The sequence below is a fragment of the Aphelocoma coerulescens genome, chromosome 2 (genome assembly GCF_041296385.1).
Source record: "Aphelocoma coerulescens isolate FSJ_1873_10779 chromosome 2, UR_Acoe_1.0, whole genome shotgun sequence".
Classification (NCBI taxonomy): domain Eukaryota; kingdom Metazoa; phylum Chordata; class Aves; order Passeriformes; family Corvidae; genus Aphelocoma; species Aphelocoma coerulescens.
Window position 1 is genome coordinate 65,932,634 of NC_091015.1, and position 144,179 is coordinate 66,076,812.

Below are 144,179 nucleotides of genomic sequence, written 5' to 3' on the forward strand. Positions count from 1 at the left end.
GACACATTAATCTGTTCTGAATAAAAGACTTTATTACTTACTTACTGTGTTCTGTTGTGTAAGTGCACAAGTTGAATAGTTTTATAACTGGTGGATGAAAAGGAAAAATAATAGTTATGTTTCAGTTGCTGTCAGTTTTCAATTTTTCTACATCTGTTGCATTTGATTATAGCCCAAGTCTATATAAATGAGCCAAGAGATCACTGTTCTCTGGAGGGCAGACAGATAATCTGAATCATTTGTTTAAATGCAGCTCCAAGCTATGTCAGCTCTGGTTCTGCCAGCCGAGAGATTGAGCCGTCTTGGGCTTCTTTTGCTTGGTAGAGGTACTTTCTAATAGTAAAGGCACTTCAGTGGTATTTGGCAAGTGAGGACAAACAGGCTAGACCTAGTTCTTGTTCAGAAGGTTAAAAACTACAAAAGGCTGGTATTCAAATTTCTCATTTCTGTCAGTGGTGACTCAGCTTTCACCACTAAGTGGTGTTGGGTATACTTAATTAAATTGGGAGATGCCTGTGCCCACTTGCCTAGTTTGGAGTACTCCTTTTAGTGTGAACTTTTTTCCCGCTGTGTCCTCCTGTGATATAAATTGGACATACCAACTACTATTTTAGGAGAATTTCAATAAAGTGAGGAATGGCCGTTTTTACTTTGTCATGATTGACAAAAAATAACAGGTTCTAAATCACATCCATTGGAGCTTATGCTTCCACAATACACTGCTCAAGTGATTTCTGTATGTAAATACCTTTGCAGAGGAATCCCAGCTGCCTGCTGGCAAGGGGAGTAACAGCATGGACTCAGAGACAGGATGTTCTATCTCTTGCCTTCCCATCAGCAGCAGAAGAAAGAAGAGTGGTCCATTACAGAGCACACACTGAAGCTATGCACTTTGATTCCTGTCTGAGTGTACCATCATATTCTTTCACTGTCACAGAGTCCACTTGCAAATCTTAAGATGCTCAGCATTTGCTGCAGAAAAATAAGAACTTATTACAAAAAAAGATTGTGCTGGGTATCACCTTTTTCCAGGCAGCCTGTAAAAACCCATATTAGTGCTAAGGCTTTTTTCTTTTAAAGCTGTGTGCAGCCTCATTTTTTTGCACACTCCCAGCAACCATTGCCTTTATTACAATCCCTCCACAAAACACAGCAAAGAGAAATCAGTTGCTAGATTTTACATTCAGAGAGGAGGATAGCAACTGCCCCATGCACACCAGGGCAATGAGCTTTCCTTTCAAACTCTATGTACCTTCATATTCTTTCAATCTCGCAGAGATCTTGTGCCCTTCCTAAAAATATCCTGTAAAAATCTCCATCACAATTGACGTCAACTGAGAAAACTCATTCTGTCTGTATTTTTAACTCACACCCCTTGAATTGCACCACACACCCTGTTCTCTGCCTTCCTTCTCATTTGCAGCTGTGTGTTCTGTAGATAACAGGCTGTGAGGAAAAAGAGTAGTCCAGCCACTGTCAACAGTCCTGAAATAATTTCTTTGTGAGCTGTACCTGCACACTCTTCTGTTTAGCTTTTACTCTCTGTGAGATTGAAAGAATGTGATCATACATGTATTTTAGAACTCTGGCAGTGCTTTGGAGCTATGCACTTCTCAGCTGAGTGTACCATCATAATCTCACTGTCATACAGTCCACCTAGCAAAACTGAAAATGCTCAGCAACTGCAGTAGAAAAAAGCACCTTGTATAGTCTCAAGTAAGGACAGTAAATGGTCATGATTTGCAGCTGAAAAAATTCTTACTTGCAAAATTTAGTGTCTTAAATATGAGTGAATGGTATAATTTGAACAGTTTCATTTATACAAGAGGAATTTGACAGATAAATTTTATCTTCTGCTAAGATTAAGGTAACATTTCCTGAAGACAATGAGTCTCTCCTTCATTGAGGAAATGAAACACATTGATTTTGTATACAATATTAAAACTTCTGTAAAACTTTCAAAATCATAATGGCTTGTCAGTTTATGGTTGTTGAGCCTGACACATTAGGTGATGTCCTGTGCATTTTGCATGCTTTAAAGTCACGCACAAGTAATTTTATTGTTTCCTTTTTATTTCTAAAACACCTGTTCATCAAACCATATAAGCACAGAACTAAATCTCATCTTCTGTCTTGTTGCTATAAACTATTGTGTTGCTGTAAAATATTTTAGCTGACAGAAACTCAAGCCAACAGCTTTGTACTCCTACTTGTATATGTGATTATTATGCAGTTGCTCAGAACAAGTTAACAGGCAAATGCATGCTCTAGCTACACAGAAGGCACAAAGCACCTGGCATTTTCCTATCAGTCACTGGAAGAGGACAGATTCTCCCAGGTAACTCTGTCTAATATAGAGATAAGAGAACTTGGACCCCTCTCCCAGTAGGAGCAACACTCTGTGTTTCTGCAGTGAGTGAAAACTGCTTTAACAAGATCCTTTTCTTTCTACAATACTTGAAAAAAAACTCAAAACACAATTTTAAAGCTAATAAAATTGATACCTTGCATTCGGACCGCATTCAGGTAGCAGTCACACTCCTCTTGCAGCCCACGACCTGTACTCACACCATGGTGCTCTACACGCTCATTGTCTGTCAGCTCTCTGTACTGTTCCTGCACTTTCAGTCCAGCAGTGGTTACAGTGTCCCTGTGTCACAGAGAAAGGCTCCAGGAGAGAAGAACTTCTTCTGTTACCCCTTCTCACAGCAGCCTTTTGTTTGAAGGCACGTTCCCTCCAAGCGGTATGGACCGTCCCATTTTTTCACTCTCGCAGAGACCAGTTCCAAACCTTAGAACCACTGCCAGCTGCTCCCAAGCAACAGGGCTAAGAACAGAAGCCCACCGACGGCATTCACCTTGCCCTTCGTAGCCTGTATTCTGCACTCACCCTGGGTGAGTTCTGCACTTCACTTTTCCCCTCGGCTATGTATGAGAACCCAATACCCTTTCAGTCTCACGCAGTCCGAAGTGGCCGTCTGGCTCTCACTTAGAGAAACGCGCCAGCACAGAAACGGTCACTGCACTAGTGCTCTTGTCTCCAAACTTTCCAGCAAAGCGCCACAAGCTGGACCTCTGCAAGACTGAGGTTAAAAACTGAGTGCTTTAAAGTCCAGACCATCACACTACGTGTGAGGTTTCCAGATTGTTAAAAGGACAGTGAGTGGCACCTCTTTGTGGTGCCAATGGAAGTTTTTAAATGTCAGGAAGAGAGTAAGGTCAGTGAACACACTCTCTCTCTCTCCCTCTCTCCATTTCTCTGTGTGAGCCGTGGCTGGAAACTCTTCAGTTTAGATTCAGGCTGCCAGAGTGCCCAAAGGCCATAGTAGGTAGAGCTGTGACGGAAAGCGCATAGCACCAGTCTCTCGTAGGACTGGCGGTGCTGTCAGCTGAGAATGATTTTCCTTGCTCAAGCCTTACCTGGCACCTGCTGAGCGGCTTCACCCAGCCTGGAAACCAGTGCCTTCCCTTGTTACAGTGGGGATACTGCAACACGCCTATATCAAACCAGGAGTCCCGTGGAAAAGAAACATATATATGGACAGATTCTTGCTAGATGTTTCAGAGATGTTTATTTCCCCAGCCGCATGGCCGGGCTCTGCCGAGGAACTGCTACAGTCAGGACCCGAGCTCCTTTTGCCCGCGCAGGGAAACACAAACCAACCACTGGGGAACGAGGCTGACCAGGGGCAGGGAAACCCCGTGTGTCTGTGCCCTCAGGGCCCCTCTTCCCAGGGCTACATGGCGGGGGAGGGACCCCGACATTCCCTCAAGCTCTAGTTACCAGTGCAGTCTCTCACTCTCGCAAATCCCCAAAAGCTTAAAACATTCAGCAGCTGCATCCACGCAATAAGTCCTACGGACTCTGCAAGGCGCGCAGGTGATTCTCCCTTTTCTGCTGCACCACACGTCATCTCAATGCCGCAGAGACCACAGCAAAATGGCACATTTCCACTTGGAAAAGCAAAACACGCCAAGGCAGAAAGCATTAGCTAACAAGCCTCCTTGGGTTTTCCTCTCAGCTTTTCATCTTTGGAGCAAGCCCTGAATCTACGAACTTTGATTCTAAGCCAAATGCCTTGGCATATTCTCAGAGCCTGATATGGTCACCGCTTCACAAAAAAAAATGTGTCAGAAAAAACAAAATGTGTCTGTCGAAACATGCCGATGCACTGCGCATTCCTTCACAGTCCATCGTACCACACTATACTCTGTCGCACTTTCTGACACTATCTATACCGAAGTTTCCTGACATGTCTCGGACAGAGAACCGTGCCGAACACTCGTGGCAACTTGCCCTTGCACCACCTGCCAGGGCCAGTCCTCTTTCCTTTACGAAGCTGCAAAGCGCTGTCAGATGGCGGTGCTGTCTGCCCAGTCCTGGCGGCAGCTCCAAGCACCACGGCGTGCACTGCAAGTCTCGCAAGGAGCAAAGATCCCAATGGACGTCTCGCACAGAAGAAGGTGCCAGCACAAAAGCATGCTCTTCACCACCCCTGCTCGTGGCCCAGCCTGTGGCTGCTGCGTTAAACGTCTTGCACTTTGAAAGACTCCTCCAAGCAAGGGCTTCTCCCCGGGCAAAGTTCGCTGAGCAAGAGCTACACGGACAGCGTGCACTCTGCGAAACCAAAAGGCTTTATCCCTGGACCTTGAGCTGAGGAAAAACCATGCACAGCACACGGTGGCTCTGTGTGCAGTGTGCACGCTGAGAAGCGGCAAAGTGGATTGCCGTGGCTGGGCTTCTCTTGCGTCCACACAAAGCAAGGCAAAGAACGAAGCCGCAGAGCACCGGGCTTGTGTGTGCAGCGCACCGAATTGCAGAAGTCCAGCGAAAAGGAAAGGGTGTCCTTGTAGCTCGAGCTGAGCAAAGAAACCGTGCACGGTGCACCGTGGGTGGGTGCAGCATACATGCGGAAAGGCAGCAAAGTTCACTGCCGTCGCTGGGCTTCTCTTCAGTCCAGACTACTTAAGGCAAAGAATGAAGCCGCAGAGCACCGGGCTTGCGTGTGCAGTGCACCGAATTGCCCAAGTCCAGCAAGGGCTCGTTCACAATCCGAGTCAGCTGAGAGCATTCTCACTGCTCCAGAAAGGAAGGCACAGCCGTAACTCTTCATCCCACAGCATGGACATAGGCACTTTCCTAGTTGTTCAGCATTGCAGAGTCCCTGCAGCTAGAGCTCACCCAGGAGCAGGCGTCAAAGCAGAAGGCTTTCCTAAAGCACGCCTCTCCAAGCAGCCTTCGGAAATCTCAAATCACACTGTGGCTCCGTGACTTTCTTCTAAGACAGACACCCGCCTTGCTTTCACTCTCGCAGCTCCCTTGGCAGCCTCCAGCAGCTGCTGTCCTGGAGAACGGCCTGAGAAGTAGAAGCCAGTGCTGGGCTGCACCTTCGCCTTCCGCACGTAAGCACCCCCAGACTCACCGGTACACTCTGTTCTTCCCTCCTCCACTGCACGCTACCATCGTGTTCTCCGAAACTCGGAGACTGAAGGGAAGTGCAATTGCTTCCACAGAGAGCTGCAAGAGGACTGGACAGCAGCAGCAGCACGGGTAACTGCCGTGGAACTTCCTCCTTCCCAAGGCTATAACGTGAATTCTGCAGGCAGGAGAGTGGCAGCCACGCTTACCTTGCAGCCTGTACGACGAGCACGCGAGCCTGGCGCTCTGCAGCTTCGTTCTTTGCCTTTTCGAACACGCTGTACCTTCATTCTCCCGGAGGCGGATGGTCATCTGCTTCTCGCCCCAAGCACTGTGCCCAGCAGCGAAGGGCTGCAGTGCACTGCTTCTGTCGAAACTTGCGTGGGCCATGCCCCTTTGCTTCTAAGCGCTACGTACCACTGCATTGTCAGTTTCTTAACATTTGTAATTTAAGAATTTATACATATTTGAAATCATACAAATATGTTCTAACCTTCCCAGTTCTGCCTCAGAAGACTTCAAAATTATTATAATTCAGCTATTTTTTTTATTTACTATTTAGTGAATTAAAGAATGTTGACAAAACACAAGCAAATGCTACATAAGGAATTATTAAATCCCCCTTCCTAAACCAGGAGGGGTTTTTGCAGCCATAGACTGCAAATAGGACATGAATAAAATGCAGAAAAGCCCTCTACCAGCTCTCAAACTAAAGTGCTGCTCAATCTCATGCCATATGTCTTAAGAAGGTATTTTATCTTTGCCTCACTCCACCTATTTATAGCACATTCTGCAATCTCAGACGGGGGTGCAGAATGTGATGAAGGCAATTTAGTCACTAAAATTCAAAGAAAAAAAAAAGGCTACTTGGATTAATGGAACTAATTTTGAAAGAGAATTAATTTCTTTTTAATCCCACCAACAGTAAAGCCCCAGTTTCTAGTGTGTGTCAAGATTACATTACAACAGTGCTGTAATCTGTCTCCTAGAAAACAGAGCATAGCCCTGATGTAAAGATATGTTTGCATGAGAACATTTTGTATGGAAATGTTTTGTGTGTTGATTTGTATCCTAAAAACTAATCCTTCATAATGGATAAAATTATCCAGCAGAGTAAAAATATTAATGTAACAAAAACTGTCTAAAGGAGCTACAACCAAAGAAGCCTCCCCGAAGATACCTGACTAAGACTTGAAAGTTTAAGTTAAACCACTAAGATTGGATAAAAAGAAAACCCATTCCTTAATCATCTCAGGCCTAGGAAAACAAACAAACAAACAAACAAGGCTGAAAGAGGAGAAATACCCATAGGTAATGAAATAACAGATCAAGTAGGAGATGTTGAAATTCCAAAGAAATCAAAATGGGCTTCCCCACTGATTATTGAACGCCTGGAAGGGGCACAACCAGAGTCAGTTAAGCAATATCCTCTCAAGCATGAAGCACCAGTAGAAATAAAACCAGTAATTGCCACATTTATTGATCAAGAGTTGTTAAGAGAGTCTAGGTCTCCCTACAATACCCCAATTCTACCAATACAAAAGCCAAATGGAAATTATCAATTAGCTCAAGACCTGAGAATGATAAATACAATATCAAGAACACTGTATCCTGTACTAGCCAATCTTTGCACTTTACTTACAAAATTACAAAGTGACTGGGTGTGGTTTTCAGTTCTAGATTTAAAAGGTGCTTTCTTTTGTCTGCCATTAGTTGAAAGCAGTCAGGAAATTTATGCCTTTGAATGGGAAAAACCCCAAAACAGGGAAAAAAGCCAGCTTACATGGACCCTATTGCCACAAGGATTCCAAAAATAGCCCCACAAGAATTGGAGATCATTAGCTAAAGAACTGGAAGCCTGGACACCGCCACTCTGGGAAGGTACACTTCTGCAGTACATTGATGACCTACTAATAACAACAAGAACCCATGAAGACTGCAAAGAATGAGCTGTAAGTCTTTTAAATGTTCTGGGACTAAGTGGATATAGGCTCTCCCCTGAAAAGGCTCAGCTAGTCCTCCAAAAAGTAAAATATGAACTGGCAGGAGGAGAGAGAGCCTTGGAAAATAACAAGAAAGAGACAATTTGTCAGATGCCCCAGACAACTACAATAAAAAAAACCAAAACTAAGAACTTTTCTGGGAATGACAAGACAGTGTAAGTTATGGATCTACAGCTATGGACTAATTGTGAAACTCCCCTAAAAGAAACTGAGGGGACCCACCTATGCTGGACACCAGAGACTAATAATGCATTTGTAACTCTGAAACGTGAGTTAATGCAAGCTCTGACATTGGGCATACTGGATGTCATTAAATCTTTTCTGTTGTTTTCACATGAAAGGCAAGGACCGGTGTTGGGACTTTTGGCACAGAAGCTAGGACCGTACAAAAGGCCAGTGGCTTATTTCTCCAAGCAGCTGGATGTGGTCAGCCAAAGACAGTCTGCCTGCCTGTGTGCAGTGGCAGCTGGGACCCTGAACATAGAGGAAGCCCTCAAGTTCACAATGGGCCAGCAGATAACCGTTTTTGTCTCACATACAATGTCAGCAGTGCTCACACAGAAAGGAAATCACTGGTTGACCCCATCTCACTTTCTCAAACACCAAGCTGTCCTAACAGAAACAGAGGATGTGAGTATCCAAGTAACTAACATCTTCAATCCAGCAGCTTAACTCCAAGGCAAGGCCGCTGAGGAGCCTGTACAGCATGACTGCATTGAAACCATGGAGGCAGTTTAGCTGCCCAGACTTGAAGGACTCTCCACTAGAAAACACAGACAACTGGTTCACTGATGAAAGCAGCTATGTCAAGAATGGTAAGCCGTTTGCTGGCCATGCAATTACAAGCACAGACGTTGTCATTGAAGCAAATCTGTTACCTGTGCGGACATCAGCTCATAAGGCTGAAATAATAGCCCTAACTGGAGCCTTAGTATCAGCTGAAGGAAAACCTATCAACATTTGGACTGATTCAAAATATGCTTTTGGAGTAGTACACACTCCCGGAGCTATTTGCTGTCGAGAAGGGCCCCGGCCCTGGCCGCGCTGGTGGCGAGGTGGCTCTGCAGCCCGCAGGCAGCCCCAGGGCTGTGCAGCCATCTGTAACGTGCGCTGGGAGCCGCCGGGAACTATTTTACACCTCCCGGGGGGCTGGGGAGGCGCACGGAGACCACGCAGCAGGTCGCTGCCGTTACGAAAAATTAATCCACAATGCCTCAGGTTTATGTCCGAAAAGGAGACAGAAGAGTCCTGCAACATTCTTCGACTACAGGGAGAGTCCATGGGGCTTTTCCCATGGGGTCTCTCAAACAGTTGTGGGATACAGCCCCCTTTTGATGCCAAGTACCTGGCCAAAACGCCCTCTTCCTTTTCCCACTGGCTGAGGTATTCGGGAGGTACAGACTTCCCGAACTGCCTACTCTATGCCCGCCTCTAATATGCACCCCTCTTTTGGCATCAAAAAGAAAGAAAAAGAAACCATTCCTAATTCTATTAAGTCTTTGTTGCCTTGCTCTAGGCTCAGGAATTTAACACGGCCTTGATTAATCAACAGTCTCTGATGATTAGTAACAGTTCTAGAGAACTAATAGTTTCTTCTGTTACTTCACTACCCATAAGTTCCTAGCCTTGTCTACAGGCAGATTCATACAGTCTGTTTGCAAAGACTCATCCATCTCATTCCTTTTAATCCCTCCTCTTTTTATTTGATCTGTATAGGAGAAAGTTTCACGAAGCATGTCTGGACTTCAGGCGGCTCTCTTGAAAGCTGCTTATTGCATAGGAGAAGTTACAGCATTTCAGGGAGTGGGTATCCAGAGCCAGCCATAGACTTCCTTCTTTGGCCCAAAATCCCGTCCTATTATGGACCTCACGTCGGGTGTTGACCCACCACTTAGGTTCAGCTGGGCTAGCCAACCATAGCCACTCTTCAGATCCTCCTGGCCCTCCACAGAGCCAGCAATTGCTAAGGTTAAAAACTTTTGCTACTTCTTCTCCTAAGGCCGCAAATTGATTCTCCCACTCCTGGCCTAAACTTAGCTGACCATATAAAAGTAGAACTATTAAGGAAAATATTTTAATAATGTGATCTAATTAGCTAGTCTAATTTTCCCATTGTCTTCTGCACCACCTATGGCAATTGAAGACACAGAAACTACTTAACATAAAATAATCCAGCAAGTATTAGCCCCCCAGTGAGTGGAGATTCTAGAGGAGGGATGCCCACAGAGACTATTTCAGCAGATGGTTTGTGGGTAGGCACGCAGGGCTTCCATGGATGTCGAAGCACTGGCTACTGCTCCGGCCCACTCTTGCAGAGTGTCAGTTACAGCCTCCCAGCCTTCTCCTCCAGCTGAGATGTCCAAATCTCCGAGGCTTCAGAGACCTTGACCCAGGTGTTCAGCTGTCTTGATGGCTGTTTCTGTCGTCAGTGACGCTTGGAATGGGCCACGCCATTTCACTGCCACTGGCGCTTCTTTCTACTCCTTAACTAGGACTCAATCTCCTGGTTGGATGTTACAAGCAGCAAAGTCCAAAGGCGGGGCTTGTGCCAGCTGAGCTTCCTGTTGAAGGGGTTTCACAAGAAGCAGCATCCTGGCCACAGATGGTTTTAAATATACATCACTTACCTCTACCCCCCAACTAGGTTGAGATTTACCAGGGTAATTCATAACAACAACTGCAAAGGAGATAACCGAATCTCTCTTCTAAGTCGGGCCCTCATACTCGCCAAAGCCAATGGCCAAAGCCCTACCCATGGCATCTTGGTTTCTATTACCAGCTTCAAAAGGTGTTTATTTCTCTCTTCATTGTTTTCTACCCGAGCCGAGCTCTGGGGGTGCCAGGGCCTATGGAGGTTCCATTGTATTCCTAAAGAAGCCAAAACCCCTTGAAGGATCTTTCCTGTAAAATGAGTTCCCCTATCTGAGTCTATTGCTTCTACAATGCCGTATTGTGGAATTATTTGTTCCAAAAATGCCTTAATAACTGATCCTGTCCTTGCTGAAGCAGTTGGAAATGCTTCTGGCCACCTTGCTAGCTGACTTACCGGAAGATATTAAGCCTTCCCACTTGAGGCATCTCAGGAAAATCCTCCTGGCATCTTTGGAAGGGACATGCAGCCCAAGGCCTCCCTCCCCTGGCAAGTTACTTTGTAACTTGGCTGTTTGCTCTAGCACAGATCAAGCAACCTTCGAAGCTCATTTTGCCAGTCTAAAAAGACCCACAGCAACATGTATCATGAGGAAGGCTTCTGCCAATACTCAGGAAGTGAAAGGACTCTCTTCACGGAGTTGTTTTAATATTGGTATGGCCAAAGGTTCTGGTATCTCTTGTTTGCCATCCTTTGTAAACCAATTATTGCCTTTTTTCTCTGCCACATGACTTCTAACTGTATCTCAAACTCCTCTTGTAGAAAAGACAGCTTCCCGGGCAGTGATGGAGTCACTGGGAGCAAAGGGGGCATCGTGGAGAGTTCTGGCAAAAGTGTTGCTTTCTGAGTTTCTTCATCCACCAAAAAGGAGACAGAGGCGTCCTGTAACATTCTTCAACTCCAGGGAGAGGCCATGGGGCTTTTGCCATGGAGTCTCTCAAGTGATTGCGGGATGCAGCCCCCTTTTTATGCTAAGTTCCTGGCTACAGCACCCTCTGAGGTACTCGGGAATTACAGACTTCCGGAACTGCCTACTCTATGCTCCCCTCTAATATGCACCCCCCTTTTGGTATGGAAAAGGAAGAAAATGAAGCTATTCCTAATGCTATGAAGTCTTTGCTGCCTTGCTCTGGGTTCAGGAATTTAGTAGGGCCTTGGCTGAGCAACAGTCTCTGTTGATTAGTAACAGTTTCTAGAACTAATACTTTCTTCTGTTACTTCCCTCCCTGTAAATTCCTAGCCTTGTCTAAGGACAGATTCCCACGGTCTCTTTGTAAAGACACATCTATCTTACTCCTTTCACTCCCACACCTTCTTGGTGGTGGGACGGCTCCCCCCGGCACAGCACCTGGCACAAAACCCCCGTATGCACACACACCTCACACACACACACACCTGCACTTACCCTGCACTCCGCTGCACACACGCTCCCCCGCACACTAACACCCCCCTCCACATCCCCACCATGCTATTTGCAGTGGCCCCGCCCCTGCCATCCAGGCTGGCTGGCAGCACCCACTCCTCGCATGCTTCCCCATGCCTTGCATTTCCTTGCTGCCCCCTCTGTAGCCTTCCCTCAACCTGCCTTTTCTCCCCTGCCTTGCATTGACCATCTCACCCATCCCCCATCTGACTTCCTTTCACATTCATCTAGGCCTGGCCTCACCTTTCCTTTTCCTTCTAGGACCCTCATTGCCTTGCTTTGCCTTGCCTCGCAAAGCCACCACTTGCCTTGCCTTGCCCTTGAACCCCTCCCTTGCCTTGCATGACCTTGCTCACCTCTCCCCCACCTGGAATGCAAGACCCCTTTTCAATGACATTTCCTGGCCTTGCCCTGCCCTTTCTGCTCCTCCTAGGAATCTCAACGCTCTCAAGCAATCTCCGGTGTTTCAGGATCCCATGAGAGGAAGACCAGGGGAGGACGCATGTTGCCACACTCATCTCTATAGGCAGCCTTTGTCTGGGAGCAATCCTTGCATGTCTTGAATCTTGGAAGGGCAATTCACATTTTGCCCTTGAGCTCCAGGATCAGAATGAGAGTTCTTTTGCATACAAAGGAAAGCAGGTAGCTCAAGTCTTTTAGGTGCAGAGGAGAGATGACCCACGCGGGATCAAGGCCACACAGAGCACTTGGTCCGGGCCACTTTTGTGTACCAGCAGTCCTTGAATGTACTTCTCACCTGCCTTGCCTGGCCTTGGCAACGTAACAGTTTCCTTGCCTTGCCCTGCTGGCTCTCTGTAGCCTTGCATTCCTTTGCACGGCCATGCCCCGCCCTTGACCTGCCTGCTGCTTTCCTCCAGGGCCTTGGCTTGCCGAGCCCTTCTTGTTCTGCCTGGCCTAACCATCAGTGGACTTTCCTTCCCACGGCCAGCCTTGCCTCTAACTTCTGGACCTTCTCTTGCCTACCACTCCATTTGCTTTCCCCTCGCTGCCCTGGCCTTGCCTACCTCTCCCTTGACTTACCCACAATTGCATGCACTTGGTTTGCAGCACCTTGCCTGCATAGAAGGCAAGGGAAAGAGTGGTAGGCAGGGCAAAGCAAAGCCAGCAAGTTGGAGGTAGTGTGAGGCAAGGCAGACGTAGGCAAAGGAAGCAGAGCAAGGATAGCTTAAGAAGAACTAGACAAGGTACTGAAGGCAAGGCAAAGCCAAGAGACTCAGAGTGCCTTTCCTTGGGAAGGCAAGGACATAGTGCCAGTGTTGCTGGAGCAGATGTTAAGGTACCATGGGGAGGAACAGTCCAGCAAGACATTTCTCTTCTGGCCCCTGTGCGTGTAGGGGCAATTGTTGGACATACTCAATACTGGAGGTGGATCAGTCGCTGGATGTGTTGTATTTTGGAGGAGGGGATGCCGTTTCTTTGGAGATGGGCTTTTAGTTGCTCTCTTTGGCAAGGAAAGCAGGTTTGCATGTGCACATCAGGTGCTCTTAGGGATTTTAAAGGCTTTTCCCAACAGGCAGAGCTCTCTCTGGGTTAGAGCTGTTGAGCTGTCGGTGGGAATGCAAAGGCCAAGCTCGTGAGCCTTTTGTCCTGGTGCCTTCAGTGTGTGAGCAGTCCCTGGTGCCGGTGTCTTTGGATCCTGACTCTGGGAGAGGGAAGGCTTAGGATGGTACCTAGAGCTGAGAAGGAAAGTGCTGAGAACAGCGTGTGTGCTGCTAGTTTGAGGGGTGCAGGTGAAGTTGTAGGCAGCAAGAGCTTCCTCAAGCTGGCACTGTTTTGAGCTCTGTTTTTGCCAGATGGTTTCAAGTTGGTGGGCAGAATCTGCGAGAGGGAAAAGATTTGTTTAGGCCAAAGAGGTTTGTCTGCCTCTTGGAGTGTGGTGTAAAGAAGAGTGTGCTCTTGGAAGGGGAAGATGAGGGCAATCTTTTTGTCCTGACACCGTTGATTTGTGTGCAGGGCCGTTTGCAAGTTGCCTCTGCCCTTGGGGTGGTTTCGAGCTGCGCCAGGTGCTTGGCCTTCTTTTGCAAGTCGTCAGCGCCATCGTGTGGTTGTTTCGATGAGCGCTGACAGTGCCCGGCAAAAAGCCAAGCGCTTGGCTGGCGCGGCCCCAGTCGTGTGGGAGCAGTTGGTGGAAGAGCTTCGCTGTGCATCCTGCCTCTTGGAGACATAAAAGAATGTGATCCCGGGCGTAGCGGGGAAGCAAGAGGAATCTTTTCACTGTTGGCCGTGCAGTTTCTAAGCGGCAAAAGTAAAGGCAGTTCCAGCACGGCCTCTTTCTTTCAGAACCTTTTCTGGGCCATCATGAACATGCCCAACATGTAACTCGCACCCACTGAACTGCATCAAAGGCCCTGGAGATAGGCACTTTCCTTCAAGCTCTATGTAGCATCCTACCCTCCACCTCTCGCGGATCCCAAAGCCCTTCCAAACATTCAGCAGCAGCACACAAAGAACAAGTGCTAGAACAAGGTGTTGGCATTCATACTCCTTTTAAAGTCCGTAAACTAGGCGAAACATTCCAGTGACCAGCACTTTCCTTCGCAACTATATATAGAGCATCATCACAATCTCTCCAAGTGGGTAAGTCCACCCTTGCAGCACAGAGTTTCCAGCCAAAGTTCGGACTGAGAGATGGGCCAGGTGACAAAGCATTTGTTGACTATCTCTCTTCTCCGGAACACTTGATACTCACAGCGCAATCAAGTCCACACACCTTCAGTGTGGCCAAGTTCAAGCAGCTAGAGCTCACAGAGATGGGAGAGTGAGGACAGAACACGTTCCAAAAGTACCGTGTACTTACAGAAGCATTAAAACTGTGCACAGCAGTCTGCAGCACTGTAGCTTCCTTCTCCGACAGATGTGCCATCCCATTGTTGGCTCTCGCATCCCAGTTGCTAGCTGCTCTCCTGAAGAAAAGAACTAGAAGAAAAAGCCAATCCTGGGCTGCGTCTTCCCCTTGCCTCACGTAATGCCACCTAAACAAACCGTGGCACGCTCGACTTCCCCACTCCTTGGCATAGACTCCTTGGCATGTGTTCTGTGCATCTCGGAACCTAAATGAAAGCGCCAGTGCTTCCAGGGGTGGTTGGAAGAAGAGAAAGCAGAAGCACAAGTAAGTAGCAGTCGTTGAACTCCCTCCTTCTCAAGGCTATGGTGAATTTGGCAGAGGTGAGTGCCACCTACTCTCCTTTCTCAGTTTGTATGCTGCGGACAAGAGCCCAGCGCTCTGCTCCTTCGTTCGGCCTCTTAAGTAACCATGTGGCACATTCATTCTGCCGGAGTCGAGCCGTCGTCCACGACTTCCACAGAGCACATTGCCGGCAGCGAAACGCTGCAGCCGACTGCTTCTGCCGTAACACGCCTGGCCTATGCACTTTCCCTCGCAGCGACGTACACCAGCACATGGGGTCTTTCCTGTCGTCCAAATGTAAAGGGTCTCAGCTGCGTCTGGCACAGAGAACAGCTTTAGGTCAACAAGCTCAGCCGGAGCTTGCCCTGGACGCGTGGAAAGCTGTAGATTTGCACCACCTTCCGGCGGCAGCCCTCTCTCTTTTACAGCCCGCACAGCGCCGTCAGATCGCGGTGCTCTCTGCACCTTCCTTCTCGGGTCCAAGTAGCACGGCGAACCTTACAGCCTTGCAGGGAGGGAAGACGCGGATAGGCGTCTCGCAAAGAAGAAGGTGCCAGGACGCAAAGATGTTCTGCCTTTCTCCTCCTCCTTGCCCGAATTGCCGTGCTGCGTGGAAAGTCTCGGCCAGCGAAAAGCTAATCCAGCAAGTGTTTCTCTCCTGACGCATTTCGCTGAGCGAGAGCTCCACGGACACTTTCGACGCTGGGAAACGGCAAGACAACGACTGTACGTGGAGCTGAGGGAAATCCGTGCACAGCACACTGTGGCTGCGTTGCAGTGTTCACGCTGAAGAGCGGCAAAGCTCCAAGCCATCGCGGCGCTTCAGTTCTGTCCGGACCACAGAAGGCGAAGAACGAAGCAGCTGGGCACCGGGCTAATGTACTCAGTGGAGCGAATTTCAAATGTCCAGCCAAGAGCTGCTTCACAAGCCGATTCAGCTGAGAATGCTCTGCCTGCTTCACAAAGTAAGGCGCAGCCCTTGCACTCCAGCACACAACCTGGCCAGAAACAGGTTCTTCAGCCTTCAGGGCTGCAACGTCCGTGCAGCTTGAGCACGCCCAGAAGGACGCGTCCAGAAAGAAGGCTTTCTTCTGGGACCCCCCTCCTCCAAGCAGCCTCGAAACTGAGCACAACACACTGCGGCTCGCCGGCTTCCTTCTCAGATAGACGTACCGTCACGCTATGTACACTCTCGCAGCTCCGTCGCCCACTTGCAGCAGCTGCTGCTACCAAAGCAAAAGGCTTCAGAAGTAACAGCCACTGCTGGGCTGCACTTTCGCCTTGCCTCACGTGAAGCAGCAGAAACTGTCCGCTGCACTCGGTATTTCCAGTCTCTGCCACATCTACCACTCGTCACCTCTGCATCTCCAAGCACGAAGCTGGGCACGACTCTTTCCAGGGAAAGCTGGAAGAGAAATGGGTAGCAGCACCAGTAGCTGCAAGTTGAACTTTCTGTTTCCAGCTGCTAACGTGAATCCGCAAAGAAGCGAGTGCCAGCCACGCTTCCTCTGGCAGCCTGTGCGATGCGCACAGCAGCTCGGTGCCCTGCCGTCATTCTTATGCTCTTCGTACCACGATGTCGCGCTTTCCTTTCTGCCGGAGTCGAGCCGTCGTCTCACTTGTCGCACAGAGCACTGCGCCGGCAGCCAAACGCTGCAGCCGACTGCTTCTGCCGTAACACGCCTGGCCTATGCACTTTCCCTCGCAGCGACGTACACCAGCACATGGGGTCTTTCCTGTCGTCCAAATGTAAAGGGTCTCAGCTGCGTCTGGCACAGAGAACAGCTTTAGGTCAACAAGCTCAGCCGGAGCTTGCCCTGGACGCGTGGAAAGCTGTAGATTTGCACCACCTTCCGGCGGCAGCCCTCTCTCTTTTACAGCCCGCACAGCGCCGTCAGATCGCGGTGCTCTCTGCACCTTCCTTCTCGGGTCCAAGTAGCACGGCGAACCTTACAGCCTTGCAGGGAGGGAAGACGCGGATAGGCGTCTCGCAAAGAAGAAGGTGCCAGGACGCAAAGATGTTCTGCCTTTCTCCTCCTCCTTGCCCGAATTGCCGTGCTGCGTGGAAAGTCTCGGCCAGCGAAAAGCTAATCCAGCAAGTGTTTCTCTCCTGACGCATTTCGCTGAGCGAGAGCTCCACGGACACTTTCGACGCTGGGAAACGGCAAGACAACGACTGTACGTCGAGCTGAGGGAAATCCGTGCACAGCACACTGTGGCTGCGTTGCAGTGTTCACGCTGAAGAGCGGCAAAGCTCCAAGCCATCGCGGCGCTTCAGTTCTGTCCGGACCACAGAAGGCGAAGAACGAAGCAGCTGGGCACCGGGCTAATGTACTCAGTGGAGCGAATTTCAAATGTCCAGCCAAGAGCTGCTTCACAAGCCGATTCAGCTGAGAATGCTCTGCCTGCTTCACAAAGTAAGGCGCAGCCCTTGCACTCCAGCACACAACCTGGCCAGAAACAGGTTCTTCAGCCTTCAGGGCTGCAACGTCCGTGCAGCTTGAGCACGCCCAGAAGGACGCGTCCAGAAAGAAGGCTTTCTTCTGGGACCCCCCTCCTCCAAGCAGCCTCGAAACTGAGCACAACACACTGCGGCTCGCCGGCTTCCTTCTCAGATAGACGTACCGTCACGCTATGTACACTCTCGCAGCTCCGTCGCCCACTTGCAGCAGCTGCTGCTACCAAAGCAAAAGGCTTCAGAAGTAACAGCCACTGCTGGGCTGCACTTTCGCCTTGCCTCACGTGAAGCAGCAGAAACTGTCCGCTGCACTCGGTATTTCCAGTCTCTGCCGCATCTACCACTTCGTCACCTCTGCATCTCCAAGCACGAAGCTGGGCACGACTCTTTCCAGGGAAAGCTGGAAGAGAAATGGGTAGCAGCACCAGTAGCTGCAAGTTGAACTTTCTGTTTCCAGCTGCTAACGTGAATCCGCAAAGAAGCGAGTGCCAGCCACGCTTCCTCTGGCAGCCTGTGCGATGCGCACAGCAGCTCGGTGCCCTGCCGTCATTCTTATGCTCTTCGTACCACGATGTCGCGCTTTCCTTTCTGCCGGAGTCGAGCCGTCGTCTCACTTGTCGCACAGAGCACTGCGCCGGCAGCCAAACGCTGCAGCCGACTGCTTCTGCCGTAACACGCCTGGCCTATGCACTTTCCCTCGCAGCGACGTACACCAGCACATGGGGTCTTTCCTGTCGTCCAAATGTAAAGGGTCTCAGCTGCGTCTGGCACAGAGAACAGCTTTAGGTCAACAAGCTCAGCCGGAGCTTGCCCTGGACGCGTGGAAAGCTGTAGATTTGCACCACCTTCCGGCGGCAGCCCTCTCTCTTTTACAGCCCGCACAGCGCCGTCAGATCGCGGTGCTCTCTGCACCTTCCTTCTCGGGTCCAAGTAGCACGGCGAACCTTACAGCCTTGCAGGGAGGGAAGACGCGGATAGGCGTCTCGCAAAGAAGAAGGTGCCAGGACGCAAAGATGTTCTGCCTTTCTCCTCCTCCTTGCCCGAATTGCCGTGCTGCGTGGAAAGTCTCGGCCAGCGAAAAGCTAATCCAGCAAGTGTTTCTCTCCTGACGCATTTCGCTGAGCGAGAGCTCCACGGACACTTTCGACGCTGGGAAACGGCAAGACAACGACTGTACGTGGAGCTGAGGGAAATCCGTGCACAGCACACTGTGGCTGCGTTGCAGTGTTCACGCTGAAGAGCGGCAAAGCTCCAAGCTTGAGCAGGGCAGCGAGCTGCTGTGCGCATCGCACAGGCTGCCAGAGGAAGCGTGGCTGGCACTCGCTTCTTTGCGGATTCACGTTAGCAGCTGGAAACAGAAAGTTCAACTTGCAGCTACTGGTGCTGCTACCCATTTCTCTTCCAGCTTTCCCTGGAAAGAGTCGTGCCCAGCTTCGTGCTTGGAGATGCAGAGGTGACGAGTGGTAGATGCGGCAGAGACTGGAAATACCGAGTGCAGCGGACAGTTTCTGCTGCTTCACGTGAGGCAAGGCGAAAGTGCAGCCCAGCAGTGGCTGTTACTTCTGAAACCTTTTGCTTTGGTAGCAGCAGCTGCTGCAAGTGGGCGACGGAGCTGCGAGAGTGTACATAGCGTGACGGTACGTCTATCTGAGAAGGAAGCCGGCGAGCCGCAGTGTGTTGTGCTCAGTTTCGAGGCTGCTTGGAGGAGGGGGGTCCCAGAAGAAAGCCTTCTTTCTGGACGCGTCCTTCTGGGCGTGCTCAAGCTGCACGGACGTTGCAGCCCTGAAGGCTGAAGAACCTGTTTCTGGCCAGGTTGTGTGCTGGAGTGCAAGGGCTGCGCCTTACTTTGTGAAGCAGGCAGAGCATTCTCAGCTGAATCGGCTTGTGAAGCAGCTCTTGGCTGGACATTTGAAATTCGCTCCACTGAGTACATTAGCCCGGTGCCCAGCTGCTTCGTTCTTCGCCTTCTGTGGTCCGGACAGAACTGAAGCGCCGCGATGGCTTGGAGCTTTGCCGCTCTTCAGCGTGAACACTGCAACGCAGCCACAGTGTGCTGTGCACGGATTTCCCTCAGCTCCACGTACAGTCGTTGTCTTGCCGTTTCCCAGCGTCGAAAGTGTCCGTGGAGCTCTCGCTCAGCGAAATGCGTCAGGAGAGAAACACTTGCTGGATTAGCTTTTCGCTGGCCGAGACTTTCCACGCAGCACGGCAATTCGGGCAAGGAGGAGGAGAAAGGCAGAACATCTTTGCGTCCTGGCACCTTCTTCTTTGCGAGACGCCTATCCGCGTCTTCCCTCCCTGCAAGGCTGTAAGGTTCGCCGTGCTACTTGGACCCGAGAAGGAAGGTGCAGAGAGCACCGCGATCTGACGGCGCTGTGCGGGCTGTAAAAGAGAGAGGGCTGCCGCCGGAAGGTGGTGCAAATCTACAGCTTTCCACGCGTCCAGGGCAAGCTCCGGCTGAGCTTGTTGACCTAAAGCTGTTCTCTGTGCCAGACGCAGCTGAGACCCTTTACATTTGGACGACAGGAAAGACCCCATGTGCTGGTGTACGTCGCTGCGAGGGAAAGTGCATAGGCCAGGCGTGTTACGGCAGAAGCAGTCGGCTGCAGCGTTTGGCTGCCGGCGCAGTGCTCTGTGCGACAAGTGAGACGACGGCTCGACTCCGGCAGAAAGGAAAGCGCGACATCGTGGTACGAAGAGCATAAGAATGACGGCAGGGCACCGAGCTGCTGTGCGCATCGCACAGGCTGCCAGAGGAAGCGTGGCTGGCACTCGCTTCTTTGCGGATTCACGTTAGCAGCTGGAAACAGAAAGTTCAACTTGCAGCTACTGGTGCTGCTACCCATTTCTCTTCCAGCTTTCCCTGGAAAGAGTCGTGCCCAGCTTCGTGCTTGGAGATGCAGAGGTGACGAGTGGTAGATGCGGCAGAGACTGGAAATACCGAGTGCAGCGGACAGTTTCTGCTGCTTCACGTGAGGCAAGGCGAAAGTGCAGCCCAGCAGTGGCTGTTACTTCTGAAGCCTTTTGCTTTGGTAGCAGCAGCTGCTGCAAGTGGGCGACGGAGCTGCGAGAGTGTACATAGCGTGACGGTACGTCTATCTGAGAAGGAAGCCGGCGAGCCGCAGTGTGTTGTGCTCAGTTTCGAGGCTGCTTGGAGGAGGGGGGTCCCAGAAGAAAGCCTTCTTTCTGGACGCGTCCTTCTGGGCGTGCTCAAGCTGCACGGACGTTGCAGCCCTGAAGGCTGAAGAACCTGTTTCTGGCCAGGTTGTGTGCTGGAGTGCAAGGGCTGCGCCTTACTTTGTGAAGCAGGCAGAGCATTCTCAGCTGAATCGGCTTGTGAAGCAGCTCTTGGCTGGACATTTGAAATTCGCTCCACTGAGTACATTAGCCCGGTGCCCAGCTGCTTCGTTCTTCGCCTTCTGTGGTCCGGACAGAACTGAAGCGCCGCGATGGCTTGGAGCTTTGCCGCTCTTCAGCGTGAACACTGCAACGCAGCCACAGTGTGCTGTGCACGGATTTCCCTCAGCTCGACGTACAGTCGTTGTCTTGCCGTTTCCCAGCGTCGAAAGTGTCCGTGGAGCTCTCGCTCAGCGAAATGCGTCAGGAGAGAAACACTTGCTGGATTAGCTTTTCGCTGGCCGAGACTTTCCACGCAGCACGGCAATTCGGGCAAGGAGGAGGAGAAAGGCAGAACATCTTTGCGTCCTGGCACCTTCTTCTTTGCGAGACGCCTATCCGCGTCTTCCCTCCCTGCAAGGCTGTAAGGTTCGCCGTGCTACTTGGACCCGAGAAGGAAGGTGCAGAGAGCACCGCGATCTGACGGCGCTGTGCGGGCTGTAAAAGAGAGAGGGCTGCCGCCGGAAGGTGGTGCAAATCTACAGCTTTCCACGCGTCCAGGGCAAGCTCCGGCTGAGCTTGTTGACCTAAAGCTGTTCTCTGTGCCAGACGCAGCTGAGACCCTTTACATTTGGACGACAGGAAAGACCCCATGTGCTGGTGTACGTCGCTGCGAGGGAAAGTGCATAGGCCAGGCGTGTTACGGCAGAAGCAGTCGGCTGCAGCGTTTGGCTGCCGGCGCAGTGCTCTGTGCGACAAGTGAGACGACGGCTCGACTCCGGCAGAAAGGAAAGCGCGACATCGTGGTACGAAGAGCATAAGAATGACGGCAGGGCACCGAGCTGCTGTGCGCATCGCACAGGCTGCCAGAGGAAGCGTGGCTGGCACTCGCTTCTTTGCGGATTCACGTTAGCAGCTGGAAACAGAAAGTTCAACTTGCAGCTACTGGTGCTGCTACCCATTTCTCTTCCAGCTTTCCCTGGAAAGAGTCGTGCCCAGCTTCGTGCTTGGAGATGCAGAGGTGACGAGTGGTAGATGCGGCAGAGACTGGAAATACCGAGTGCAGCGGACAGTTTCTGCTGCTTCACGTGAGGCAAGGCGAAAGTGCAGCCCAGCAGTGGCTGTTACTTCTGAAGCCTTTTGCTTTGGTAGCAGCAGCTGCTGCAAGTGGGCGACGGAGCTGCGAGAGTGTACATAGCGTGACGGTACGTCTATCTGAGAAGGAAGCCGGCGAGCCGCAGTGTGTTGTGCTCAGTTTCGAGGCTGCTTGGAGGAGGGGGGTCCCAGAAGAAAGCCTTCTTTCTGGACGCGTCCTTCTGGGCGTGCTCAAGCTGCACGGACGTTGCAGCCCTGAAGGCTGAAGAACCTGTTTCTGGCCAGGTTGTGTGCTGGAGTGCAAGGGCTGCGCCTTACTTTGTGAAGCAGGCAGAGCATTCTCAGCTGAATCGGCTTGTGAAGCAGCTCTTGGCTGGACATTTGAAATTCGCTCCACTGAGTACATTAGCCCGGTGCCCAGCTGCTTCGTTCTTCGCCTTCTGTGGTCCGGACAGAACTGAAGCGCCGCGATGGCTTGGAGCTTTGCCGCTCTTCAGCGTGAACACTGCAACGCAGCCACAGTGTGCTGTGCACGGATTTCCCTCAGCTCCACGTACAGTCGTTGTCTTGCCGTTTCCCAGCGTCGAAAGTGTCCGTGGAGCTCTCGCTCAGCGAAATGCGTCAGGAGAGAAACACTTGCTGGATTAGCTTTTCGCTGGCCGAGACTTTCCACGCAGCACGGCAATTCGGGCAAGGAGGAGGAGAAAGGCAGAACATCTTTGCGTCCTGGCACCTTCTTCTTTGCGAGACGCCTATCCGCGTCTTCCCTCCCTGCAAGGCTGTAAGGTTCGCCGTGCTACTTGGACCCGAGAAGGAAGGTGCAGAGGGCACCGCGATCTGACGGCGCTGTGCGGGCTGTAAAAGAGAGAGGGCTGCCGCCGGAAGGTGGTGCAAATCTACAGCTTTCCACGCGTCCAGGGCAAGCTCCGGCTGAGCTTGTTGACCTAAAGCTGTTCTCTGTGCCAGACGCAGCTGAGACCCTTTACATTTGGACGACAGGAAAGACCCCATGTGCTGGTGTACGTCGCTGCGAGGGAAAGTGCATAGGCCAGGCGTGTTACGGCAGAAGCAGTCGGCTGGAGCATTTCGCTGCCGGCAATGTGCTCTGTGGAAGTCGTGGACGACGGCTCGACTCCGGCAGAATGAATGTGCCACATGGTTACTTAAGAGGCCGAACGAAGGAGCAGAGCGCTGGGCTCTTGTCCGCAGCATACAAACTGAGAAAGGAGAGTAGGTGGCACTCACCTCTGCCAAATTCACCATAGCATTGAGAAGGAGGGAGTTCAACGACTGCTACTTACTTGTGCTTCTGCTTTCTCTTCTTCCAACCACCCCTGGAAGCACTGGCGCTTTCATTTAGGTTCCGAGATGCACAGAACACATGCGAAGGAGTCTATGCCAAGGAGTGGGGAAGTCGAGCGTGCCACGGTTTGTTTAGGTGGCATTACGTGAGGCAAGGGGAAGACGCAGCCCAGGATTGGCTTTTTCTTCTAGTTCTTTTCTTCAGGAGAGCAGCTAGCAACTGGGATGCGAGAGCCAACAATGGGATGGCACATCTGTCGGAGAAGGAAGCTACAGTGCTGCAGACTGCTGTGCACAGTTTTAATGCTTCTGTAAGTACACGGTACTTTTGGAACGTGTTCTGTCCTCACTCTCCCATCTCTGTGAGCTCTAGCTGCTTGAACTTGGCCACACTGAAGGTGTGTGGACTTGATTGCGCTGTGAGTATCAAGTGTTCCGGAGAAGAGAGATAGTCAACAAATGCTTTGTCACCTGGCCCATCTCTCAGTCCGAACTTTGGCTGGAAACTCTGTGCTGCAAGGGTGGACTTACCCACTTGGAGAGATTGTGATGATGCTCTATATATAGTTGCGAAGGAAAGTGCTGGTCACTGGAATGTTTCGCCTAGTTTACGGACTTTAAAAGGAGTATGAATGCCAACACCTTGTTCTAGCACTTGTTCTTTGTGTGCTGCTGCTGAATGTTTGGAAGGGCTTTGGGATCCGCGAGAGGTGGAGGGTAGGATGCTACATAGAGCTTGAAGGAAAGTGCCTATCTCCAGGGCCTTTGATGCAGTTCAGTGGGTGCGAGTTACATGTTGGGCATGTTCATGATGGCCCAGAAAAGGTTCTGAAAGAAAGAGGCCGTGCTGGAACTGCCTTTACTTTTGCCGCTTAGAAACTGCACGGCCAACAGTGAAAAGATTCCTCTTGCTTCCCCGCTACGCCCGGGATCACATTCTTTTATGTCTCCAAGAGGCAGGATGCACAGCGAAGCTCTTCCACCAACTGCTCCCACACGACTGGGGCCGCGCCAGCCAAGCGCTTGGCTTTTTGCCGGGCACTGTCAGCGCTCATCGAAACAACCACACGATGGCGCTGACGACTTGCAAAAGAAGGCCAAGCACCTGGCGCAGCTCGAAACCACCCCAAGGGCAGAGGCAACTTGCAAACGGCCCTGCACACAAATCAACGGTGTCAGGACAAAAAGATTGCCCTCATCTTCCCCTTCCAAGAGCACACTCTTCTTTACACCACACTCCAAGAGGCAGACAAACCTCTTTGGCCTAAACAAATCTTTTCCCTCTCGCAGATTCTGCCCACCAACTTGAAACCATCTGGCAAAAACAGAGCTCAAAACAGTGCCAGCTTGAGGAAGCTCTTGCTGCCTACAACTTCACCTGCACCCCTCAAACTAGCAGCACACACGCTGTTCTCAGCACTTTCCTTCTCAGCTCTAGGTACCATCCTAAGCCTTCCCTCTCCCAGAGTCAGGATCCAAAGACACCGGCACCAGGGACTGCTCACACACTGAAGGCACCAGGACAAAAGGCTCACGAGCTTGGCCTTTGCATTCCCACCGACAGCTCAACAGCTCTAACCCAGAGAGAGCTCTGCCTGTTGGGAAAAGCCTTTAAAATCCCTAAGAGCACCTGATGTGCACATGCAAACCTGCTTTCCTTGCCAAAGAGAGCAACTAAAAGCCCATCTCCAAAGAAACGGCATCCCCTCCTCCAAAATACAACACATCCAGCGACTGATCCACCTCCAGTATTGAGTATGTCCAACAATTGCCCCTACACGCACAGGGGCCAGAAGAGAAATGTCTTGCTGGACTGTTCCTCCCCATGGTACCTTAACATCTGCTCCAGCAACACTGGCACTATGTCCTTGCCTTCCCAAGGAAAGGCACTCTGAGTCTCTTGGCTTTGCCTTGCCTTCAGTACCTTGTCTAGTTCTTCTTAAGCTATCCTTGCTCTGCTTCCTTTGCCTACGTCTGCCTTGCCTCACACTACCTCCAACTTGCTGGCTTTGCTTTGCCCTGCCTACCACTCTTTCCCTTGCCTTCTATGCAGGCAAGGTGCTGCAAACCAAGTGCATGCAATTGTGGGTAAGTCAAGGGAGAGGTAGGCAAGGCCAGGGCAGCGAGGGGAAAGCAAATGGAGTGGTAGGCAAGAGAAGGTCCAGAAGTTAGAGGCAAGGCTGGCCGTGGGAAGGAAAGTCCACTGATGGTTAGGCCAGGCAGAACAAGAAGGGCTCGGCAAGCCAAGGCCCTGGAGGAAAGCAGCAGGCAGGTCAAGGGCGGGGCATGGCCGTGCAAAGGAATGCAAGGCTACAGAGAGCCAGCAGGGCAAGGCAAGGAAACTGTTACGTTGCCAAGGCCAGGCAAGGCAGGTGAGAAGTACATTCAAGGACTGCTGGTACACAAAAGTGGCCCGGACCAAGTGCTCTGTGTGGCCTTGATCCCGCGTGGGTCATCTCTCCTCTGCACCTAAAAGACTTGAGCTACCTGCTTTCCTTTGTATGCAAAAGAACTCTCATTCTGATCCTGGAGCTCAAGGGCAAAATGTGAATTGCCCTTCCAAGATTCAAGACATGCAAGGATTGCTCCCAGACAAAGGCTGCCTATAGAGATGAGTGTGGCAACATGCGTCCTCCCCTGGTCTTCCTCTCATGGGATCCTGAAACACCAGAGATTGCTTGAGAGCGTTGAGATTCCTAGGAGGAGCAGAAAGGGCAGGGCAAGGCCAGGAAATGTCATTGAAAAGGGGTCTTGCATTCCAGGTGGGGGAGAGGTGAGCAAGGTCATGCAAGGCAAGGGAGGGGTTCAAGGGCAAGGCAAGGCAAGTGGTGGCTTTGCGAGGCAAGGCAAAGCAAGGCAATGAGGGTCCTAGAAGGAAAAGGAAAGGTGAGGCCAGGCCTAGATGAATGTGAAAGGAAGTCAGATGGGGGATGGGTGAGATGGTCAATGCAAGGCAGGGGAGAAAAGGCAGGTTGAGGGAAGGCTACAGAGGGGGCAGCAAGGAAATGCAAGGCATGGGGAAGCATGCGAGGAGTGGGTGCTGCCAGCCGGCCTGGATGGCAGGGGCGGGGCCACTGCAAATAGCATGGTGGGGATGTGGAGGGGGGTGTTAGTGTGCGGGGGAGCGTGTGTGCAGCGGAGTGCAGGGTAAGTGCAGGTGTGTGTGTGTGTGAGGTGTGTGTGCATACGGGGGTTTTGTGCCAGGTGCTGTGCCGGGGGGAGCCGTCCCACCACCAAGAAGGTGTGGGAGTGAAAGGAGTAAGATAGATGTGTCTTTACAAAGAGACCGTGGGAATCTGTCCTTAGACAAGGCTAGGAATTTACAGGGAGGGAAGTAACAGAAGAAAGTATTAGTTCTAGAAACTGTTACTAATCAACAGAGACTGTTGCTCAGCCAAGGCCCTACTAAATTCCTGAACCCAGAGCAAGGCAGCAAAGACTTCATAGCATTAGGAATAGCTTCATTTTCTTCCTTTTCCATACCAAAAGGGGGGTGCATATTAGAGGGGAGCATAGAGTAGGCAGTTCCGGAAGTCTGTAATTCCCGAGTACCTCAGAGGGTGCTGTAGCCAGGAACTTAGCATAAAAAGGGGGCTGCATCCCGCAATCACTTGAGAGACTCCATGGCAAAAGCCCCATGGCCTCTCCCTGGAGTTGAAGAATGTTACAGGACGCCTCTGTCTCCTTTTTGGTGGATGAAGAAACTCAGAAAGCAACACTTTTGCCAGAACTCTCCACGATGCCCCCTTTGCTCCCAGTGACTCCATCACTGCCCGGGAAGCTGTCTTTTCTACAAGAGGAGTTTGAGATACAGTTAGAAGTCATGTGGCAGAGAAAAAAGGCAATAATTGGTTTACAAAGGATGGCAAACAAGAGATACCAGAACCTTTGGCCATACCAATATTAAAACAACTCCGTGAAGAGAGTCCTTTCACTTCCTGAGTATTGGCAGAAGCCTTCCTCATGATACATGTTGCTGTGGGTCTTTTTAGACTGGCAAAATGAGCTTCGAAGGTTGCTTGATCTGTGCTAGAGCAAACAGCCAAGTTACAAAGTAACTTGCCAGGGGAGGGAGGCCTTGGGCTGCATGTCCCTTCCAAAGATGCCAGGAGGATTTTCCTGAGATGCCTCAAGTGGGAAGGCTTAATATCTTCCGGTAAGTCAGCTAGCAAGGTGGCCAGAAGCATTTCCAACTGCTTCAGCAAGGACAGGATCAGTTATTAAGGCATTTTTGGAACAAATAATTCCACAATACGGCATTGTAGAAGCAATAGACTCAGATAGGGGAACTCATTTTACAGGAAAGATCCTTCAAGGGGTTTTGGCTTCTTTAGGAATACAATGGAACCTCCATAGGCCCTGGCACCCCCAGAGCTCGGCTCGGGTAGAAAACAATGAAGAGAGAAATAAACACCTTTTGAAGCTGGTAATAGAAACCAAGATGCCATGGGTAGGGCTTTGGCCATTGGCTTTGGCGAGTATGAGGGCCCGACTTAGAAGAGAGATTCGGTTATCTCCTTTGCAGTTGTTGTTATGAATTACCCTGGTAAATCTCAACCTAGTTGGGGGGTAGAGGTAAGTGATGTATATTTAAAACCATCTGTGGCCAGGATGCTGCTTCTTGTGAAACCCCTTCAACAGGAAGCTCAGCTGGCACAAGCCCCGCCTTTGGACTTTGCTGCTTGTAACATCCAACCAGGAGATTGAGTCCTAGTTAAGGAGTAGAAAGAAGCGCCAGTGGCAGTGAAATGGCGTGGCCCATTCCAAGCGTCACTGACGACAGAAACAGCCATCAAGACAGCTGAACACTTGGGTCAAGGTCTCTGAAGCCTCGGAGATTTGGACATCTCAGCTGGAGGAGAAGGCTGGGAGGCTGTAACTGACACTCTGCAAGAGTGGGCCGGAGCAGTAGCCAGTGCTTCGACATCCATGGAAGCCCTGCGTGCCTACCCACAAACCATCTGCTGAAATAGTCTCTGTGGGCATCCCTCCTCTAGAATCTCCACTCACTGGGGGGCTAATACTTGCTGGATTATTTTATGTTAAGTAGTTTCTGTGTCTTCAATTGCCATAGGTGGTGCAGAAGACAATGGGAAAATTAGACTAGCTAATTAGATCACATTATTAAAATATTTTCCTTAATAGTTCTACTTTTATATGGTCAGCTAAGTTTAGGCCAGGAGTGGGAGAATCAATTTGCGGCCTTAGGAGAAGAAGTAGCAAAAGTTTTTAACCTTAGCAATTGCTGGCTCTGTGGAGGGCCAGGAGGATCTGAAGAGTGGCTATGGTTGGCTAGCCCAGCTGAACCTAAGTGGTGGGTCAACACCCGACGTGACGTCCATAATAGGACGGGACTTTGGGCCAAAGAAGGAAGTCTATGGCTGGCTCTGGATACCCACTCCCTGAAATGCTGTAACTTCGCCTATGCAATAAGCAGCTTTCAAGAGAGCCGCCTGACGTCCAGACATGCTTCGTGAAACTTTCTCCTATACAGATCAAATAAAAAGAGGAGGGATTAAAAGGAATGAGATGGATGAGTCTTTGCAAACAGACTGTATGAATCTGCCTGTAGACAAGGCTAGGAACTTATGGGTAGTGAAGTAACAGAAGAAACTATTAGTTCTCTAGAACTGTTACTAATCATCAGAGACTGTTGATTAATCAAGGCCGTGTTAAATTCCTGAACCTAGAGCAAGGCAACAAAGACTTAATAGAATTAGGAATGGTTTCTTTTTCTTTCTTTTTGATGCCAAAAGAGGGGTGCATATTAGAGGCGGGCATAGAGTAGGCAGTTCGGGAAGTCTGTACCTCCCGAATACCTCAGCCAGTGGGAAAAAGGAAGAGGGCGTTTTGGCCAGGTACTTGGCATCAAAAGGGGGCTGTATCCCACAACTGTTTGAGAGACCCCATGGGAAAAGCCCCATGGACTCTCCCTGTAGTCGAAGAATGTTGCAGGACTCTTCTGTCTCCTTTTCGGACATAAACCTGAGGCATTGTGGATTAATTTTTCCTAACGGCAGCGACCTGCTGCGTGGTCTCCGTGCGCCTCCCCAGCCCCCCGGGAGGTGTAAAATAGTTCCCGGCGGCTCCCAGCGCACGTTACAGATGGCTGCACAGCCCTGGGGCTGCCTGCGGGCTGCAGAGCCACCTCGCCACCAGCGCGGCCAGGGCCGGGGCCCTTCTCGACAGCAAATAGCTCCGGGAGTGTGTACTACTCCAAAAGCATATTTTGAATCAGTCCAAATGTTGATAGGTTTTCCTTCAGCTGATACTAAGGCTCCAGTTAGGGCTATTATTTCAGCCTTATGAGCTGATGTCCGCACAGGTAACAGATTTGCTTCAATGACAACGTCTGTGCTTGTAATTGCATGGCCAGCAAACGGCTTACCATTCTTGACATAGCTGCTTTCATCAGTGAACCAGTTGTCTGTGTTTTCTAGTGGAGAGTCCTTCAAGTCTGGGCAGCTAAACTGCCTCCATGGTTTCAATGCAGTCATGCTGTACAGGCTCCTCAGCGGCCTTGCCTTGGAGTTAAGCTGCTGGATTGAAGATGTTAGTTACTTGGATACTCACATCCTCTGTTTCTGTTAGGACAGCTTGGTGTTTGAGAAAGTGAGATGGGGTCAACCAGTGATTTCCTTTCTGTGTGAGCACTGCTGACTTTGTATGTGAGACAAAAACGGTTATCTGCTGGCCCATTGTGAACTTGAGGGCTTCCTCTATGTTCAGGGTCCCAGCTGCCACTGCACACAGGCAGGCGGACTGTCTTTGGCTGACCACATCCAGCTGCTTGGAGAAATAAGCCACTGGCCTTTTGTACGGTCCTAGCTTCTGTGCCAAAAGTCCCAACACCGGTCCTTGCCTTTCATGTGAAAACAACAGAAAAGATTTAATGACATCCAGTATGCCCAATGTCAGAGCTTGCATTAACTCACGTTTCAGAGTTACAAATGCATTATTAGTCTCTGGTGTCCAGTATAGGTGGGTCCCCTCAGTTTCTTTTAGGGGAGTTTCACAATTAGTCCATAGCTGTAGATCCATAACTTACACTGTCTTGTCATTCCCAGAAAAGTTCTTAGTTTTGGTTTTTTTTATTGTAGTTGTCTGGGGCATCTGACAAATTGTCTCTTTCTTGTTATTTTCCAAGGCTCTCTCTCCTCCTGCCAGTTCATATTTTACTTTTTGGAGGACTAGCTGAGCCTTTTCAGGGGAGAGCCTATATCCACTTAGTCCCAGAACATTTAAAAGACTTACAGCTCATTCTTTGCAGTCTTCATGGGTTCTTGTTGTTATTAGTAGGTCATCAATGTACTGCAGAAGTGTACCTTCCCAGAGTGGCGGTGTCCAGGCTTCCAGTTCTTTAGCTAATGATCTCCAATTCTTGTGGGGCTATTTTTGGAATCCTTGTGGCAATAGGGTCCATGTAAGCTGGCTTTTTTCCCTGTTTTGGGGTTTTTCCCATTCAAAGGCATAAATTTCCTGACTGCTTTCAACTAATGGCAGACAAAAGAAAGCACCTTTTAAATCTAGAACTGAAAACCACACCCAGTCACTTTGTAATTTTGTAAGTAAAGTGCAAAGATTGGCTAGTACAGGACACAGTGTTCTTGATATTGTATTTATCATTCTCAGGTCTTGAGCTAATTGATAATTTCCATTTGGCTTTTGTATTGGTAGAATTGGGGTATTGTAGGGAGACCTAGACTCTCTTAACAACTCTTGATCAATAAATGTGGCAATTACTGGTTTTATTTCTACTGGTGCTTCATGCTTGAGAGGATATTGCTTAACTGACTCTGGTTGTGCCCCTTCCAGGCGTTCAATAATCAGTGGGGAAGCCCATTTTGATTTCTTTGGAATTTCAACATCTCCTACTTGATCTGTTATTTCATTACCTATGGGTATTTCTCCTCTTTCAGCCTTGTTTGTTTGTTTGTTTGTTTTCCTAGGCCTGAGATGATTAAGGAATGGGTTTTCTTTTTATCCAATCTTAGTGGTTTAACTTAAACTTTCAAGTCTTAGTCAGGTATCTTCGGGGAGGCTTCTTTGGTTGTAGCTCCTTTAGACAGTTTTTGTTACATTAATATTTTTACTCTGCTGGATAATTTTATCCATTATGAAGGATTAGTTTTTAGGATACAAATCAACACACAAAACATTTCCATACAAAATGTTCTCATGCAAACATATCTTTACATCAGGGCTATGCTCTGTTTTCTAGGAGACAGATTACAGCACTGTTGTAATGTAATCTTGACACACACTAGAAACTGGGGCTTTACTGTTGGTGGGATTAAAAAGAAATTAATTCTCTTTCAAAATTAGTTCCATTAATCCAAGTAGCCTTTTTTTTTTCTTTGAATTTTAGTGACTAAATTGCCTTCATCACATTCTGCACCCCCGTCTGAGATTGCAGAATGTGCTATAAATAGGTGGAGTGAGGCAAAGATAAAATACCTTCTTAAGACATATGGCATGAGATTGAGCAGCACTTTAGTTTGAGAGCTGGTAGAGGGCTTTTCTGCATTTTATTCATGTCCTATTTGCAGTCTATGGCTGCAAAAACCCCTCCTGGTTTAGGAAGGGGGATTTAATAATTCCTTATGTAGCATTTGCTTGTGTTTTGTCAACATTCTTTAATTCACTAAATAGTAAATAAAAAAAATAGCTGAATTATAATAATTTTGAAGTCTTCTGAGGCAGAACTGGGAAGGTTAGAACATATTTGTATGATTTCAAATATGTATAAATTCTTAAATTACAAATGTTAAGAAACTGACAATGCAGTGGTACGTAGCGCTTAGAAGCAAAGGGGCATGGCCCACGCAAGTTTCGACAGAAGCAGTGCACTGCAGCCCTTCGCTGCTGGGCACAGTGCTTGGGGCGAGAAGCAGATGACCATCCGCCTCCGGGAGAATGAAGGTACAGCGTGTTCGAAAAGGCAAAGAACGAAGCTGCAGAGCGCCAGGCTCGCGTGCTCGTCGTACAGGCTGCAAGGTAAGCGTGGCTGCCACTCTCCTGCCTGCAGAATTCACGTTATAGCCTTGGGAAGGAGGAAGTTCCACGGCAGTTACCCGTGCTGCTGCTGCTGTCCAGTCCTCTTGCAGCTCTCTGTGGAAGCAATTGCACTTCCCTTCAGTCTCCGAGTTTCGGAGAACACGATGGTAGCGTGCAGTGGAGGAGGGAAGAACAGAGTGTACCGGTGAGTCTGGGGGTGCTTACGTGCGGAAGGCGAAGGTGCAGCCCAGCACTGGCTTCTACTTCTCAGGCCGTTCTCCAGGACAGCAGCTGCTGGAGGCTGCCAAGGGAGCTGCGAGAGTGAAAGCAAGGCGGGTGTCTGTCTTAGAAGAAAGTCACGGAGCCACAGTGTGATTTGAGATTTCCGAAGGCTGCTTGGAGAGGCGTGCTTTAGGAAAGCCTTCTGCTTTGACGCCTGCTCCTGGGTGAGCTCTAGCTGCAGGGACTCTGCAATGCTGAACAACTAGGAAAGTGCCTATGTCCATGCTGTGGGATGAAGAGTTACGGCTGTGCCTTCCTTTCTGGAGCAGTGAGAATGCTCTCAGCTGACTCGGATTGTGAACGAGCCCTTGCTGGACTTGGGCAATTCGGTGCACTGCACACGCAAGCCCGGTGCTCTGCGGCTTCATTCTTTGCCTTAAGTAGTCTGGACTGAAGAGAAGCCCAGCGACGGCAGTGAACTTTGCTGCCTTTCCGCATGTATGCTGCACCCACCCACGGTGCACCGTGCACGGTTTCTTTGCTCAGCTCGAGCTACAAGGACACCCTTTCCTTTTCGCTGGACTTCTGCAATTCGGTGCGCTGCACACACAAGCCCGGTGCTCTGCGGCTTCGTTCTTTGCCTTGCTTTGTGTGGACGCAAGAGAAGCCCAGCCACGGCAATCCACTTTGCCGCTTCTCAGCGTGCACACTGCACACAGAGCCACCGTGTGCTGTGCATGGTTTTTCCTCAGCTCAAGGTCCAGGGATAAAGCCTTTTGGTTTCGCAGAGTGCACGCTGTCCGTGTAGCTCTTGCTCAGAGAACTTTGCCCGGGGAGAAGCCCTTGCTTGGAGGAGTCTTTCAAAGTGCAAGACGTTTAACGCAGCAGCCACAGGCTGGGCCACGAGCAGGGGTGGTGAAGAGCATGCTTTTGTGCTGGCACCTTCTTCTGTGCGAGACGTCCATTGGGATCTTTGCTCCTTGCGAGACTTGCAGTGCACGCCGTGGTGCTTGGAGCTGCCGCCAGGACTGGGCAGACAGCACCGCCATCTGACAGCGCTTTGCAGCTTCGTAAAGGAAAGAGGACTGGCCCTGGCAGGTGGTGCAAGGGCAAGTTGCCACGAGTGTTCGGCACGGTTCTCTGTCCGAGACATGTCAGGAAACTTCGGTATAGATAGTGTCAGAAAGTGCGACAGAGTATAGTGTGGTACGATGGACTGTGAAGGAATGCGCAGTGCATCGGCATGTTTCGACAGACACATTTTGTTTTTTCTGACACATTTTTTTTTGTGAAGCGGTGACCATATCAGGCTCTGAGAATATGCCAAGGCATTTGGCTTAGAATCAAAGTTCGTAGATTCAGGGCTTGCTCCAAAGATGAAAAGCTGAGAGGAAAACCCAAGGAGGCTTGTTAGCTAATGCTTTCTGCCTTGGCGTGTTTTGCTTTTCCAAGTGGAAATGTGCCATTTTGCTGTGGTCTCTGCGGCATTGAGATGACGTGTGGTGCAGCAGAAAAGGGAGAATCACCTGCGCGCCTTGCAGAGTCCGTAGGACTTATTGCGTGGATGCAGCTGCTGAATGTTTTAAGCTTTTGGGGATTTGCGAGAGTGAGAGACTGCACTGGTAACTAGAGCTTGAGGGAATGTCGGGGTCCCTCCCCCGCCATGTAGCCCTGGGAAGAGGGGCCCTGAGGGCACAGACACACGGGGTTTCCCTGCCCCTGGTCAGCCTCGTTCCCCAGTGGTTGGTTTGTGTTTCCCTGCGCGGGCAAAAGGAGCTCGGGTCCTGACTGTAGCAGTTCCTCGGCAGAGCCCGGCCATGCGGCTGGGGAAATAAACATCTCTGAAACATCTAGCAAGAATCTGTCCATATATATGTTTCTTTTCCACGGGACTCCTGGTTTGATATAGGCGTGTTGCAGTATCCCCACTGTAACAAGGGAAGGCACTGGTTTCCAGGCTGGGTGAAGCCGCTCAGCAGGTGCCAGGTAAGGCTTGAGCAAGGAAAATCATTCTCAGCTGACAGCACCGCCAGTCCTACGAGAGACTGGTGCTATGCGCTTTCCGTCACAGCTCTACCTACTATGGCCTTTGGGCACTCTGGCAGCCTGAATCTAAACTGAAGAGTTTCCAGCCACGGCTCACACAGAGAAATGGAGAGAGGGAGAGAGAGAGAGTGTGTTCACTGACCTTACTCTCTTCCTGACATTTAAAAACTTCCATTGGCACCACAAAGAGGTGCCACTCACTGTCCTTTTAACAATCTGGAAACCTCACACGTAGTGTGATGGTCTGGACTTTAAAGCACTCAGTTTTTAACCTCAGTCTTGCAGAGGTCCAGCTTGTGGCGCTTTGCTGGAAAGTTTGGAGACAAGAGCACTAGTGCAGTGACCGTTTCTGTGCTGGCGCGTTTCTCTAAGTGAGAGCCAGACGGCCACTTCGGACTGCGTGAGACTGAAAGGGTATTGGGTTCTCATACATAGCCGAGGGGAAAAGTGAAGTGCAGAACTCACCCAGGGTGAGTGCAGAATACAGGCTACGAAGGGCAAGGTGAATGCCGTCGGTGGGCTTCTGTTCTTAGCCCTGTTGCTTGGGAGCAGCTGGCAGTGGTTCTAAGGTTTGGAACTGGTCTCTGCGAGAGTGAAAAAATGGGACGGTCCATACCGCTTGGAGGGAACGTGCCTTCAAACAAAAGGCTGCTGTGAGAAGGGGTAACAGAAGAAGTTCTTCTCTCCTGGAGCCTTTCTCTGTGACACAGGGACACTGTAACCACTGCTGGACTGAAAGTGCAGGAACAGTACAGAGAGCTGACAGACAATGAGCGTGTAGAGCACCATGGTGTGAGTACAGGTCGTGGGCTGCAAGAGGAGTGTGACTGCTACCTGAATGCGGTCCGAATGCAAGGTATCAATTTTATTAGCTTTAAAATTGTGTTTTGAGTTTTTTTTCAAGTATTGTAGAAAGAAAAGGATCTTGTTAAAGCAGTTTTCACTCACTGCAGAAACACAGAGTGTTGCTCCTACTGGGAGAGGGGTCCAAGTTCTCTTATCTCTATATTAGACAGAGTTACCTGGGAGAATCTGTCCTCTTCCAGTGACTGATAGGAAAATGCCAGGTGCTTTGTGCCTTCTGTGTAGCTAGAGCATGCATTTGCCTGTTAACTTGTTCTGAGCAACTGCATAATAATCACATATACAAGTAGGAGTACAAAGCTGTTGGCTTGAGTTTCTGTCAGCTAAAATATTTTACAGCAACACAATAGTTTATAGCAACAAGACAGAAGATGAGATTTAGTTCTGTGCTTATATGGTTTGATGAACAGGTGTTTTAGAAATAAAAAGGAAACAATAAAATTACTTGTGCGTGACTTTAAAGCATGCAAAATGCACAGGACATCACCTAATGTGTCAGGCTCAACAACCATAAACTGACAAGCCATTATGATTTTGAAAGTTTTACAGAAGTTTTAATATTGTATACAAAATCAATGTGTTTCATTTCCTCAATGAAGGAGAGACTCATTGTCTTCAGGAAATGTTACCTTAATCTTAGCAGAAGATAAAATTTATCTGTCAAATTCCTCTTGTATAAATGAAACTGTTCAAATTATACCATTCACTCATATTTAAGACACTAAATTTTGCAAGTAAGAATTTTTTCAGCTGCAAATCATGACCATTTACTGTCCTTACTTGAGACTATACAAGGTGCTTTTTTCTACTGCAGTTGCTGAGCATTTTCAGTTTTGCTAGGTGGACTGTATGACAGTGAGATTATGATGGTACACTCAGCTGAGAAGTGCATAGCTCCAAAGCACTGCCAGAGTTCTAAAATACATGTATGATCACATTCTTTCAATCTCACAGAGAGTAAAAGCTAAACAGAAGAGTGTGCAGGTACAGCTCACAAAGAAATTATTTCAGGACTGTTGACAGTGGCTGGACTACTCTTTTTCCTCACAGCCTGTTATCTACAGAACACACAGCTGCAAATGAGAAGGAAGGCAGAGAACAGGGTGTGTGGTGCAATTCAAGGGGTGTGAGTTAAAAATACAGACAGAATGAGTTTTCTCAGTTGACGTCAATTGTGATGGAGATTTTTACAGGATATTTTTAGGAAGGGCACAAGATCTCTGCGAGATTGAAAGAATATGAAGGTACATAGAGTTTGAAAGGAAAGCTCATTGCCCTGGTGTGCATGGGGCAGTTGCTATCCTCCTCTCTGAATGTAAAATCTAGCAACTGATTTCTCTTTGCTGTGTTTTGTGGAGGGATTGTAATAAAGGCAATGGTTGCTGGGAGTGTGCAAAAAAATGAGGCTGCACACAGCTTTAAAAGAAAAAAGCCTTAGCACTAATATGGGTTTTTACAGGCTGCCTGGAAAAAGGTGATACCCAGCACAATCTTTTTTTGTAATAAGTTCTTATTTTTCTGCAGCAAATGCTGAGCATCTTAAGATTTGCAAGTGGACTCTGTGACAGTGAAAGAATATGATGGTACACTCAGACAGGAATCAAAGTGCATAGCTTCAGTGTGTGCTCTGTAATGGACCACTCTTCTTTCTTCTGCTGCTGATGGGAAGGCAAGAGATAGAACATCCTGTCTCTGAGTCCATGCTGTTACTCCCCTTGCCAGCAGGCAGCTGGGATTCCTCTGCAAAGGTATTTACATACAGAAATCACTTGAGCAGTGTATTGTGGAAGCATAAGCTCCAATGGATGTGATTTAGAACCTGTTATTTTTTGTCAATCATGACAAAGTAAAAACGGCCATTCCTCACTTTATTGAAATTCTCCTAAAATAGTAGTTGGTATGTCCAATTTATATCACAGGAGGACACAGCGGGAAAAAAGTTCACACTAAAAGGAGTACTCCAAACTAGGCAAGTGGGCACAGGCATCTCCCAATTTAATTAAGTATACCCAACACCACTTAGTGGTGAAAGCTGAGTCACCACTGACAGAAATGAGAAATTTGAATACCAGCCTTTTGTAGTTTTTAACCTTCTGAACAAGAACTAGGTCTAGCCTGTTTGTCCTCACTTGCCAAATACCACTGAAGTGCCTTTACTATTAGAAAGTACCTCTACCAAGCAAAAGAAGCCCAAGACGGCTCAATCTCTCGGCTGGCAGAACCAGAGCTGACATAGCTTGGAGCTGCATTTAAACAAATGATTCAGATTATCTGTCTGCCCTCCAGAGAACAGTGATCTCTTGGCTCATTTATATAGACTTGGGCTATAATCAAATGCAACAGATGTAGAAAAATTGAAAACTGACAGCAACTGAAACATAACTATTATTTTTCCTTTTCATCCACCAGTTATAAAACTATTCAACTTGTGCACTTACACAACAGAACACAGTAAGTAAGTAATAAAGTCTTTTATTCAGAACAGATTAATGTGTCTTTCCAAGAGAGTCACAATTTCAACTTAAAAAGTCAGCATTACCAATTCACCTTTCCTGAAGAGGAAATCCTTGTTGTTTATCAAATGTCAACTGCAAAATGTGTAAATAAAATAAACAAACAATCCACGCCAAAACCCACACCACAGAAGCTCTATTTAGATTTACATATTAAAAACCACATCTTCATAGATGACAACTCTATCAGTTTATACTTCAGGTGCTTCTCCTCCAGGAACCAGCTATAAAAGAATAAGACAATTTTACATTAGTGCCATAGATTTGAGCTTTACAAACTCCATACATTCTTGCTTTACAACACTTTAGGAGATGAAGACTAGAGTGGACCACAGAACTGGGTTTTAGATTCAGCATTATCTTCTTATCACAACAGAGGAAGTCAGCCACTTCCAGAGAAGCACATACCAAAAAGAATCTTCAAAATACAGAGGAAGTTTAACAAAACACAAAGGAGATCCTAGGAAACACACATTTTTGTTTTTCTCTTTGCTATTCACTCCAAGGATACAATTATATCTGGAAATACCACAGATAATTTTCAAAACAACAAAGAACACATTTCCTTTCACAAAGAATTTCTCCTACTGCTGATTCTTCCCCAAACTTGCTATACTGAGAAGCTGGTTTCCTCTTTCCAACTTCTGTTGTAAAGCAGGGCCCAAAAACTAAGAGCCTGAACCCTTCTACGGGCAGCAGGCAGTAAGCACAAACTTTTCCAGTGAAGAAAGTAAAGAACTGAACAGAAATACAAAAGAAAAACAATGAATAAGGGAAAAAAAGATAACCATTCCTTTTACTGATACGTTTTTAATAATCAGCTGAACATTTTGAGGCAAAGATTTGCTACTTTTGGGACCAAAGTAAGAAAAAGTCTAATGCAATTTTACCCCACACAAGAAACCGGAACATGCACTATCCTTCATGGATGGGGAACAATAAACAAAGCAGAAAATGGCTCAGAAATTAAGTCAAGATGGCACTTGCTCAGACACACTGTGTAGAGGTACAAGATAGGTAAGAGAACAAAATCATTTGCACAGAGCTGACTTTGACTCAAGACAGTTTTCTTCTGCCCACAAATCAGGAATGCTGTTATTTAGGAAGTCCAGACTTTAAGCCATCTATGCAAACAAGAAAAAAACTACTGTGGTTTTGCTTCTGTGGCATTTAGGAAATTGCAGAATTCAGCAATTGCAAAATTGCAATATTTAATTACTATTTCAGTATTGATCTACATACAGCAGCACATGATAAACTAAAAATCATAATGCTTCTGATTTGGTATAATCAACAGAACTTTAGTTTTTTTATTTTTTCAGAGTATGTAGAGATTCAGCTCTCTGGGTATCACATGGTATCATAATCACCAAATGACTTGACAAGCTTGTAAGCACCCAAACTGCTACAAACACATTTATACATAAGATAACAAATGAAATGTAGATGTATTCCATCTACATACTTATGCAGGCAAACAGCAGTTAGAAGCTGCTGTATGAAGCACCCGAGTGGGTGAGATCAGTGATTCCCTGCACATCTGAAAACCTGAAAAACATTCAATAAAATGAAATTAGGGCTATGCTCCTTTCTTTTTTCCCTTTTTTTTTTTTTTTTTTTTTTTTTTAACTGTAAAATCTACCAAGTAAGGCAACAAGGTCAGTTTTCAGGATAATTCATAGAATCATATGCCCTGGAAGCTACTTGAAAATAGCTTATGTAACAAAACTGTCTGGAAAGCTCATCTTGAAGTAGTTGAACTCAGTTACTGTTCAATTTACAGGTACAGAAAATGAATGCACAGTCTTTTAACAGTGATGACTTAACTTTGTTATGTTATTTCCATTTAGTAAAATCTTGACTAGCTTTGTTATTCTTCTGCCCTCAGGTGATATTCACTGAAGTAGCATTAGAAAAAGTAAGAACACATAATCAGGTACAAAGATCCCAGTTTGTATTACAGAAGTAAAACAAATCTCTAAGATCACAGCTATTGGAACTAACAAATAAATTAGCCATACTGCAGCATAATCTTGATAAATGGACCACCTGAGTAAAAAAAAGCTTACCTAGCAACTAAAAAGCACTTTTTGTCTCAGTACGCAAACATACAGATTCACCCGCTAAATCCTGGAAATTTCTTGAATACCAGTGGTACACAAAATATGTTTTCAATAGCAACACGTCTTACCAAGGTAATACTCTTTAAGTCTGCTACCTTTTAAATCTTTGCCTAGACTTTAAGGGAAGTTTCAAAAGCAAACAAACTGCTGGAAAATTCAACACATAACCCATGCAAAATCAAGGCTACAAATTAGGAACCTGATTACACATATAAATCATGCAACAAGTACTCTGTGGCATGGCTGAAGAGATCCCCCTCTGTAATTTATGTCCAAAGCATAAACTATTCAGCTAGTAAGTATTCAAAAAATATAAGTCCACCTTTCTTATAGGTCTTACACAATCATTTTCCTCAGCAAACCAAGCATTAAATAGCATCAAGAGGCAGAAGTAATACTTAAAATTCTGTAACATCTTCTAATACAATATCTGAAAATCCAGTTCCGGGGAAAATAAGGCCCAGCACTTTAAAGTAAAAACATTTAGTTATTTTAGTTTTACACTGCACTGTGAATTTTTCCATAAAATAAAAATATCAGAAAATTACAACTAAGCCATACAAAAAGCTTCTAGCTAATGTACTCAAATATGTCAAAGGCATTTAGTGAATTGAGCCAAAGCATAAAGTGGATGGCTTTAACTCTTTCCATCAAAGGTTACTGACAAAATCATCAGATCCTAGGAGTGTTCCAAAAATTTTTTTATCACTCATCACAATATGAATGCATGAACTCATGCATTTGTCCACAAGCTCTGTAAACAAAACCAAAAGATGCTTTTTATAGAGTGTACCTATTTTTAGAACAAAAACCTTGACATTGTGATGACAAAAAGTAACTCCCACAGTCACGGGTAAAAAAAATAAAATCAAAAAGACACAAAAAGATATATGTTAAGGAAGAAGTTTCTTTGCACACTCTGCTGCTGCTAGTACGTAGACAAATTTCTCGGACAATGATTTTAACATGAAAGGATCATGTACACTTCAGTGAGAGCACTTACTGTTGCCAGTTTGTGGCTAATGACCACATGGCCAAGTACCAGCACTCAGCCCCAGCCATGGCCAAAGCCACCTTCCTGTCCACTGCCCCTGCCCTATGGCAGGGGCCAGGCGAGGAACCTCCCACTGAGCTTCAGCACCGTTCACACCACCCAAAGGTACCCACACACAGCCTCTTTGTTTTTTCTTCCCCCTTCTCTTCCCTGCCCACCAGACACTGAGTGAGTGTGGGAACATCGCGGTGACACTGGTTACCAAGCGGCAGGAGCTGAGAGGTGTTGGTGGTCATGTTGGCCACCATACTATATCCAGTCCCATCCAATTGCTGCGCTCCCCAGCAGGCCTGACAAGCAGTATCAGAGCTGTTGCTCCTCCTCTTCCGCCTCTACCCTCTAGCCCCACCCCTGCCCCACCAATGCCCTCTGCCGGCTCAGTTTTTCTTCCTTTTTTCCTCCCTGTTCTCCTCTAGCCAGTACAACCAGTAGTGGAACAGCCCAGCAGCACCAGTGTTAATCATCCCGTCATGTAAGTCACCGTTTTTGTGATGTGGAAGTATTTTATTCGCTGTATGTCATAGCTATTTCCTGTGTGGATTTCCACCCCCCGGGTTTTCTTATTTGTTCACAAGAGTGCTGTTGCATGAAGGCTCTTTGGAAGCCTTTTTGCACAGACAGCTGGCTTGGAGCTGAAAAAACACTGGCTGTTCAAACATGCTTTGCTTGCTTAATGCTGCAGCATTAAATAAAACTGTTATATCAATTTCTTGTGTCGATGTACATTTTGTAACACGGCAGAATCCAGAAGAATTGAATCTGAATAAACTCAAACTTCAAACCAGGAAGGTGTGGTCATGGAGTTGCTTTTTACATCAGGCAACACTTAGAATGTGACACTTTATTGTGCCATAAGTCGAGTCTCTCCTGATGGGAGAGAATTTGCTGAGAGTCCTTGCAAGGCGCTTAAAAGATAAAACGAGACGTCTTCTGTAGTTTCAATGCTTCTAGATAGTTATTTATTAAGTCTTATCAGAGAAACTGAGCCACTAGCATGACCCAGGTACAGCATGGAAGGAGGAAAAGTAGAAGTGAGAGCAATTATCAAGATTTACACAGCCTTTTAAAGACATTTTAACCAATAGTTACTAAAAACGTACATTATTTTTACTTTCTTACCAGTTATTCAGTAACATGACTAGGAACTGCGAATTTTCTATCCAATCAATCCAAACTACTTTTACTGCAAAAGAAGGAGAAGATTTAGAGAACAACAATCCTCCATTTTGATATTTTTTACTCTTATCTATTTACTACAAAGAGAAGCCCAAAACCTCTATAAATTTTTCACCCTGTGACAATCTTACATAGTAGTCTATAACCTAATTCACACCACTGTGTTTTTCTAGCTGTTGTCTGACTGTTGGTAATTTTTTCCAAGGTTTAAAGCTATACCAGTGGTGTCCAGGGGGGTAAAACCCCTTAAAAATAGGCAGAGAAATATTCTCAGCACCCTGGGTTCCTACAGAATGTATTGACCTCTGTCTTGGGTTGGATGATTAGCAGGTTGAGAGAGTGTCTTGGTTTAAAAGACAGGTGTCTGCCAAGGAAGGTGGGAACCTCCCTTGGAATGGAAAATGTGACCCCTTTCCTCCAAATTATTGTAACTTTGAAATTAAGGGGCTTTCAGGCAAAGATATGGGAAAAGGAATAACAGTTCTTTACTAGTATGTATGTGTATAACAAGGCAAGCAAACAACAACAGTGGCAGCAACAACAAACCAAGAAAACCAGAAACCCCAATAAACAGTCTCTTCCTGTTCTTTAAGCCATTTCCCCTTTGCTATAGTTGCGGCCACAGCTGGCAGGGGCGCTGTTGGCTCCCGTCTGGGCAGGGCAGGTGCGATGATTCCCCTGCAGCTGCAGGGGGTGCTCCGGTGCACGATAGGAGACCACGAGGTTAAATGGCAGCTTGGCTGAGCTGGGAAGTCATGGGTGCCAGTTGGTCATGATTGCAGGGTTACCCTGCAGAGGTGGCCCATAAGGGGTCACCCCACACGTTGGCTCTGGACCCTCTCCCAACAGCTGGAAAACAAAAAACCAACCAACCAACCAAACAAAAAATTAAGCAGACTTGCAGTGCAGGAAAACCACAGCAGACCGGGATCTTGGAGTCCAACACACAGGAGTGGCTGCGGCAATGTATCGTGGGCAGAGGGTTTGGCAAGAGCCGGTTCCAATGTTTCGGCACCACACACGCTGGTTCTGAGCGCTGAGTAGTCAGGTGGCAGGGAAGCAGGCAAACAGCCCCTTCCTCCCCTGAACTCAGAAACCACACTCAGCAAAACCCTGGCCAAAACCTGCGGGGTACCCCCCTCACCTTTTTCTTGCCCCCAGCCAGAGCCATTTCAATGGAATGTTGTGACACCTAGCTACATAATTTTTTCCTAATTGCCCCATTTGTCTCTTAGGCAATACCATCACACCCCCACACCCCCACTCCATTGTCCTTCTTCCAGGTAGCAGATGGGGAAAAAAATCACTGAAAGAAACAAACCCAGAACAGAGAATTAGGATAAAAGGGTTAGAATAGTAAGGGTGATGCTGTTGTGGATGTTTGCTACAGGCCACCTAAGCAGGAAGTGTGTGGCAGCTTGGGGCAGCCTCAAAGTCTCAAGCCCTGGTTCTTGTGGGGGACTTTAACTACTCTGACATCTGCTGGAGAAGCAACATAGACAAGCATGAACAGTTTAGGAGGTTCCTGGAAAGCACTGATAACTTCTTGTCACAAGTAGTGGAGATTCCCAGAAGGAATGGTGTGCTGCTTGACCTTATACTAACCAACAAGGAAGGCCTTGATGACATGAAGTTTGCAGGCAGCCTTTGCTGTAGTGACCATGGGATTGTAGAGTTCAGTACTGAACAAAGTAGCAGGAGAGAGAGCAAGATTATGACCACAGACTTCAGGAGAGCTAACTTTAGCATCTTTAGGGATCTTGGAAGAATTCCATGGGAGCAGCCCCTGCAGGGAAGAAGTATCAAGAGAGCTGATTGATATTCAAGGTTCTCTTTCTTCAGGCTCAATGACAATCCCAGTGAGGAAGAAATCAGTCTAAGGGCACACGAAATCTCTGTGGATGTATAAAGAACTACTGTCATGACTAAAGTACAAGAAAGAAATACACAGGAGATGGAAGGGGGGTCAGGCTACTTGCAGTGGATATAGGGCAATGGTCAGAGTAAGTAGAAATGAGGCTAGAAAGGCCAAGGCCCACCTGGAAGTAAATCTGGCCAAGGATGCCCAGAGTCTTTTTCAAATACATCAATAACAAAAGGAAAACAAAGGATCATGTGGGCCCATTATTTAATGGGAAGGGGACCCTGGTAACAGAGGATGCAGAGAAGGAAGAGGTATTGAATGTTTTCTTTGCATCAATATTCACTGATAAGAGCAGCCCTCAGGAATCTCTGACCCAGGAGACCCAGGGTAAATGAATTTTGGGAGAAGCACCTTCCCTTGGTTAAGGAGGATTGGGTCAGAGAATACCTAAACAAAGTCAACATCCACAAGTCCTTGGGCCCTGACAGGATGCATCCTTGAGCGCTAAGAGAGCTGGTGGACATCATAGCCAGGCTGCTCATGATCATCTTTGAAAGGTCATGACGATTAGGAGAGGTGCCTGTGGACTGGAAACGTTCAGTGATAGCAAATGTCACCCCTGTCTTCAAAAAGGGCCAGAAGGAGGACCCAGGACCAGTCAGCTGACCGGCCAGCCAGCCTTGCCTTGATCCCTGCAAAGGTGATGGAGTGCCTCATTCTGAAGGCCATCTTCATCTATGTGGATGACAAGAAGGTGATCAGGGAGTAGTCAGCATGGGTTCACTAAATGTAAGTCATGTTTGACCAACCTGATGACCTTCTACAATGAAACAACCACCTGGCTGGATGAAAGCAGAGCAGCGGATATTGTCTGCCTCAGTTTCAGCAAGACTTTCAACACTGTGTCTCACAACATCCTCATGGGCAAAGTCAAGAAGTGTGGGTTGGAGTGGACAGTGAGGTGGACTGGGAACTGGTTGAATGGCAAATCCTAGATGGTCATGATCCATTGCACAGTCTGGTTGGAGGCCTGTCACCTAGGGTTCTATACTGGGTCTAGTATTGTTTAACTTGTTCATCAATGACTTGGATGAGGGGGCAGATACCTCCTCAGCAAGTTCGCTGATGATACAAAACTGAGAAGTGGATGACACCTCAAAGGGGTGTGTGGGCCTTCAGAGGGACCTCGACATGTTGGAGAGATGGCAGAGAAGAACCTTCTGAATTTCAACAAGGGCAAATGCAGGGTCCTGCACCTGAGGAGGAATAACCCAAACACTAGTACAGGCTGGGTGCTGACCTGCTGGAAAGCAGCTCTGAGAAAAGGACCTAGGGGTCCTGGTGGACAAAAAACTACCCATGAGCCAGCAGTGTGTCCTTGTGGCCAAGAAGGCCAATGGTGTCCTGGGGTACATTAGGAAGAGCTCTGCCAGGAGGCCGACGGAGGTGATCCTGACCCTCTGCTCAGCCCTGGTGAGCCACATCTGGATTATTGTGTCCAGTTCTGGGCTCCTCAGTACAAAAGAGACATGGAGCTCCTGAAGCTCCATGCAGAGATCTACAAGAATGATTAGGGGACTGAAGCATCTCTCTTAGGAGGAATGTGGTGCTGCCTCCAGAGGTGTAACATACACAGGTATCACAGGGCTGCTAACTCAGTTCTTAAATTTGGTTAGTTGCTAAGTGCTAAGTTGCTGTGCTAAGTTGTTAAGTATCTCCTAACACCTGGACCTTCCCAAGTAAAATGCAGCTTCTGAAATCAGCAGATATTGCTGCCCCACTGGACTCCACACAGGAGTCCTTTGCAGAGCAGAGATGTAATGCTGGATGGACTCACTGCAGGGCTGCTGCCACTCCCTTGAGCAGAGGGTTTGTGAAGTGATAGCTGGGATAGTTATAATGGCTGCATGAGTCAGCACAGGCAGGACACTGGAACCACCAGAAAACCTCAGATGGAATGCAAAGAGTGAATCCGTTTTTATTACCATCTGGGACATCCCCAAAACAACACCCAGACAAGAGACATCCAGGGATACAGGTACCTCTGAGTTCAGTTCATGCTAGGGGATCACCAACCCTGCTGTTTTCATCTCTTTGTCAGCGATTTGTGCAGGCGTATTTTATTACTGTGCTTTGAGCTTCTCTGGAGCAGGGCAGTAATGTAGATACAAAAATGCTGCTAGCAAGGATTTTCTTGCTATTTTCTAAGTCCATGAGAGACTTCTCTCTCTCACAGAAGAGGTAGCAGAGTATGTAAACAACCAAGCCACCTGCAACCTTGAAAAAGTCTTGTTTATGGTATAGTAGAAAAATATTTTGACAATGGATGTTTTAGGATTTTAGCCAATCACCCCAAGGGGTGGCTGATCCTTTGTCCAATTAGACTATGAAGAAAAAAGTCTGTAAAAGAGTTTGTGAAATAATTAAATGAATAAATCTTGGTGCACAATTCCTGCATGTTGGATCTTCTCTCCTCCTCCTCCCTATGGCTGCGGGACACGGTGATATACCCTAGGGCCCAGGCCTGTGGTAATATAGTAATCTCAATCATGTGCAGCAGAGCACCACTGAATCTACCAAAGGCCTGTGTTATCTAAACAGAGATGTTCTACTTGTCAAATATAGGAAGCTAAAGAAAGATTTGTATGATACACATCTTTTTCTACACCCCAGCTGCATGTCACTGGAGCATGTCTATAATCCTCTACATCAATCTTCCATTATTATCCCACACTGGATCTGAAAATGACTAGCCGTTCCATTACACCAGCGTAAACTATGTCCCCTTGTTTTTCAAAGCTGATGTTATTTCCATGGTGATCTATTGTCACTGTCCTTCCTAGTCTATGGCTCTGGTTACACTTTAGCCTTCCTTTGGGCTGTGGCTGCTGAAGTCACCCAATTTTGCAATCTTGGGAAAGAGTCCAGATCATTGATTAAAAGTATTAAATGGAACTGACCCCAGGAAGATGAATTATGCCTCTCTGTAGATGACCAAATCTCCACCTTATTCCCAATTCCAGAACTGAGAATATTTGTTTACACTTTTAAAGGCACATCTGTTCTGTGAAGTTGTGATGAAAAGATGATGGTGGTGATCTTTATTTTTCCTTCTCCATCATTTCTAGAATAAATGCTTTCAGTCAGAAATGGTTTCTTTCTGCTTTCTGCTAATGTTTCTGCTGTGTGTTGTGGGAAATTATGCATAGAGCCACTGACTTGTCTTTTTCCATCCTCTGCTTCATTGGACTGAAGGTTTCTCTTGAGCCTGAGATCCATCACACAGCCTCAGTTTTACTTAGAGCTCTTTCTTTGTTGGGATTTTCACAGGCTGAAAGACAACCTTGGTTGTCCTCCTTATTATTTCCATTTTCATTTTGAGCACCAGCTAACCTGCTCCTAAGGAAGCAGAATTATAAGCTTAATGGATGCTTAGTAGAAGTGTAATCCTTTTGTTGTCGTTTTCTGCAGTGCTGTGAGATTATGTGATGAGGTTTATAGAGTCCACAGCATGTCTATTGAAACAAACTGATGTGCTGAATGAGTATTTTTTATACAGGAACACTGCTTCTCTACCTTATCTTGTGAAATTTTCTCTCACAATGTTTCTACCTGAAGGGGGGAGAATAAGGAAGAGAAGTCTCACAGGAGCACGCTTCTGTGAGTCACAGCTCTATTTTTCACACTCAGCAGATTCAAAACTAAAGTTTGTCCTTCCTGCAAGCTTTCTCAGGCTGAAATTGCAGACCTTTCAAGGCTCACTTTCCTTCACTTGATCCTTTTTAGATGCTTCACAGGACATATTATCTTGCAGGCAAATTAGTTTCTCTCTCATCAGAATTGGGTTTGGCCACTGTACACAGAATTTCTCCAAGTACAAAGTCTCTAAGGAGCAAGAGAGCCGATTGTTCTTAATATGCTCAAATACTGACAAGCTTGTGATTTTCCTTCCGCATTTATATGCTTAAAGCTTATGGTTCAGGTCTTGCTGGAGAGGTTTTTTTGTGGAAGAACATAGGCAGAGAAAATATTTGTATCCCAATTTCTCACTAGCTTGACAAGTAAAACCAGTGATTTACAATCAAGCATAATGGGAACGATTTGTAGCAATTCAACGCATTATCAGCATATATCGGTGTGTGGCATCAATGTTAACAGAGATGTTGGGAGGCATAGCAAGAAGAGAGGTGGTTTACATGGTCAGGAAAAGAGATGATGCCTGAAAAGTTCTCTGAAAGGCAGCCTATGCCACACACCACAAGTTTCTCTAACACAGAAAAGAGATGCCTCTTCTTCCTCATGACCTGCCTCTTTTCCTGAGTAAGGAGGTCACTATTTCTTGAGCTTTTACTTCTAGAACGGATCCCTCCCTTTCAGTACCAACTCAGGTCATTCCATGAATCAGCAACAAGTTGTCCCTTCACAGTTTCCTGCCTCAGCTTATGAGCAGCTCTTGCAAGAGCATTGCTGCTGCTGTTCCCTCCAGCTTGAGTCTGTTTACCCTGGATGCAGCTCTGCTGTTTCCAACTGCTACCTTCCGTACAGGCCCTCCACTGGACTTACAAGTACAGCTGTTGTAGGAACCCAGAGTGCAGAGAATATTTCTCTGCCTGTTTTGAAGGGTTTTTACCCCCCTGAACAACACTGTTTTGACCTTCGACCATGGAAAAAATTGCCAACTATTGGACAAGAACTAGAAAATACAGTGGTGTGAATTAGGTGATAGACTACTATGTAAGATTGCCACAGGGTGAAAAACTTAGAGGTTTTGGGCTTCTCTTTGTAGTAAATAGATAAGAGCAAAACCCATCAAAATGGAGGATTGTTGTTGCTCTCTAAACCTTCTTCTTCTACTACTCCATATTCTGCAGTAAAAGTAATTTGGGATGATTGGACAAAAATTCTGCAGTTCCTGGCTGTGTTACTGAATAATTGGTAGAAAAGTGAAAATAATATACATTTTTAGTAACTATTGGTTAAATTATCTTTAAAAAGCTGTGTAAATCTTGATAATTATGCTTTCTCCTGCATTCTCTGCTCTGTGCTCTGGGTCACGCTAGTGACTCTGTTTCTCTGATAAGACTTAATAAACAACTATCTAGCAGCAGTGAAGGCTGAAAGTCTCCGTTTGTCTCTCGAACTAACTCCTGGCAAGGACTTTAAAAACTCTCTCCCATCAGGAGAGATTTGATTTACGGCACGGATCTGTGTCAGCTGTGATGTGAGGTTTGTTTGCACTAACCCAGGAAGTGGGTATAGAGATACATAAAGAGCTAGGAATAAATACAGGCCTATAGGCATACATATAGGTAGTGGTATAGATATGTGTGCATGTTATTTTTTCCCAGTTGTTTCTAAGAGGTGATTATGTTCACTTGGTAACAGAGGGCAGAGGTAGTGGCGTTTTGTACTGTTGTGCCCAATGTGAATAATAGTTTTGGCAAAAAAGAGTTCAGATAGACATAAAATTTTCTTCATTTCAGTGAGGAACACAGCCAGGGCTGTCTACTTCAGCCTACAGCAATATCTCCAAACTGTGTGGTTTTCCCTTTTACCCTGATAGATAATTCCAGAAATAAATCTTACGGGAGAGAGAAAGCCTTTGGCATTCCAAGGATACAAACAAACTTGCTGGAGTGATCTATTGACAATTTCTACACTCAATACATTACCCTTTCCTTTAGCGATATTTAATGGAGTTGGTTTTTTTTCAACTGATCGAAACAATTTTGTCATTTTGCTTGAGTGTTGCCAGGAAAACCCACTCCATGCATCTTAAAGCAAATTGGGATCCAAGCATTTTATTTATCTGTTAACAGCACAAAATTAAGCAGCAATAAGAAAAGTGTGTCATTGAGGATAAACAGTGGTAGTATCACAGGTAAACCCCCAAACTTGACATACACAAATGTTAGTAGACACCAGCAAATTTTTAAACACCCTTTGTAAAAAACGTAAAAGAGCTTTCTGAAGAGCATTCACTTTCCCTTGGCAGCCTTTCAATAGCACCACCAACACTGGTGCTGTACACTTACCTTATCAACTAAAGGTACCATCAGATTCTTGGGGGAGTCCAGCTCCAAAACTGAAAATGGCCAGTAACTCCTCCCACACAAAATGTGCCAGGATAGAGAGCTGTTGATGTTCCTCTGGCAGGGCTTTCCATAGCATAACCAATACTACTGCTATTCACTTCTCTTGCAAACTAAAGGCACCATCACTATCTCTCAGTCTCCACAGTGCCCAGCTGTGAAATTGAAAATATCCAGCAATGGACCCTACACAAAAGGAGCCAGGACAAAAAGCTGTTGCTTTTACCTCCTCCCTGTCACTGTTCAACAGCACCACTAGATAGAGCTATGTCCTTGCCTTGCCAGCTAAAGGTACCATCACACAAACGCATTTCAAATGCAACTCCAAAATTGAAAACGTCCAGCACCTGTTCTGACACAAAAGGAGTCAGGACAGAAAGCTGACCCTTATCTTCTCCTGCCAGCCTTTCAACAGAACCACCAACCCGGAGGCTATGTGCTTGTCTTACCAATGAACTGTGCCAGTGCATTCTCTCACTCTCCCCAGAGTCTTTCTCCCATACAGAAAGTGCCAGGGCAGACCTCACCTTGCTCTTGCAGGCTTTCAACAGCACCAATTCCACTGTGGATAGGCAAGTGCATGCCTGCTGCTCTTGCACTATCAAGGCACCACTTATGTCCTGTTTCTCTTGTTCAGTGGAAGTTTAGAGAGGGAGCGAGCACTGCACTACCCTTAGCTCCATTTCCTCAGGGGATCTTGCTTATGCAAAAGAGCCTGTGCTTTAAAAGGACTCCAGGTTTGCTGCACTATCTGGATCTATTGCTTCTCAGCTGTCCCTGCATGCACTTCTCATACATCCCTGGCCAAGAAGCACAGCTGGGCAAGTTTTGAAAAGTACAAGGTGTGCTTGTCATTGACTTGTGTCATACTTTTGAAAATATTCTACAGTACTACATACCTCTTCTACATTTGTGTTTGTTCAATACTGATCCTCATTCTCCACATCCTCACTCTTCAGGAAACAGGGACTGCTTGGCCTGTACTCCTGCTGCTAGTCTTAGTGGCTTTTCTTTGCCAGACCGCAAGGGTATTTTTTCAAGCTAAACTGACGAACACATCAGCCTGCTCCTGCCTACATGTGTGCATTGTGTTAATGCTTGTGAGCATTGGTTCTGAAAAAGATACAGGAAAAAAAAAGAACAAAACCCCCACCATAAAATATAATCCTGTTTCCATTTGCAACCTTTTTTGATTTGTGTCCTTAAAAGAGTTTTTAGAACTGAAAACCCCCTGGTATTTCAGGCAAATAATGGTCTCATTGTTACTCAATGTCATTGAGTTCTGAGGTAAAGAGAGAGGGAAGCTGTTTTGGAATAAACCTACATCAATGGCCTAGTTCAGCTGCTGACCAAACACTGCAACTCGGCACTTGCTCTACCACCTAAGCTTCACCAGCAGTTAACCCTGACTCTTGAGAGAGACCAGCTCCAGGAGTGAGCAGGAGTTAAAGGTGTTTCTAGCTCTAATTTTTGAAGATCCAAAAGCTTCTTGGCAGCCCATTTAGAATCCTAGCATCACAGGAACTCTGAGCTTGCTCTACTACCTAAATCTTATGCCACTGTCCTTTGCATCTCTCAAATTTACAGGACAACCTACTCTATGCTTTAACTTCACAAACTCATTAAGAAATACCACAAAAAGCAAATGACAAAGATGGGCACAATCTCTTTCTCTAGACCATTCTAGCGTGTGAATTTAACTATTCACCACTTAAGTAATGGTATTTCATAGCTTATAACACGTAAGGTTTAATATTGTGCACCTATGACCAAAATCCAAAAGAATTACGTACCCAACAGACAAGTGCACTCATACGTCCTCCTGCATCATGGGTGCATTTACTACCTGACACCAAAAAGCATGAAAGCCTCAGGAGTTCAGCAGCTGTTGGATCTGCAGTCTATGTTTACTGCCATAAGTTAATGGATTTTTACCTAACTTCCTAACATATTTAAAGGCTGCAGGAGACAGCAATTTGCAGGTGAGAACAGGTGCAAAATTGTCCTGTAGCTTTTTCTTATGAGGTCATTAAGAAATATAACAAACTATCACCAGAAATAAGGCCTCAATGGCATTTTGCCCTGACTAGTCTTGCACATGAATTCACCTATCCACCACTTTAAATCATAGTGTTTGATAACTTATAGCCCATAATTCTTAATACTGTGCACCTACAAGCAAATCTCAAAAAAATGAAGCTGACATGGAAGTGTTCGTACATCCTCCTCCATCACAGCATGGGTGGTCCCTGTAACACATAAGGATGTATAAAAGTCTCAGAAGCCCATCTGCTGTTGGATCATTGAAAGCTTCCTTTCTAAGTTGATGTTTTGTACTTTCCAGCTTGAAGGTTTGTTCTCTACCGCTTCCGTAAGTTTATCAAATACCTTCTGTTATGCCCACAGAAACCCCTGTCAGTCTTGCCTTGCACCTAAGGGCACTCATAGAGCCTTTGGTAGGTCCCTGATGGCTCTGAAAGCTTATCTCTAAATTTTTATCATTACTTTTACTATAAGCCATCTACAGTTGTCTATAAATGCCTGCTGATGGCCCTGCACAACAGCCCATGGAGTGCCTTTTAATATGTCCCATGAAAAGCCTACAGCCACCTGGAGTGCAGTAGGGGCATCTGCTGATGTTTTTCTTCTCCTCACTGGTCTGAGAATGCTTTTTAATTCAATTGATCTGCTGTGCAAATCTAGAACCTTCATATGCCTTCTCATCTGTCCACAGGGCCTCCATGTGCCTTTCATTGCACCTAAGAGCCCCTGCAGTGTCTTTGGTGCACCCCCAAGGTACCTCTGAGCGACTATGCATAAACCTATTCCAAACTCAAGGCACACAGCTGCAGTCACACTCAGTGGTATATGGGGGCATTCTGGTGTGCAGCATGCCTTTCCAAGTGCCTTTTGATGTAACCCAGCAGTGTTTTTGAGTCATCAGGAATTCACTGGGTCATCTGATTACCTTTTTGTTCCCTCTGTTCCTGTGCATCAAACCACAGGGACAGGTAATGGCTGTTTTCAGCTTTTGCTGTTTATAGCTTTGTCTTACTTCAGCTGAGAGTGTTATGATAAAAACCCTGGCCTTGAGCCTAGCCAGGTACTTGGGCACTGCATCACTGCTGTTCTAGGCTGAGCAACAGATGTCTTGATTGTATTACAAAGGAATAAGAAAAAGAAAAACCAAAATAAGTGTTTATATGTCTAAATAGACCCATTCTTTTTACAGCAGGACAATCTTCTGATACACTTTAGATCTTAAACAACATTTACAAAGCTAAAGAGTGCCTGAAAGGAACAGAATTATAAAAGAAGCAAAAAGTTTCTATTGAACACCTAAGCTAAACTGTTCAAAAATTTCAAGTGAAAAACACTTAGGAGCTAGTTCAGTTGAGAAAAGCAGATTTTATTTCAAACAGCAGCATACATACAACATTTTCAAAATATACATATCTGAAAACAAGAGACTGCATTTCATTAACCACCTTGCTGTGGTTTATCAACTGTTAAATTATATTTGGAACCGGGTGAAGTTTCTGCACCATCGCCTTCCTATGAGTTGGATGCTCTCATGTTTCATCATTGGTATAATGGTGTAAGATAATGGTTAACTGCCAGTACCTCATAGAAAAGAACCCACACAGCTTGTCTATTTGCTATCACCTGGTGGTTTCAGCTACCTAAGTATTTTAAATACAGAAATATTATTTTTAACAGGTATGGCAAATCATGAACTTCAGGGAAACACTCTATGCATGTCATAGACAAATTTGACTGGCTATATATATATCTCTCTGAAGGAAGGTTCCTGAACCAGGACTAATTCCAACAGAAGCAACACAGCAGCATTTTGGTAAAGAAAGAAGACAACCTTTCCTACAACCCTTCCCTTTTATTATGATGCAGAACAAAGATTAAAATAATCAGAAGTTGCTTATATTTCTATATCTTTAAAAATATGATTGCATTACCAATTTTTTTGTTTTACCACAGCTTAAGAAGTGTCAGAATATGCTACACACACATAAATATCCTAACCCATCCACCATTTATCAATTCCCCATAGAAATATTTTCTACATAAATTTGCTTAAAATATTATTTAAATATAACATCTTACTAGGAAAAAAAGAATACATCATCATAAGATTCAGTTTGCAGGTAATTTTCAACGCACTAGAACACAATGAAGTTGCTCAAATTATAGCAAAAAACTTTGTCTTCTTATGGTGGTGGTGTATGGTGTTTGAAAAACACATGCAAACAGATTAAGAATAAATGGTGATCACTTCACGTCCACTGCCTCGGACTAGGAGAACTCTATCCAGACCTTCTGTCAGAACTTCCAGAAATTCCATGTCTGAAATACCATCTGGTCAAGGAATTTATTCAGAAGAGAAACAAAATAGCTAGTAATCTCTCAAAAAGTCTGACATATAATGCGAAAATAGAGTTCAACAATTTCATCAAAGAGTTTTTATGTGTCACCCTTTACTGTCCCATTACTGGTTATTCAAGTGGAAGTGAGGCCTAACTTGGGGGAAATTCCTAGTTTTTCCCTAGTCACCTACAAAAAAAGATAAAAGTAGGAAATTTTAAAATTAGTTCAAAGTTAAGAAATGCTTTATACCAATAGAAAATCCCCCTCCCTCAGCGCTACCAAGATTTTTTATAACTCTCTTTGTGTCACTTTCTTAAAGGCAGACTTATGCTTACCATACTTACTAATGGTTATCCCAACAGGTAATGGCAGAATCACAAAAATGAAACCCTCAATTTCAAGAAATATGGAATAAATACAGTAGAGGATACAGTTTTCATCCCCTTTTCTGTTTTTAGGAGGTCCAGGCATATTCAGGAGAACTAGCTGAGCATGTTGTGATTTATTAAGCACTACTCCGTTGAGCTTCACAGCAGTGTGCATTCTTCTCACATTTGACTGATTTCTAGCATGCAAAGAAACATTTTTAAGCACTGTCATAATACTTATGTAATTGAATCATATGTTATTTATTTGAAATTACAAGTATGTAAACCAAGCTATTTTCATGGACACTAATATTTGTACATATTCAAAATAAATAAGAAAATTCAATACCTTTGACAAGAACATTTAAGTCTGAAATTCAAGCAGTTCTAAGTAATTTGTCAGAATGCACAAATCTTCCAGTTGTCAATTATCTTTTACCAAGATGAATCAAAACTTTGGTTTCAATAGAAATTAAAGTTCAGACAAGAACCACTAAGAATCCAGTTTGAGTTATATAAAAAAGTAACTGGATTTATACAAGAATTCCCAGACAATGAAATTACAGGTATGCAATGGAAAGATCACAGTATTTATGTTGTACAGTACAAGGTTTTATTCACGCTCCTTTGGAAACATTACAAAATTCTATAAGCCAGTGAAGAAAATTCAGAAACACCACAGAATTTTGAAAAAATTACTAGCTTCTCACACCGTAAGAGTAAGGCAGTAAGCAGTGAACTGAAATTGAGCCTATTCCCTTACATTATCAACATTACCTAATATTTTCCTTGATGCATCTACAAATGTAATTGTTGTAGGTTTGTGCACAGGAAGAAAAAACGGCTAGGATTTAAAAAAAAGTCCTTACTGTAGTATTTCACTTGTATGGTTTAGTTGCTTTTCAGAACAAAATAAAAGAACAGTTTCCTTACAGTTCCTGAGAAACAGCTATCTGTGTAAAGTTAGCCATGGCTGGAAATGAGTCATATGCTACAATGTGACCAAAATATTCAAACTCTAACTTAGTCCATTTATCCAAAAGATCTGCTGCCCAAAAAGAGATTTCTTTTTTTTTTTTTTTTTAATAAATAGTTAAAATGCATTTGGCCTGAAATTTAGTGGCCAGTGAAAAACAGCCCTACCAATTCAATTGATTCTCTATACTCTGCCACCCCTAATCTTCCCCCTACAAGAGAATGACATTTCTAAAACTGAGTTTATCAGTCCCTCCTGGGGGATTTTCTATCACGATGCCCATCTATCCTAAGAACCAACTGCACAAGAACCATATATGGAACAAAGGAATGCTTGAAGCTCAGTTTTTTAGAAGCAGAACTGCATTTTGAGATGACCAAACAAGAACTATGAAGAAAGGCAAGATTGTATAATTGAGATGTATAAATATTGAAGCTGAAACATTGTTAAACTAAAAATAACACGCAGGGTGTAACTTTGTGACAGTGGGCAAAAAATTCAGCACTGAAATAAAGGCTTGCATTGTGTAAAATGTGAACTGAGGCTTACTAACATCACTTATCCTTCAAACATTGGTAGAACTGAAATCATACTTAGTAGACAAAGTAAACTTCCCAAATTTTCAAAAGAAGCTCAATTTGTTAAGCAGATAAAATTAAGAAAATGCTGAACTCTAAAAAAAAGCAGAGCAGTCAAGTGAATTTCACTCAAGAGAGGTAGTATCCCATTTTTGTGTGCTGTCATATATGTCTGAACTTATGTTATTTCTACACATGCATGGGTTGGTAGAAGGCAGGCAAGAACTGACTTTTGATGAAACATGAAAGTTCCCTTTGTGAACAAATATTCCTTATTGTGCAAGTAGTTATAGCACAATGAGAGGCTATTCTTCCAGAATAAAAATATATTCAATTTTAAATGTAGTTAATTAGAACACTAAATACTATGCTGGTGCAGAGGAGTACTGTCAATATTTATATTCTTACAGAAACTAAAACACATGTTTTGTGACTTAGCTTGAATAGAAATTTGATAATACTTAAGAGAACATTAACAAGTCACAATGATGAATATTTTTTCAGCACGTGCTATATCACATTATATTAAAAAGGAACAAAAGAATAAATGCATTGCAAATTATGATTTAAAAACATGCATAAAATGTAAAAGATCACAAGAACCAGAGAACCCAGCCTATGTTGTTTAAGTGAAGTGAAATTTAGACTTACAGATTTCCCCATTCTCTATGTGAAAGGGAAGCAAATGCATAGAAAGAAAAAATTATGCCATCAGGTACATTATTAAGTCAACGATATTAATATACTGTACAGGCACACCAAGTTTGAACTGTAATTTCTACCCAACTACACATTGTAGTTTTAAAATAATAATATCTGAAATCAGTGTCTTGCACAATTCTAAAGTAGTGATAAGAACTATTTCAAAGATACTAATTTTAAAAGCCCTTAAAGATTAGAGTATAATGCAGCCCAGGACAATGCTTTAGAGCATGAGCACAATAATTTTTGGAATCTGCAGAAGGCAAACTGTTTCTAAAGAGCTCAAAGCAAATCCACAAACCAACTTAGGATTTTAGGTACTGATTTTAAATATGCTTTCTAACTGCATTGCCTAAAAGTCCTAGATTTAAGATATGTTTTCTTTAGATATTAAGATTTCCCTTGACATCCACAGTTTTGGTTTGGTCATGTGCAGAAAATAATTTAAGCTATTCTTCTAAAATCACAACATGAGGAAACAAACAAACTGATTTCCTTCTGTAATTGTTTTTGTGTCTACTACATTGGTTTGACACAAGGAGTAGCTCTTATCTATCTAAGAAGAAGACATTAGGGAATATTTAAAACAGGAAATATTTAATATAGCAAGACATACATATTTAGACAAGTTTTATATTGCTTTAATTTACAGGATGAGCACTGAATGTCCATTAAAAAGCCAACCAACCAAAAAAAACCCCCAACTCCCCCTCTCTTCCTTTGTTCAATAAAACACCCCCCACACCCAAAAAAACATGCACCCAAAATCAAAAACACAACCTAAGTGTCTTGAAAGACTATCTGCTTCTTTGGTACTCCCTCTAGTACCAAACACAACAAAAATACACTAATTTTTCACACAGAGGGAGAAAGAAGAAGTTATCATTAAGCTTTTTAACATATATGCTTTCTGGTACAATCCAGATGTTGAGTTTACAGCTTGAAGTCTGCTATATTTAAACTTCACTCAAAACATTCTCTTTACAGTCATTCGACCCATAATGTACCCATAGTACATACTATTTTTATAAGGATGCCATTTAAGTGAAGTGCATGAAAAGATTATTTTTGTATTCAAGTTTAAATAAAGCAGAATCACTTAAAAAACAAAACCCAGATAAAACAACCAACTAGAACCCCTCCCCCCATTAAAATAAACACAATGAAATAAAAAGCTCCACATACCACATGCATACTTACGGCTTCATGTTGAAAATATCTTTAAAGCCAGACACATTTGAATCCTTGTTTTTATGCTTTTCCGCTACAAACTTTTCTTTAGTCCAGGTCATTTGCACTTTCTCTGGCATAGCAGCAGCCACACTTGCTTCAACTGCTGGAGCGGAGTGTGAGGCAGTGTTTCTATCATGGATCAGCTGGGCCTGGCCACAAAACAAATAATCACCGCAAGATTCAGTCAAAACTAGCATTTTCAAATTACACATTATTAAAATTTTGAAAAGGAATTTCATAGCAGGAGAACCAAAGAGGTTAAAGAAAAATGCACCTTACTTTGTGAACAAATATGAGACTATTGTGACTTTAGCATGAAGTGAAATTGCTTGTAAAAATGTACTTAATTGTTCATATTTGCAAAACTACATCTTACCTGGAACATTACTTTTGTAATGAACTCAAGTGAATTTCAATTTCACCAGAGAGTACTTTATTAACATCAGGGCATTTTGCCAATGAAAAACTTGAAAGCCAGTACTCTCATTGTTCACGAGTTACATTATTTCACAGATACTGTTGTAAACATTGTCCATTTCCCATGCCTTTAGCTGAACTACCACATGACTCTCATGACGCCAGTATGGGACTGGCTGAATTGAAGGCTAGCTGTAGATTTAAATTATTAAATTAGATTATTTATGCCTGCAAGAGTATAACATAACAAATTATGAATATTACATAACAAATCCAACCAATCTAGCCATGAAGGGGCCTTCTCTTCCCTTTTAACAGTAGAAAGTCAAATCAACTTCAAGAACACAAAAGCGCATGTCGGAAGAATATTGTGTTTTCTATTTTCCATTCCCCTTGCTTCTTTGGAGAAAAGAAAGATTAAATATTTAGCACATTATTTACTTACTTTCCCTCATAATACTTTGTCCATAGACTTCTCTATTTCCATCAAATGCAACACAAATACAGTAACTTAAGACTCTGAAAATTATAAATGAATTGGTATTTGGGGGCAGGATTCTTTTTGTGCTTTGGAGTTTTCTGTTTCGGAGGAGGTATTTATTTTTTTCCTGTGATTGTTTGTTTGTTTGTTTGTTTGCTTTTTGTTTAACAGTTCTGAAAGCTATTCAGAGACTTGTTAAATCATGAGTTGAAGGTCCTGTTCTGTTTGGGAACCCCAATTATTCACGTTAGACATCATCATGGTCCCTCCACATATATGTTGATTAAGAATTTCATGCAGGTCAATAAAAAGCACGAATAAAACCCAAGCAGATGAGAATACTACTTTTGTCTCAGAAAAGCAATTCCTCTAGTGGTTCACAAATTGTAATTGCAGGTGGTTTTAAATGCCTTTGAGCTTCTGTATATTCCCTAAATTATTTCCTAGTCCTTATCCTCCAGGATTCCCAAATTCTTGAGTTAATTTCTGAGGTTCATATAAATATCTCTTAGTCTGATGGTCTTCCTATGTTCACAGATGATTAAACGATGATTCAAGGCCACAAATCAGAAATTCCTATGAATACAATTAATTCTATGACGAGAATGAAAAAAGCTAACAAATACATGCCAATATTATAAATACCATGGAACAATAGCTGATGGACTAAAATTTCAAAGGAACACTGTAAGATGAGTTCAGTTCAACTATACTTCAATGGAAGAAAATTTGCCATGTTTAGAAAGACAGTGAGACCAAGAGAAATTCTGGACCTATAATACACATCTATAAAAATGCAAACACAACAAAAACACATTCTTGTTAGTGCTATTTTGATACCAAATTCAATTCATGAAACACAACACTTTGCTCTCTCACTCCATGATGAAAGGGAAATACAATGGTATACAGCACTTCTACAAACTAGGCTACACATTTTAGATATGAGCAACGCTTCAAGTGCACACTAAACTCATTGATTAAATCAGTCCATTTCCTTTCACTGTCACCATGCAGAAAGCAGTAATGACATATATGGGTTAATAATGGCTTGCAAATAAGCATAGAAATCTCCTTAAAAGACCTAGTATATCAATACAGTCTCTGCGAATCTTCAGTATTTCAACAGAGAAACTATAAAGGAAGTCAATGGTTGGTGAAAACATGAAATATATTTATTAATGTAACACCCTGCTTCTGGCTCTTAAGAAAACAGGAAATCTCAGAAATGTGTTTCTTTTACGGAAAGTAAGTTTGAGAAAGAGAATATAGTTCATGTCGCAGAAGCATCATCTAGAGACAAGAAATACAGGTTAAGATAATGAATGTAGAAAAAATGACTAAAAACTCCTCCATAACAATGAATGATTAAATTGTTCATGTGTAGTTCAGTTTGCAGTAGTGGCACTTCAAATATTGCAATGGAAAATATGTCTAGTCAGCACTATGTCCAACTACCTCTTCCTCTTGGTAATCATTAGTCAGCAGTGCCTGAGCATCTTGGACAACGGACAATGGACTGGAGTAGCTGTTTCTTCTAATTGAGCCTCGAGATTCATCTGTGATGCTCTGAATCTGGGACAAAAATGTTACCAATGACAAAAAAAAAGTCTACAGAAAAAAGCAGATATCATATTCTTCTTCATTTCAGTAGATGAGATGTGGTATCAGCTTATAAGGCTCTTTTTAAAATGTTTAGTAGTTAGTTATGAAGTCCCTTTAAAAACATTTGTGAAAACATGAAGCCAGTTGAATCTTTCAGTCTCTATGGGAAGCTCAAATATTCACTTCTTTGTGAGGGTCACGTCCTTTTGTATACGTACATATTCAGGTGAATTTTTTTACTCAATTACAAACAAAAGCATGAAAAAAATTAAAGCATGTGAGAAAGCTACTTTCCAACTCTAAAAACCTAAAACCTTAAAAATCTAATGATTCACAAACTATAATTTTGCTCCTCACATGCATGCACCCAAATTTCTGCCAATGTTACCTAACAGCACAACCCAACACAATTTGGTGGGGAAAGGATTATTACCTTCTCACAGGTCCCATTACCACTGCCTGGCCCAAGAGTCATTACTGAGGGTTAACCAGAGAAAAAAGCCAAAAACCACCAAAAAGGGAAGCAAGAAAGTGAGCGAGGCTCTACATTTTCCTTTCCCTTTGTAGCATGTTGCAATGGGGTCTCCTGCAACATGCATTAGACAGCGAGGCCCGTGGAAAGAAATAGGGAGCGATTCTTGATAGAAGTTTCAGAGATCTTTATTCTCCAGCCACATGGCCGGGGGACTGCCGAAGAGCTGAGCAATCACAGGACAACCAGGGTCCTCCCTGGGCAGGGGAACACAAAATAACCAACGGGGAACAGGATTAGGGTACATGTGACCAGGAGACCCCATGCCTAGGCCATGCCTCTACCCCAGGGTCCCCTCTCCCAGGACCCCATGGCAGGGGGGAGGAACCCCAACAGTAGCGCTATTGACAAAGTCAAATAAATAAATGTTTGCCAGCTAAACTTAAGTTGCCTATCTTATGCTTTGCAGGCACATGTTATATTTACACCCAAACAGAAGCAATTTGACCAAGTTTTCCAAGAAAGTAAACAAAAATCTGATGAGTCCTCGATGCCCTGTTCTACAAGAAAACCCAGAGGGCAAGATCAAATCAGTTCTATTTTTAAAAAGTGACAGAAGAAGGAAGGGTGAGGGTGATTGCTCAGGGACAAAAGCAGGCCTATGAAACAGCAAAAGAACACTGTACAAAACCAAATGCACCTCTTTGAGAAGGTCTTGGCTTCATTTGAAGGCATCCACTTCAGGTTAAAGTGAGGTTAAAGTACTAATCTTTGTGGTAACAGGAAACCAAATTACACTCACCATTCAAAGCTGGAATACCAGGTTATATTTGAATGCCTGGAGACAGACAATAAAAAGAAAAGCAATGCTAATTTGAACTAGAGATACTAATAAATGAAATGTTTTGGAGGTCAGCAAAAACATGAAAAGAATGGCTCAGCTCATTTAAGGAAAGATGATCAGAGTAAGAATGGGCCTGAGTACATCTGATGTACACTGAGTACATCTACTCATCTTGTAGCTCCAGAGGACAAAAATTATCCACATTTTCTTATGAAAATACAAAAGAACAAGGTAGATTTAGATATCCTGATCAGAAACAATACATAGGTATGACTTTTAATCTTGGACAAGTCAGTAAATACTAGGGGTTCTTGGAATTATCAAGGGTTTTACTTCAGACCCTGAAATAAATTCAGTGATATTTTGAATGTCTCCACCAAAATTGTTGGGGTTTTGACACTGACTAGAAGCCAGGCACTCACAAAAAACTATCCACTTATTTTCCTCTGCTATAGCTGAGCAGAGGAGGGGAAATTAAAACAAAAACTTCATGAGTGAGATAAGGATTAGGGGAAAAACTAAGGCAAAACAGGTTCAAAACTCAAACAGTATAAAGAAGACTTATTGTTAACAGAATTAAAAGTAAAAAGTAATGAGAACTAAAATAAACCTTTAAAACACCTTTCCTTCCCAATCCCTCCCTCTTTCACACTGACTGTGCAAGGAGACAAAAACATGGGGTTTTGGTCAGTCTTTGTCACTTCCTAAAAATCTTCCTTCAGTACGCTTAAGGAAAGGAGTTTCCTTCTTCTGCTGTGCCGTGGGATCCTTCCCATGGGGATAGTTCTCTGTGAACTTCTCCAGCATGGTTTTAACATTCACGAATAGCAGCCCATCCGACCTGTTGTAACATGGCTCCCTCCCACGAACGGTGCAGTCTTCCCAATGCTGCACATCGTGGGTCATTTTAGTTCATGGGGTTTAGTCTTTTAAGGATAAGCTGTTCTAGTTTGGAAGCAAGGGCTCTCTATCTCTGGAAGAAAGGGTCTTCTCTCTCTCTTCGAGTTCCTCACTAGATTACAGCTTTTCAGCATCCACGTGCTCCAGCATGAGCACTTTTCCTCATGGGCTGAGCGTGGATCTCTGCATCCCCCCCCATGCACTTCATGAATTACAGGGAAATAATTTGTTGTATCATAGTCCTCACCACAGCTTGCAGAAGAATCTCAGCTCCTATGCCCGAAGCACTTCCTTCTCCTCCCTCCTTTCACTGACCTCGGTGCTGCCATGTTGGTTCTCCTCACATGTCCTCACTTTTCCTCTTCTCTGACTCAGAAGAAAATTTTTGTCCATAGGTAGTATTGTTCTCAAGTTTTATCAATTGAAAAGTTCTTATTGAGCTTCGCTATGCCAAAAAGGTTGATCTCGACTGTGTTCCATGTCGGGGAATTGTTTGCCATGTTTTTGTCGTTGGCCACGTGGTCCCTGCCGGCACCACATGGGTGGCCCTGGGCACGTTGCTCCTGCCCTCAGGAGGGCTTCGGCCTTGGGAGGGCCCCAGCCGTGCAGCCTCCCCTGGCCCCAGGAGGGCTCTGGCTGCACATTTTTGGCCATGCCACCCCAGCTGCACGGGCATTCCCAGTGCTGGTCACAGCACCTGCCCATTGTCAGAGCCTTCAGCGCTTGGCTCTGTGCCAGACATAGTAGAAGCTTTGAGCAGCTTTCTCCTGCCCACAAAAAACTAGACTGTTTTTTTAAACTAATACACTCAGGTTTTACCCTGCTTGATAAGAAGGAAGAAACTGAAGCTATAACGGTGATGGTAAAGTTCAGATAAAAGTGAGTAATAAAGAAAATTATATGGAGGGAATAGAAAGAAATAAAAACTTCCAAGCAAACAACTCTGAAGTATAGTCCAGATTCCAACCAGCTCAGAGCTGAGGAGAAATTCTTTCATCTCCTCCGCAGTTGATGTGCCATAGACTACAGAGCATTATTCATGTGGAAGTTAAATCCTTCAGAATCTCCAATAGATAAATCACTCAAACTCCACTTGAAAGATACTACTGTTCAATAAAGAAACAGTAAGACTGAATAGGATGTACAGAAAAGTTTGGTTTGTTACTGAAAATATGTTAGGCAGGCTCAAATTGAAAGAAAACTACCATGACATGGATAAGAAAGAGGATTTACAGTATCACATCATTGTAATAATAGCAGGCATCTTTAGGAATCTTTAAAAAATCCTGTGAGGTGGAAAAATGAATAGAGAGAAGAGGAGAAATAAAAGGAAAAAAACCATTAAAACCCCAAACTGCTTGGACTTGTACGATTAACATCAAAAAAGAAAAGCCACAAGAAAAACAATCTAGCTGTTTTACAAATGAGCAATTAAACACAGTAGAGTTCTCTTATTTGCCGTGGGATGGAAATAATTTTTGTGATGGCAAAGCCAGAGAATTCACTACCTTCTACATCACTAAAAAATCTTGATAATACTGAAAGAGTTAGCAGAATATATGAGGGGGTAGAAGCACAAGCCAAAAGGAAAGGACTTATAAGTTACAAATATTCATAAAATTACAGCTGAACGAAGCTTGTTACTAAATATGCAAAATAGTAAGGATAGGGGAGCAGCAAAAACAGCATTTCCATATTGATACTACAGGATTATAGTTTGTTGGCCTAAGTTTCCTTCCAGAAAGAAATCAGTTGATTCATAAAACATTCAAAATAATGCAGAAACTAAAAAAAATATTCAGTGCGATTTGAACAGATTTGTATTATATTGTGTAATATGGTGTATTTGTAAGTTATATGAGGAGTGGCTGAGGGAGGTAGGCTTCTCTAACATGGAGAAAAGGAGGCTCAGGAAGGTCTTTCTCATTCTATTCAACTACCTGGAAGACAGTTGTAGTGAGGTGGGGATTGGTCTCTTTTCCCCAGTAATAAGTAACAGGACAAGAGGAAATGGCCTTAAGTAGTACCAGAGGAAGTTTAGATAGAACATTAGGAAAAATTTCTTCACGGATAGGGTTATCAAGCATTTGAATGGGCTGTCCTGGGAGGTGGCTGAAGTTGAGGTACTGGAGGTATTTAAACAACATGTAGATATGGCACTTAGGGACATGGTTTAGTGGTGGATGTGGCAGTGTTAGGTTAAAGGTCTTTTTCAATCTAAATTATTCTATAATCCTAAAACCAAATCACAATCAAAGCTAATCAGTCCAGTTGTATAATCATGAATCTTATCTACTGATGCCAAGTTTGGAAAGGCTGTGAATATATTCCACACTGATGCTCAAATGTTTTGCTAATTAACACTTGCACTCAACAAGAACCGGAAAACTCTTCAAATCTGTTTAAATAAAAAATTATTTCTTTTCCCACGTAACTTTAACCTTGAAAGTTGTCTTGGGGTGACTTTATGATGTTGTATCCCATATCTCTGCCCTATGCCCAGAAAATAATTTCGTGCCTTTCTATGCCTTTAAACTGAGCCTGAGAGGGGGAAGAGAAAAAAAAAATGAGCAAACTCTTCAAAGCAGTTTACAGTTTGTTTCAAGGACGCAGAGATAGAGACAGTTCTCTGTGTTCAGCTGCGGCAGCAGAGGGAGAGTGGAGGGAAGCACTCTGCTTGCTTTCAGAGCCAGTTTTCAGCCAGTTTTCAGCTACTTTTTCTCCAGAAAGAGAGACAGAGAGTTGAACTTTGCTTTCCTGGGACTTTGGTTTTTTTTCCCCTTCTTTTTTGGACTGTTTCAACATCAGAACACATCGGGACCTTTTCCACAGAAGTGGAGGCCCTAGAGGAGGGGGCCCCACCCTGTCCCAGCTTTGAGGAGGAAGAGAGAGTCTACCTATGGAAGGACTCTGAAATTTTCCCAGGTTTTTTTCTCCACAGTAAGAGGTTTTACTATTTAGCATTATTATCCTCTCTGGTGTGTTTGTTAAATAAATAGTTTTTATCTCTTTCACTTTCTTCGAGGAAAATTAGTTTTTTCCTGAGCCTGGTGGGGGGAGGGGTGGTTGTAACCTGCCTTCTCTCAGAGGATATATTTCCAAATTTGTCCAAACTGGCACACAAGTAAAACTGGTTGTAGAGAAACACAGAATGCAGTTACGAAAGTTCTTAACTAGTTAGAAACTGATAAGAAGCCACAGCCCAAAGATAGTACTTTCAGATTTTTCACAGAACATCTTGTCAAGTCAAAGTTCCTACCTCCCTTTCCCTCTCATTCTTTGATAGCTGCATCTGTTTTAGCATCTGAGATCGCTGTTCCATCATAAGTGTCTTCTCATACGTGAACGCAGAAATATCATTTTCAAACTGCAAAATAAATTGGCATTAGAAACACCAGAAGAAAAGTACTACTTGGAAGAACAACATTTAGACAGTGTATCTCATACCTGTATTCATTCAGTGGTCCTGGATGTTTTCATGGCAATAGAGTAATCCTAAGCATATAATTTATCAATCACTTCTGTCCTCATTCTTAAAACTTAATCTTCGAACAGCAATTTCATACAGTGACCTATCCTACTGTAACAATACTATTGTTGTTTTATCTAAATTTTAGGTACTTGGAACAGACTTTCCACTATTCTGTTCCAACTAGGCTGCCGAAGTGAGAGTTGAAAGCAGTTATTTAAACTGGGCCTGCATTGCCTCCCACCTAAGCATGTGTGTACACTTGTTTGCTTAAAAACTGTCCAGAGGCACAAATAACACATTATCCTTGCATCAGTGAGAAATGTCCATAAACAGAAGCCATTAGGAAAAAATTCTGAAATATATTCTCACATTGGCTCAAAACTAAAATGCAACACAAAAATCTACAGCAGTCACCTGTGTTGTCACTGACTTGTAAGGTATCTCTTATCCTCTGGAAGATTCCCAGAATTAAATATTACCCACAGCAGAAAAGAATAAATTGTATTTCTGTAGTGGTTTAACACTAGCCAGCAACCAAGGCTCATGCAGACTCTCACTCACTCCCTCACAAGTGGATTTGGGAGAGAATCAGAGGGATAAAAGCTAGAGAACTCATTAGTTGAGATAAAGACAGTTTAATAGGAAAAGCAAAAACTGTGCACACAAGCAAAGCAAAACAAGGAATTAATTCAATGCTTCCCATGGGCAGGTCCCCATCATGCATAATGGTTACTTGGGAAGACAAACTGCATCACTGCAAACATTCCCCCCTTCCTCCCTCTTCTCCCCACCTTATATATTGAGCATGATGTCATATGGTCTGGAATATCCCTTTAGTCAGTTTGGATCATCTGTCCCAACAGTGTCTCCTCCCAACCTCCCCTAACTTCCTTGTCAGTGTGGCAGTACAAAAAGAAGAAAAGATCTTGGCTCTGTGTAATCCCTGCTCAACAATAACAAAAACATCTCTATATTACCAACCCTGACATTTAATCAAGAACAAATCCAAAACACAGCCCCATACCAGCCACCATGAAAAAAATTAACTCTACCCCAGCTGAAACCAGCACAACTTTCTATACTGTCTTCTGCTCAAAATCCAACCAAGGCTGAGCCTTTTTATGGCACTCTGTGTTCATTCAACTGTACATGCCACAGCTTTTTAGACTTTCATATTTAGTAGTCTAAGCAAAGAATAGTAAATCTTTCACATGTAAATTTTTCCTAAGTAATTAAAACAATTCCTAAAATTGTTTTATGATTGATTAGCATGATAAATCTTTTTAATAAGTTCTGGTGATTCTAGAAACTAGTGGTGGTAGAAGTTTTGAACCAGTTTACTCATCTTCATCCCACTTCAGAATGAGCAGAAGTTTTGGTTGGTTTTTTTTTTCCATGCGCCTTACTTTGGGCATTATGCTAGTCACCTTTTAGTGCTGGAAATTACATCCTTAGTTTCCAAAAAAAGTGGACCTAGACAGAGTATAGCTTTAGTCCTTTCCTCTTAAACAGTTTATGACCCACATTTAGAAAAGGAAAAAAGTTACAAAATTCATTTTGTCACTACCTTGACTTGTGAAACTGTAGCTATACTGTCTTGCTGTTCAGTGCTGGCTGAGGCTGGTGATGCCAAAAACAACTCTCATTTGAGACTAGGAATTCCTTATTCCAGAGAGGTATTCTTCCAGCAGTTAGAGACATGGACAAGTTCATCCTGTCCCATACCATCTGTCATAGCTTATTAGATTAAGCACATTCAGCCTTCCATTTCACTGCTTGCTAAAAAGTCAAGCTTTTTCCTTCCTGAATGAACCAGCTCTATGGACTAGTCCTCATAAATAAAGTAAGAATTAACACATCAAACATCTCAAACTCTGCTTGACAAACCCATTAAACTCACCACCATGTACACTAGCATTGTAACACGGTAAGACAACGATGCTTATCTTCTTGTTCTCTGTGGGTCTGGAATCTTTCAATTTCTGTATTTGGGCTAATGTCTCTTTATTTGAAAAAAGCTAAATCTGTTTTCCCAAGTTTAGTCCCAGTATCACCTTAAAAATATTTAGTAACAAACCATTTCAACAACTTCCACTTGAGCATTCAGTCTAAGATGGTATAAGAACATCTGAAGATCCTTCTTCATTTGAATACTATTATCATCCATTTGAGCGACGGTGAAGATACGCATTTTACATTTTCTCCAAACCTACCAAAAAGATACATTATAACAGTTTGTAACACGGTGATTGCTACTACCATGCATAATTTGAACAACGTGAAGGAGTATTGAATTAGATATGCTTAGAACCATTCAGTGCTAGAAAACTAAATCCCAGCCATTTTCTGTTGTCCTTGCCTTGTGCTGTCGAAGGAGAAAAGGCAGCAACATCAGCATACCACCATCATGAACAATCCACCACACATCTGTATTTCCTTCAGTAAAACGTTCTTGATTTGTTGGAAATAAGTCAATGTTTTTAGCCACCAAAAGTGCTTGTTGAGCTGCAGTTGTTTCTCGTACAGTATCTGTAAGGGAAAACAAGACATTTAATCAAGAACTCCTAGTTTTCATTTACAGATTTTGCTTTTGTTTATAATTCAAAAGTTTCAACCCTCCCAGATTTTGCTGAGGCAAAAGAGGAATATCCTAGGTGTCTTGGCAAAAGACCTGGGTGTCTTGGTTCCAGCGGTTATTCTACACCACTTCATGCCATTGCTGGAAGCAAGGGGGAGTATTTTCCCAAGAGAAGGGGTTCCTTCTGGTCAAATAAACATGGTGCTGATTCCAAGGTGGAGGGAGTGGTTGGGTGGCACCAGTTCCAAGGCAAAGGGAGTGGTTGTGTGTCGGGGTCTCCTCCCCCCGCCATGTAGCCCTAAGGGGAGACACGGGGGTTCCCTGCCCCTGGTCAGCCTCGTTCCCCATTGGTTGGTTTGTGTTTCCTGCGCGGGCAAGGACCCTTGGTCCCGTGACTGTAACAGTTCCTCGGCAGAGCCCGGCCATGCGGCTGGGGAAATAAACATCTCTCTGAAACATCTATCAAGAATCCGTCTATATATATTTCTTTTCCACAGGACTCCTGGTTTGATATAGGCGTGTTACAGTATCCCCACTGTAACAGTTGTGGTGGCATGGCTGCAATCAGGTGGAGCTCCATGGTGAGCATTTTTGCATGTGCATCATTCTCTCTTTCGTATGCTTTTTGTTATTAACATTGTTGCTGTATCCAGTATCTTGTTCTTAACCTCTTATCTTTACCTTTTGTGCCTCCAATTCTCCTCTCCAACCAGCCACAGGGGAAGAGGAAAAGTGAGCGAGTGGCAGCATGGTTTGGAGTGTGTTAGTGGGAACACTTAACTGGGGAGTACTATTCCTAAACCACAGAAGTCTTTATTTGGTATCTGAGGTAAGGCACAATGGGTTGAGATAACAACAGACTGCCCAGAGCGGGTTGGAAACAAATTTGATCCAGGCATTTTTTATTTTAGGTATAGAGCCACTGGTCACAGTGTTGCATGGTCAGTTTATGTGGGAGTCTTACCTAAGCCTGTATATATTCCTGTGTGCACTCCTCATGATATTTTTCAGAGTAGCAAGAGGGATCAGGATTTCTTTGCTGATGTACCCTGGGATGTCAATTTATGACATGATAACGTCAAGGGTCATTTGGGATGTATCTTGAATGTTGCTCTCCGACTCTTAACCTTGAGCACTACCTTTGCATGTTTATTAATCATACACACTCTGTGGGGAGATCAGGGGAGGATGATTTTCCCCAGCTTTTCACCCCCTTTTCCTGGCCTTTTCCACGCCCTTCAGCCTGTTACATTTTGAGAATCTGAATTCTGTTTAGATGTTAAGGAAATAATATTTTTGGTGGTAAGCCTGCCATGTGTCCTCAGTCTACACCATGTTTAGAGTGAAGGAGTTTTCTAGGGACGTTATTCAGAGATCTGCCCCAAGGGTCATGAGTGACATGGAAGGTGGGAGAAAATGGGCCAGCTTTTGAAGGATTATTGTGCTCTAATGGTTTGGAACGTCACTCCTGAACAACTACAGGACCCTGGTAAAGTGACAGAATACTTGAAGGAAAAATGCTGCAGCAATTCCAGGGAGGTGTGAAGTTTTGCAGCGTGCTGGGCCCTGGCTACTATTTACTGTGCATTCCTTGATACTAGAAAGCAGTCTCAGGGGGAAGAGGAGGAAAGCAGACTGACAGGCACTGTAGCCACTCAAACTGCAGCTGAACCAGAGGAACAACCTGTGCCAGTAGCAGTTGCCCCTATATAGAAAAAGAAATCCAAGACAAAATCAGTTCACTTAGTGAGGTATGAAGAGGAAGGCAGGCCCTCACAAGAGGAGGAACAGGCAGGACCAGAGATAATCACCCAATCCCTATCTCCAGGTGAGCTGTGAGATCTGCAAAAAAAATTTCAGCCACCAGTTGGGTGAGCCCCTAGTGACTTAGCTGCTCTGATGCTGGGATATTGCTGCTGATGTGCAACTACATGGTAGTGAAGCCAAGCAACTGGGATCCCAGACTTGGGATGCCAGCACTGGCAAGGGGATTGGGAAGAAGACAGAAACGCAGCCTCTGGAGGCAACTGCTGTCAAGCATGAAGGAAAGGTATTTTCACAAGGATGACCTAGCACTGCGCCCAAGCAGGTGGACCACCATGGAGAAAGGTATCCAGTACCTGAGAGAATTAGCTGTGCTGAAGGTAATCCATAGGGATTCAAATAACAAACAGTCCCCTGTAGATCCAGATGAGGCTCATTGTACACAATCCACATGGCAGAAATTTGTACAGTGTATGCCATCATTGTATGCCAACTCATTGGCACTGATGTCAATGAAAGGAGAACAAACAGTGCTTCAGGCAGATATCTGACTCCAACAACATGAAGATCATCTGAAAAAGGGCTACTGGCATTATAACTGGATATTATAAAGGGATTCAAGCTTCTTCAGAAGTGATTGGCACTAAAGTACAGCTCCTCCTGGCATCCTGAATGCCAGTGCTGGACTAGATATTCAAAGGGAGAATCCTTTCCATACATCATGCCACTGACGTTACATGGAGTAAGTGGGTCACGCTGATCACACAGCAAGCTTGAAGAGGAAACCCCAATTACACAGGGATCTTGGAAGTCATCACAAACTAGTCCAAAGTTGAAAATTTCATACTAACATCAGAGGAGGAAAAGATGACACCTGCTGAGGAGGCCCCACCATATAATCAGCTACTGGAAAATGAAAGGTGTTATGTTCTCTTTACTGATAGTCCCTGTCATATTGTAGGAATACATGGAAAATGGAAAGCTGCTCCATGGAGTCCTATGTGCTGAGTCACAGAAGCTATTGAGGGACAAGGTGGATCAAATCAGGTTGTGGAGCTGAATGCCATCCAGCTGGCTTTAAGTAAATGCTCTGTAGCAGTGGCTAGAACTATAGAAAATGACCTACTGGCAGCACAGAGGCAAAGCCACCGGGTCTGCTGAATTGTGCTAAGACATCGCTGCCTGGGTAGAGAAGGTGGCTGTAAAAGCATGCTGTGTAGATGCATACACACCCCAAAGTCATGCTATCAAACAACATCGCAACAACAGACAAGTGCATTGGGCAGCCAAGAATGAAGTCTCTCAGGTGGATGTGGACTGGCAACATAGGCTGAATTATTTCTGGCTCAGTGGGCCCATGGTATCTTAGGTCATCAGGAAAGAGATGCAAGATACTGATGGGCCTGTGATTGAGAAGTGGACTTAACCACGGACAATAAGTATGGACTACTATAGATACACCAGTCGTGAGCTCCTGATGCAGCTTGCAACCAGCCCTCCTGCCCTGGAAGACACCTAGGACAGATAGAACCCACAGTCATGGACTAAATGAACTCAAGAGACATCTTGGAGGAATGGATATTTTATTCATTACTTTTACCTGTTACTTTCTGTCTTTGAACTGTTTTTTTTTTATCCATGTGAGGACATTTCCTCTTATCCAATGTCTGCTATAGATTCCTTGGGTGAGCAATATTTTAAAAACATGGGAAATACAGATGGACTGATCTAAGTGGATTGCCTTAATTTATGTTTCCCTCAAAGAATTGGAATAGTTCTGACAGTTTTCTTTTACAAAAACTGAGTTGAGGCTTCCCCAGTTTTTCAAAACTCAAGAAAAACTGTGAATAACTACTATGTTTTGTCAGAACCCAAAGATAATTCCTATGTTTATTGCCTCTATCAACTGCTATTGTTGCTGTTGACTGTTCCTGTGCAGGTGCTACTCATGAGTCTTTAATTTCTACGTCTCCCTGAAACACTTTTAAATGAAAGAAATGGCTTTCTGTTTGTCCTTGGGTATCAATATTATTTCGCCTCAACCTCAGGTCTTTCAGTGTTCTTGGAGATTTTGGGCTGAGTACTGCTTTCCCTGCTTTTGGAAGTGCGTGCTCTGCTCCCGTTCGCTGATTAACATTTCTCTGAACAAGAACTACTTTGTAACAATTTCACTAACCTAATTACACCAAATGCTAAAACTAGGTGTTCTACTTGCTGAGTGTGAGCACACATTCTGATACCTAGTGTTCGCTTGAGCTCAAGTGGCACAGATTTCTCAAGGAGAGTTTTCTTCCAGTTGATATATGTTCTACATTGTGTGAAGACTTTGGAGCTGCAGGCTTTGCAAATTAAAGTTTCTTGAGCTGTGGCTGGGAGTATTCAGATGCCGTGACTGCATGTCTTAGGAAGTGTGATAAGTCCACACCATTTATTGGGCACTCATATACAATAAGTATTCATCTCTTATATACCTTCTGTGAATGTTGTCCTAACAATAACAAATCATTCTGCGAGTGACTGACTAAATACTCCTGTAACTCTAACAAAAATGATACAATTCTGCAACTAGGTTTAATCAACGTTGTTCTGCTTCATGGTAGCATGTTGGTCTGATACATTGTACCAGTTCTTGTGTATGTATCCTCAATGTTGCTAGAGGAGCCTTCGCAATCAAGGAATGGTCCTAGAAGGGACAAATGTCTGGACTTTTCTGGAAAGTTATTCTTTTTTCTCACCCCAACTTTCAAGTCCACTTGAATTATCACTTTTGGGAAAATGAGCATAGGAAAGCTCTGTGTGACATGCTGTGAAATAGGAAAGTGATTTCTATTTAACAAAATATCTAAGCCAATTTTATCCACTTGTGCTGGCATGCACAGTTCCACAATTAAGTTGTATGCATCGCAGTGCTCAAGTCACTGTCACTCCATATGTCATGCTGAATAAAGGACACAAGCTGTTGAGTGCTCATTAAGAGATTAAGTGCTCTTGATTGGCAGTTACAAACTAATTTTGGACTTTCTTCTTATGTTTCACAGGGGGTAGGTAGATGCTAATTTGGAGATCTAGTCTTATTTTACGTCACTTCTCAAATTCCTGAAATTTAAAATTCTCTTGTTTCATTAACTCTTCTTAGGCTTCAGTTTTATCTCTAGATCAGTCTGTTACTCTTCTTCATTTGATTGAATACACATAGCATTCTTTACCAAATGATACTTACTTTTAATCTTTGATCTGCTTTCTCTTCTGCTTCTCATGCACACTTCCGTATATGCTTACCGATTGTAAGATTTTTGTTAAAAATCTGGGTATGAGTACCCTATCTTTGGCCACTAATGGTTCAAAGTCCATCTTCTATTTTACTCAAGGTTACTTCTTGCTATTATAAAAACTTAAAATATTGTACTTGAATTCCCTAAAGTTATTCAGGATGTCTGAAAATTGGCTATTTGATCATGCTGGCAGTCCATGGGAATTGTTTATTTCCTGTAAAATCCTTTGCCTTCTTGACAGGGCAGGAGAGTATCCACTTTGTTTCCTCACATATGATAGGACAACTTATCTCATTTTCAAATAAGAATCAGTGTGGGCTGTTCTCACAATCTTATCAAGGTACAGAACCAGTGTTTCCATAAATGTAAGCTCTCAAAAGTTTCTGGCTTTTTGACCTATCAGTCTTCAAACAAATATGCTTAGTTTGCTGGGGAATTTGAGCCATATTCTGCTGGGGGTTTTTTTGCTTATCAGTGATCTTCTGAAGTCTGGTTACCCTGCTTTTGTCAACATGTGGAAATCTTTAGCCATGAACAGCTGAATCCTGAACTGTTATCCAGGATTATTCTGTACAGCAGGTCTCAAAGAACTCAAGTTACTGTTAAGTAGGATTTCTTTTTCATATTGCTCCTCAAAACACAAGAACAAGAAGTATTAGTATATACTGAGATTCCTGGAACCTGGAAGTAAGTTTCCTTATTTTTTCACAATAGTACATCTGTGTGCCTGCGCAATGGAAATGTATGTTCTACAAATATATTAGAATTTAATTCTATATTTTCCTTTAAAGGAGGAGAAAATTTTGCAGGACGCATCTCACACTACTGCATTTTTACTGGCATGGACTGGAATGCCCACCAGTTACTATTGGTATTAATCATACTGGGAAATGTAATGATTTTTGTGTAAGAAAAAGGCATCTGATTCCTAGGATTATTGCATTCTCACTAGTCGATATCCTGAAACAGAGAGATGACACTGATTTTTGTTTTTTCCTCGACCTTGTAGATAATCTCTGGAGTGCCTATTCAGAAAAAGGATCAATAGTTGAGAAAAAAGATCAGCCATCAGTTGCTGGATCAGAAGAGTCAAAAATGGGTGGACTTCCTTATGTTTTTACAGACATCATGACCTACTTCACAATGCTTGTAGGGATTTATTTCCCATCTGTGACAGGTAGATACAATTATTTTTCTTGCCTGAGAATGTGTACTTATACCTGGAAAAAAAAATTTCATGTGAAAATTTTTCATTTTCACCAATCTTATTGGTGACTCATTCTGTTGCTAGTTTCTGTGTCCAAGTTTATATACCTAAAACCTTCTGGTGCTAGGGAGACATGGGTCATGGCTGATGACTTTTGGAGGTTATAGGACTTAAACAGGAAATCTGTTTAAGGGCCATTTCTATGTCTGAAAAGAAGGCAAAATCCTTATGGGTTACTAAATGCTTATTCAAAATAAGATGCATACCTTTATAATACTTTAATCTTCAAAGGCATGAGAACAGTTTAATATTCAAATGATTCTGCAGGTATTCAAGCTGCCTGGTTAACTGCCTGGGCTTTGTTTAAATGTCCAATATTTTTTTGCTACACTAACTGTGTAGACTTTTTTGTCAAGCTTAAACTAGTTGTATTTCATTTTCCTCAGCTCACGCTTGACTGAAACAGCCAGACATGTTTTTCTTCTCAAGTCCCAGCTGAAGTAATATCAAGTAACAGAACAGAACTCCAATAAGAAGCTGCAGCACTGTTTGCTAGTATTATCAAGTGGAAGTGTCCCTTTGTATTCATTGTTTGAACCCCACTGCTCCCATTTCTTTACTTCAGATGCTTACCAACATTTCATCATATCTGAACCCATGGTTAATGTTTCATTCCATGGAGTTTGACAGTGTTTTTGCACTGGAGCATCTTGACATTAGCTTCTATGTTTTTGCTTCCAGTGGTCAGGTCAGTTCTAGGAGAGATGGCAGAAATAGTTATTGTATGGGTTTCTTTCCCTCCTATGACAGTATGTTCTACAAAGTACTTCTGTTCTCTTTTTAGATTCACATACATGTGTACATGTGATTTTTCTAACCATTCTTTTTCTTGCCTGCTCTTTTCTTTTTTGCTTCTAAGCTTTTTTTTGTTAGTTTATTGATTTGCTTGCATATGCTATTTTGATGGTCTGTTTAGTAGAAAGTCAGTGCCTTAGGTCACACTGGCTAAAATTGCTAAATCCCTATTAATTTATAACATCCATCCCCAGTATTTTGCTACTCCTTCATTTCAAGAATTATTCTGAGGTTATGCTTGAAAAATATTTTTTTTTAATCTGTCTTTTTACTAACCTTTATAGGATTTGCTTATTCAAGTGGGTAGTAACACAGATTTCTGAATAAAATGAAGCTATAAATTGACTATTTGTGAAGGATTATATTATACTTTTGTAGCCTGCTCCATTGGTAATCCCTGAGTTAAATTTGGCTTAAAATTAGATGTTCATATTCTATTAGTTAGTAACAGGGAGTTATTGCTAATTGTTTTTATGACATAAATTTTGTCTCTTTTTAAGGTATTATGGCAGGTTCAAACAGATCTGGAGATCTAAAGGATGCTCAGAAATCTATTCCTACTGGAACGATTTTGGCTATTTCAACTACATCTTTTATTTGTATCCTTTTTTCTAGTCTACATTTTGTAGGTGCAACAGAATTTTTACCGGAAAGTCGTTAGAGTTCCCTGAGTATAAAATGAATGAAATCTAAACTGAAAAGAAATATTTTATATTTGTCTAAAATATCAGTATTATTTATAAATATTATTAAAATATGTCAAAATTTATTAACAAATATATGTATTCTATATTCTACTAGTGCTTCAAATTCCAATATATAATTGATGGTTTTAGTCAAGCGATCCAACAGTTTTTAGCATTATGTTTCAGTTGGCAGGTGGTTGTTATACTCAGTATAACCAGATCTTAAACCAAACAACCAGCAATTGAAATTGTCGGTCCTTCAAAAACCTAATGTACACAAGTACTTGCTTATTTGTATGAGAAAATACCTGTTCTGTTGCATGATATATGAACTGGCTACTTCCAATACTTCACAAATCGCTATGAGTCGAATACAGTCATGAAGAACATAAACTAAAAAATTGTAGCATGGAAGAACGAAAAAAAACAAACAAAAAGCAACCAGGAAATGCACACACATACTTTCATTGTTGTGGATGTTTTCATTTCATACCTAGGTGAAAAGTGGTGGGGTTTTTTCTATGTGATTTTTTTAGAGAGTAATCTTCCTTCAGTCTCAGTAACAGATCTCTCCTGTATAGTGTTGTTTGGTGCCTGTATAGAAGGTGTGATATTAAGAGATAAGTAAGTCGTATTCAACTTCTAATATTACAGGGAGTATAATCATAAGTTACATTAATAGGACTTATTAATGGCTCTTCTGTGAAATATGCATATGGTATATATTTATTTTGCTTAGGTTAAAACTGGAGGGAAAGCTTGTCTGTTAAACTGAGATGGCTGCAAAAACTGGTCAGGTTACCAGACTGTATGCCTTCAAGAAGCAGAAGCAGAACCTAAGATAAATGTTTGAAGTTGAACCAGCCTAATAAAATGTCCTTGACAAAGAAACTCATAATTAGTATTTGCAGAACTGATGCATGGGGATAAGGGGATATTACTTTGGGAGAAGTAATAGGCTTTTGAAGACCAATTAAAAAATTTGGGAGTTATGTGACAAGGGGACTTTATAAGACTGCAGTGCACCATCATGATTTCCTCTAGACATATGACTATTTTTTGTTTTAAAATCTCAGTTGTACATCAGGAGTCATCTTGATTTTCAAGCATGTAATTGCCTGACAAATTTAAGGCATAATATGAAGGATGAAGGGAATAAATGTGATGGATATGAGCATGAAGAAAATCTCCAGATTTTTATCAATTTCTCCATTAGGAGAAGTTGGTTAAGATGAAATTTTTGTCAGGTTTCACATTTGTTTTCTTGCTGGTGTCTGGTTCTCTTTTCTACTGAGGCCCAGGTTTGCTTTTGGTTGTGGCAGTGGGGTATTGTTTAAAAGGTGGTGAAGTTGATGCTGAGACTACTTATTTCATTAGTCTAGAAGGAAAACCGGAAGTTAAAAGCTGGTTTCTAATCAAACTAATACAAGAAGCAGCAGGTTTCTTCCATGAAAGGCTTTTGACATTGTTTCTCACAGCATCCTCATAGGTAAACTCAAGAAGTGTGGAGAGTAAGGTGGATTGAGAAGTGGCTGACTGGCAAATCCCAGAGGGTCATGGTCAGTGGCAGAGTCTAGTTGGAGGCCTGTGTCCCCCAGGGTTCTATACTGGACCAGTAGTATGCCCTTGTGGCCAAGAAGACCAGTGTAATCCTGGGTTGCACTAGGAGGAAGAGCATTGCCAGCAGGTCGAGGGAGGTGATCCTGCCCCTCTACTCAGCCCTGGTGAGGCAGTATTTGGATTGCTGTGTCCATTTCTGGGCTCCTCAGTACATGAGAGACATGGAGTCCCTGGAGGTCCAGTGGAGGGCTATGAAGATGATAAAGGAATTGGAGCATCTCTCTTACGAGGAAAGGCTGAGGGAACTGGGCCTGTTCAGCCTTACGAAGACACAACTGAGAGGGGACCTCATCAATGTATTTAAGTAAGTAAAGGAGGGGTGCCAAGAAGATGGACCTGGGCTCTTGTCAGTGATGCCAGCCAACAGGACAAGAAGCAATGGGCAGAAACTGATGCACAGGAAGTTCCACGTGAATACAAGGATGAACTTCTTTACTGTGCGGGTGACTGAGCACTGAAACAGATTGTCCAGAGAGCTTGTGGAGTCTCCCTCATTGGAGATATTACAGAACTATCTGGATGCAATCCCATGCAATGTGCTCTGGCATAACTCTGCTTGAGCAGAGAGGTTGGATCAGGTGACCCACTGTGGTCCCTTCCAACCTTACTCGTTCTTTGATTCTGTGATTTTCACTTTAAAATTATATTGCCGCATCAGTGAAAATACCTGGTAATTGTTTCTTCAAAGTAAATATAAAAGTCAAATCAAACTGCCTAGGAAATAGTAAATGAATTCTGAAATAAGAAATTAATGCAGAGCTAATATCTATAAACTCACATTTTTTAAATTTACAGGGCAGAGGGGAAGGGAATTTTCCAAGCTGTTATCTATCATTAGAGCAGGTTGCATAGCAGCAAGAGCCTTGAATCCATGAACTTTCATTTACATTGCTGCCAGTTTTTATGTGGCTGAAATCCATCAGAATAGTAAAGTGTATGGATTTTTAGTCTGGTTTAAAAACTGGGTTTTGAGGCTTTTTTCATTATGATTGTTATGTCTGCAATGGGAAAAAAGTAGGTTGTACATTTTTCTGTTTCTTACATCTCTTCAAGTTATTCCTATCCTGTGTTTAGTTAAAAAAACAGGCATTAGAATTTGAACAAAGAATAAATGTGTAGTTATATAAATCTTGATATAGAAGCACACTATGGGTTTTGTCCTATAATTTTGAGGAGTGTGATTTACATTTTCGTTTCCCCTCTGCTGAAAATATATGTAGTCATGCATCCAAACTTGGGCATAAGCAAGAATTTGAACACTGACTTATTTTATTCACTTTATTGCTGTGTTTCTTGACCCTATTTTAATAGCAGGTCTGAAAAGATAAAAAGCACTTAATTTTTCTTAGTTTTTATCTTTTTTCATTTCTGTAGACTTTTCCTTTTATTTTGGAAAACCTGAACTCATTGGAAAAACATAATAGTGAGATATATATATATATATATATACGGTAGAGATAGCCTTAAAATAAATTTTGGCTGCTTACTAACAACAGTAAGATTGAACTACAAGAACCTTACTTGCTTTTAAAACAAAACTGTCAATTCGAAGGAGGGGTGAGCAAGGAATAACATTTTTGTAGTTTATTCAAGTCATGCCTAAATTAACATTAAGTTAAGTATCAAAAAAAATAGTGGCGGTAGTATTGGATGGGACACTCAGGACTGTGATGAAAGCACCTCTTCCTGACTTCTACCCACTTGTTTGCTGTAGTAAATTAAAAATTGCATCAGGTAGCAAAACAGCCAGAAGATGTGGAAAACTCAAAATCGTTGTGTCTAGTAATTTCTCTGTTTACTTGTTGTCTGTCAGTGTCACACTTTTAAAAGGAAGGGCTAATACTTTTTGTGAATCTCCTGCTTATGCCCCAGGGTATACTTGTATTACTAGTGGAACAGATTTCTGCCATCTAGTTCCTAGCTGTCACAAGAATCTGTAAGATACATATGTACATACTCCTGCTATTGCTGTTAATTCTGAAAAGTTTGCCAAGATATTTGGTAATTGCTACATAACTGCTTAGAGGCAGCACTTAATGTGAAGCAATTTTACTGTCTTTAAAACAGCACGGTAAAGAGAGATTGCTTGGTTGGGAAATCCTATAGTGTGTACTGTAACATAGTGTTTATTGTTAAAAAGTGCTGTTGTCCAAAAACATTGAAATGTGGGTGTTGAAACTATATTAAAAGTTATTTTAATGCTTACTGATTCTTTTTTGTTTTGTTTTAATTATTTTTGTTTCCCCTGTTCTTTCCTAAGGTTTGGAGAAGCAGTTAATGGAAATCTGGTGGTTGGTACACTGGCCTGGCCTTCTCCATGGGTTATTGTGATTGGTTCATTCTTTTCAACATGTGGCGCTGGTCTCCAGAGTCTCACTGGTGCACCCCGGCTGTTGCAGGCCATTGCAAGAGATGGCATTGTACCGTTTATTCAAGTGAGATTTCTTTTGTTCTTGTTGTTACAGTACTTCCAATGTGACTTCTATTTTGACAAAAAAATATGAGGCATTATTTCTGCTGTTCCTGTAGAATGTGAAGAAAAGATTTGGAACTCAGTTCTATTTGTGTAGAATAATAGATCAGGCTATTGTAGGACAAAGTTTGAGCTTCAGTACTTTTGTGCAGTGCAATTTAATTATGTTTGTTCTTACACATGAAAGTTAGTGGTTCCAAACTGAGAATATAGTATTCTATAAATGGAAATAAATGAACTAAGAAGCAACTAATAACTGAAATTCTAGACTCCACGCTGTGTTTACTGCTTGTATTTGTGAACAGTTATTTAATCTCACTATGGAAATGCATAATACTTCTCATATTATGGAGATATAAACCTACTTTTTATTCATTTTTGTAAGGTAAACGAAGTCAGCAAAGATATAACAGTAGAATTCTATCCCACTACTCCAAACATGAAGATTTGTTCCAACACCTCTGTGCATGTTTTAAGAAGAAATAAATCAGATTTTTCTCAAAGTAAGGGAGCTGGCAAACAGAAGATGATGAGAGAATTCTTGCTGGCTGCTTCTGCAAAACCTAAACAACAACACTTGAATTAAAAATTAGTAAATAAGGCTCGGAAAGATAATAGTGTCTGGAGAGTAAAGCTGTGATCTCTATGGTGAAGTTTGGAGTTTGAAAGCTTACCTCAAGACTTGCAAGAGTATCAGTATCTGTAATGGGAAGTAAATACACTAAGTATGCTAGGGTGGAGGGACTGAGTAGTGGTGGAGTTCGATTTGTCAACACAAAGGGGTTATAATGCAATAAGTTGTAAGTGCTGGGTAGTATAGAGAAAGAGAAACAAGAAAAATTTACTTTTGCCTGAAGAAAAAATTTGGTACAGAGAGGGTGACATTATAATTACATGTCTTCAGAGTTAGACTTGAAAGGAGTGAAGAATCAAAAGGAAAAGATTTGTGGTTTGGGAAGTGAGAGAAAGGGAATTGAAGAGAAGCAGTATATTTAAAGAGGGATTTGACACTTGAGGATGCACTTGCAGTTTTGGAGTGATATGGCTACTGCATGGACAATCAAGGAAATGAAAGGAGATTATTATAGAAGCAAGAGTATGACATATTTAAGGAAAAAAAACCAAAATACTTGAAACATGAGTAGAAAAAAGGGGGATTTTAATATAATGGTAGGAAAATTGATGGAGGACAGGAAGCTACAGAAGACAGTATGGAGAATGAATAAGGACTTAATTTCTGTAATTGAATGGAGAAATACAGAAGAGAATAAATACCACTGGAACTTCAGGCAAAGCATTTTGCTATCTGTCACCAGTATAGCTGGATAGAATTCTCCACAAAGGAAATTGCCACATGCAAAATGGTTTTGGGTAGGGCTCTGTGCAGGATCATAGTCTTATCCAAGTCCTCCTTATGTTATTATGTTGATAAGGACTGAATTGACACCTCATTTCTGTGTTACAAAAAATACTGTATTAACTTTTTACTGGGCATAAATTTCTTATCCATATGGTTTTTAATTTATTTAAGAATATTTCAACAACAGCTGCAATTGTACTTTAATGTTATGTAGTCATTGCTTACATTAGTAAGCATATTTAATATTGGAAATATGTGTTCTGCAATTTTAGTTTTGATTTTTCACAGTATAGATTGCATCATTTTCCTTTGTAACCAATGTCTACTTTTAGTTCCAGTTAGAACTAAGTAAGTTAGTTCATGATTTGTACCATGGCTCATAATTGTATAATGAACAGCTTTCCCTAATCTTGAATTGAAATAGATATTTGGTCATGGAAAAGCAAATGGAGAACCAACTTGGGCTCTGCTCCTCACTGCTGGTATTTGTGAAATAGGAATTTTGATAGCCTCATTGGACAGTGTAGCACCAATTCTTTCAATGTAAGTATGAGTGTGGTGTTTTGTGTTCTTAAGTTAAATAGTATTTTATTTTTAAATTAAGTAGGTAATTATTTTTCTTTTTGAAATAATACGTTAGACTTTGTTTTCTAGCAAATTGTATTTCTATTTGATCCCACAGATAATATAAAACAACAAAATGTTTTGGTTGAACTGATTTCTAGGCCCAAAAAATTTTTTCCATGACAGAGGTCTTGAATGCTAATAAAAGTATGTTCCACTTTTAAAAAAACTTGGATTTTCAAATAACAATTACTGCTATTTAAGTAAAGTGCATCTAACAGAGACAGAAAAAACAATTCAACATTTTAGAATATGAATAGAATTTTATTTTATTGACATTGTCCAGAACATGATACCATCTGAGCTACTATAGAAAGAGAAAATCAACTCTGTCCCAGCCAAAAATGATACACCATGATTGTCAGTTATTTGCTGCATTTGTTTCCAAAATACATGTGATACCATATTTTGAGGCCTAATATTCTATAAGTAATCTTAATGTATGTCTTGTGTTCTCTTGGCCACTGTAAACACAGTGCACAGGAAAATGGATCCATTTCTTCCCTTTTTTGGATTCTGTTTACATTTTAAAGCACATTTGTCTAGTACATTTCTTATTAGAAAATGCTCTTCCTTTCTTAACAGGTTTTTCCTTATGTGCTATATGTTTGTAAATCTGGCTTGCGCAGTTCAGACACTTTTGCGAACTCCCAACTGGAGACCTCGTTTCAAGTATTACCACTGGTAGGGAATATTTCTTCATTCAAAAGGGTTAAAACTAACTATACACCCTAAATTGTTGATTTTATTGCAATAATAAAACAAAATCTCCTTTCTGACCTAAATGAGTTAGAGCATAATTTTTTTTCATGTGTTTGGAATAGCACCATAGTAATAACATTAGCCACATGTTTTCATGATCAGTGTAGCTGGTTTGGAAAGGGGTTACAGGATGACATTTTATTCTGCTTATAAGCCAAGAGATCTTCTGTGTGAAAATGGGGATGAAAAACCATAAAATCTGAATTGTGTATATACTTAAGGAGAACTGGTAAAAGTGTTCAGGAAGGTTAGGACAATTTTGATTTTGGTTGTGCAAAAAAATATACAAACCCAAAACTTCTACAGAAAAAAAATCTCTTTCAATATACATCAGTTGGCTCATTGATTATGTGATGACTGGTTTTAAAATATGCTTTGGACATAGCATTTGGTAACTGAAGTCAACCTTTTAAAAAGTGAGTAAAGATCAATAACACAAAAGGTGAAAGTGTGGGGTTTTTGTCTAGTCTTTTTTAATTATGTTAAGAGTTTAAACATTTCAAACTAAGATTGGGAAACTGCTTTATTTTTTTTTTAACTGTATGTTAAAAGTACATAATTTAATTTAAAGTAATTCTATTGAGAAATTTTACTGCTAATATAACCTTAAATACTAGAGCATTTAGTAGATAAGCTGCTGTGATTTTAGGATGTAAGAGCTGCTTATGATTTTTCCTTTCAAAGAGTTGAGTGAAAATGGAATGTTGCAGTTTTAGCTTTGAAAAAACTTGTTGAATCTGCTCCGTAGTTACATACTAGTTTGACACCTAACCCTCCAGATACATGCATTTGGCAACAATTCATTTTTATATTTTTCTCAGAGACATCCGTGAGGCAGCTGATTCACTGTGTGACTACTTCTAGCCAAAGCAGGTGTTGGAATGTTCAGCTGCAATTGGGATGGCATTTTGTTTTTTGAGCGAAAGTAGAGTCTTAGGTTAATTCAGACATAAAAGAGCGGCTATTATTTATTTAGACTAACTACAAGACTGCTGTGCTCAGAACTGGTAGAAAGCATTCCCTTAGTTTAAAATTTAACTCAATGTACTAAAGAAGCAAACTAAAGGTACCAAACCAAACTTGGGTCTATTGACACTCTGTCGATATAGTCAAAGCTAACTCTAATTTGGAAATTGGGTGAAAATGAATTTGGGAGGTTGTATGTGACTAAAAGTATACACAAAACTGTCCATTTTGAAATTATTTACATCTATACTTGATAATAAGTGTGGGCAAACCAGGCATACAGACTTAAGTCTGGCAATACTTCTGTAATTTTTTCAGCTTAGTCATTCTTTCTTTATAACTTTTAGAAGACTGTTTTCTGTATTCTACTGACTTGTGTTATTGCTGGAGAGACAGACCACAACAGAAGTGAGGAATAGAATTGATGAGTCAAATTGAATTTAAACTAATCAACTATTTTGGTGGAAGTAACAAAGTTGTTTATTACTGTTAGAATTTTTTTAGCATAAATTCAAATCAACAGTAATAAGTGATAATATGTTTTGAAACAGACCTTACTTGGAGGTATTGATAAAGTTTCAACACTGACAAATGTAATAAATATATTATTATATCTAATTCAGATGTATTATTTATGTCACACAAAGGTTCGGAATGCAGTTTTTTCTTATAAGCTCAAATTGGGACAATGTATTTTTGCTTTTATAGTAGCTAAAAAATAGCCTTTGAAGGAAGAAAGGCCTTTCTGGAAGTTATATAAGAAATTATTTTTGTAGAACATTTGCATGCCTATTTAAAAAAATGGAAAAAAATGGTTTCTTTTAGGACTCTTTCATTCCTGGGGATGAGTTTATGTCTTGCCTTGATGTTCATTTGCTCTTGGTACTATGCTTTGATTGCCATGCTAATCGCAGGATGTATATACAAATACATAGAATATAGAGGGTAAGACCATATATCTTATTTATTCTATATTTAATATCTTTACCACTCAGCAAAAAGCTGTTTTATATGAAAGAGATACAACTGAAGTAATAAAGTTCAGAATATTCTTTGAAACAAGGTAAGATCCTATCTCTGTTAAGGCTTGTAAGTTTTCAGATTTGAATTTCTCTGGAAGCTCTGTTCCAAACTTTTCAACGGCCAGAACTGATAGAAATAAGAACCAATAAGTCTGGGAAACTCTCATTGGAGCAGAGATGATGGTGTAAACTTTTGGCACTTCATGAACATTACCTCTCAATATCAAGCAGCAACTATTACAGAACTGTAAATTATTATTACCTTGTGAAGAAGCTCAAACTCTACTTTTTTTTGGTGTGTGGACTTGATTACTTTCTAGAATTAATCTTTAAATTGCAACATACTTTGCACTGTATGCATTTGTCAAGAGATACCTGTAGGACATGCTGAGCAACGATGAGTCTTAAAGAGCATGCTGTGTTCATAAAAAAAACTTCAAAAAACTAAACCAGCAAACAACACAAAAAAACTCCCCAACTAAACAACATATACAAACACTACAGGAAATTATGATCAGTAAATGTGCATGCTATCCCTTTCTAAGGAAAGATACCTTATGCTGAAAGAAAATAGTAAGATCTTGGAGCAGGAAATTGAAGCTAGGCCACTTGTTTTGATGAGTGATTAAGCACAGCTCTTAAGTGGATCAGCCGGTATAAACTGCTCCACCCTGTGGATTCTCCATCTTTTAATATCTCCATTTCCAGATTAGTTGCTTTCCTGGATTTTAACATCTCAATTTACTGCAGTAATGATAAGGAAATTGATTTCCCAATTTTAGTGAGGAAGTCAGATTAGATGGTAGCAGTTCTGCTTGCCTGTATGTATATAGGCGCATACATAAAATTATGTGTAATTCCAAACTCGTATATAGGTTCTACAAATGTTGGCACATACCAGGACATCTACCTTGTTGAAGGAGATGCTTTGCTAGAGGTAGCAAAGTTCAGAGAGAATTCATGAGGGAAAATTGGAGGGAGGGTGGGCAAGGGAGATGGACCCCTTGCCATTGTAGAATCCATTCTTCTGACCACTTTCAATCACCAATATTCTAATATTGGAATTAAAAGGACTGGAAAATGTAGGGAGATTGAAAGTGGTCAGGAGAATAGATGGAGCTTCAGACTTTCTGGGAGAGAAGCTGGGAAGGAAAGAAAGTGGAGAAGGCTGTAGTGGTGGTGCTGACGGCAAGATAGGTTACTAATCCATGTGAAGTCAAGTTTCACTTACTAATTTTGCTGCTTTAAAATAATTCCTTTTAACTATCCTTCACTTATTCATTCTAGTGCTAAAAGGCAACTTAAGTAGCTCTCACCATTACAAAAATGCTTTTGAAGTATGAATAAACTAGACCATAGTAAATATTTATAAACACAGAAAAAATTACCTTGAAAGGACCTGAAACTGCTTCACCTTGGTTAGTCTTCAGTCTTGATTTAAATCTGCAAGACAAGGTTTTTTCATGCATTCATGCAAAAAAAAAAGGATCATTTTTTACATCCATTATCCTCCACATGAGAAAAAGTATTTGATTTGTATAAATAAGTGGGACCCTGTTAACTGAATCTCTTTTGTATCCTGAAGAGCGGAAAAAGAATGGGGTGATGGAATCCGAGGATTGTCTCTGAATGCAGCTCGCTATGCTTTGCTTCGTGTTGAAGACGGTCCTCCTCACACCAAGAACTGGAGGTAGAGTCCTATGTTTTTCAGGATCGCATAATTCTTGAAATATGTAAATATATTGGGAATACTTCTAGTAAAGCAGTGAAGTAAAGACAGAGTGAAATTCACCATTAAAATAATGTTTTAACTTGGGCATGGCAATGATGTCATTGCAATACTACTATTTTACTGAAATGGAATGTGACTTGTGGTCAGCATCTAATCAACTTTGCTAGAAGTATGGGCAAACTAACTAGAACTTAAATCCATATGGTGTTGACATGGTTTGCAAAAGTGCAGAAGATTTGAAATGTTTGATTATTTATGGACTTTTCATACTCAAACAAAGCGTTATCTTTGAATCTCACTGTCTCTACAGAAGAAACACTGTACTTCCATAGGTGCAATTTTTTTTTTTTTTGCTTCTGTATATGTTCCCTCTGAAATACATTGTACAAATCTACAGAGGACCCTTTATTTGTTTAAATTCATTTTTGTGGTATACTTTTTATATAGCTTCATTCAATAGTAGCACTTTCTAAATTGCTTAGATACCATTAAAATAAAATCTCACGTTTTACTGTAATGGCGTTAGATGTTCACTACTATTTTTGCAATATATTTTTTTTACTTGTTAAACTCAATTCTCCTCAAAGCCAACATAAAAAATTACTTAACATTTAAAAACGAAAGACATTTGCACATTGTAATTTCTGATGAATGTAATGTGATACTTTAATTCTTGTCACTGCTCAGTGATAGTATCACAGAGTGCATGCACATGCAATGTTCTGTTGTCCATCAGTATAGTGGCATTGTTTTACCATTTGTCCTGTGACTGATGAACTTGGCATCTCAGAGACACCAATGTAATGTAGTGTTGACAATCCTGTTAAATATTTGACTGCTTCAGTTCCAAATGACTTACCTTTCTATTGTGTCAATGTAATTGCTAGAACCGAACCATCTTGTTACAACTTAAACTGTGCTAGTCTTGAGGTAGGAAGTATGATCCAACTCTTCATCAGTCTTTTGAATTCGTAGCAATTGGAAATGTATAAATGTTGGTTTGGGAAAAATAAGTAGATTGAATATTGATTAAAGGAAATAGAATGCATTCTCATCTAGTATGCAGTTGAAACTGAACTTCAAGTACTTTTGGTGTGATTAAGGGGTTGACTGTCCTTTTGGATGGATCTACGCAGGTAGAGGAATGGGTCGTTAAGAACATCATGAAAATCCAGAAGGATAACTGCAAGTTCAGTACCCGGCACAGGCATATTCAGAGCAGTGATACAAGACTGAGAAGCTGCTCTAGTAAAAAGGACCTGTGGTTCCCAGTAGATAGAAATCCAGCAGCATGTCTTGGCAATGACACGCTGGACAGCATTGGCAGCAGGATAGATAGTCCATTGAGAAGTAAATATACTGGGAGCACTCATTAGAATACATTTAGAATATTTCTTCCATGTTTAGGTGCTGTGGTGTAGGAATGACATAAACTCCAGTAGATACAACCACAGATCATGGTTGGAGCACAAGAGCATATTTCCTCTGGGGAGAGGCTGAGGGGAGCTATGCTTATTCTGCTTGGAGGAGGCTGAAGAGGAGCGTAAAAGATGTTATAACTGACTTATAAATATTTAAAACCTAAAAGAAGGTTACTAAGAAGATGGAGTCAGATTCCCTACAACAGATTAGGGTAGAAGAGTGAGAGAACATGATAAAATAATTAAGCATTGAATAGGTGATCCGGAGGAGATATGTCTGTTTCTAGAGGTTTTCCAAATCCAACTGATTGGAGCAGTAAACAATGTGGTGTGCATTCAGTGTTTAGTCATTTCAAGCAGCAGGTTGCACCAGATGACATTGGAAGGGTAAAATAACTGTGATTTTATAATTTTCTATGTAAAGCTGGTCTTTAAGAGAGCTTTTCAAAATGACGTTATGGTGGCTTATGTAGTTATTCTGTACCTGAACTGTTGTTGCTATTGCAAATTATGGCTTACCTACTTAGTAGTTGACTGTTTTCCATTGAATTAAGCAATTAATCTGCATTTTATTAATTGTTAATTTTAATTTTCCAGTTCTTCCTGATGAATGTGTGTGTGTGCACTTAACTTTTTTTTTTCCTTTGTTTGGCAGACCTCAACTTTTGGTCTTGTTAAACTTGGATAATGAGCAGTTAGTGAAACACCCAAGATTGCTTTCTTTTACTTCTCAGTTGAAGGCTGGTAAAGGACTGACTATTGTGGGTTCTGTGCTTCAGGGAATCTACTTAGATAAATGTACAGAAACTCAGAAAGCTGAAGAGGTATGTAAAAGAGAGCTTGCAAATACTTGTAATTTACCTTAGTATTTAAATGTTGAATCTGGATCTGGGTAACTCACACATTGAATTAGAACAGACTGTTGTAAAATATTGAATAAAACATCTATTTTTGCTATCAGCGCAATCAATGATTGTAAAAAAAGAATGGATTGGTGTATGTAGCAAAATGTTTTATAAAATTTTCCAGTAGGATGAGGCAATACTGATACTTCCTAGCTTTTTCTTTAATATTGAGAGCCTACAATCAAATTACATTAAATAAAAAACAAACTACTCAAGTTTTAACAAATTACCTTATAAAGAAAACAGAATATATTTAACAAAAAAATTAATGTTTAACTAATAAATGCAAATGCTTGGCATAATATCATCCTCATGATGTGATTTTCTACAGTCTTCTAGCAATACATAAGAGAATTAGGATTAGGCACAGACTTTGCCAGAATACTGTGAACAAGATCCTTCTTGAGATCCTTTGTTTTATCTTTCTATCTATCCCATATCTCCAGAAGAAGTAGGATGGGTAGGAAAAAATAGTAAGTTGTCATAGAATTTAAAATTATATCCAACTGTGCTTACAAACACAATTGAATTGAATTTCAATGTTTCTTTAGTAATAATAATTTTATTTACTGGCCTATGCAAACTCGCCTACTCCTATCTTTTTAGAGTGGGGAAACATTTGGAGAAAGTACCATGTTTCCTGTATTGTATTGAAATGTCCAAAAGTAGGTTTTGATTGCCATTGTATCTTCCAAATTGGTTAATTTCTGCAGTGTGGTTCGAAAGAGTACCAGTTGATATGTCTACCATTTTGATCCAAATAGTCTTCAAAGCTGTGTAAAAACACCTGTGATTTTTTCAGACATGGTATCTCTTAAATAGATGGGCATTTAAAATCTTGAAATGGACTAGCTAACATAGCCAACTGCCCATTTCCTCCCAGTTTTCTTTTTTTTTCTCTTGGTATTCAGGTTTATCCATAGTGGGTTTTAAAATAACAAAGTAAAAAGACAGATGACCTATTTGACATCACATGAAAAAGTTCTAAGAGACCATTTAACTTGAAAACAAGTTGAAAAGTCTAGCAATGCTATATTGTAAAAGTAGTTGTTACTAAGCTGTTGCTATCATCAGGTGTGAGTAGAAAACAAGATGAAGAATACAAAATCAGGCCTATGAAGTAAAACAGAAAAAACCCTTTAAACAGAAATTGTTTACCCACAAGAATTTGAAATGTTATCTGTAGATGGCCTAACTTAGCTATTTTTCTGAGAGGTGGAAAATTAATGAGTTTAAGGAAGGCCTAATCCATGAGTTCTCTAGCAAGTCAGACCTGGTGTTAAGATTCAGGAAACTACTGCTTTTAAAATGGAAATGAAGATGAATTGTAAAAGTTCTAGCATCTGGAGGCCTCATTGATTCTGGAAAATTTAAACTGGAAAGTGTTTCTAGGAGACCTGTAGGAAATAAGGGATTCTTCTGTCTGTCTTTAAAAAAAAAGCATCTATTTACACTGATAAACCCTCACAGATATTTGCACAGACATACTGGTTAGCTTTGCTAGCAAATTCTCTGAAGACTCTTTTTTCTCTATTAAATGGAGTTTCTGATGTGAAGCCACACTGAGGCAGTGATCCAATCTGTTCCTGATGATTTTTGACAGATTTTGGTTTTTGTAAAATTCAAAATATTGATATATTAGTTCTTCCTTCTGAAACATGTTGATCTCCACACGAGTCACTGATAATGATGGAGGAGTTCAAAGTTATTTAATCAGAAAATAATAAATGCCAAAGCTCATGTTCCCTAGTCAAGCTTGATATTGGTTTGAATGCTTCTTTTAAATTACCTGGTTATGTGTCTTCATGTTTGTCAGTGTTTAAATGGAGGAGAGCCATGTTGAAATTAAAGGGGTGTGGTGTATTTAATCTGGTCTGTTTATCTTGTCATTATTGGACAGTGCCTCCAAGTGTCTCCTGCACATCTGTTTTTCCATTTTGGGAGCTGATAAATAATCAGCCTCTTAATGTCAAAGGTTTTTAAGGAACTTTGGCAGCCTCTTCTTCTTAAGTACTTGGCATCACACTTCCAAACCCTTCCAATTCCAAAAGAAAGGACTGATCATTCCAACCATATGTTGTTTTGTCAGACAGTGGTTTTGACTTTACCTGAAGCAGTGTTGCTTTATTTATCTATGTGTTTTTACTCATGTCTTGTTCATTCTTCTTTGGAAATAAAAGGCTGAATAATTAAAATAATGAAAAAACTGTGTGGTGTCTTCTGGGGAGGTAGCAATTTGGACTCTAGTTCTCATAGAATCATGTTTACTCTTTTGGAATTAGTGATTTCTTCATGTTGGTTATACATTGTTGATAAAGTTTTTCTATTATTTAATGCTGTTATTCCGTCTGGTGTTAATTATCAGTGTTGATGATTTGTATTTCCCTGTGTGTAATTTTCCTATTGCAGAATGTTAAGGCCTTAATGGGAGTAGAAAAGACTAAAGGATTTTGCCAGATTGTGGTGTCTCCTAACTTTAGAGATGGAATATCCTATTTGATTCAGTCAGCTGGTCTAGGAGGGATGAAGCACAACACGGTCCTGATGGCATGGCCACAGTCGTGGAAGCAGACAGAAAATCGTTTCTCGTGGAAACATTTTGTTGGTATGTGTTTATTGACCTTCTCATTTGCATTTGTAATTCAGCTGTGTAACTAATGTAGTTGCTGTGTGGAGGAAATGTGCTACTGAACATGTGGTGGACAATTGAATACTTCTCCATATCTGATTTCATCTGGAGTGGGTTTTCTCAGCCCTCTTCAACCATGGCATTGCTTTTTCATCTTCTAACCAGGTTGGTCACTATAATCAGTGTCATGGTTTAGGAATGCTACTCAGCAATTCAGTGCTCCCACTGAGACTTTCCAAATCACACTGCTGCTTGCTTGCCCCTCTTCCTCTTTCCCACCCCCCTTGTGCTGGGTTGGAGAGAAAAATTGGAGGCACAGAAGGTAATGATCACAGGTTGAGATAAGAACAATTTACTGGAAAAAGCAATGATATAAGAAAATGAACAGTAAGAGCAACAGTGCTAATAACAAAAAGTATACAAAAGAGAGAGTGATTCACATGCAAAAACGTCCACCGTGGAGCTTGCCTCAACCACAGCCATGCCACCCCAACCACTCCCTCTGGCTCAGAACCATGCCAGCCAGCCATTCCTTCTGGCTTTGAACCAGTGCCATGCTTATTCAACCAGAAGAAGCCCCTTCTCCTTGGAAGAGACTCCCTTACCCTGGCAATGACCTGAGGTGGTATAGAATTACCTCTGGGTAATTACCTGATGCCCCCTCCTGGCTGTTGCAAAAATTAACCCTGTCCTGGCCAGAATCAAAACATTATCCACTCCTTATTCTATACCATTTATGTCATGCCCAGATCCTACACCTTCCAACTAATATATATATGTATACATACACATGAACAAGTATCATTTCCACAGTCAATATCCATTCCTCCAAGATGTCTCTTGAGTTCATTTAGTCCATGACTGTGGGTTCTATCTGTCCTAGGTGTCTTCCAGGGCAGGAGGGCTGGTTGCAAGCTGCATCAGGAGCTCACGACTGGTGTATCTATAGTAGTCCATACTTATTGTCCGTGGTTAAGTCCACTTCTCAATCACAGGCCCATCAGTATCTTGCATCTCTTTCCTGATGACCTAAGATACCATGGGCCCACTGAGCCAGAAATAATTCAGCCTATGTTGCCAGTCCACATCCACCTGAGAGACTTCATTCTTGGCTGCCCAATGCACTTGTCTGTTGTTGCGATGTTGTTTGATAGCATGACTTTGGGGTGTGTATGCATCTACACAGCATGCTTTTACAGCCACCTTCTCTACCCAGGCAGCGATGTCTTAGCACAATTCAGCAGACCCGGTGGCTTTGCCTCTGTGCTGCCAGTAGGTCATTTTCTATAGTTCTAGCCACTGCTACAGAGCATTTACTTAAAGCCAGCTGGATGGCATTCAGCTCCACAACCTGATTTGATCCACCTTGTCCCTCAATAGCTTCTGTGACTCAGCACATAGGACTCCATGGAGCAGCTTTCCATTTTCCATGTATTCCTACAATATGACAGGGACTATCAGTAAAGAGAACATAACACCTTTCATTTTCCAGTAGCTGATTATATGGTGGGGCCTCCTCAGCATGTGTCATCTTTTCCTCCTCTGATGTTAGTATGAAATTTTCAACTTTGGACTAGTTTGTGATGACTTCCAAGATCCCTGTGTAATTGGGGTTTCCTCTTCAAGCTTGCTGTGTGATCAGCGTGACCCACTTACTCCATGTAACGTCAGTGGCATGATGTATGGAAAGGATTCTCCCTTTGAATATCTAGTCCAGCACTGGCATTCAGGATGCCAGGAGGAGCTGTACTTTAGTGCCAATCACTTCTGAAGAAGCTTGAATCCCTTTATAATATCCAGTTATAATGCCAGTAGCCCTTTTTCAGATGATCTTCATGTTGTTGGAGTCAGATATCTGCCTGAAGCACTGTTTGTTCTCCTTTCATTGACATCAGTGCCAATGAGTTGGCATACAATGATGGCATACACTGTACAAATTTCTGCCATGTGGATTGTGTACAATGAGCCTCATCTGGATCTACAGGGGACTGTTTGTTATTTGAATCCCTATGGATTACCTTCAGCACAGCTAATTCTCTCAGGTACTGGATACCTTTCTCCATGGTGGTCCACCTGCTTGGGCGCAGTGCTAGGTCATCCTTGTGAAAATACCTTTCCTTCATGCTTGACAGCAGTTGCCTCCAGAGGCTGCGTTTCTGTCTTCTTCCCAATCCCCTTGCCAGTGCTGGCATCCCAAGTCTGGGATCCCAGTTGCTTGGCTTCACTACCATGTAGTTGCACATCAGCAGCAATATCCCAGCATCAGAGCAGCTAAGTCACTAGGGGCTCACCCAACTGGTGGCTGAAATTTTTTTTGCAGATCTCACAGCTCACCTGGAGATAGGGATTGGGTGATTATCTCTGGTCCTGCCTGTTCCTCCTCTTGTGAGGGCCTGCCTTCCTCTTCATACCTCACTAAGTGAACTGATTTTGTCTTGGATTTCTTTTTCTATATAGGGGCAACTGCTACTGGCACAGGTTGTTCCTCTGGTTCAGCTGCAGTTTGAGTGGCTACAGTGCCTGTCAGTCTGCTTTCCTCCTCTTCCCCCTGAGACTGCTTTCTAGTATCAAGGAATGCACAGTAAATAGTAGCCAGGGCCCAGCACGCTGCAAAACTTCACACCTCCCTGGAATTGCTGCAGCATTTTTCCTTCAAGTATTCTGTCACTTTACCAGGGTCCTGTAGTTGTTCAGGAGTGACGTTCCAAACCATTGGAGCACAATAATCCTTCAAAAGCTGGCCCATTTTCTCCCACCTTCCATGTCACTCATGACCCTTGGGGCAGATCTCTGAATAACGTCCCTAGAAAACTCCTTCACTCTAAACATGGTGTAGACTGAGGACACATGGCAGGCTTACCACCAAAAATATTATTTCCTTAACATCTAAACAGAATTCAGATTCTCAAAATGTAACAGGCTGAAGGGCGTGGAAAAGGCCAGGAAAAGGGGGTGAAAAGCTGGGGAAAATCATCCTCCCCTGATCTCCCCACAGAGTGTGTATGATTAATAAACATGCAAAGGTAGTGCTCAAGGTTAAGAGTCGGAGAGCAACATTCAAGATACATCCCAAATGACCCTTGACGTTATCATGTCATAAATTGACATCCCAGGGTACATCAGCAAAGAAATCCTGATCCCTCTTGCTACTCTGAAAAATATCATGAGGAGTGCACACAGGAATATATACAGGCTTAGGTAAGACTCCCACATAAACTGACCATGCAACACTGTGACCAGTGGCTCTATACCTAAAATAAAAAATGCCTGGATCAAATTTGTTTCCAACCCGCTCTGGGCAGTCTGTTGTTATCTCAACCCATTGTGCCTTACCTCAGATACCAAATAAAGACTTCTGTGGTTTAGGAATAGTACTCCCCAGTTAAGTGTTCCCACTAACACACTCCAAACCATGCTGCCACTCGCTCACTTTTCCTCTTCCCCTGTGGCTGGTTGGAGAGGAGAATTGGAGGCACAAAAGGTAAAGATAAGAGGTTAAGAACAAGATACTGGATACAGCAACAATGTTAATAACAAAAAGCATACGAAAGAGAGAATGATGCACATGCAAAAATGCTCACCATGGAGCTCCACCTGATTGCAGCCATGCCACCACAACTGTTACAGTGGGGATACTGTAACACGCCTATATCAAACCAGGAGTCCTGTGGAAAAGAAATATATATAGACGGATTCTTGATAGATGTTTCAGAGAGATGTTTATTTCCCCAGCCGCATGGCCGGGCTCTGCCGAGGAACTGTTACAGTCACGGGACCAAGGGTCCTTGCCCGCGCAGGAAACACAAACCAACCAATGGGGAACGAGGCTGACCAGGGGCAGGGAACCCCCGTGTCTCCCCTTAGGGCTACATGGCGGGGGGAGGAGACCCCGACACACAACCACTCCCTTTGCCTTGGAACTGGTGCCACCCAACCACTCCCTCCACCTTGGAATCAGCACCATGTTTATTTGACCAGAAGGAACCCCTTCTCTTGGGAAAATACTCCCCCTTGCTTCCAGCAATGGCATGAAGTGGTGTAGAATAACCGCTGGAACCAAGACACCCAGGTCTTTTGCCAAGACACCTAGGATATTCCTCTTTTGCCTCAGCAAAATCTGGGAGGGTTGAAACTTTTGAATTATAAACAAAAGCAAAATCTGTAAATGAAAACTAGGAGTTCTTGATTAAATGTCTTGTTTTCCCTTACAGATACTGTACGAGAAACAACTGCAGCTCAACAAGCACTTTTGGTGGCTAAAAACATTGACTTATTTCCAACAAATCAAGAACGTTTTACTGAAGGAAATACAGATGTGTGGTGGATTGTTCATGATGGTGGTATGCTGATGTTGCTGCCTTTTCTCCTTCGACAGCACAAGGCAAGGACAACAGAAAATGGCTGGGATTTAGTTTTCTAGCACTGAATGGTTCTAAGCATATCTAATTCAATACTCCTTCACGTTGTTCAAATTATGCATGGTAGTAGCAATCACCGTGTTACAAACTGTTATAATGTATCTTTTTGGTAGGTTCGGAGAAAATGTAAAATGCGTATCTTCACCGTCGCTCAAATGGATGATAATAGTATTCAAATGAAGAAGGATCTTCAGATGTTCTTATACCATCTTAGACTGAATGCTCAAGTGGAAGTTGTTGAAATGGTTTGTTACTAAATATTTTTAAGGTGATACTGGGACTAAACTTGGGAAAACAGATTTAGCTTTTTTCAAATAAAGAGACATTAGCCCAAATACAGAAATTGAAAGATTCCAGACCCACAGAGAACAAGAAGATAAGCATCGTTGTCTTACCGTGTTACAATGCTAGTGTACATGGTGGTGAGTTTAATGGGTTTGTCAAGCAGAGTTTGAGATGTTTGATGTGTTAATTCTTACTTTATTTATGAGGACTAGTCCATAGAGCTGGTTCATTCAGGAAGGAAAAAGCTTGACTTTTTAGCAAGCAGTGAAATGGAAGGCTGAATGTGCTTAATCTAATAAGCTATGACAGATGGTATGGGACAGGATGAACTTGTCCATGTCTCTAACTGCTGGAAGAATACCTCTCTGGAATAAGGAATTCCTAGTCTCAAATGAGAGTTGTTTTTGGCATCACCAGCCTCAGCCAGCACTGAACAGCAAGACAGTATAGCTACAGTTTCACAAGTCAAGGTAGTGACAAAATGAATTTTGTAACTTTTTTCCTTTTCTAAATATGGGTCATAAACTGTTTAAGAGGAAAGGACTAAAGCTATACTCTGTCTAGGTCCACTTTTTTTGGAAACTAAGGATGTAATTTCCAGCACTAAAAGGTGACTAGCATAATGCCCAAAGTAAGGCGCATGGAAAAAAAAAACCAACCAAAACTTCTGCTCATTCTGAAGTGGGATGAAGATGAGTAAACTGGTTCAAAACTTCTACCACCACTAGTTTCTAGAATCACCAGAACTTATTAAAAAGATTTATCATGCTAATCAATCATAAAACAATTTTAGGAATTGTTTTAATTACTTAGGAAAAATTTACATGTGAAAGATTTACTATTCTTTGCTTAGACTACTAAATATGAAAGTCTAAAAAGCTGTGGCATGTACAGTTGAATGAACACAGAGTGCCATAAAAAGGCTCAGCCTTGGTTGGATTTTGAGCAGAAGACAGTATAGAAAGTTGTGCTGGTTTCAGCTGGGGTAGAGTTAATTTTTTTCATGGTGGCTGGTATGGGGCTGTGTTTTGGATTTGTTCTTGATTAAATGTCAGGGTTGGTAATATAGAGATGTTTTTGTTATTGTTGAGCAGGGATTACACAGAGCCAAGATCTTTTCTTCTTTTTGTACTGCCACACTGACAAGGAAGTTAGGGGAGGTTGGGAGGAGACACTGTTGGGACAGATGATCCAAACTGACTAAAGGGATATTCCAGACCATATGACATCATGCTCAATATATAAGGTGGGGAGAAGAGGAAGGAAGGGGGGAATGTTTGCAGTGATGCAGTTTGTCTTCCCAAGTAACCATTATGCATGATGGGGACCTGCCCATGGGAAGCATTGAATTAATTCCTTGTTTTGCTTTGCTTGTGTGCACAGTTTTTGCTTTTCCTATTAAACTGTCTTTATCTCAACTAATGAGTTCTCTAGCTTTTATCCCTCTGATTCTCTCCCAAATCCACTTGTGAGGGAGTGAGTGAGAGTCTGCATGAGCCTTGGTTGCTGGCTAGTGTTAAACCACTACAGAAATACAATTTATTCTTTTCTGCTGTGGGTAATATTTAATTCTGGGAATCTTCCAGAGGATAAGAGATACCTTACAAGTCAGTGACAACACAGGTGACTGCTGTAGATTTTTGTGTTGCATTTTAGTTTTGAGCCAATGTGAGAATATATTTCAGAATTTTTTCCTAATGGCTTCTGTTTATGGACATTTCTCACTGATGCAAGGATAATGTGTTATTTGTGCCTCTGGACAGTTTTTAAGCAAACAAGTGTACACACATGCTTAGGTGGAGGCAATGCAGGCCCAGTTTAAATAACTGCTTTCAACTCTCACTTCGGCAGCCTAGTTGGAACAGAATAGTGGAAAGTCTGTTCCAAGTACCTAAAATTTAGATAAAACAACAATAGTATTGTTACAGTAGGATAGGTCACTGTATGAAATTGCTGTTCGAAGATTAAGTTTTAAGAATGAGGACAGAAGTGATTGATAAATTATATGCTTAGGATTACTCTATTGCCATGAAAACATCCAGGACCACTGAATGAATACAGGTATGAGATACACTGTCTAAATGTTGTTCTTCCAAGTAGTACTTTTCTTCTGGTGTTTCTAATGCCAATTTATTTTGCAGTTTGAAAATGATATTTCTGCGTTCACGTATGAGAAGACACTTATGATGGAACAGCGATCTCAGATGCTAAAACAGATGCAGCTATCAAAGAATGAGAGGGAAAGGGAGGTAGGAACTTTGACTTGACAAGATGTTCTGTGAAAAATCTGAAAGTACTATCTTTGGGCTGTGGCTTCTTATCAGTTTCTAACTAGTTAAGAACTTTCGTAACTGCATTCTGTGTTTCTCTACAACCAGTTTTACTTGTGTGCCAGTTTGGACAAATTTGGAAATATATCCTCTGAGAGAAGGCAGGTTACAACCACCCCTCCCCCCACCAGGCTCAGGAAAAAACTAATTTTCCTCGAAGAAAGTGAAAGAGATAAAAACTATTTATTTAACAAACACACCAGAGAGGATAATAATGCTAAATAGTAAAACCTCTTACTGTGGAGAAAAAAACCTGGGAAAATTTCAGAGTCCTTCCATAGGTAGACTCTCTCTTCCTCCTCAAAGCTGGGACAGGGTGGGGCCCCCTCCTCTAGGGCCTCCACTTCTGTGGAAAAGGTCCCGATGTGTTCTGATGTTGAAACAGTCCAAAAAAGAAGGGGAAAAAAAACCAAAGTCCCAGGAAAGCAAAGTTCAACTCTCTGTCTCTCTTTCTGGAGAAAAAGTAGCTGAAAACTGGCTGAAAACTGGCTCTGAAAGCAAGCAGAGTGCTTCCCTCCACTCTCCCTCTGCTGCCGCAGCTGAACACAGAGAACTGTCTCTATCTCTGCGTCCTTGAAACAAACTGTAAACTGCTTTGAAGAGTTTGCTCATTTTTTTTTTCTCTTCCCCCTCTCAGGCTCAGTTTAAAGGCATAGAAAGGCACGAAATTATTTTCTGGGCATAGGGCAGAGATATGGGATACAACATCATAAAGTCACCCCAAGACAACTTTCAAGGTTAAAGTTACGTGGGAAAAGAAATAATTTTTTATTTAAACAGATTTGAAGAGTTTTCCGGTTCTTGTTGAGTGCAAGTGTTAATTAGCAAAACATTTGAGCATCAGTGTGGAATATATTCACAGCCTTTCCAAACTTGGCATCAGTAGATAAGATTCATGATTATACAACTGGACTGATTAGCTTTGATTGTGATTTGGTTTTAGGATTATAGAATAATTTAGATTGAAAAAGACCTTTAACCTAACACTGCCACATCCACCACTAAACCATGTCCCTAAGTGCCATATCTACATGTTGTTTAAATACCTCCAGTACCTCAACTTCAGCCACCTCCCAGGACAGCCCATTCAAATGCTTGATAACCCTATCCGTGAAGAAATTTTTCCTAATGTTCTATCTAAACTTCCTCTGGTACTACTTAAGGCCATTTCCTCTTGTCCTGTTACTTATTACTGGGGAAAAGAGACCAATCCCCACCTCACTACAACTGTCTTCCAGGTAGTTGAATAGAATGAGAAAGACCTTCCTGAGCCTCCTTTTCTCCATGTTAGAGAAGCCTACCTCCCTCAGCCACTCCTCATATAACTTACAAATACACCATATTACACAATATAATACAAATCTGTTCAAATCGCACTGAATATTTTTTTTAGTTTCTGCATTATTTTGAATGTTTTATGAATCAACTGATTTCTTTCTGGAAGGAAACTTAGGCCAACAAACTATAATCCTGTAGTATCAATATGGAAATGCTGTTTTTGCTGCTCCCCTATCCTTACTATTTTGCATATTTAGTAACAAGCTTCGTTCAGCTGTAATTTTATGAATATTTGTAACTTATAAGTCCTTTCCTTTTGGCTTGTGCTTCTACCCCCTCATATATTCTGCTAACTCTTTCAGTATTATCAAGATTTTTTAGTGATGTAGAAGGTAGTGAATTCTCTGGCTTTGCCATCACAAAAATTATTTCCATCCCACGGCAAATAAGAGAACTCTACTGTGTTTAATTGCTCATTTGTAAAACAGCTAGATTGTTTTTCTTGTGGCTTTTCTTTTTTGATGTTAATCGTACAAGTCCAAGCAGTTTGGGGTTTTAATGGTTTTTTTCCTTTTATTTCTCCTCTTCTCTCTATTCATTTTTCCACCTCACAGGATTTTTTAAAGATTCCTAAAGATGCCTGCTATTATTACAATGATGTGATACTGTAAATCCTCTTTCTTATCCATGTCATGGTAGTTTTCTTTCAATTTGAGCCTGCCTAACATATTTTCAGTAACAAACCAAACTTTTCTGTACATCCTATTCAGTCTTACTGTTTCTTTATTGAACAGTAGTATCTTTCAAGTGGAGTTTGAGTGATTTATCTATTGGAGATTCTGAAGGATTTAACTTCCACATGAATAATGCTCTGTAGTCTATGGCACATCAACTGCGGAGGAGATGAAAGAATTTCTCCTCAGCTCTGAGCTGGTTGGAATCTGGACTATACTTCAGAGTTGTTTGCTTGGAAGTTTTTATTTCTTTCTATTCCCTCCATATAATTTTCTTTATTACTCACTTTTATCTGAACTTTACCATCACCGTTATAGCTTCAGTTTCTTCCTTCTTATCAAGCAGGGTAAAACCTGAGTGTATTAGTTTAAAAAAACAGTCTAGTTTTTTGTGGGCAGGAGAAAGCTGCTCAAAGCTTCTACTATGTCTGGCACAGAGCCAAGCGCTGAAGGCTCTGACAATGGGCAGGTGCTGTGACCAGCACTGGGAATGCCCGTGCAGCTGGGGTGGCATGGCCAAAAATGTGCAGCCAGAGCCCTCCTGGGGCCAGGGGAGGCTGCACGGCTGGGGCCCTCCCAAGGCCGAAGCCCTCCTGAGGGCAGGAGCAACGTGCCCAGGGCCACCCATGTGGTGCCGGCAGGGACCACGTGGCCAACGACAAAAACATGGCAAACAATTCCCCGACATGGAACACAGTCGAGATCAACCTTTTTGGCATAGCGAAGCTCAATAAGAACTTTTCAATTGATAAAACTTGAGAACAATACTACCTATGGACAAAAATTTTCTTCTGAGTCAGAGAAGAGGAAAAGTGAGGACATGTGAGGAGAACCAACATGGCAGCACCGAGGTCAGTGAAAGGAGGGAGGAGAAGGAAGTGCTTCGGGCATAGGAGCTGAGATTCTTCTGCAAGCTGTGGTGAGGACTATGATACAACAAATTATTTCCCTGTAATTCATGAAGTGCATGGGGGGGGATGCAGAGATCCACGCTCAGCCCATGAGGAAAAGTGCTCATGCTGGAGCACGTGGATGCTGAAAAGCTGTAATCTAGTGAGGAACTCGAAGAGAGAGAGAAGACCCTTTCTTCCAGAGATAGAGAGCCCTTGCTTCCAAACTAGAACAGCTTATCCTTAAAAGACTAAACCCCATGAACTAAAATGACCCACGATGTGCAGCATTGGGAAGACTGCACCGTTCGTGGGAGGGAGCCATGTTACAACAGGTCGGATGGGCTGCTATTCGTGAATGTTAAAACCATGCTGGAGAAGTTCACAGAGAACTATCCCCATGGGAAGGATCCCACGGCACAGCAGAAGAAGGAAACTCCTTTCCTTAAGCGTACTGAAGGAAGATTTTTAGGAAGTGACAAAGACTGACCAAAACCCCATGTTTTTGTCTCCTTGCACAGTCAGTGTGAAAGAGGGAGGGATTGGGAAGGAAAGGTGTTTTAAAGGTTTATTTTAGTTCTCATTACTTTTTACTTTTAATTCTGTTAACAATAAGTCTTCTTTATACTGTTTGAGTTTTGAACCTGTTTTGCCTTAGTTTTTCCCCTAATCCTTATCTCACTCATGAAGTTTTTGTTTTAATTTCCCCTCCTCTGCTCAGCTATAGCAGAGGAAAATAAGTGGATAGTTTTTTGTGAGTGCCTGGCTTCTAGTCAGTGTCAAAACCCCAACAATTTTGGTGGAGACATTCAAAATATCACTGAATTTATTTCAGGGTCTGAAGTAAAACCCTTGATAATTCCAAGAACCCCTAGTATTTACTGACTTGTCCAAGATTAAAAGTCATACCTATGTATTGTTTCTGATCAGGATATCTAAATCTACCTTGTTCTTTTGTATTTTCATAAGAAAATGTGGATAATTTTTGTCCTCTGGAGCTACAAGATGAGTAGATGTACTCAGTGTACATCAGATGTACTCAGGCCCATTCTTACTCTGATCATCTTTCCTTAAATGAGCTGAGCCATTCTTTTCATGTTTTTGCTGACCTCCAAAACATTTCATTTATTAGTATCTCTAGTTCAAATTAGCATTGCTTTTCTTTTTATTGTCTGTCTCCAGGCATTCAAATATAACCTGGTATTCCAGCTTTGAATGGTGAGTGTAATTTGGTTTCCTGTTACCACAAAGATTAGTACTTTAACCTCACTTTAACCTGAAGTGGATGCCTTCAAATGAAGCCAAGACCTTCTCAAAGAGGTGCATTTGGTTTTGTACAGTGTTCTTTTGCTGTTTCATAGGCCTGCTTTTGTCCCTGAGCAATCACCCTCACCCTTCCTTCTTCTGTCACTTTTTAAAAATAGAACTGATTTGATCTTGCCCTCTGGGTTTTCTTGTAGAACAGGGCATCGAGGACTCATCAGATTTTTGTTTACTTTCTTGGAAAACTTGGTCAAATTGCTTCTGTTTGGGTGTAAATATAACATGTGCCTGCAAAGCATAAGATAGGCAACTTAAGTTTAGCTGGCAAACATTTATTTATTTGACTTTGTCAATAGCGCTACTGTTGGGGTTCCTCCCCCCTGCCATGGGGTCCTGGGAGAGGGGACCCTGGGGTAGAGGCATGGCCTAGGCATGGGGTCTCCTGGTCACATGTACCCTAATCCTGTTCCCCGTTGGTTATTTTGTGTTCCCCTGCCCAGGGAGGACCCTGGTTGTCCTGTGATTGCTCAGCTCTTCGGCAGTCCCCCGGCCATGTGGCTGGAGAATAAAGATCTCTGAAACTTCTATCAAGAATCGCTCCCTATTTCTTTCCACGGGCCTCGCTGTCTAATGCATGTTGCAGGAGACCCCATTGCAACATGCTACAAAGGGAAAGGAAAATGTAGAGCCTCGCTCACTTTCTTGCTTCCCTTTTTGGTGGTTTTTGGCTTTTTTCTCTGGTTAACCCTCAGTAATGACTCTTGGGCCAGGCAGTGGTAATGGGACCTGTGAGAAGGTAATAATCCTTTCCCCACCAAATTGTGTTGGGTTGTGCTGTTAGGTAACATTGGCAGAAATTTGGGTGCATGCATGTGAGGAGCAAAATTATAGTTTGTGAATCATTAGATTTTTAAGGTTTTAGGTTTTTAGAGTTGGAAAGTAGCTTTCTCACATGCTTTAATTTTTTTCATGCTTTTGTTTGTAATTGAGTAAAAAAATTCACCTGAATATGTACGTATACAAAAGGACGTGACCCTCACAAAGAAGTGAATATTTGAGCTTCCCATAGAGACTGAAAGATTCAACTGGCTTCATGTTTTCACAAATGTTTTTAAAGGGACTTCATAACTAACTACTAAACATTTTAAAAAGAGCCTTATAAGCTGATACCACATCTCATCTACTGAAATGAAGAAGAATATGATATCTGCTTTTTTCTGTAGACTTTTTTTTTGTCATTGGTAACATTTTTGTCCCAGATTCAGAGCATCACAGATGAATCTCGAGGCTCAATTAGAAGAAACAGCTACTCCAGTCCATTGTCCGTTGTCCAAGATGCTCAGGCACTGCTGACTAATGATTACCAAGAGGAAGAGGTAGTTGGACATAGTGCTGACTAGACATATTTTCCATTGCAATATTTGAAGTGCCACTACTGCAAACTGAACTACACATGAACAATTTAATCATTCATTGTTATGGAGGAGTTTTTAGTCATTTTTTCTACATTCATTATCTTAACCTGTATTTCTTGTCTCTAGATGATGCTTCTGCGACATGAACTATATTCTCTTTCTCAAACTTACTTTCCGTAAAAGAAACACATTTCTGAGATTTCCTGTTTTCTTAAGAGCCAGAAGCAGGGTGTTACATTAATAAATATATTTCATGTTTTCACCAACCATTGACTTCCTTTATAGTTTCTCTGTTGAAATACTGAAGATTCGCAGAGACTGTATTGATATACTAGGTCTTTTAAGGAGATTTCTATGCTTATTTGCAAGCCATTATTAACCCATATATGTCATTACTGCTTTCTGCATGGTGACAGTGAAAGGAAATGGACTGATTTAATCAATGAGTTTAGTGTGCACTTGAAGCGTTGCTCATATCTAAAATGTGTAGCCTAGTTTGTAGAAGTGCTGTATACCATTGTATTTCCCTTTCATCATGGAGTGAGAGAGCAAAGTGTTGTGTTTCATGAATTGAATTTGGTATCAAAATAGCACTAACAAGAATGTGTTTTTGTTGTGTTTGCATTTTTATAGATGTGTATTATAGGTCCAGAATTTCTCTTGGTCTCACTGTCTTTCTAAACATGGCAAATTTTCTTCCATTGAAGTATAGTTGAACTGAACTCATCTTACAGTGTTCCTTTGAAATTTTAGTCCATCAGCTATTGTTCCATGGTATTTATAATATTGGCATGTATTTGTTAGCTTTTTTCATTCTCGTCATAGAATTAATTGTATTCATAGGAATTTCTGATTTGTGGCCTTGAATCATCGTTTAATCATCTGTGAACATAGGAAGACCATCAGACTAAGAGATATTTATATGAACCTCAGAAATTAACTCAAGAATTTGGGAATCCTGGAGGATAAGGACTAGGAAATAATTTAGGGAATATACAGAAGCTCAAAGGCATTTAAAACCACCTGCAATTACAATTTGTGAACCACTAGAGGAATTGCTTTTCTGAGACAAAAGTAGTATTCTCATCTGCTTGGGTTTTATTCGTGCTTTTTATTGACCTGCATGAAATTCTTAATCAACATATATGTGGAGGGACCATGATGATGTCTAACGTGAATAATTGGGGTTCCCAAACAGAACAGGACCTTCAACTCATGATTTAACAAGTCTCTGAATAGCTTTCAGAACTGTTAAACAAAAAGCAAACAAACAAACAAACAAACAATCACAGGAAAAAAATAAATACCTCCTCCGAAACAGAAAACTCCAAAGCACAAAAAGAATCCTGCCCCCAAATACCAATTCATTTATAATTTTCAGAGTCTTAAGTTACTGTATTTGTGTTGCATTTGATGGAAATAGAGAAGTCTATGGACAAAGTATTATGAGGGAAAGTAAGTAAATAATGTGCTAAATATTTAATCTTTCTTTTCTCCAAAGAAGCAAGGGGAATGGAAAATAGAAAACACAATATTCTTCCGACATGCGCTTTTGTGTTCTTGAAGTTGATTTGACTTTCTACTGTTAAAAGGGAAGAGAAGGCCCCTTCATGGCTAGATTGGTTGGATTTGTTATGTAATATTCATAATTTGTTATGTTATACTCTTGCAGGCATAAATAATCTAATTTAATAATTTAAATCTACAGCTAGCCTTCAATTCAGCCAGTCCCATACTGGCGTCATGAGAGTCATGTGGTAGTTCAGCTAAAGGCATGGGAAATGGACAATGTTTACAACAGTATCTGTGAAATATGTAACTCGTGAACAATGAGAGTACTGGCTTTCAAGTTTTTCATTGGCAAAATGCCCTGATGTTAATAAAGTACTCTCTGGTGAAATTGAAATTCACTTGAGTTCATTACAAAAGTAATGTTCCAGGTAAGATGTAGTTTTGCAAATATGAACAATTAAGTATATTTTTACAAGCAATTTCACTTCATGCTAAAGTCACAATAGTCTCATATTTGTTCACAAAGTAAGGTGCATTTTTCTTTAACCTCTTTGGTTCTCCTGCTATGAAATTCCTTTTCAAAATTTTAATAATGTGTAATTTGAAAATGCTAGTTTTGACTGAATCTTGCGGTGATTATTTGTTTTGTGGCCAGGCCCAGCTGATCCATGATAGAAACACTGCCTCACACTCCGCTCCAGCAGTTGAAGCAAGTGTGGCTGCTGCTATGCCAGAGAAAGTGCAAATGACCTGGACTAAAGAAAAGTTTGTAGCGGAAAAGCATAAAAACAAGGATTCAAATGTGTCTGGCTTTAAAGATATTTTCAACATGAAGCCGTAAGTATGCATGTGGTATGTGGAGCTTTTTATTTCATTGTGTTTATTTTAATGGGGGGAGGGGTTCTAGTTGGTTGTTTTATCTGGGTTTTGTTTTTTAAGTGATTCTGCTTTATTTAAACTTGAATACAAAAATAATCTTTTCATGCACTTCACTTAAATGGCATCCTTATAAAAATAGTATGTACTATGGGTACATTATGGGTCGAATGACTGTAAAGAGAATGTTTTGAGTGAAGTTTAAATATAGCAGACTTCAAGCTGTAAACTCAACATCTGGATTGTACCAGAAAGCATATATGTTAAAAAGCTTAATGATAACTTCTTCTTTCTCCCTCTGTGTGAAAAATTAGTGTATTTTTGTTGTGTTTGGTACTAGAGGGAGTACCAAAGAAGCAGATAGTCTTTCAAGACACTTAGGTTGTGTTTTTGATTTTGGGTGCATGTTTTTTTGGGTGTGGGGGGTGTTTTATTGAACAAAGGAAGAGAGGGGGAGTTGGGGGTTTTTTTTGGTTGGTTGGCTTTTTAATGGACATTCAGTGCTCATCCTGTAAATTAAAGCAATATAAAACTTGTCTAAATATGTATGTCTTGCTATATTAAATATTTCCTGTTTTAAATATTCCCTAATGTCTTCTTCTTAGATAGATAAGAGCTACTCCTTGTGTCAAACCAATGTAGTAGACACAAAAACAATTACAGAAGGAAATCAGTTTGTTTGTTTCCTCATGTTGTGATTTTAGAAGAATAGCTTAAATTATTTTCTGCACATGACCAAACCAAAACTGTGGATGTCAAGGGAAATCTTAATATCTAAAGAAAACATATCTTAAATCTAGGACTTTTAGGCAATGCAGTTAGAAAGCATATTTAAAATCAGTACCTAAAATCCTAAGTTGGTTTGTGGATTTGCTTTGAGCTCTTTAGAAACAGTTTGCCTTCTGCAGATTCCAAAAATTATTGTGCTCATGCTCTAAAGCATTGTCCTGGGCTGCATTATACTCTAATCTTTAAGGGCTTTTAAAATTAGTATCTTTGAAATAGTTCTTATCACTACTTTAGAATTGTGCAAGACACTGATTTCAGATATTATTATTTTAAAACTACAATGTGTAGTTGGGTAGAAATTACAGTTCAAACTTGGTGTGCCTGTACAGTATATTAATATCGTTGACTTAATAATGTACCTGATGGCATAATTTTTTCTTTCTATGCATTTGCTTCCCTTTCACATAGAGAATGGGGAAATCTGTAAGTCTAAATTTCACTTCACTTAAACAACATAGGCTGGGTTCTCTGGTTCTTGTGATCTTTTACATTTTATGCATGTTTTTAAATCATAATTTGCAATGCATTTATTCTTTTGTTCCTTTTTAATATAATGTGATATAGCACGTGCTGAAAAAATATTCATCATTGTGACTTGTTAATGTTCTCTTAAGTATTATCAAATTTCTATTCAAGCTAAGTCACAAAACATGTGTTTTAGTTTCTGTAAGAATATAAATATTGACAGTACTCCTCTGCACCAGCATAGTATTTAGTGTTCTAATTAACTACATTTAAAATTGAATATATTTTTATTCTGGAAGAATAGCCTCTCATTGTGCTATAACTACTTGCACAATAAGGAATATTTGTTCACAAAGGGAACTTTCATGTTTCATCAAAAGTCAGTTCTTGCCTGCCTTCTACCAACCCATGCATGTGTAGAAATAACATAAGTTCAGACATATATGACAGCACACAAAAATGGGATACTACCTCTCTTGAGTGAAATTCACTTGACTGCTCTGCTTTTTTTTAGAGTTCAGCATTTTCTTAATTTTATCTGCTTAACAAATTGAGCTTCTTTTGAAAATTTGGGAAGTTTACTTTGTCTACTAAGTATGATTTCAGTTCTACCAATGTTTGAAGGATAAGTGATGTTAGTAAGCCTCAGTTCACATTTTACACAATGCAAGCCTTTATTTCAGTGCTGAATTTTTTGCCCACTGTCACAAAGTTACACCCTGCGTGTTATTTTTAGTTTAACAATGTTTCAGCTTCAATATTTATACATCTCAATTATACAATCTTGCCTTTCTTCATAGTTCTTGTTTGGTCATCTCAAAATGCAGTTCTGCTTCTAAAAAACTGAGCTTCAAGCATTCCTTTGTTCCATATATGGTTCTTGTGCAGTTGGTTCTTAGGATAGATGGGCATCGTGATAGAAAATCCCCCAGGAGGGACTGATAAACTCAGTTTTAGAAATGTCATTCTCTTGTAGGGGGAAGATTAGGGGTGGCAGAGTATAGAGAATCAATTGAATTGGTAGGGCTGTTTTTCACTGGCCACTAAATTTCAGGCCAAATGCATTTTAACTATTTATTAAAAAAAAAAAAAAAAAAGAAATCTATTTTTGGGCAGCAGATCTTTTGGATAAATGGACTAAGTTAGAGTTTGAATATTTTGGTCACATTGTAGCATATGACTCATTTCCAGCCATGGCTAACTTTACACAGATAGCTGTTTCTCAGGAACTGTAAGGAAACTGTTCTTTTATTTTGTTCTGAAAAGCAACTAAACCATACAAGTGAAATACTACAGTAAGGACTTTTTTTTAAATCCTAGCCGTTTTTTCTTCCTGTGCACAAACCTACAACAATTACATTTGTAGATGCATCAAGGAAAATATTAGGTAATGTTGATAATGTAAGGGAATAGGCTCAATTTCAGTTCACTGCTTACTGCCTTACTCTTACGGTGTGAGAAGCTAGTAATTTTTTCAAAATTCTGTGGTGTTTCTGAATTTTCTTCACTGGCTTATAGAATTTTGTAATGTTTCCAAAGGAGCGTGAATAAAACCTTGTACTGTACAACATAAATACTGTGATCTTTCCATTGCATACCTGTAATTTCATTGTCTGGGAATTCTTGTATAAATCCAGTTACTTTTTTATATAACTCAAACTGGATTCTTAGTGGTTCTTGTCTGAACTTTAATTTCTATTGAAACCAAAGTTTTGATTCATCTTGGTAAAAGATAATTGACAACTGGAAGATTTGTGCATTCTGACAAATTACTTAGAACTGCTTGAATTTCAGACTTAAATGTTCTTGTCAAAGGTATTGAATTTTCTTATTTATTTTGAATATGTACAAATATTAGTGTCCATGAAAATAGCTTGGTTTACATACTTGTAATTTCAAATAAATAACATATGATTCAATTACATAAGTATTATGACAGTGCTTAAAAATGTTTCTTTGCATGCTAGAAATCAGTCAAATGTGAGAAGAATGCACACTGCTGTGAAGCTCAACGGAGTAGTGCTTAATAAATCACAACATGCTCAGCTAGTTCTCCTGAATATGCCTGGACCTCCTAAAAACAGAAAAGGGGATGAAAACTGTATCCTCTACTGTATTTATTCCATATTTCTTGAAATTGAGGGTTTCATTTTTGTGATTCTGCCATTACCTGTTGGGATAACCATTAGTAAGTATGGTAAGCATAAGTCTGCCTTTAAGAAAGTGACACAAAGAGAGTTATAAAAAATCTTGGTAGCGCTGAGGGAGGGGGATTTTCTATTGGTATAAAGCATTTCTTAACTTTGAACTAATTTTAAAATTTCCTACTTTTATCTTTTTTTGTAGGTGACTAGGGAAAAACTAGGAATTTCCCCCAAGTTAGGCCTCACTTCCACTTGAATAACCAGTAATGGGACAGTAAAGGGTGACACATAAAAACTCTTTGATGAAATTGTTGAACTCTATTTTCGCATTATATGTCAGACTTTTTGAGAGATTACTAGCTATTTTGTTTCTCTTCTGAATAAATTCCTTGACCAGATGGTATTTCAGACATGGAATTTCTGGAAGTTCTGACAGAAGGTCTGGATAGAGTTCTCCTAGTCCGAGGCAGTGGACGTGAAGTGATCACCATTTATTCTTAATCTGTTTGCATGTGTTTTTCAAACACCATACACCACCACCATAAGAAGACAAAGTTTTTTGCTATAATTTGAGCAACTTCATTGTGTTCTAGTGCGTTGAAAATTACCTGCAAACTGAATCTTATGATGATGTATTCTTTTTTTCCTAGTAAGATGTTATATTTAAATAATATTTTAAGCAAATTTATGTAGAAAATATTTCTATGGGGAATTGATAAATGGTGGATGGGTTAGGATATTTATGTGTGTGTAGCATATTCTGACACTTCTTAAGCTGTGGTAAAACAAAAAAATTGGTAATGCAATCATATTTTTAAAGATATAGAAATATAAGCAACTTCTGATTATTTTAATCTTTGTTCTGCATCATAATAAAAGGGAAGGGTTGTAGGAAAGGTTGTCTTCTTTCTTTACCAAAATGCTGCTGTGTTGCTTCTGTTGGAATTAGTCCTGGTTCAGGAACCTTCCTTCAGAGAGATATATATATAGCCAGTCAAATTTGTCTATGACATGCATAGAGTGTTTCCCTGAAGTTCATGATTTGCCATACCTGTTAAAAATAATATTTCTGTATTTAAAATACTTAGGTAGCTGAAACCACCAGGTGATAGCAAATAGACAAGCTGTGTGGGTTCTTTTCTATGAGGTACTGGCAGTTAACCATTATCTTACACCATTATACCAATGATGAAACATGAGAGCATCCAACTCATAGGAAGGCGATGGTGCAGAAACTTCACCCGGTTCCAAATATAATTTAACAGTTGATAAACCACAGCAAGGTGGTTAATGAAATGCAGTCTCTTGTTTTCAGATATGTATATTTTGAAAATGTTGTATGTATGCTGCTGTTTGAAATAAAATCTGCTTTTCTCAACTGAACTAGCTCCTAAGTGTTTTTCACTTGAAATTTTTGAACAGTTTAGCTTAGGTGTTCAATAGAAACTTTTTGCTTCTTTTATAATTCTGTTCCTTTCAGGCACTCTTTAGCTTTGTAAATGTTGTTTAAGATCTAAAGTGTATCAGAAGATTGTCCTGCTGTAAAAAGAATGGGTCTATTTAGACATATAAACACTTATTTTGGTTTTTCTTTTTCTTATTCCTTTGTAATACAATCAAGACATCTGTTGCTCAGCCTAGAACAGCAGTGATGCAGTGCCCAAGTACCTGGCTAGGCTCAAGGCCAGGGTTTTTATCATAACACTCTCAGCTGAAGTAAGACAAAGCTATAAACAGCAAAAGCTGAAAACAGCCATTACCTGTCCCTGTGGTTTGATGCACAGGAACAGAGGGAACAAAAAGGTAATCAGATGACCCAGTGAATTCCTGATGACTCAAAAACACTGCTGGGTTACATCAAAAGGCACTTGGAAAGGCATGCTGCACACCAGAATGCCCCCATATACCACTGAGTGTGACTGCAGCTGTGTGCCTTGAGTTTGGAATAGGTTTATGCATAGTCGCTCAGAGGTACCTTGGGGGTGCACCAAAGACACTGCAGGGGCTCTTAGGTGCAATGAAAGGCACATGGAGGCCCTGTGGACAGATGAGAAGGCATATGAAGGTTCTAGATTTGCACAGCAGATCAATTGAATTAAAAAGCATTCTCAGACCAGTGAGGAGAAGAAAAACATCAGCAGATGCCCCTACTGCACTCCAGGTGGCTGTAGGCTTTTCATGGGACATATTAAAAGGCACTCCATGGGCTGTTGTGCAGGGCCATCAGCAGGCATTTATAGACAACTGTAGATGGCTTATAGTAAAAGTAATGATAAAAATTTAGAGATAAGCTTTCAGAGCCATCAGGGACCTACCAAAGGCTCTATGAGTGCCCTTAGGTGCAAGGCAAGACTGACAGGGGTTTCTGTGGGCATAACAGAAGGTATTTGATAAACTTACGGAAGCGGTAGAGAACAAACCTTCAAGCTGGAAAGTACAAAACATCAACTTAGAAAGGAAGCTTTCAATGATCCAACAGCAGATGGGCTTCTGAGACTTTTATACATCCTTATGTGTTACAGGGACCACCCATGCTGTGATGGAGGAGGATGTACGAACACTTCCATGTCAGCTTCATTTTTTTGAGATTTGCTTGTAGGTGCACAGTATTAAGAATTATGGGCTATAAGTTATCAAACACTATGATTTAAAGTGGTGGATAGGTGAATTCATGTGCAAGACTAGTCAGGGCAAAATGCCATTGAGGCCTTATTTCTGGTGATAGTTTGTTATATTTCTTAATGACCTCATAAGAAAAAGCTACAGGACAATTTTGCACCTGTTCTCACCTGCAAATTGCTGTCTCCTGCAGCCTTTAAATATGTTAGGAAGTTAGGTAAAAATCCATTAACTTATGGCAGTAAACATAGACTGCAGATCCAACAGCTGCTGAACTCCTGAGGCTTTCATGCTTTTTGGTGTCAGGTAGTAAATGCACCCATGATGCAGGAGGACGTATGAGTGCACTTGTCTGTTGGGTACGTAATTCTTTTGGATTTTGGTCATAGGTGCACAATATTAAACCTTACGTGTTATAAGCTATGAAATACCATTACTTAAGTGGTGAATAGTTAAATTCACACGCTAGAATGGTCTAGAGAAAGAGATTGTGCCCATCTTTGTCATTTGCTTTTTGTGGTATTTCTTAATGAGTTTGTGAAGTTAAAGCATAGAGTAGGTTGTCCTGTAAATTTGAGAGATGCAAAGGACAGTGGCATAAGATTTAGGTAGTAGAGCAAGCTCAGAGTTCCTGTGATGCTAGGATTCTAAATGGGCTGCCAAGAAGCTTTTGGATCTTCAAAAATTAGAGCTAGAAACACCTTTAACTCCTGCTCACTCCTGGAGCTGGTCTCTCTCAAGAGTCAGGGTTAACTGCTGGTGAAGCTTAGGTGGTAGAGCAAGTGCCGAGTTGCAGTGTTTGGTCAGCAGCTGAACTAGGCCATTGATGTAGGTTTATTCCAAAACAGCTTCCCTCTCTCTTTACCTCAGAACTCAATGACATTGAGTAACAATGAGACCATTATTTGCCTGAAATACCAGGGGGTTTTCAGTTCTAAAAACTCTTTTAAGGACACAAATCAAAAAAGGTTGCAAATGGAAACAGGATTATATTTTATGGTGGGGGTTTTGTTCTTTTTTTTTCCTGTATCTTTTTCAGAACCAATGCTCACAAGCATTAACACAATGCACACATGTAGGCAGGAGCAGGCTGATGTGTTCGTCAGTTTAGCTTGAAAAAATACCCTTGCGGTCTGGCAAAGAAAAGCCACTAAGACTAGCAGCAGGAGTACAGGCCAAGCAGTCCCTGTTTCCTGAAGAGTGAGGATGTGGAGAATGAGGATCAGTATTGAACAAACACAAATGTAGAAGAGGTATGTAGTACTGTAGAATATTTTCAAAAGTATGACACAAGTCAATGACAAGCACACCTTGTACTTTTCAAAACTTGCCCAGCTGTGCTTCTTGGCCAGGGATGTATGAGAAGTGCATGCAGGGACAGCTGAGAAGCAATAGATCCAGATAGTGCAGCAAACCTGGAGTCCTTTTAAAGCACAGGCTCTTTTGCATAAGCAAGATCCCCTGAGGAAATGGAGCTAAGGGTAGTGCAGTGCTCGCTCCCTCTCTAAACTTCCACTGAACAAGAGAAACAGGACATAAGTGGTGCCTTGATAGTGCAAGAGCAGCAGGCATGCACTTGCCTATCCACAGTGGAATTGGTGCTGTTGAAAGCCTGCAAGAGCAAGGTGAGGTCTGCCCTGGCACTTTCTGTATGGGAGAAAGACTCTGGGGAGAGTGAGAGAATGCACTGGCACAGTTCATTGGTAAGACAAGCACATAGCCTCCGGGTTGGTGGTTCTGTTGAAAGGCTGGCAGGAGAAGATAAGGGTCAGCTTTCTGTCCTGACTCCTTTTGTGTCAGAGCAGGTGCTGGACGTTTTCAATTTTGGAGTTGCATTTGAAATGCGTTTGTGTGATGGTACCTTTAGCTGGCAAGGCAAGGACATAGCTCTATCTAGTGGTGCTGTTGAACAGTGACAGGGAGGAGGTAAAAGCAACAGCTTTTTGTCCTGGCTCCTTTTGTGTAGGGTCCATTGCTGGATATTTTCAATTTCACAGCTGGGCACTGTGGAGACTGAGAGATAGTGATGGTGCCTTTAGTTTGCAAGAGAAGTGAATAGCAGTAGTATTGGTTATGCTATGGAAAGCCCTGCCAGAGGAACATCAACAGCTCTCTATCCTGGCACATTTTGTGTGGGAGGAGTTACTGGCCATTTTCAGTTTTGGAGCTGGACTCCCCCAAGAATCTGATGGTACCTTTAGTTGATAAGGTAAGTGTACAGCACCAGTGTTGGTGGTGCTATTGAAAGGCTGCCAAGGGAAAGTGAATGCTCTTCAGAAAGCTCTTTTACGTTTTTTACAAAGGGTGTTTAAAAATTTGCTGGTGTCTACTAACATTTGTGTATGTCAAGTTTGGGGGTTTACCTGTGATACTACCACTGTTTATCCTCAATGACACACTTTTCTTATTGCTGCTTAATTTTGTGCTGTTAACAGATAAATAAAATGCTTGGATCCCAATTTGCTTTAAGATGCATGGAGTGGGTTTTCCTGGCAACACTCAAGCAAAATGACAAAATTGTTTCGATCAGTTGAAAAAAAACCAACTCCATTAAATATCGCTAAAGGAAAGGGTAATGTATTGAGTGTAGAAATTGTCAATAGATCACTCCAGCAAGTTTGTTTGTATCCTTGGAATGCCAAAGGCTTTCTCTCTCCCGTAAGATTTATTTCTGGAATTATCTATCAGGGTAAAAGGGAAAACCACACAGTTTGGAGATATTGCTGTAGGCTGAAGTAGACAGCCCTGGCTGTGTTCCTCACTGAAATGAAGAAAATTTTATGTCTATCTGAACTCTTTTTTGCCAAAACTATTATTCACATTGGGCACAACAGTACAAAACGCCACTACCTCTGCCCTCTGTTACCAAGTGAACATAATCACCTCTTAGAAACAACTGGGAAAAAATAACATGCACACATATCTATACCACTACCTATATGTATGCCTATAGGCCTGTATTTATTCCTAGCTCTTTATGTATCTCTATACCCACTTCCTGGGTTAGTGCAAACAAACCTCACATCACAGCTGACACAGATCCGTGCCGTAAATCAAATCTCTCCTGATGGGAGAGAGTTTTTAAAGTCCTTGCCAGGAGTTAGTTCGAGAGACAAACGGAGACTTTCAGCCTTCACTGCTGCTAGATAGTTGTTTATTAAGTCTTATCAGAGAAACAGAGTCACTAGCGTGACCCAGAGCACAGAGCAGAGAATGCAGGAGAAAGCATAATTATCAAGATTTACACAGCTTTTTAAAGATAATTTAACCAATAGTTACTAAAAATGTATATTATTTTCACTTTTCTACCAATTATTCAGTAACACAGCCAGGAACTGCAGAATTTTTGTCCAATCATCCCAAATTACTTTTACTGCAGAATATGGAGTAGTAGAAGAAGAAGGTTTAGAGAGCAACAACAATCCTCCATTTTGATGGGTTTTGCTCTTATCTATTTACTACAAAGAGAAGCCCAAAACCTCTAAGTTTTTCACCCTGTGGCAATCTTACATAGTAGTCTATCACCTAATTCACACCACTGTATTTTCTAGTTCTTGTCCAATAGTTGGCAATTTTTTCCATGGTCGAAGGTCAAAACAGTGTTGTTCAGGGGGGTAAAAACCCTTCAAAACAGGCAGAGAAATATTCTCTGCACTCTGGGTTCCTACAACAGCTGTACTTGTAAGTCCAGTGGAGGGCCTGTACGGAAGGTAGCAGTTGGAAACAGCAGAGCTGCATCCAGGGTAAACAGACTCAAGCTGGAGGGAACAGCAGCAGCAATGCTCTTGCAAGAGCTGCTCATAAGCTGAGGCAGGAAACTGTGAAGGGACAACTTGTTGCTGATTCATGGAATGACCTGAGTTGGTACTGAAAGGGAGGGATCCGTTCTAGAAGTAAAAGCTCAAGAAATAGTGACCTCCTTACTCAGGAAAAGAGGCAGGTCATGAGGAAGAAGAGGCATCTCTTTTCTGTGTTAGAGAAACTTGTGGTGTGTGGCATAGGCTGCCTTTCAGAGAACTTTTCAGGCATCATCTCTTTTCCTGACCATGTAAACCACCTCTCTTCTTGCTATGCCTCCCAACATCTCTGTTAACATTGATGCCACACACCGATATATGCTGATAATGCGTTGAATTGCTACAAATCGTTCCCATTATGCTTGATTGTAAATCACTGGTTTTACTTGTCAAGCTAGTGAGAAATTGGGATACAAATATTTTCTCTGCCTATGTTCTTCCACAAAAAAGCCTCTCCAGCAAGACCTGAACCATAAGCTTTAAGCATATAAATGCGGAAGGAAAATCACAAGCTTGTCAGTATTTGAGCATATTAAGAACAATCGGCTCTCTTGCTCCTTAGAGACTTTGTACTTGGAGAAATTCTGTGTACAGTGGCCAAACCCAATTCTGATGAGAGAGAAACTAATTTGCCTGCAAGATAATATGTCCTGTGAAGCATCTAAAAAGGATCAAGTGAAGGAAAGTGAGCCTTGAAAGGTCTGCAATTTCAGCCTGAGAAAGCTTGCAGGAAGGACAAACTTTAGTTTTGAATCTGCTGAGTGTGAAAAATAGAGCTGTGACTCACAGAAGCGTGCTCCTGTGAGACTTCTCTTCCTTATTCTCCCCCCTTCAGGTAGAAACATTGTGAGAGAAAATTTCACAAGATAAGGTAGAGAAGCAGTGTTCCTGTATAAAAAATACTCATTCAGCACATCAGTTTGTTTCAATAGACATGCTGTGGACTCTATAAACCTCATCACATAATCTCACAGCACTGCAGAAAACGACAACAAAAGGATTACACTTCTACTAAGCATCCATTAAGCTTATAATTCTGCTTCCTTAGGAGCAGGTTAGCTGGTGCTCAAAATGAAAATGGAAATAATAAGGAGGACAACCAAGGTTGTCTTTCAGCCTGTGAAAATCCCAACAAAGAAAGAGCTCTAAGTAAAACTGAGGCTGTGTGATGGATCTCAGGCTCAAGAGAAACCTTCAGTCCAATGAAGCAGAGGATGGAAAAAGACAAGTCAGTGGCTCTATGCATAATTTCCCACAACACACAGCAGAAACATTAGCAGAAAGCAGAAAGAAACCATTTCTGACTGAAAGCATTTATTCTAGAAATGATGGAGAAGGAAAAATAAAGATCACCACCATCATCTTTTCATCACAACTTCACAGAACAGATGTGCCTTTAAAAGTGTAAACAAATATTCTCAGTTCTGGAATTGGGAATAAGGTGGAGATTTGGTCATCTACAGAGAGGCATAATTCATCTTCCTGGGGTCAGTTCCATTTAATACTTTTAACCAATGATCTGGACTCTTTCCCAAGATTGCAAAATTGGGTGACTTCAGCAGCCACAGCCCAAAGGAAGGCTAAAGTGTAACCAGAGCCATAGACTAGGAAGGACAGTGACAATAGATCACCATGGAAATAACATCAGCTTTGAAAAACAAGGGGACATAGTTTACGCTGGTGTAATGGAACGGCTAGTCATTTTCAGATCCAGTGTGGGATAATAATGGAAGATTGATGTAGAGGATTATAGACATGCTCCAGTGACATGCAGCTGGGGTGTAGAAAAAGATGTGTATCATACAAATCTTTCTTTAGCTTCCTATATTTGACAAGTAGAACATCTCTGTTTAGATAACACAGGCCTTTGGTAGATTCAGTGGTGCTCTGCTGCACATGATTGAGATTACTATATTACCACAGGCCTGGGCCCTAGGGTATATCACCGTGTCCCGCAGCCATAGGGAGGAGGAGGAGAGAAGATCCAACATGCAGGAATTGTGCACCAAGATTTATTCATTTAATTATTTCACAAACTCTTTTACAGACTTTTTTCTTCATAGTCTAATTGGACAAAGGATCAGCCACCCCTTGGGGTGATTGGCTAAAATCCTAAAACATCCATTGTCAAAATATTTTTCTACTATACCATAAACAAGACTTTTTCAAGGTTGCAGGTGGCTTGGTTGTTTACATACTCTGCTACCTCTTCTGTGAGAGAGAGAAGTCTCTCATGGACTTAGAAAATAGCAAGAAAATCCTTGCTAGCAGCATTTTTGTATCTACATTACTGCCCTGCTCCAGAGAAGCTCAAAGCACAGTAATAAAATACGCCTGCACAAATCGCTGACAAAGAGATGAAAACAGCAGGGTTGGTGATCCCCTAGCATGAACTGAACTCAGAGGTACCTGTATCCCTGGATGTCTCTTGTCTGGGTGTTGTTTTGGGGATGTCCCAGATGGTAATAAAAACGGATTCACTCTTTGCATTCCATCTGAGGTTTTCTGGTGGTTCCAGTGTCCTGCCTGTGCTGACTCATGCAGCCATTATAACTATCCCAGCTATCACTTCACAAACCCTCTGCTCAAGGGAGAGGCAGCAGCCCTGCAGTGAGTCCATCCAGCATTACATCTCTGCTCTGCAAAGGACTCCTGTGTGGAGTCCAGTGGGGCAGCAATATCTGCTGATTTCAGAAGCTGCATTTTACTTGGGAAGGTCCAGGTGTTAGGAGATACTTAACAACTTAGCACAGCAACTTAGCACTTAGCAACTAACCAAATTTAAGAACTGAGTTAGCAGCCCTGTGATACCGCCAGCTGTTCATCCTTGAAAAAGTATGTTACACCTCTGGAGGCAGCACCACATTCCTCCTAAGAGAGATGCTTCAGTCCCCTAATCATTCTTGTAGATCTCTGCATGGAGCTTCAGGAGCTCCATGTCTCTTTTGTACTGAGGAGCCCAGAACTGGACACAATAATCCAGATGTGGCTCACCAGGGCTGAGCAGAGGGTCAGGATCACCTCCGTCGGCCTCCTGGCAGAGCTCTTCCTAATGTACCCCAGGACACCATTGGCCTTCTTGGCCACAAGGACACACTGCTGGCTCATGGGTAGTTTTTTGTCCACCAGGACCCCTAGGTCCTTTTCTCAGAGCTGCTTTCCAGCAGGTCAGCACCCAGCCTGTACTAGTGTTTGGGTTATTCCTCCTCAGGTGCAGGACCCTGCATTTGCCCTTGTTGAAATTCAGAAGGTTCTTCTCTGCCATCTCTCCAACATGTCGAGGTCCCTCTGAAGGCCCACACACCCCTTTGAGGTGTCATCCACTTCTCAGTTTTGTATCATCAGCGAACTTGCTGAGGAGGTATCTGCCCCCTCATCCAAGTCATTGATGAACAAGTTAAACAATACTAGACCCAGTATAGAACCCTAGGTGACAGGCCTCCAACCAGACTGTGCAATGGATCATGACCATCTAGGATTTGCCATTCAACCAGTTCCCAGTCCACCTCACTGTCCACTCCAACCCACACTTCTTGACTTTGCCCATGAGGATGTTGTGAGACACAGTGTTGAAAGTCTTGCTGAAACTGAGGCAGACAATATCCGCTGCTCTCCTTTCATCCAGCCAGGTGGTTGTTTCATTGTAGAAGGTCATCAGGTTGGTCAAACATGACTTACATTTAGTGAACCCATGCTGACTACTCCCTGATCACCTTCTTGTCATCCACATAGATGAAGATGGCCTTCAGAATGAGGCACTCCATCACCTTTGCAGGGATCAAGGCAAGGCTGGCTGGCCGGTCAGCTGACTGGTCCTGGGTCCTCCTTCTGGCCCTTTTTGAAGACAGGGGTGACATTTGCTATCACTGAACGTTTCCAGTCCACAGGCACCTCTCCTAATCGTCATGACCTTTCAAAGATGATCATGAGCAGCCTGGCTATGATGTCCACCAGCTCTCTTAGCGCTCAAGGATGCATCCTGTCAGGGCCCAAGGACTTGTGGATGTTGACTTTGTTTAGGTATTCTCTGACCCAATCCTCCTTAACCAAGGGAAGGTGCTTCTCCCAAAATTCATTTACCCTGGGTCTCCTGGGTCAGAGATTCCTGAGGGCTGCTCTTATCAGTGAATATTGATGCAAAGAAAACATTCAATACCTCTTCCTTCTCTGCATCCTCTGTTACCAGGGTCCCCTTCCCATTAAATAATGGGCCCACATGATCCTTTGTTTTCCTTTTGTTATTGATGTATTTGAAAAAGACTCTGGGCATCCTTGGCCAGATTTACTTCCAGGTGGGCCTTGGCCTTTCTAGCCTCATTTCTACTTACTCTGACCATTGCCCTATATCCACTGCAAGTAGCCTGACCCCCCTTCCATCTCCTGTGTATTTCTTTCTTGTACTTTAGTCATGACAGTAGTTCTTTATACATCCACAGAGATTTCGTGTGCCCTTAGACTGATTTCTTCCTCACTGGGATTGTCATTGAGCCTGAAGAAAGAGAACCTTGAATATCAATCAGCTCTCTTGATACTTCTTCCCTGCAGGGGCTGCTCCCATGGAATTCTTCCAAGATCCCTAAAGATGCTAAAGTTAGCTCTCCTGAAGTCTGTGGTCATAATCTTGCTCTCTCTCCTGCTACTTTGTTCAGTACTGAACTCTACAATCCCATGGTCACTACAGCAAAGGCTGCCTGCAAACTTCATGTCATCAAGGCCTTCCTTGTTGGTTAGTATAAGGTCAAGCAGCACACCATTCCTTCTGGGAATCTCCACTACTTGTGACAAGAAGTTATCAGTGCTTTCCAGGAACCTCCTAAACTGTTCATGCTTGTCTATGTTGCTTCTCCAGCAGATGTCAGAGTAGTTAAAGTCCCCCACAAGAACCAGGGCTTGAGACTTTGAGGCTGCCCCAAGCTGCCACACACTTCCTGCTTAGGTGGCCTGTAGCAAACATCCACAACAGCATCACCCTTACTATTCTAACCCTTTTATCCTAATTCTCTGTTCTGGGTTTGTTTCTTTCAGTGATTTTTTTCCCCATCTGCTACCTGGAAGAAGGACAATGGAGTGGGGGTGTGGGGGTGTGATGGTATTGCCTAAGAGACAAATGGGGCAATTAGGAAAAAATTATGTAGCTAGGTGTCACAACATTCCATTGAAATGGCTCTGGCTGGGGGCAAGAAAAAGGTGAGGGGGGTACCCCGCAGGTTTTGGCCAGGGTTTTGCTGAGTGTGGTTTCTGAGTTCAGGGGAGGAAGGGGCTGTTTGCCTGCTTCCCTGCCACCTGACTACTCAGCGCTCAGAACCAGCGTGTGTGGTGCCGAAACATTGGAACCGGCTCTTGCCAAACCCTCTGCCCACGATACATTGCCGCAGCCACTCCTGTGTGTTGGACTCCAAGATCCCGGTCTGCTGTGGTTTTCCTGCACTGCAAGTCTGCTTAATTTTTTGTTTGGTTGGTTGGTTGGTTTTTTGTTTTCCAGCTGTTGGGAGAGGGTCCAGAGCCAACGTGTGGGGTGACCCCTTATGGGCCACCTCTGCAGGGTAACCCTGCAATCATGACCAACTGGCACCCATGACTTCCCAGCTCAGCCAAGCTGCCATTTAACCTCGTGGTCTCCTATCGTGCACCGGAGCACCCCCTGCAGCTGCAGGGGAATCATCGCACCTGCCCTGCCCAGACGGGAGCCAACAGCGCCCCTGCCAGCTGTGGCCGCAACTATAGCAAAGGGGAAATGGCTTAAAGAACAGGAAGAGACTGTTTATTGGGGTTTCTGGTTTTCTTGGTTTGTTGTTGCTGCCACTGTTGTTGTTTGCTTGCCTTGTTATACACATACATACTAGTAAAGAACTGTTATTCCTTTTCCCATATCTTTGCCTGAAAGCCCCTTAATTTCAAAGTTACAATAATTTGGAGGAAAGGGGTCACATTTTCCATTCCAAGGGAGGTTCCCACCTTCCTTGGCAGACACCTGTCTTTTAAACCAAGACACTCTCTCAACCTGCTAATCATCCAACCCAAGACAGAGGTCAATACATTCTGTAGGAACCCAGGGTGCTGAGAATATTTCTCTGCCTATTTTTAAGGGGTTTTACCCCCCTGGACACCACTGGTATAGCTTTAAACCTTGGAAAAAATTACCAACAGTCAGACAACAGCTAGAAAAACACAGTGGTGTGAATTAGGTTATAGACTACTATGTAAGATTGTCACAGGGTGAAAAATTTATAGAGGTTTTGGGCTTCTCTTTGTAGTAAATAGATAAGAGTAAAAAATATCAAAATGGAGGATTGTTGTTCTCTAAATCTTCTCCTTCTTTTGCAGTAAAAGTAGTTTGGATTGATTGGATAGAAAATTCGCAGTTCCTAGTCATGTTACTGAATAACTGGTAAGAAAGTAAAAATAATGTACGTTTTTAGTAACTATTGGTTAAAATGTCTTTAAAAGGCTGTGTAAATCTTGATAATTGCTCTCACTTCTACTTTTCCTCCTTCCATGCTGTACCTGGGTCATGCTAGTGGCTCAGTTTCTCTGATAAGACTTAATAAATAACTATCTAGAAGCATTGAAACTACAGAAGACGTCTCGTTTTATCTTTTAAGCGCCTTGCAAGGACTCTCAGCAAATTCTCTCCCATCAGGAGAGACTCGACTTATGGCACAATAAAGTGTCACATTCTAAGTGTTGCCTGATGTAAAAAGCAACTCCATGACCACACCTTCCTGGTTTGAAGTTTGAGTTTATTCAGATTCAATTCTTCTGGATTCTGCCGTGTTACAAAATGTACATCGACACAAGAAATTGATATAACAGTTTTATTTAATGCTGCAGCATTAAGCAAGCAAAGCATGTTTGAACAGCCAGTGTTTTTTCAGCTCCAAGCCAGCTGTCTGTGCAAAAAGGCTTCCAAAGAGCCTTCATGCAACAGCACTCTTGTGAACAAATAAGAAAACCCGGGGGGTGGAAATCCACACAGGAAATAGCTATGACATACAGCGAATAAAATACTTCCACATCACAAAAACGGTGACTTACATGACGGGATGATTAACACTGGTGCTGCTGGGCTGTTCCACTACTGGTTGTACTGGCTAGAGGAGAACAGGGAGGAAAAAAGGAAGAAAAACTGAGCCGGCAGAGGGCATTGGTGGGGCAGGGGTGGGGCTAGAGGGTAGAGGCGGAAGAGGAGGAGCAACAGCTCTGATACTGCTTGTCAGGCCTGCTGGGGAGCGCAGCAATTGGATGGGACTGGATATAGTATGGTGGCCAACATGACCACCAACACCTCTCAGCTCCTGCCGCTTGGTAACCAGTGTCACCGCGATGTTCCCACACTCACTCAGTGTCTGGTGGGCAGGGAAGAGAAGGGGGAAGAAAAAACAAAGAGGCTGTGTGTGGGTACCTTTGGGTGGTGTGAACGGTGCTGAAGCTCAGTGGGAGGTTCCTCGCCTGGCCCCTGCCATAGGGCAGGGGCAGTGGACAGGAAGGTGGCTTTGGCCATGGCTGGGGCTGAGTGCTGGTACTTGGCCATGTGGTCATTAGCCACAAACTGGCAACAGTAAGTGCTCTCACTGAAGTGTACATGATCCTTTCATGTTAAAATCATTGTCCGAGAAATTTGTCTACGTACTAGCAGCAGCAGAGTGTGCAAAGAAACTTCTTCCTTAACATATATCTTTTTGTGTCTTTTTGATTTTATTTTTTTTACCCGTGACTGTGGGAGTTACTTTTTGTCATCACAATGTCAAGGTTTTTGTTCTAAAAATAGGTACACTCTATAAAAAGCATCTTTTGGTTTTGTTTACAGAGCTTGTGGACAAATGCATGAGTTCATGCATTCATATTGTGATGAGTGATAAAAAAATTTTTGGAACACTCCTAGGATCTGATGATTTTGTCAGTAACCTTTGATGGAAAGAGTTAAAGCCATCCACTTTATGCTTTGGCTCAATTCACTAAATGCCTTTGACATATTTGAGTACATTAGCTAGAAGCTTTTTGTATGGCTTAGTTGTAATTTTCTGATATTTTTATTTTATGGAAAAATTCACAGTGCAGTGTAAAACTAAAATAACTAAATGTTTTTACTTTAAAGTGCTGGGCCTTATTTTCCCTGGAACTGGATTTTCAGATATTGTATTAGAAGATGTTACAGAATTTTAAGTATTACTTCTGCCTCTTGATGCTATTTAATGCTTGGTTTGCTGAGGAAAATGATTGTGTAAGACCTATAAGAAAGGTGGACTTATATTTTTTGAATACTTACTAGCTGAATAGTTTATGCTTTGGACATAAATTACAGAGGGGGATCTCTTCAGCCATGCCACAGAGTACTTGTTGCATGATTTATATGTGTAATCAGGTTCCTAATTTGTAGCCTTGATTTTGCATGGGTTATGTGTTGAATTTTCCAGCAGTTTGTTTGCTTTTGAAACTTCCCTTAAAGTCTAGGCAAAGATTTAAAAGGTAGCAGACTTAAAGAGTATTACCTTGGTAAGACCTGTTGCTATTGAAAACATATTTTGTGTACCACTGGTATTCAAGAAATTTCCAGGATTTAGCGGGTGAATCTGTATGTTTGCGTACTGAGACAAAAAGTGCTTTTTAGTTGCTAGGTAAGCTTTTTTTTACTCAGGTGGTCCATTTATCAAGATTATGCTGCAGTATGGCTAATTTATTTGTTAGTTCCAATAGCTGTGATCTTAGAGATTTGTTTTACTTCTGTAATACAAACTGGGATCATTGTACCTGATTATGTGTTCTTACTTTTTCTAATGCTACTTCAGTGAATATCACCTGAGGGCAGAAGAATAACAAAGCTAGTCAAGATTTTACTAAATGGAAATAACATAACAAAGTTAAGTCATCACTGTTAAAAGACTGTGCATTCATTTTCTGTACCTGTAAATTGAACAGTAACTGAGTTCAACTACTTCAAGATGAGCTTTCCAGACAGTTTTGTTACATAAGCTATTTTCAAGTAGCTTCCAGGGCATATGATTCTATGAATTATCCTGAAAACTGACCTTGTTGCCTTACTTGGTAGATTTTACAGTTAAAAAAAAAAAAAAAAAAAAGGGAAAAAAGAAAGGAGCATAGCCCTAATTTCATTTTATTGAATGTTTTTCAGGTTTTCAGATGTGCAGGGAATCACTGATCTCACCCACTCGGGTGCTTCATACAGCAGCTTCTAACTGCTGTTTGCCTGCATAAGTATGTAGATGGAATACATCTACATTTCATTTGTTATCTTATGTATAAATGTGTTTGTAGCAGTTTGGGTGCTTACAAGCTTGTCAAGTCATTTGGTGATTATGATACCATGTGATACCCAGAGAGCTGAATCTCTACATACTCTGAAAAAATAAAAAAACTAAAGTTCTGTTGATTATACCAAATCAGAAGCATTATGATTTTTAGTTTATCATGTGCTGCTGTATGTAGATCAATACTGAAATAGTAATTAAATATTGCAATTTTGCAATTGCTGAATTCTGCAATTTCCTAAATGCCACAGAAGCAAAACCACAGTAGTTTTTTTCTTGTTTGCATAGATGGCTTAAAGTCTGGACTTCCTAAATAACAGCATTCCTGATTTGTAGGCAGAAGAAAACTGTCTTGAGTCAAAGTCAGCTCTGTGCAAATGATTTTGTTCTCTTACCTATCTTGTACCTCTACACAGTGTGTCTGAGCAAGTGCCATCTTGACTTAATTTCTGAGCCATTTTCTGCTTTGTTTATTGTTCCCCATCCATGAAGGATAGTGCATGTTCCGGTTTCTTGTGTGGGGTAAAATTGCATTAGACTTTTTCTTACTTTGGTCCCAAAAGTAGCAAATCTTTGCCTCAAAATGTTCAGCTGATTATTAAAAACGTATCAGTAAAAGGAATGGTTATCTTTTTTTCCCTTATTCATTGTTTTTCTTTTGTATTTCTGTTCAGTTCTTTACTTTCTTCACTGGAAAAGTTTGTGCTTACTGCCTGCTGCCTGTAGAAGGGTTCAGGCTCTTAGTTTTTGGGCCCTGCTTTACAACAGAAGTTGGAAAGAGGAAACCAGCTTCTCAGTATAGCAAGTTTGGGGAAGAATCAGCAGTAGGAGAAATTCTTTGTGAAAGGAAATGTGTTCTTTGTTGTTTTGAAAATTATCTGTGGTATTTCCAGATATAATTGTATCCTTGGAGTGAATAGCAAAGAGAAAAACAAAAATGTGTGTTTCCTAGGATCTCCTTTGTGTTTTGTTAAACTTCCTCTGTATTTTGAAGATTCTTTTTGGTATGTGCTTCTCTGGAAGTGGCTGACTTCCTCTGTTGTGATAAGAAGATAATGCTGAATCTAAAACCCAGTTCTGTGGTCCACTCTGGTCTTCATCTCCTAAAGTGTTGTAAAGCAAGAATGTATGGAGTTTGTAAAGCTCAAATCTATGGCACTAATGTAAAATTGTCTTATTCTTTTATAGCTGGTTCCTGGAGGAGAAGCACCTGAAGTATAAACTGATAGAGTTGTCATCTATGAAGATGTGGTTTTTAATATGTAAATCTAAATAGAGCTTCTGTGGTGTGGGTTTTGGCGTGGATTGTTTGTTTATTTTATTTACACATTTTGCAGTTGACATTTGATAAACAACAAGGATTTCCTCTTCAGGAAAGGTGAATTGGTAATGCTGACTTTTTAAGTTGAAATTGTGACTCTCTTGGAAAGACACATTAATCTGTTCTGAATAAAAGACTTTATTACTTACTTACTGTGTTCTGTTGTGTAAGTGCACAAGTTGAATAGTTTTATAACTGGTGGATGAAAAGGAAAAATAATAGTTATGTTTCAGTTGCTGTCAGTTTTCAATTTTTCTACATCTGTTGCATTTGATTATAGCCCAAGTCTATATAAATGAGCCAAGAGATCACTGTTCTCTGGGGGGCAGACAGATAATCTGAATCATTTGTTTAAATGCAGCTCCAAGCTATGTCAGCTCTGGTTCTGCCAGCCGAGAGATTGAGCCGTCTTGGGCTTCTTTTGCTTGGTAGAGGTACTTTCTAATAGTAAAGGCACTTCAGTGGTATTTGGCAAGTGAGGACAAACAGGCTAGACCTAGTTCTTGTTCAGAAGGTTAAAAACTACAAAAGGCTGGTATTCAAATTTCTCATTTCTGTCAGTGGTGACTCAGCTTTCACCACTAAGTGGTGTTGGGTATACTTAATTAAATTGGGAGATGCCTGTGCCCACTTGCCTAGTTTGGAGTACTCCTTTTAGTGTGAACTTTTTTCCCGCTGTGTCCTCCTGTGATATAAATTGGACATACCAACTACTATTTTAGGAGAATTTCAATAAAGTGAGGAATGGCCGTTTTTACTTTGTCATGATTGACAAAAAATAACAGGTTCTAAATCACATCCATTGGAGCTTATGCTTCCACAATACACTGCTCAAGTGATTTCTGTATGTAAATACCTTTGCAGAGGAATCCCAGCTGCCTGCTGGCAAGGGGAGTAACAGCATGGACTCAGAGACAGGATGTTCTATCTCTTGCCTTCCCATCAGCAGCAGAAGAAAGAAGAGTGGTCCATTACAGAGCACACACTGAAGCTATGCACTTTGATTCCTGTCTGAGTGTACCATCATATTCTTTCACTGTCACAGAGTCCACTTGCAAATCTTAAGATGCTCAGCATTTGCTGCAGAAAAATAAGAACTTATTACAAAAAAAGATTGTGCTGGGTATCACCTTTTTCCAGGCAGCCTGTAAAAACCCATATTAGTGCTAAGGCTTTTTTCTTTTAAAGCTGTGTGCAGCCTCATTTTTTTGCACACTCCCAGCAACCATTGCCTTTATTACAATCCCTCCACAAAACACAGCAAAGAGAAATCAGTTGCTAGATTTTACATTCAGAGAGGAGGATAGCAACTGCCCCATGCACACCAGGGCAATGAGCTTTCCTTTCAAACTCTATGTACCTTCATATTCTTTCAATCTCGCAGAGATCTTGTGCCCTTCCTAAAAATATCCTGTAAAAATCTCCATCACAATTGACGTCAACTGAGAAAACTCATTCTGTCTGTATTTTTAACTCACACCCCTTGAATTGCACCACACACCCTGTTCTCTGCCTTCCTTCTCATTTGCAGCTGTGTGTTCTGTAGATAACAGGCTGTGAGGAAAAAGAGTAGTCCAGCCACTGTCAACAGTCCTGAAATAATTTCTTTGTGAGCTGTACCTGCACACTCTTCTGTTTAGCTTTTACTCTCTGTGAGATTGAAAGAATGTGATCATACATGTATTTTAGAACTCTGGCAGTGCTTTGGAGCTATGCACTTCTCAGCTGAGTGTACCATCATAATCTCACTGTCATACAGTCCACCTAGCAAAACTGAAAATGCTCAGCAACTGCAGTAGAAAAAAGCACCTTGTATAGTCTCAAGTAAGGACAGTAAATGGTCATGATTTGCAGCTGAAAAAATTCTTACTTGCAAAATTTAGTGTCTTAAATATGAGTGAATGGTATAATTTGAACAGTTTCATTTATACAAGAGGAATTTGACAGATAAATTTTATCTTCTGCTAAGATTAAGGTAACATTTCCTGAAGACAATGAGTCTCTCCTTCATTGAGGAAATGAAACACATTGATTTTGTATACAATATTAAAACTTCTGTAAAACTTTCAAAATCATAATGGCTTGTCAGTTTATGGTTGTTGAGCCTGACACATTAGGTGATGTCCTGTGCATTTTGCATGCTTTAAAGTCACGCACAAGTAATTTTATTGTTTCCTTTTTATTTCTAAAACACCTGTTCATCAAACCATATAAGCACAGAACTAAATCTCATCTTCTGTCTTGTTGCTATAAACTATTGTGTTGCTGTAAAATATTTTAGCTGACAGAAACTCAAGCCAACAGCTTTGTACTCCTACTTGTATATGTGATTATTATGCAGTTGCTCAGAACAAGTTAACAGGCAAATGCATGCTCTAGCTACACAGAAGGCACAAAGCACCTGGCATTTTCCTATCAGTCACTGGAAGAGGACAGATTCTCCCAGGTAACTCTGTCTAATATAGAGATAAGAGAACTTGGACCCCTCTCCCAGTAGGAGCAACACTCTGTGTTTCTGCAGTGAGTGAAAACTGCTTTAACAAGATCCTTTTCTTTCTACAATACTTGAAAAAAAACTCAAAACACAATTTTAAAGCTAATAAAATTGATACCTTGCATTCGGACCGCATTCAGGTAGCAGTCACACTCCTCTTGCAGCCCACGACCTGTACTCACACCATGGTGCTCTACACGCTCATTGTCTGTCAGCTCTCTGTACTGTTCCTGCACTTTCAGTCCAGCAGTGGTTACAGTGTCCCTGTGTCACAGAGAAAGGCTCCAGGAGAGAAGAACTTCTTCTGTTACCCCTTCTCACAGCAGCCTTTTGTTTGAAGGCACGTTCCCTCCAAGCGGTATGGACCGTCCCATTTTTTCACTCTCGCAGAGACCAGTTCCAAACCTTAGAACCACTGCCAGCTGCTCCCAAGCAACAAGGCTAAGAACAGAAGCCCACCGACGGCATTCACCTTGCCCTTCGTAGCCTGTATTCTGCACTCACCCTGGGTGAGTTCTGCACTTCACTTTTCCCCTCGGCTATGTATGAGAACCCAATACCCTTTCAGTCTCACGCAGTCCGAAGTGGCCGTCTGGCTCTCACTTAGAGAAACGCGCCAGCACAGAAACGGTCACTGCACTAGTGCTCTTGTCTCCAAACTTTCCAGCAAAGCGCCACAAGCTGGACCTCTGCAAGACTGAGGTTAAAAACTGAGTGCTTTAAAGTCCAGACCATCACACTACGTGTGAGGTTTCCAGATTGTTAAAAGGACAGTGAGTGGCACCTCTTTGTGGTGCCAATGGAAGTTTTTAAATGTCAGGAAGAGAGTAAGGTCAGTGAACACACTCTCTCTCTCTCCCTCTCTCCATTTCTCTGTGTGAGCCGTGGCTGGAAACTCTTCAGTTTAGATTCAGGCTGCCAGAGTGCCCAAAGGCCATAGTAGGTAGAGCTGTGACGGAAAGCGCATAGCACCAGTCTCTCGTAGGACTGGCGGTGCTGTCAGCTGAGAATGATTTTCCTTGCTCAAGCCTTACCTGGCACCTGCTGAGCGGCTTCACCCAGCCTGGAAACCAGTGCCTTCCCTTGTTACAGTGGGGATACTGCAACACGCCTATATCAAACCAGGAGTCCCGTGGAAAAGAAACATATATATGGACAGATTCTTGCTAGATGTTTCAGAGATGTTTATTTCCCCAGCCGCATGGCCGGGCTCTGCCGAGGAACTGCTACAGTCAGGACCCGAGCTCCTTTTGCCCGCGCAGGGAAACACAAACCAACCACTGGGGAACGAGGCTGACCAGGGGCAGGGAAACCCCGTGTGTCTGTGCCCTCAGGGCCCCTCTTCCCAGGGCTACATGGCGGGGGAGGGACCCCGACATTCCCTCAAGCTCTAGTTACCAGTGCAGTCTCTCACTCTCACAAATCCCCAAAAGCTTAAAACATTCAGCAGCTGCATCCACGCAATAAGTCCTACGGACTCTGCAAGGCGCGCAGGTGATTCTCCCTTTTCTGCTGCACCACACGTCATCTCAATGCCGCAGAGACCACAGCAAAATGGCACATTTCCACTTGGAAAAGCAAAACACGCCAAGGCAGAAAGCATTAGCTAACAAGCCTCCTTGGGTTTTCCTCTCAGCTTTTCATCTTTGGAGCAAGCCCTGAATCTACGAACTTTGATTCTAAGCCAAATGCCTTGGCATATTCTCAGAGCCTGATATGGTCACCGCTTCACAAAAAAAAATGTGTCAGAAAAAACAAAATGTGTCTGTCGAAACATGCCGATGCACTGCGCATTCCTTCACAGTCCATCGTACCACACTATACTCTGTCGCACTTTCTGACACTATCTATACCGAAGTTTCCTGACATGTCTCGGACAGAGAACCGTGCCGAACACTCGTGGCAACTTGCCCTTGCACCACCTGCCAGGGCCAGTCCTCTTTCCTTTACGAAGCTGCAAAGCGCTGTCAGATGGCGGTGCTGTCTGCCCAGTCCTGGCGGCAGCTCCAAGCACCACGGCGTGCACTGCAAGTCTCGCAAGGAGCAAAGATCCCAATGGACGTCTCGCACAGAAGAAGGTGCCAGCACAAAAGCATGCTCTTCACCACCCCTGCTCGTGGCCCAGCCTGTGGCTGCTGCGTTAAACGTCTTGCACTTTGAAAGACTCCTCCAAGCAAGGGCTTCTCCCCGGGCAAAGTTCGCTGAGCAAGAGCTACACGGACAGCGTGCACTCTGCGAAACCAAAAGGCTTTATCCCTGGACCTTGAGCTGAGGAAAAACCATGCACAGCACACGGTGGCTCTGTGTGCAGTGTGCACGCTGAGAAGCGGCAAAGTGGATTGCCGTGGCTGGGCTTCTCTTGCGTCCACACAAAGCAAGGCAAAGAACGAAGCCGCAGAGCACCGGGCTTGTGTGTGCAGCGCACCGAATTGCAGAAGTCCAGCGAAAAGGAAAGGGTGTCCTTGTAGCTCGAGCTGAGCAAAGAAACCGTGCACGGTGCACCGTGGGTGGGTGCAGCATACATGCGGAAAGGCAGCAAAGTTCACTGCCGTCGCTGGGCTTCTCTTCAGTCCAGACTACTTAAGGCAAAGAATGAAGCCGCAGAGCACCGGGCTTGCGTGTGCAGTGCACCGAATTGCCCAAGTCCAGCAAGGGCTCGTTCACAATCCGAGTCAGCTGAGAGCATTCTCACTGCTCCAGAAAGGAAGGCACAGCCGTAACTCTTCATCCCACAGCATGGACATAGGCACTTTCCTAGTTGTTCAGCATTGCAGAGTCCCTGCAGCTAGAGCTCACCCAGGAGCAGGCGTCAAAGCAGAAGGCTTTCCTAAAGCACGCCTCTCCAAGCAGCCTTCGGAAATCTCAAATCACACTGTGGCTCCGTGACTTTCTTCTAAGACAGACACCCGCCTTGCTTTCACTCTCGCAGCTCCCTTGGCAGCCTCCAGCAGCTGCTGTCCTGGAGAACGGCCTGAGAAGTAGAAGCCAGTGCTGGGCTGCACCTTCGCCTTCCGCACGTAAGCACCCCCAGACTCACCGGTACACTCTGTTCTTCCCTCCTCCACTGCACGCTACCATCGTGTTCTCCGAAACTCGGAGACTGAAGGGAAGTGCAATTGCTTCCACAGAGAGCTGCAAGAGGACTGGACAGCAGCAGCAGCACGGGTAACTGCCGTGGAACTTCCTCCTTCCCAAGGCTATAACGTGAATTCTGCAGGCAGGAGAGTGGCAGCCACGCTTACCTTGCAGCCTGTACGACGAGCACGCGAGCCTGGCGCTCTGCAGCTTCGTTCTTTGCCTTTTCGAACACGCTGTACCTTCATTCTCCCGGAGGCGGATGGTCATCTGCTTCTCGCCCCAAGCACTGTGCCCAGCAGCGAAGGGCTGCAGTGCACTGCTTCTGTCGAAACTTGCGTGGGCCATGCCCCTTTGCTTCTAAGCGCTACGTACCACTGCATTGTCAGTTTCTTAACATTTGTAATTTAAGAATTTATACATATTTGAAATCATACAAATATGTTCTAACCTTCCCAGTTCTGCCTCAGAAGACTTCAAAATTATTATAATTCAGCTATTTTTTTTATTTACTATTTAGTGAATTAAAGAATGTTGACAAAACACAAGCAAATGCTACATAAGGAATTATTAAATCCCCCTTCCTAAACCAGGAGGGGTTTTTGCAGCCATAGACTGCAAATAGGACATGAATAAAATGCAGAAAAGCCCTCTACCAGCTCTCAAACTAAAGTGCTGCTCAATCTCATGCCATATGTCTTAAGAAGGTATTTTATCTTTGCCTCACTCCACCTATTTATAGCACATTCTGCAATCTCAGACGGGGGTGCAGAATGTGATGAAGGCAATTTAGTCACTAAAATTCAAAGAAAAAAAAAAGGCTACTTGGATTAATGGAACTAATTTTGAAAGAGAATTAATTTCTTTTTAATCCCACCAACAGTAAAGCCCCAGTTTCTAGTGTGTGTCAAGATTACATTACAACAGTGCTGTAATCTGTCTCCTAGAAAACAGAGCATAGCCCTGATGTAAAGATATGTTTGCATGAGAACATTTTGTATGGAAATGTTTTGTGTGTTGATTTGTATCCTAAAAACTAATCCTTCATAATGGATAAAATTATCCAGCAGAGTAAAAATATTAATGTAACAAAAACTGTCTAAAGGAGCTACAACCAAAGAAGCCTCCCCGAAGATACCTGACTAAGACTTGAAAGTTTAAGTTAAACCACTAAGATTGGATAAAAAGAAAACCCATTCCTTAATCATCTCAGGCCTAGGAAAACAAACAAACAAACAAACAAGGCTGAAAGAGGAGAAATACCCATAGGTAATGAAATAACAGATCAAGTAGGAGATGTTGAAATTCCAAAGAAATCAAAATGGGCTTCCCCACTGATTATTGAACGCCTGGAAGGGGCACAACCAGAGTCAGTTAAGCAATATCCTCTCAAGCATGAAGCACCAGTAGAAATAAAACCAGTAATTGCCACATTTATTGATCAAGAGTTGTTAAGAGAGTCTAGGTCTCCCTACAATACCCCAATTCTACCAATACAAAAGCCAAATGGAAATTATCAATTAGCTCAAGACCTGAGAATGATAAATACAATATCAAGAACACTGTATCCTGTACTAGCCAATCTTTGCACTTTACTTACAAAATTACAAAGTGACTGGGTGTGGTTTTCAGTTCTAGATTTAAAAGGTGCTTTCTTTTGTCTGCCATTAGTTGAAAGCAGTCAGGAAATTTATGCCTTTGAATGGGAAAAACCCCAAAACAGGGAAAAAAGCCAGCTTACATGGACCCTATTGCCACAAGGATTCCAAAAATAGCCCCACAAGAATTGGAGATCATTAGCTAAAGAACTGGAAGCCTGGACACCGCCACTCTGGGAAGGTACACTTCTGCAGTACATTGATGACCTACTAATAACAACAAGAACCCATGAAGACTGCAAAGAATGAGCTGTAAGTCTTTTAAATGTTCTGGGACTAAGTGGATATAGGCTCTCCCCTGAAAAGGCTCAGCTAGTCCTCCAAAAAGTAAAATATGAACTGGCAGGAGGAGAGAGAGCCTTGGAAAATAACAAGAAAGAGACAATTTGTCAGATGCCCCAGACAACTACAATAAAAAAAACCAAAACTAAGAACTTTTCTGGGAATGACAAGACAGTGTAAGTTATGGATCTACAGCTATGGACTAATTGTGAAACTCCCCTAAAAGAAACTGAGGGGACCCACCTATACTGGACACCAGAGACTAATAATGCATTTGTAACTCTGAAACGTGAGTTAATGCAAGCTCTGACATTGGGCATACTGGATGTCATTAAATCTTTTCTGTTGTTTTCACATGAAAGGCAAGGACCGGTGTTGGGACTTTTGGCACAGAAGCTAGGACCGTACAAAAGGCCAGTGGCTTATTTCTCCAAGCAGCTGGATGTGGTCAGCCAAAGACAGTCCGCCTGCCTGTGTGCAGTGGCAGCTGGGACCCTGAACATAGAGGAAGCCCTCAAGTTCACAATGGGCCAGCAGATAACCGTTTTTGTCTCACATACAAAGTCAGCAGTGCTCACACAGAAAGGAAATCACTGGTTGACCCCATCTCACTTTCTCAAACACCAAGCTGTCCTAACAGAAACAGAGGATGTGAGTATCCAAGTAACTAACATCTTCAATCCAGCAGCTTAACTCCAAGGCAAGGCCGCTGAGGAGCCTGTACAGCATGACTGCATTGAAACCATGGAGGCAGTTTAGCTGCCCAGACTTGAAGGACTCTCCACTAGAAAACACAGACAACTGGTTCACTGATGAAAGCAGCTATGTCAAGAATGGTAAGCCGTTTGCTGGCCATGCAATTACAAGCACAGACGTTGTCATTGAAGCAAATCTGTTACCTGTGCGGACATCAGCTCATAAGGCTGAAATAATAGCCCTAACTGGAGCCTTAGTATCAGCTGAAGGAAAACCTATCAACATTTGGACTGATTCAAAATATGCTTTTGGAGTAGTACACACTCCCGGAGCTATTTGCTGTCGAGAAGGGCCCCGGCCCTGGCCGCGCTGGTGGCGAGGTGGCTCTGCAGCCCGCAGGCAGCCCCAGGGCTGTGCAGCCATCTGTAACGTGCGCTGGGAGCCGCCGGGAACTATTTTACACCTCCCGGGGGGCTGGGGAGGCGCACGGAGACCACGCAGCAGGTCGCTGCCGTTAGGAAAAATTAATCCACAATGCCTCAGGTTTATGTCCGAAAAGGAGACAGAAGAGTCCTGCAACATTCTTCGACTACAGGGAGAGTCCATGGGGCTTTTCCCATGGGGTCTCTCAAACAGTTGTGGGATACAGCCCCCTTTTGATGCCAAGTACCTGGCCAAAACGCCCTCTTCCTTTTTCCCACTGGCTGAGGTATTCGGGAGGTACAGACTTCCCGAACTGCCTACTCTATGCCCGCCTCTAATATGCACCCCTCTTTTGGCATCAAAAAGAAAGAAAAAGAAACCATTCCTAATTCTATTAAGTCTTTGTTGCCTTGCTCTAGGTTCAGGAATTTAACACGGCCTTGATTAATCAACAGTCTCTGATGATTAGTAACAGTTCTAGAGAACTAATAGTTTCTTCTGTTACTTCACTACCCATAAGTTCCTAGCCTTGTCTACAGGCAGATTCATACAGTCTGTTTGCAAAGACTCATCCATCTCATTCCTTTTAATCCCTCCTCTTTTTATTTGATCTGTATAGGAGAAAGTTTCACGAAGCATGTCTGGACGTCAGGCGGCTCTCTTGAAAGCTGCTTATTGCATAGGCGAAGTTACAGCATTTCAGGGAGTGGGTATCCAGAGCCAGCCATAGACTTCCTTCTTTGGCCCAAAGTCCCGTCCTATTATGGACGTCACGTCGGGTGTTGACCCACCACTTAGGTTCAGCTGGGCTAGCCAACCATAGCCACTCTTCAGATCCTCCTGGCCCTCCACAGAGCCAGCAATTGCTAAGGTTAAAAACTTTTGCTACTTCTTCTCCTAAGGCCGCAAATTGATTCTCCCACTCCTGGCCTAAACTTAGCTGACCATATAAAAGTAGAACTATTAAGGAAAATATTTTAATAATGTGATCTAATTAGCTAGTCTAATTTTCCCATTGTCTTCTGCACCACCTGTGGCAATTGAAGACACAGAAACTACTTAACATAAAATAATCCAGCAAGTATTAGCCCCCCAGTGAGTGGAGATTCTAGAGGAGGGATGCCCACAGAGACTATTTCAGCAGATGGTTTGTGGGTAGGCACGCAGGGCTTCCATGGATGTCGAAGCACTGGCTACTGCTCCGGCCCACTCTTGCAGAGTGTCAGTTACAGCCTCCCAGCCTTCTCCTCCAGCTGAGATGTCCAAATCTCCGAGGCTTCAGAGACCTTGACCCAAGTGTTCAGCTGTCTTGATGGCTGTTTCTGTCGTCAGTGACGCTTGGAATGGGCCACGCCATTTCACTGCCACTGGCGCTTCTTTCTACTCCTTAACTAGGACTCAATCTCCTGGTTGGATGTTACAAGCAGCAAAGTCCAAAGGCGGGGCTTGTGCCAGCTGAGCTTCCTGTTGAAGGGGTTTCACAAGAAGCAGCATCCTGGCCACAGATGGTTTTAAATATACATCACTTACCTCTACCCCCCAACTAGGTTGAGATTTACCAGGGTAATTCATAACAACAACTGCAAAGGAGATAACCGAATCTCTCTTCTAAGTCGGGCCCTCATACTCGCCAAAGCCAATGGCCAAAGCCCTACCCATGGCATCTTGGTTTCTATTACCAGCTTCAAAAGGTGTTTATTTCTCTCTTCATTGTTTTCTACCCGAGCCGAGCTCTGGGGGTGCCAGGGCCTATGGAGGTTCCATTGTATTCCTAAAGAAGCCAAAACCCCTTGAAGGATCTTTCCTGTAAAATGAGTTCCCCTATCTGAGTCTATTGCTTCTACAATGCCGTATCGTGGAATTATTTGTTCCAAAAATGCCTTAATAACTGATCCTGTCCTTGCTGAAGCAGTTGGAAATGCTTCTGGCCACCTTGCTAGCTGACTTACCGGAAGATATTAAGCCTTCCCACTTGAGGCATCTCAGGAAAATCCTCCTGGCATCTTTGGAAGGGACATGCAGCCCAAGGCCTCCCTCCCCTGGCAAGTTACTTTGTAACTTGGCTGTTTGCTCTAGCACAGATCAAGCAACCTTCGAAGCTCATTTTGCCAGTCTAAAAAGACCCACAGCAACATGTATCATGAGGAAGGCTTCTGCCAATACTCAGGAAGTGAAAGGACTCTCTTCACGGAGTTGTTTTAATATTGGTATGGCCAAAGGTTCTGGTATCTCTTGTTTGCCATCCTTTGTAAACCAATTATTGCCTTTTTTCTCTGCCACATGACTTCTAACTGTATCTCAAACTCCTCTTGTAGAAAAGACAGCTTCCCGGGCAGTGATGGAGTCACTGGGAGCAAAGGGGGCATCGTGGAGAGTTCTGGCAAAAGTGTTGCTTTCTGAGTTTCTTCATCCACCAAAAAGGAGACAGAGGCGTCCTGTAACATTCTTCAACTCCAGGGAGAGGCCATGGGGCTTTTGCCATGGAGTCTCTCAAGTGATTGCGGGATGCAGCCCCCTTTTTATGCTAAGTTCCTGGCTACAGCACCCTCTGAGGTACTCGGGAATTACAGACTTCCGGAACTGCCTACTCTATGCTCCCCTCTAATATGCACCCCCCTTTTGGTATGGAAAAGGAAGAAAATGAAGCTATTCCTAATGCTATGAAGTCTTTGCTGCCTTGCTCTGGGTTCAGGAATTTAGTAGGGCCTTGGCTGAGCAACAGTCTCTGTTGATTAGTAACAGTTTCTAGAACTAATACTTTCTTCTGTTACTTCCCTCCCTGTAAATTCCTAGCCTTGTCTAAGGACAGATTCCCACGGTCTCTTTGTAAAGACACATCTATCTTACTCCTTTCACTCCCACACCTTCTTGGTGGTGGGACGGCTCCCCCCGGCACAGCACCTGGCACAAAACCCCCGTATGCACACACACCTCACACACACACACACCTGCACTTACCCTGCACTCCGCTGCACACACGCTCCCCCGCACACTAACACCCCCCTCCACATCCCCACCATGCTATTTGCAGTGGCCCCGCCCCTGCCATCCAGGCCGGCTGGCAGCACCCACTCCTCGCATGCTTCCCCATGCCTTGCATTTCCTTGCTGCCCCCTCTGTAGCCTTCCCTCAACCTGCCTTTTCTCCCCTGCCTTGCATTGACCATCTCACCCATCCCCCATCTGACTTCCTTTCACATTCATCTAGGCCTGGCCTCACCTTTCCTTTTCCTTCTAGGACCCTCATTGCCTTGCTTTGCCTTGCCTCGCAAAGCCACCACTTGCCTTGCCTTGCCCTTGAACCCCTCCCTTGCCTTGCATGACCTTGCTCACCTCTCCCCCACCTGGAATGCAAGACCCCTTTTCAATGACATTTCCTGGCCTTGCCCTGCCCTTTCTGCTCCTCCTAGGAATCTCAACGCTCTCAAGCAATCTCTGGTGTTTCAGGATCCCATGAGAGGAAGACCAGGGGAGGACGCATGTTGCCACACTCATCTCTATAGGCAGCCTTTGTCTGGGAGCAATCCTTGCATGTCTTGAATCTTGGAAGGGCAATTCACATTTTGCCCTTGAGCTCCAGGATCAGAATGAGAGTTCTTTTGCATACAAAGGAAAGCAGGTAGCTCAAGTCTTTTAGGTGCAGAGGAGAGATGACCCACGCGGGATCAAGGCCACACAGAGCACTTGGTCCGGGCCACTTTTGTGTACCAGCAGTCCTTGAATGTACTTCTCACCTGCCTTGCCTGGCCTTGGCAACGTAACAGTTTCCTTGCCTTGCCCTGCTGGCTCTCTGTAGCCTTGCATTCCTTTGCACGGCCATGCCCCGCCCTTGACCTGCCTGCTGCTTTCCTCCAGGGCCTTGGCTTGCCGAGCCCTTCTTGTTCTGCCTGGCCTAACCATCAGTGGACTTTCCTTCCCACGGCCAGCCTTGCCTCTAACTTCTGGACCTTCTCTTGCCTACCACTCCATTTGCTTTCCCCTCGCTGCCCTGGCCTTGCCTACCTCTCCCTTGACTTACCCACAATTGCATGCACTTGGTTTGCAGCACCTTGCCTGCATAGAAGGCAAGGGAAAGAGTGGTAGGCAGGGCAAAGCAAAGCCAGCAAGTTGGAGGTAGTGTGAGGCAAGGCAGACGTAGGCAAAGGAAGCAGAGCAAGGATAGCTTAAGAAGAACTAGACAAGGTACTGAAGGCAAGGCAAAGCCAAGAGACTCAGAGTGCCTTTCCTTGGGAAGGCAAGGACATAGTGCCAGTGTTGCTGGAGCAGATGTTAAGGTACCATGGGGAGGAACAGTCCAGCAAGACATTTCTCTTCTGGCCCCTGTGCGTGTAGGGGCAATTGTTGGACATACTCAATACTGGAGGTGGATCAGTCGCTGGATGTGTTGTATTTTGGAGGAGGGGATGCCGTTTCTTTGGAGATGGGCTTTTAGTTGCTCTCTTTGGCAAGGAAAGCAGGTTTGCATGTGCACATCAGGTGCTCTTAGGGATTTTAAAGGCTTTTCCCAACAGGCAGAGCTCTCTCTGGGTTAGAGCTGTTGAGCTGTCGGTGGGAATGCAAAGGCCAAGCTCGTGAGCCTTTTGTCCTGGTGCCTTCAGTGTGTGAGCAGTCCCTGGTGCCGGTGTCTTTGGATCCTGACTCTGGGAGAGGGAAGGCTTAGGATGGTACCTAGAGCTGAGAAGGAAAGTGCTGAGAACAGCGTGTGTGCTGCTAGTTTGAGGGGTGCAGGTGAAGTTGTAGGCAGCAAGAGCTTCCTCAAGCTGGCACTGTTTTGAGCTCTGTTTTTGCCAGATGGTTTCAAGTTGGTGGGCAGAATCTGCGAGAGGGAAAAGATTTGTTTAGGCCAAAGAGGTTTGTCTGCCTCTTGGAGTGTGGTGTAAAGAAGAGTGTGCTCTTGGAAGGGGAAGATGAGGGCAATCTTTTTGTCCTGACACCGTTGATTTGTGTGCAGGGCCGTTTGCAAGTTGCCTCTGCCCTTGGGGTGGTTTCGAGCTGCGCCAGGTGCTTGGCCTTCTTTTGCAAGTCGTCAGCGCCATCGTGTGGTTGTTTCGATGAGCGCTGACAGTGCCCGGCAAAAAGCCAAGCGCTTGGCTGGCGCGGCCCCAGTCGTGTGGGAGCAGTTGGTGGAAGAGCTTCGCTGTGCATCCTGCCTCTTGGAGACATAAAAGAATGTGATCCCGGGCGTAGCGGGGAAGCAAGAGGAATCTTTTCACTGTTGGCCGTGCAGTTTCTAAGCGGCAAAAGTAAAGGCAGTTCCAGCACGGCCTCTTTCTTTCAGAACCTTTTCTGGGCCATCATGAACATGCCCAACATGTAACTCGCACCCACTGAACTGCATCAAAGGCCCTGGAGATAGGCACTTTCCTTCAAGCTCTATGTAGCATCCTACCCTCCACCTCTCGCGGATCCCAAAGCCCTTCCAAACATTCAGCAGCAGCACACAAAGAACAAGTGCTAGAACAAGGTGTTGGCATTCATACTCCTTTTAAAGTCCGTAAACTAGGCGAAACATTCCAGTGACCAGCACTTTCCTTCGCAACTATATATAGAGCATCATCACAATCTCTCCAAGTGGGTAAGTCCACCCTTGCAGCACAGAGTTTCCAGCCAAAGTTCGGACTGAGAGATGGGCCAGGTGACAAAGCATTTGTTGACTATCTCTCTTCTCCGGAACACTTGATACTCACAGCGCAATCAAGTCCACACACCTTCAGTGTGGCCAAGTTTAAGCAGCTAGAGCTCACAGAGATGGGAGAGTGAGGACAGAACACGTTCCAAAAGTACCGTGTACTTACAGAAGCATTAAAACTGTGCACAGCAGTCTGCAGCACTGTAGCTTCCTTCTCCGACAGATGTGCCATCCCATTGTTGGCTCTCGCATCCCAGTTGCTAGCTGCTCTCCTGAAGAAAAGAACTAGAAGAAAAAGCCAATCCTGGGCTGCGTCTTCCCCTTGCCTCACGTAATGCCACCTAAACAAACCGTGGCACGCTCGACTTCCCCACTCCTTGGCATAGACTCCTTGGCATGTGTTCTGTGCATCTCGGAACCTAAATGAAAGCGCCAGTGCTTCCAGGGATGGTTGGAAGAAGAGAAAGCAGAAGCACAAGTAAGTAGCAGTCGTTGAACTCCCTCCTTCTCAATGCTATGGTGAATTTGGCAGAGAGGTGAGTGCCACCTACTCTCCTTTCTCAGTTTGTATGCTGCGGACAAGAGCCCAGCGCTCTGCTCCTTCGTTCGGCCTCTTAAGTAACCATGTGGCACATTCATTCTGCCGGAGTCGAGCCGTCGTCCACGACTTCCACAGAGCACATTGCCGGCAGCGAAATGCTCCAGCCGACTGCTTCTGCCGTAACACGCCTGGCCTATGCACTTTCCCTCGCAGCGACGTACACCAGCACATGGGGTCTTTCCTGTCGTCCAAATGTAAAGGGTCTCAGCTGCGTCTGGCACAGAGAACAGCTTTAGGTCAACAAGCTCAGCCGGAGCTTGCCCTGGACGCGTGGAAAGCTGTAGATTTGCACCACCTTCCGGCGGCAGCCCTCTCTCTTTTACAGCCCGCACAGCGCCGTCAGATCGCGGTGCTCTCTGCACCTTCCTTCTCGGGTCCAAGTAGCACGGCGAACCTTACAGCCTTGCAGGGAGGGAAGACGCGGATAGGCGTCTCGCAAAGAAGAAGGTGCCAGGACGCAAAGATGTTCTGCCTTTCTCCTCCTCCTTGCCCGAATTGCCGTGCTGCGTGGAAAGTCTCGGCCAGCGAAAAGCTAATCCAGCAAGTGTTTCTCTCCTGACGCATTTCGCTGAGCGAGAGCTCCACGGACACTTTCGACGCTGGGAAACGGCAAGACAACGACTGTACGTCGAGCTGAGGGAAATCCGTGCACAGCACACTGTGGCTGCGTTGCAGTGTTCACGCTGAAGAGCGGCAAAGCTCCAAGCCATCGCGGCGCTTCAGTTCTGTCCGGACCACAGAAGGCGAAGAACGAAGCAGCTGGGCACCGGGCTAATGTACTCAGTGGAGCGAATTTCAAATGTCCAGCCAAGAGCTGCTTCACAAGCCGATTCAGCTGAGAATGCTCTGCCTGCTTCACAAAGTAAGGCGCAGCCCTTGCACTCCAGCACACAACCTGGCCAGAAACAGGTTCTTCAGCCTTCAGGGCTGCAACGTCCGTGCAGCTTGAGCACGCCCAGAAGGACGCGTCCAGAAAGAAGGCTTTCTTCTGGGACCCCCCTCCTCCAAGCAGCCTCGAAACTGAGCACAACACACTGCGGCTCGCCGGCTTCCTTCTCAGATAGACGTACCGTCACGCTATGTACACTCTCGCAGCTCCGTCGCCCACTTGCAGCAGCTGCTGCTACCAAAGCAAAAGGCTTCAGAAGTAACAGCCACTGCTGGGCTGCACTTTCGCCTTGCCTCACGTGAAGCAGCAGAAACTGTCCGCTGCACTCGGTATTTCCAGTCTCTGCCGCATCTACCACTCGTCACCTCTGCATCTCCAAGCACGAAGCTGGGCACGACTCTTTCCAGGGAAAGCTGGAAGAGAAATGGGTAGCAGCACCAGTAGCTGCAAGTTGAACTTTCTGTTTCCAGCTGCTAACGTGAATCCGCAAAGAAGCGAGTGCCAGCCACGCTTCCTCTGGCAGCCTGTGCGATGCGCACAGCAGCTCGGTGCCCTGCCGTCATTCTTATGCTCTTCGTACCACGATGTCGCGCTTTCCTTTCTGCCGGAGTCGAGCCGTCGTCTCACTTGTCGCACAGAGCACTGCGCCGGCAGCCAAACGCTGCAGCCGACTGCTTCTGCCGTAACACGCCTGGCCTATGCACTTTCCCTCGCAGCGACGTACACCAGCACATGGGGTCTTTCCTGTCGTCCAAATGTAAAGGGTCTCAGCTGCGTCTGGCACAGAGAACAGCTTTAGGTCAACAAGCTCAGCCGGAGCTTGCCCTGGACGCGTGGAAAGCTGTAGATTTGCACCACCTTCCGGCGGCAGCCCTCTCTCTTTTACAGCCCGCACAGCGCCGTCAGATCGCGGTGCTCTCTGCACCTTCCTTCTCGGGT

The 144,179-nt window shown here is 42.8% G+C and overlaps 1 protein-coding gene across 1 annotated transcript; it reads left to right on the plus strand.

Moving 5' to 3' along the window:
• Positions 1-31,650: 31,650 nt before the first annotated feature.
• LOC138105157 (solute carrier family 12 member 7-like) lies at positions 31,651-96,544 on the plus strand. The gene is made up of 14 exons (XM_069004837.1): positions 31,651-31,831; positions 33,049-33,220; positions 34,810-34,955; positions 74,840-75,007; positions 76,393-76,491; positions 77,145-77,202; positions 80,459-80,633; positions 82,456-82,574; positions 83,241-83,339; positions 85,209-85,328; positions 86,991-87,095; positions 89,214-89,382; positions 91,873-92,068; positions 96,304-96,544. The coding sequence occupies exons 1-14, from the start codon at positions 31,651-31,653 to the stop codon at positions 96,510-96,512; spliced, it is 2,016 nt and encodes a 671-aa protein (XP_068860938.1). The 3' UTR covers positions 96,513-96,544.
• Positions 96,545-144,179: the final 47,635 nt, after the last annotated feature.

Coding starts and splice junctions, on each gene's coding strand:
- LOC138105157 (XM_069004837.1), top strand. CDS start 31,651: ATGGCCCACGCAAGTTTCGACAGAAGCAGTGCACTGCAGCCCTTCGCT. Junction 31,832..33,048: donor CTCGTCGTACAGGCTGCAAG/GTAAGCGTGGCT, acceptor CGAGACTTGCAG/TGCACGCCGTGGTGCTTGGA. Junction 83,340..85,208: donor CGTTTCAAGTATTACCACTG/GTAGGGAATATT, acceptor GGTTTCTTTTAG/GACTCTTTCATTCCTGGGGA.